This window comes from Rosa chinensis, chromosome 7, assembly GCF_002994745.2.
Source record: "Rosa chinensis cultivar Old Blush chromosome 7, RchiOBHm-V2, whole genome shotgun sequence".
Lineage (NCBI taxonomy): Eukaryota > Viridiplantae > Streptophyta > Magnoliopsida > Rosales > Rosaceae > Rosa > Rosa chinensis.
Genome location: NC_037094.1, coordinates 59,464,103 through 59,606,892, shown reverse-complemented (window position 1 = coordinate 59,606,892; position 142,790 = coordinate 59,464,103). Strand labels below are relative to the sequence as shown.

Here is a 142,790-nt window from a genome sequence, read left to right as displayed (position 1 = left end):
AGTGAAAACGTCAAATTATTGTTTTCAGTTTCTCCAAGTAAAAATTGAAAATATTTCTATTTTTATTTTCTACATTTTCAAAAATAAGTCGCCGAATGCATTTTCAATATATTTTTATTTTCTAAAATGAAAATACAATCATGAAAACGTTACTAAACGCCACCTAATTGATTGTATTATGGGGAGAGCTACTGTTCCATGGCAACCCAAAACGATAATAAAGGATATTAAGATGCTTGTACAAAAATTGCAGACTGTAATATTTAGGCATATTTTAGAGAAGCTAATTTTGTAACCGATCATTTGACAAATCTAGCCTATAATCATCAAAGTTCAAGAATTATGTTTTCTTGTTTACCTCTGTCTGTGTGCCCCGCGTTCCACTTGGATGAGTTGGATCAGTTGGGAAAGGGTGTTGTACGGGTTTCTCTTTTCTGTTGTAATTATCTTTCTGTCATAAAAAAAAAATAAATACCAGATGAATGCTTTCCTTCCGTTGGCTCACTACTACAAAACTTGGCTTACCACACCATTAGTAATGGTGTCTATTAGGATATTAGACACCAGTGGTTGGTTACTTATGATATTGCAATTAGTCCAATAACCTCACTTTCAATTACTCCAGTAGTCTCACAAAAGGTGGTGGCCCGGATCTCTATCCTATCCAAACGGATCATACCAGCAGTCTCCATAACTTTATAAACTGGAATCCACCTTGTTCTATCATCTGTATGATATCTATCCAATAAGACTAGATCATGCGCTGTAATTCCTTGTAGACGGTGAGTTAATTCCTCCCAAGACATGGTCAACAGGCAATATGATATCTCCTCCTCTTCTTTTTTCCCCTCATTCTCCTCTAGTAATACGGATGGTGGTGCGTTCAGTAATGGTCAACGAGAACGACACGAATTCAACCAGACTTCAGGATAAGTTTCAGTATTTTAGCATGTGAGTCAAACCATTTCCGACATTAGTCATCCAATTCTAGTTGACTCAGAACATTAGTTCAAGGCTTGATTAAGATTCTAATCAGGTATCATAGTAGTACAGTGGAAGCGTAGTGGACCTTTAACCGACACATAGTAATATGTAGGACGATGCGTCCAATATATAATGGGACTTGTGTAGGCATAAGAGGTAGATCTATCGGTCAGGATGGTAGGAATCAACGAGAACGCTTTGGGACCAGATTTTAGAGCAACACTTCTGCTTGTCTTGAGTATACTTACACTTTTATTGAATACGCCATCGTCACCTCTTTCGTGGGATTGGCATATCTTCTAAATTTTGAATATTGTATTTCGGAATAGTGTGTACCCTACATCTACTTTGACTGTATGAAATTTCGAGGATGAAATTTTTATAAGGTGGGGAGATTGTTATACCCCGTACCCAAATTTATCCGTTTACTAGTCATTTGGATGGTAAACGATAATTATCTTTACAGTTTACCTTCGTTTCAGACTTTTTAGGGATTTCAAAAGTTGACCTTTTGTTCGGCTTAGTTTTTTAGGAAACTTCCTTCTAGAACGTTGTAGAGCCTGTTAAACCGAATTCGTGGACACAAGGCATGCTCAAAGGATGATTTATACCTAAGTACGTGAACCTTGTGAAGGTCATGGATGTGATTATTAGTCGAATGACCAAAATTCCTAAAGAGATGACATAACTTCTTTCGATAGCTGGCGTTTATCACTATCAAGTTTGTTGGTGCTAAGTAAACTAGCTGTTTGGACCCAAAAAATTGGAGCCAAACACTAGCCATGCCAACAAATTTTGAGAGAAGACACCTTACATGACACATTATTTTCAGCATCTGTTGTGGTTGCACCGTCTTCTCTAATTTGCAAATTGTCTTCTTCATTTTTGTTCCCTTAGCTTTTTAAGCAGCTATTTCCTTATGAAGCTTCGCCATCTTCCCTCTTTTCCTAAAAATCATTATCAGCTCATGAAAGATTAGAACCAATGGAATATTTTCGGGATATTGCAAACACCCTAATTTTATAGTAGTCCTTCTTAACACAAGGGTTGTGGTAAGGGTAATTCCCACATGTAGAAAATTACACAAGATGTTCAGTGAGCTTATATAAGAAACCAAAAATTATCTTTAAAAAGCCACTGCTGAAATAATTGGAATCATCTTAATGCTACAAGATAAAAAAAAACCTATACTTATCAAGTTTTAATGGACGTACGTAGCTAGCTAAGCTAGATTGATTATTATTGAATTAAGGATGAAATATTGTTTAGTCCTTGAACTTTTGCCCAAAAAACACTTCAATTCTTGGACTTTTTAATTTTACAAGTTTAGTCCTTGTACTCTCAAATTTTGGATCAATAGGTCAATTTAGTTACTTTTCATCCAAAAGCTTCATTAAATCGCTGACGTGACATTTTTTCAGCATCAAAATGTCTATTATACCCTCACTCTTTTTTTTTTTCCCTTTTCTTTTTTTGTTTATCGCTTCTTCTCTTTCACCTCCATAAACCTCAACACAACCACAACCCCCTCCATCTTCAACCCCTTCCGTCTCCCTACAACCTTCCAGTTCTCCTTCAAATCAACAAAAACCCTATGTCAAATTCTTCAGGAAAAAACCCATCTTTAATTGTTTGGAAAAACTCCATCTTTAATTCCGACAAATTGGAGGCAGTTTCTTACTGGGCTTCGCCAGATGATAAGCACTGCCATTTGGTCTCTGCCTGCAAATCTCCGACTCCCCCCTCAAGTCCCCCAAACCCCTCTCCGTCAATTCAGAAGGAGAGAGTGAAGAATTCGATCTCGGAAAACCCTTCAACAACAGCCTACTCACCCTACACTATTGCCGGGTCCGAATCCATGCCACAATCCCCACTGTCGTTGCTCCGCTGCCCAAAACCTTGCTCCCCAAAAACAAGATCAAATTTTGTCCCTCTATCACCCTTCCCAGACCCTCCGTCGCCCTTCCTAGATTCTTCAATTGAGTTCGAATTTAAACTGAAATTGAAGGAAAATTGATAATGGCTGGTGGTGAAGGAGGAAGAGCAATTAGGCAACAATGGCGGGTCAAGGGGAGGAGGCTATAGGTGGAGGAGGTGAGGGTGACGATGTGGTGGCTCAAGGTGGAGATCTTGGAAAACCGAAACGATGTTTGAGGTAATTTTGGTTGCTAAGAACAGAGAGAGAGAGAGAGAGAGAGGACCTTGGTGAAGCGAGGAGTGGAGGAGACACGGCTTGAAGAAGAAGAAGAGGAGGGGAAAAGCTTAGGGTTCGGCAAAGATCGGGAAGAAGAGATAACAATTTTCCGTTGAGGAATGCTAGCTACCTTCCCCACTCATCAACTGCCACATGTATTTTGACAACACCCAAACCTATGATATTAAAGTTTTGAAAAGCCAACATACTTTTTACCAAATTGGCCCCTAATTAAAACAAAATGTATTTTAAATTTTTAATTGTTATTAATTTCAACTCTCTCTCTCTCTCCCCTCGCTCCCCCTGAATGTCTCTTCTACTTTTCCTTCTTATCTCTCTGATGAACGATTTCTTCTTCATTTTTTAGTTTTTTTTTTTCATGAAGTTCAAATTTTAAATTAACCAGTATCAATCTCTATACTAATCTGCTAATTGAATTTAAAATCCACATCGATATTCTACCTTGTTTTTTTGGAGAAAACTCACTTTATGGATTAGACTTTTCTCAAGGAAAAAATAAAAAATAAAAAAATAAAAAAAATTGGAAAACGGCATTTTTCGAGGTTTTGTAGAGATTAGATCATCACTAAGTTAGTCTACTTCCTAAAGAATTCAATTTAAACGACTTTTAATTGTGCCCATATTTCAGAACCCAGTAACTAGACTTTGAGAATGAAAAAAAAAAAACAGAGAGAGAAAGTTGCAACATGAAAACCCAGAAATCCTCATTTTTTACCCTGGTTCATTGTTGTTAAGCCTTTTAGTTTGAATTGGATTGTGGATTTAATATGGATAATAAAGAGAGTTTGATATATTATTTATCAACTATCTTTTCCTCGATCATGTGGAATGATGATTTGTAATTCTGGGTTTGAAATGAACAAAAGAAAACCAAGGGGAAGAGGAAGACTGGATGAAGAGGATGAAATCCTTTAGCACTGTGAGAGACAGATGAGAAAGAAAAACCGAAAAATAGAAAATATATAGAAAGAAATTACAATGTTTTTGCATTAATTAGGGGCAAATTTGGTAAAAGATATGTTGGATTTTCAAAACATCAATGTCATAGATTTGGGCGTTGTCAAAATATATGTGGCAGTTGATGAGTGGGGAAGGTTTGAAGGGAAAAATAACTGGGGAAGGTAGCTAGCATTCCTCAACTCCAAATACACCTACTAAGATCCAATGAATGGCTGATCAAAATATCAAAGAGAATTTCTGACTTAAGTGTGAAGGAGCAAAATAACCCAATGAGCGAGAGTTGAATAATCCTTGCTTTGAAGATCGAAAGCTCAACCGCAAGACCACAATTGTGAACCACAAGTCCACAACAGAAAATACCGATCAAAGACCAACAAATTATCCCCGGATAACATAGCCCTGAATTATTCAAAAGACGAAACAAAGTTAAAATCTCACTTATTCTGCTGATTGGTTGAACGTCGTTGCAGTTGTTTGGCTCGGTAGAGAATTCGTCTCAGCGGTTTACAAAGAAACAAATGGAGGACGACGTGGTTTCGTCCAAACCTGTAATCAACAGAACTCCATGATTCAACTTCCTACCTTCGATTAAAACCTTCCAACCTTCGAAGTAAAGCTACGTTGACTGCGACATAAGAATCTCAAGGTCAACGAAATGATACCTGCTCACCACCACAGGCGACAACAAATGTGACTCATACAGTTAACCCTGGTAAGTCTTTGAATGTTACTGACATTTCTAGGAATAACCCTGGTAAGTCTTTTATACGACAAGGACAACTTATGGGTAGACACATACTTAGCTATTGGGTATTTGGATTTTGCTCTAGGATCATGATATTGTTTAATTTCTTGGAATTCCCTTGTTTAATCTCTGGGGATTAGGGGATACCTAGGTTCAACAGTTAGTTTCTCTAGGAGTAGAAGACTTGACCAAACTCAATATGATTATAAAGAATTATTTCTTGGCAAGAGTTTTGCATGTGAAAGAGACTCCAGAGAAGTATGAAATATACGCTTACAGATGAACTCTACCTTTCATGAAAGAAATAGATTTCTTTCCTTCATGGCAGGCCAGCTATCACCAATTGAAGTTTGCATCCCCCTTCATGGCAGGCCAGCTATCACCAAAAGCAAAATGTACAAGAACAAAAATGTGTGTGTCAGATCATTATTAGAAAATATAAACAGAAACAAACATAATCAAGAAATACAATTAATGGAATACTGATAAGTATAACCCTACCCTAAATCGAAGAAAAAGAAGGAGAGTCCCAAAAAACCCCCAGCCGATCAGTTAAGATTTATTTTCCTCTGAGGACAATATAGGGTGTCTGGAGTCGAGCTTGAGTCTCCTTCATCCTCTCCGCAAAGAGTGATGGTGTATCCTTCTCCAGTTTCTGTTCTCTCTGGAATTTTTTTATGCGCTTTTCTTGCTTCCTTGCCCCAGATTTTTTCCCATGAAAGGTATGACAAAATCTCTTATAAGCTTCCTTCTCTGTCAAGCTTCCCCCAAACTCATCGGTTCTCTCAATTCGAATATCCTCTTCCTGATAATCATGTAACCTTTTAGGTTTAGCTACATGATGATGACTTGTCGTCTCGAGCTTTCTCTTTTTCTTGCCCTCCTCTTCTTCTGTTAGGGTTCTTCGATCTCTGAGCAAATTTAGGGCACCAGATAACCCTTTTCCAATGGCAGCTTCACGTATAGTTCCATCAGCCGGAAATTTTTTCTCATCCTTGATTACCACTCGATTTCCATCTTCATTTAATTCTGATTCATCAGCATCGTCTTTTGCTTCTAATTTCTCAGAATCAGCTTCTTGCTTTAGAAACTGAGGCTTATGGTTGTGAGAATATTCATCATGATGATCAAGCTGGAGGCCGCAGACAAAGGTGTCCATGTATGATATTTCAACCTTGGGGGAAGATGACTCGCCGGAGGGGATTGCGGTGGCGGCATGGAGTGCGATTGACTTTACACCGCTCACGATCTCTTCTTTCTTTTTAAGAATATTGAGTTTCCTTGTTCTCTCCTCATGATAATCAATATCATCAGAAAAGACGAGACCATCATCACAACAATCGTTCTCGTCTAATTGGCTATTGTTCATCCTAGTGCGATACTTGCATGATTTTTGAGACCTTGATTGTGAGCTTTCCATGTCTGTTTCAACAACGCTATCTAAAACCTAAGAGAAGGGACTTGTTTGGGTTTGAAAACGGAGAAAGGGGCTTTAAGTCTTTGAGGTTGCAATTAATTTATTGAGACCAAAGGGTCGGTTGTATATGTAATCTGGAAAGTCCGAAGTAACTGGGAAAGTCCACGTTTCAGTTCCAGTAATCTGGAAAGCTAAAAAGTACGTGGGCTCTAATCTAAGGAAAAGAACTATCCATAGTTTTATCGTGATACAATAGTTTTGTTGGAAAATAACTTGAAGAGTCTGGTGCAAGCCAGTTTTGACATGCATATTCAAATTTCAAACTCTCTTTTATTTTTTAATATTCTCTTATTTGCATACATTCAATAGCATAGTTTCATTTCAACATTATAAAAATCCTGAGTTCGATTCTCACCAGCATTCATAAGAATGAGTGAGTTAAGGTTTTTTTAAAAAAATAAAAAAAATATAACAATAATTAAAAAAATTAAAAAACAGATAGCATAGTTCCGTGAAATAAATGTTCGCCTTTTAAATCAATCCTTCTTTTTTTTTTTTTTTTTTTTTTTTTTTTGAGGAGATCCAACTTGAAGATTGTTAACTCATCTAATTAACTTGTTTGGACCTTGTTAGGGTTGGAACGGGCCGTTACACACTGGATCAAAGCCGAGTTTCATTGGTTGGGCTTTAATTCACCCAGCCCAAATTAAACAGTGATAATTATGCGCAGCATTATGTAGTTACCGTCAAAAAATCAATTAGCCGGAAACTTGTCAATTCCATCATCCCATGCCTCAGTTTTGTTGTGTGAAAGACTATATTATTGTCAATGTGGTTAGTTTTTGTGCTAGTTTAGATCAAATTTGTACAGCCTAGACCAAGAAAGTAACTGATTTCAAAATTTCTTAGAATTATTATTTTTTGAATAAAAATCCTCAGAACTTTATTGAAGGAAGATTAAAACAGACATCCTATATCACTTTGTCTCTCTGCAATTGCAGCTATCGACTGAAACTGAAGCAATGTCAAACTATCTTCCTCAGGAAGTTGTTATAACTTATAACATAGAATCTTTGGTCAAATGCACCTCAGTGTGCAAGTCATGGAGGTCTATGATTAAGAACTCAAGCTTTATTCTTGCCCACCTCAGCCGCACAATCAACTTGAATAACCGCCCTGGCACTCACCTCCTACTACTGCTCAGGGTCTCTACTGCAAGATATAACATTTCTTCCATATGAATGAATTCCATTTGGTATATCAAAGGAAACTAGCTAGGAAAATGTATAATGCATGATTGTTTAATTATGTGGTCGGCATTTGTAATGGGCTGGTATGCCTCGCTGATGATATATACTAGTATGGTTACAACTTCATGATATGGAATCCCTTTATCAGAAAGGTGGTAATGCTTCCCAAGCCTGTTGTTAACTTTAAGACTGTTGATGGGTATGATGCTTCTCATGGGTTCACATTTGATTATATTACCAATGACTGTAAGGTTGTGAGACTTGTGACGGATCAGCATAAGTTCTTTGGGAATCCAATTGACGAAGAATACAAAATGAGAATCGAACTTTTGTGGAGTAATTCTAGGTGTATGGGCTTGAATCTTGGTTTTGAACTTTATCACGTGATTTGCTTTTTTTTTTTTTTTTTTTGAAAGGGGTTTGAAACCTAACCAAGCTGGGAGACTCATCCCCATGCTTGATTTGTTGTATTAAAAATATGCATCGAGGGGGACATAGGGCCTTGACCTCAAGTGCAGTTACAAAAATCCTCATAGAGGACATCCTGAATAAAACAAGAGCCTCCTCTATCCATACATCATAAAGATAATTTGTACTAGCAAGATCAGCTAATCTATTAGCTATACCATTTGCTTCACGGAAGATATAAGAACTCTTAATTGAGTGCAATTTTTATTTCACCGGATTTGAGAGCGTACAATTTTTTTTCTTCTTTCTTTATGTAATCTGGCAATTTAATTGCCTTTGGTTTTCTACTGTTCTAGTTGTACTTGTAAGTTCAAAATGTTCAAAATGGAATTAAACCAGTCCATATTGGTCCTCCTCAACTGATGACAAGAGGATATCTCAATTCCACCTTTAAGTCTTTAACTCTACCTGATTTAATGAACCCAATATCAAAATCAACGTTAACCATAAGGAAAAAAAAAATCAATGTTACTTTGTGTTGTGGCTTGTTGGTTATATAAAATAACTGATACAATGGAAATCACAGTTCACATCTCAATATCTCATTAACATCATGAGTTAGGTCGGGTGGGGAAAAAATTTCGTTTTTACTATAAAAAAAAGAAGAAGAAGTCACTAAAAAGTAAGGTAAGATGCCTCGGACTGTACCTTTGACCCAATCCTAAGCCTAATCCTCTGTGCTTCTTAAAGCTTAGCTCTTCAATTAACTGAAGCCGTAATATATATATATATATATATATATATATATATATATATATATATATATATATATATATAGATATATAACTTTGCTCAGGTGCGGATATCCGCACCGAAGCAAAAATGTACGGATTTGCCATTTTTTTTCACTTTCCGATCATATTTTCATATCTTAACCATTCAATTTTTAGTTCATAATGTATAGATCATCTCTACAAAATTTCAGCCAATTTGATGATCGTTAAGGTATCCAAAACTGCAATTTACACGAATGGACCGAATCTGTCAAACCGGAACCGTTCGTATTTATAATGGTAAATTGCAGTTTTGGATGCCTTAACGATCACCAAATTGGCTGAAATTTTGCAGAGATGATCTATACATTAGGACCTAAACATTGAACGGCTAAGATGTGAAAATATGATCGGAAAGTGGAGAAAAACTGGAAATCCGCACCGAAGCAAAAAGTGCGGACGTCCGCACTCAAGAAGGGCTGTATATATATGTGTGTGTGTGTGTATATATATATATATATTTTATATATATATATTTTATATATATATATATATATTTTATTTTCCCAAATAAATGCAAGACCCATTGATATTAACTCCTCTACGACTATGATGTTTTTGTTCTTTGAGAAGCTGCTCTTCATCACTCGTACAAAACATAGTGATAACACTGCGAGTGAGTAACATGTTTGTTTTTTGTAAAATCTGTGAAGGTCATAACGTAGTGACAAGCAATTCCCAAACTAGCTATGATACAGGTAATGAATATGTTCAAGCCGATCTCGGAAATCTGCTAAAAAATTGAAGTAGCAACGCATTTTATTGTTACTCACTTACTCATCTCATCTGCTTTAACCAACAAGGCCATAAAAGCACACCTAACCACAAATATATGGACTTATGGGATACATTGCTTGTGTATATGTTAAGATCATTCTAGTCTTAAAACATCGATCTAAACTTCAGTCTATCTAAGTTTGTTGAAGATGATATAATTTGTCATTGTATATGTTTTGTTGTCAATTATAATCACTATGAAAATGAGTAATAAGTGCATACAATGGTTAGTAAATAATTGATTGAAAAAAAGAAAAAGGGTACAACCTTTCGCACAACTACTAGAGAAGCTTAGATAATCCGTTCTGTAATACAGTAAGGAACAATCAAAGGTAACAGTTGCTGCAGCTTTGCATAGAATATTATCCATTGACAAGGCGATGAACTACACCATCTAAGAGTTAACAACGTTAAGAAACACTCATAATACGTTGAGGAGGGGCCACCTCAGAGCTAGCTCGATCATCTTTATTAAAACAATTAGGTTTAACACTTAGCTCATTTGAAAATGATGAATACGTTACAAATCATTCGTTTGGGTTGCCATCAACACAAAGCCATTGACCCTCAAAGGGGTCACAGTTGCTATTAGGGTTGATGGAAAGGAAGAACTCTAGACTGCTTAATCCGAACTTTTCAACAACACTCTCGCAGGAATCACCGAACTCTGCACCATGGACGGTATTGCAATCAGCGTCGAAACCATCTACTCCAACTGCAGGCACACTTCTATGTTAATGATCAACGAAATTAATGTCCAAAAACAAATATTTGTAAAATTATCTAGGATGAAAATGGAGAAATCTAAGTACCTCCAAGTTGTTTACACTCGGATATAGAAATCATCAGAGAAACCACCAGAATCAAGTTAAGAGCTATTGCCATTTTGTTGCTCGACTTGGCCATGTTCTTGTTTCTCTAAGTATAGAAGCGAAGGCTCTGTTTTCTTTGGAACTTTGGTTATAAGGGTAAAGCTATGATATGTTAACATTTCTCATACATCAACTATATTTACTACTTTGAGGACTCGTGTTACCACTTTAAGGACTAATATTACTATTTTGAGGACTCATACGGTAAACTAAGAAAATTTACCACTTTAAGGACTCATGTGGTAACTAAGAAAATTTACCAATTTAATGACTCATGTTATCACTTTGAGGACTAATATTACTATTTTCAGGACTCATATATTCTACAATGTGTTAATATATGACATGCATACAATTGCATTAAAAGTGGTAAAATGAGTCCTCAAAATAGTAATATTAGTCCTCAATGTGATAACATGAGTCCTTAAATTGGTAAATTTTCTTAATTACCACATGAGTCCTTAAAGTGGTAAATTTTCTTAGTTTACCGTATGAGTCCTCAAAAGAGTAATATTAGTCCTCAAAGTGGTAACACGAGTCCTCAAAGTGGTAACAATAGTTGATGTATGAGAAATATTAACATACCATAGCTTTACTATACATATATATATATAGCTAACAACACTAGCTAAATTTGATTCTTTGAATCAAGAAGCAGACTAATTGTGTATTTGTTACTGCATTTGATTCCCACGGTAAGTTTAATCGCATTGGATTGCTCGATCACTGCAGGCCTTGGTAGGTCTAGCTAATTACTTGGTCTCTGATGGTGAATGTTTACTTGCCAATCATACAGAACTGCCTATCACTATTATTTTACCGAGGGATTAACTTTGCCTTCTAAGTAATTAGGATACAAATTGGATACTGTATAAACAAATTAAGAGAAAATAATTATGAGGCAAGATACAATTAACTACTTAGTCTACTACTTTGACTGTAATCTCAATTTTTAATTTTTTTATTAATAAGAGAGTGGTTAGACAGGCAAGGTATTATAACTTCGAGGAAATTCAGCTAGAATTAGGCTGTCATGTTGGAACCCCTCCAGTAGTCCGGTGTAATATTTTTCTTTTGCCACTTTTGGCCTAGCTAGCCCTTGAAAGTCATCAAATGATTTGGTGTCACTCATGCTTAATGTACACTTCACAGCATCCTTTTCAGTTTATCATCATACAATAGAATTTTCGCATACAATATTATATATTCTACTAATTAATGCAATACAACACAGCCATTTTTTTTCTCCTCCCTTTTGTATAGAGGCCTTAAGCTAACTAGTTTGAGACAATCTCTGTTCTTTGGTATGTACGTATCTCAAATGGAGAGGAACATGTGGATCATGAAAAATAGTTATGTAGTGTTTGCATATGAGAAGAATTCAAAGTGATTGCATTCAAAGAATATGATGACTCTAAAATGCTAAACCCTTCACAAATTTATATCTGCTCCATGAAAATGAAAAGCTTTTTCATGTCTCCGTTAAAGGTACGTATTTAGTTTTGTATTTTTGCACAAACTTAAACGTCACACATCTTTTATATAATTGGATCATCATATTTGGTTGTTCACATGTGTAATCTTTGAGTGATCGATGCGGCTATTGCCATCTATGATCTCTATTATAATGACACAGGATTTTAGGTAAAAAACAAAATTTAGTCTGCAGGCAAAGATACAGAGGCGGCTAAGCCTGCTCAAATCGCAACAATCCGATACCCATAACCTGATTCCACAAAGATTGATTAGACAAATTTACTTTTGAAAAGCCGGCCGGCCGGTAACAACCGAGGCGGCACATACACTATAAATATGATTTTACTTCTCCACTGTCGTTCAAACCATCGATCAATCACTCACAGAGTAAACTTGTTACAGAAAACTTTGCAGTTAATTAGTTACGTGCATATAAAGCAACAATGGCTTTGACTGTCTCCAACAACAAGATGAACATGTTCCTCAATGTGGCTCTTGTGCTCTGTCTTTTCCTCATCATCTCCTCCGTTGAGAGCAGAAAACTCATCAGCGGTAAGCAATTATCTATAGATAAGGCTAAAGTTTTATCTTATTATCGATCGCTGATCGATAATCAAAATCTGGTTGTGCTGATCGAGCTAGCTTGTTTTAATTTTTATGGTGTAGGTGGGAATGGCAAGCCAGAGTGTGACTCTGTTTATGGGATAAAACCTACAAATCAGTGCAGTGGTATCATGCAGGCGTTCGGTCTGAGCGCTGATGAGTTCTTCGCAATCAACCCTAACCTGAATTGCAATGCTATCTTTGTGGGTCAATGGATTTGTATTAGTGGGTCTGCATAAGTTAAGTTGCAGCGCTGCTGAAAAATTGGATGACTTCGACATATCGATCTAACCAAATTAAGAAAATAAATATGCATGAATAAAGAGAACAAATAACTGGCATTAGTTTTCTTAATTTAATCCCCCATTGCTTTTTGTTGTCTGCTTCTTTTCATTGTTCTTGGTTTAATGTTATATTGAGTACGAAGTAGTATGATTAAATGAGTAATTGACTCTCAGCTCTCTCTCGCTCTCTCTACTTGAACTCTAACTCAATTAAGGTGATCATATATAAACCAATAACTTAAGGATCAAGTAATGAGAGGTTTCTGATGGGTTCTATTCCAGTAACAACATATAGATAGATTATTTGATTTAAGTTGTATGGGGACTTGATTAAACACTAAATTAATTTTTGAATAATGCTAGGTGAACCACATGCATCTCATTTGATCAGTTGATGCGGCAGTCACATCATTTAAATTCTATGATATGTTAAACTTTCTGCTACATCAGCCATTATATAAGATGAGATGCATGTAGTAATTAAAAAGGCAGTTCACCTATTATTACTCTTAATTTTTTAACTTGTACGATAAACAACACTTTGGGGCTAAAATATAAAGAGAACCAGAGAGTTACCTTCTAAAGGAGGGACTCAGTGTTGACATCTCCACCTAAAACAAGCTCCCTGCACATTATACAACCCAAGTCCAAGGGCATTTTCAATACATTACCTTATTTGACTTCTTTAGACAGCATTTCGGGGAACATGCTCCCTACTAGCTCCTAACATATGAATACGCTTGAACCTTCTAAATATGAGGAGAGAAAAAGTGAACTTTAGTGATTCATGGACTTTTCAAATATGACCCTAACTTGGGTATAGAATAGTATAAAACAAACTACGCTGTTTAACACTGTTTTGAGCACTGAGTAGTCTATACTAATAAAAAATAATTTGTCATGTAGGCAATCTATTCTACTTAATTTCAAACATTAAGCACGCAATTGTGGTAGGCTAGAATCAAATACTTCTACAAAAGCTCATAAAAGAGCTCCTACTAAGCATAGACAAAATACACATCACTAAATAAAACATGCATAGACCGGGCCGATGCCCACTAGAAAATATGGGTACTCACTGGAAAAAACCCTAGCTAAAACAAAAGCAACCCCAAAAAGGAAGAGACCTAGCCCCGAAGCCCAATAGGACTGGCCCAACCTAGGCCCAATCTTCACCTCCTCCGCACAATAGTCGCACGTACAGCGCCGCCAATTTAGGACGCCACAGAGTGACTCTTACCGCATTTATTAAATTACAATTATTTTATGTTTATGATTTGTTTGTCAATAAATTTGTCATAATTATAAATTTTTCAATATTAGCTATAAAAGAGAATAATAGATTGTGATTTCACAACTTAACTTTTAACCATAGTTAGTAATATTCGGGACAGTAATTAAATGTTAAAAATACATACGTCAATAACTCGGTAACTTTTAGTGAAAAATAATTTGAAAATTAGGCCATAAAATACGGAAACGGCAATTTTTTCGATACATACGTGTTTAAAACGAAATGTAATGAAAAATATGTATGTAAAACATGGATTGATATTTGTCATTTATAGAACTTATATGTAGTTAATATGACTTCTAAAACATAAATTTTGAAGAAAAAATCAAGGTGAATCATAGCTTTTTTCAAATATTACTATTTGGATAGACAAAACTTCAAAACATCTAAATTATTTAATAAATAAAAAGTGTAAATAATAACTTTTTAAATATTTGTGACTATTAATTGTATAATCTTTTAATTATAAAATTTTAAAACTGACTTTTTTTATTAGAAAAATAAAATAAATTTTTTTTTGATAATTGAATTTTTTTATTGAAAAATTCACTAATTCAGGAGGTGCCTCTGAACTACCTTGAACAAATAGAAAAAGAAATAAAAGCAAACCATACAAAATCACTACCAAAGCTAATGTCTAATCACTTAGTCTTATCCTTTTTTTTTTTTTTGAAAAAGGGTTTAGAACCCAACCTAACTGGGAGACTCACCGCCACGCCCAGAATTATTATTAATAATAGATGGATAATTGTACAGGGAGGGGGACATATTACCTAAACCTCGAGTACTAGTACATGCATCCTCATAGAGAACAACCTGGATAATCACAAGTGTCTCATCTAACTAATAATCATTTAAGTAATCAACACTAGCAAGATGTGTCAATCCATATGTCACACCATTTGCATCACGTCTAAAAAGGAAATGAAGCTTACTTGCGTTCAATTCCTTCTTATTCTTATATCACTAAGTAAAGCATTTAATGGTACGAGAGCAATTTTCTTTTTGTTCTGTCAAAAAAATTCTTAAAGTCAATTGCAAGAAATCCCAAGGGTCAAGACTGAAGACCAATAATGGGGAGGCCCAATAGTTATGCATCGTGGTAGGTTCCAACGTTCATCACTTTTCTCAGTTTGACTCTTAGTCTTCGCTACCTCACTGCCTCGTCGATTCTTAAATCTCTTCATCATTAAGCTTTCAGTAAAAATAAAACATAAAACCCACTTCCTTTAACCCAAAAAAGAAAAGCCAAACTGCTTCTTGATCTTGTAAAACCTGTTTGAAACAGAACACACATTGCACTGATGGGTTGGCTAGTTTTTCTTAAGCTCTCAGCAAAGTTTTTCACTGTTCTTTCCTGGTATGCCTTTTTTTCCTCGTCTTTTGTTGCATAGTTTAATTTTCAGTCTGTAATTCTTGAAATGCAGAGACTTTTTGGGTAATTGCATTCTATGAATATGGTAATTTTTTTACTTTTTTAACTTAGCACGCACATAGTGATTGATGAAAGGTTTGAAATTTCAGTGAAAAGATCCTGACTTTGCTTGTTTCGTGTTTTGCTCTTGATGTGCAGGCCTTCGTTTAGTTTGGTTTATGCCCTGTAAGTAACTTTTTCTATTTTTCAGTTTTTTTTTTTTGAAATGTTGATTCATGATTACTATGGAATTGAGGGGAGTTTTATTTCTGGTTTCAATCAGGTATGCTTCCATTCAGGCCGTTCAGAGTGACTCTCACTCCAGAAATCAGCGATGTCTTGCTTACTGGGTTTTGTTTGCTTTATACAAAATCTCAGAGTCAACGCTTGCAAAGCTTTTCTATTGGTAATTTTGGGTTCTTCGATTTTTGTGTGTTTTATAGATAAATAAAGAATTCATCATGTTTCGTTTTTTTTTTTTTTTTTTGAGGAGAATTCATCATGTTTCGTTTTATATTCACTTTACTAATGCTATTGGGCTTCTCAAAAAAAAAAAAAATTGTTATTGGGGCAGCTTGCTCTAATTTTGATAAATGCACTAGAGCGGTCAATTTTGTGTATTTATCTGGAAAAGAAAGATTTTATGAAGTTATGTTTGTTTTCGACAACACACTTGATCCCCAAACGAGGCATTGTACTTTCATTGTTGAATGTATGCAAATTCAAATCATGCTTTGCAGTATTTGATGATGCTTATTGTTCTTAAAAAAAGGATTTTACTTGTTTGCAGTAATCTGGGGTTTCATGTTCTGCTTTCTTTGTCAGCCCATTTGGATTTTACTTGGGAACAGGCTTTGACCTCTAGTGTATTACCATGATTTACGTGGAAACCACACAACTTGGTTTTAGATTATACATGGGTTTCACCAAAATCTCACGCGTGAACTTAATTGATATCTGTCCATGTATGCTGGTTCATATGTGTTATGTGTTTACTCTGCAGATCTCAATTTCAATTGTGCTATATGTTTCTATTAAGCATAAAACCATTTAATTTTTTTCATTGTTTTCAATGACAGGCTTCCACTCTGGCCTTATACAAAGGGTGTCATTACGGTCCTTCTGGTGTTACCCTACTTCCATGGTGCTTCTTATCTGTATGAGCATTTTATCAGGTCCTATATTTCTGAGTATTCATTTATCTGGAAATGGAACTTCTTGTCCATACCAAGGGTAAAAGGTATATTTTCGAGGCGGGACAGCTACCCTGATGTGGTTGATAAAAGTGTTATCAGCATGGAACCACAAGAATTAGCAAAACCTGTCATATTTCAGGTAAGCTTGCAACCTTATGTTGGGACATTGAGAACTTGATGATTCTTGCACACCAATCCTCTGAATACTTTTATTTTTCATATTAACTTGTTTCTCTATGCATACCCCAAGAATCCTTCTGGTCAACTGTTTTGACTTCTTAATTGGCTGCATTGTACCTCTGTGTATAACTGTATATACCCATTAGCACAATTTACTAGTTGAATGACCTTACTTGTTGTATTGACTTGTACCTGAAAATTTGTCTACATTTAGTGCAACATCGACTTGAGCAAAACAAATCGAACATACTTATACCTGTGAACCATGTTTTGCATTATCTCAGGCGTGTAGTTTAGAAAATATAAATTGCAAAGGCGTCATGGAAAAAAGGTCTCCCTCTTTTTTGACCAGTCTTACTGAAAAAGAAACGGACAAAATACTAGCCGAGTACTATTCTTATTGCAGATACATCATTTCTCATGACTCAAGTCATCAAGGTTTCTAATGAGGACTTTCATTGTTATTTGCAGGGAATACCGGCGTCCAGTTCTGAAGCAATAGCAAGGGAGAGCGCTTTGCCAAGTAGTCCAAAGAAAATTCAGAGGGAGTGGAGCTGTGCTCTTTGTCTAATTAACGCTAGCAGTGAAAATTGTTTGAAGGAGCACATCCAAGGTAAGAAACATGTCTTGCAAGTAGAAGCACTACGAGTAAGACAGGTCCCCGTTGGTGGATACAAATCTTCCCTGAAGCTGAAGAGAACAAATGGAAGGGTTTTACTTGATAACTTGAATCAAATTGCTAGAGCCAACTTGGAAAAATGGGGTGGCATTCTAAGACCAATTAGATTGTGCAGATGGAAAAAGCCAGAGGTTGGATGGACAAAATTAAATACTGATGGATCTGTAGTATCAGGAAATGCTGGTTTTGGGGGTCTACTTCGTAATTATAAGGGTGAACCAATATGTGCCTTTGTCTCTAAAGCTCTAGGGGATGATATTTTCTCGGTTGAATTATGGGCTATATGGAGAGGCCTTGTTCTTGCCTCGGGGCTTGGGATTAAAGTAATATGGGTTGAGTCTGATTCATTGAGCGTTGTGAAGACAATTAATCGAGATCAGCCTTACAGTATGAAGGCTGGTAGCTGTTTGAAGCATATCTGGGACCTTCTAAAGAAATTTGACAAGCACTGTGTATCTCATTCATGGCGTGAAACTAACAGGGCTGCTGATCATCTTTCAAAAATGGTTCTTTCTGTGAGTGACGTCGTTTTTTGGCCAGGTGATTTTCCTGATAGCCTTAATAAAATTATCAAGGAGGATGCTGAAGGCAGGATATACTGTAGAAGTTGACTCCTAATTTCAAGTTGCCTATGGTTACCACATTCGAACAGACACCAGAAAAGAAAAAAAGAAAAAATCAAGGGAACATGCACATTGGTATTGCTTGGATTAAGTGAGAACAGAACTAGGGTTACGATCCTTGATATCATGATCCAGGAGAAATGAGGTAGGAGTGTTTCCTATGGTTTGTAATGTAATCCACCCTATGCTGGCAGTAATGAAGGTGGTGTGGAAGTCATAAAAATTGACAACCTCAGACCTAACTTTTCCTGGTGATATGAGGTAATGTTAATTTTGCTAACGGAATTTTGTAAATTATAACTACCATCTAAATAGTAGAAAGTGAATCTGTTGTGCAATAGTTTAGTGGTATACTTAGCCGTTGATTATGTATCATATCCTGTACGTTATCTAGGAACATACTTGTATGAGCGAAGCTGAGTTCGTTTCTCAAAATGAATTTCTGCTACCCTGACGGAATATAACACATGATTTGGTCATTGTCTATTTATATGAAGTTTCATGCTTACTAATCTCTCTCCATAACCACAAAAAAAGGACAAAAGTAAGAAAAAAAACCAAATTAGCTCACATATTCTAAGATGGTTAGGCATGTATCATCTATGAATTTGTGATGCTAGTTTCATGATCACACTGGATGTATTTCTGCTTGTGTAAACTTTTCTTTACCAGGTTTTGTTCTGATTCAGAATGCCGTAGCCAACAGATGCTGCATCACTTATGTAAACAAGTAGGCTTAATTGAATTTCTGTATGCTCAATACTCTAAAAGAAAAGGTACTATGATTGTTTGGATGGGTGGTTGAATTCCAGAGGGACTTGATTACTTGTTTGTCCTGATTGATTCAGTTGCCTTAATTAATTGAATTGGAGTCCTTCAAAGCTGAAGGCATTTTGTGGTTTGGTCGTTTGGATGGGGTTCCTTAGTTGGTATGCCTCTTGGTTTGTTCCTTCTTTGAAGTTAAGATGGGGCCTTTATTCTTTAGGTTTTTCAAGTTTGTTAACGACTCTGCCAAGCGGGTGGGTCAAAGCTAATGAATGCCATGCTGATGGATCCTTCAAAAACAGTTGGTTTCCACAGTTGGTGGGTGGTGGTCGTGATAGGGACAACAGCTTGGCATATATCTTTTCTAATCTCGGGACTAATCGTCATAGACTCTAGTTTTTGGTGGTTGTAGACGAGAGAACCGACTGGGGATCCCATTCCCGATATTTTCATGATGCCTAGCTTTCTTTCTCCACACCATATTGCACTTGCTATTCTAAATGCTAAGGACCATCGATCCTTCAAAAAAAATGCTAAGGACCATTCACTTTCATCTTTTTGCACTCTATTTCTTTTCAAGATTCAGGTTCCATGTCCCCTCACTCTTTTATTGTATAACCTGATACCGACCCTCCTTCCTATGTTATTAGACCATTATGGATTTGATACTTTGATAGTGAAATGTACAACTAGCACATGTACAAATGTGAAACGGACCTTCCTCCATACCACAAACCCTAAACTTCCAAACAAAAACTGTTCGATACAATAAAATTGCCAAAAAATAAAATAAAATAAAATTAGCAAGGTGCAAATTTGATAGCCGTTGGATCACTTCAGCGGTTGAGATTCAAAGCATTTGACCCCAATCGTCGGTGATATTCAAAATGCCACGCTCTCTAATATAATAAACGGTCGTTTACATTCAAAAATTTCAAACCTTTCAAGAGCTGTAATGGCAGAGCCACTCTCCTCCACCACCGCCTCTCTCTCACCTCAATTCTCACAAACCCTAATCCGCCGCGAAATCGACCCTCCTAAACCGGTCTGCAATGAGTCGCTCTCGTCGCTCTGTATTCCCGGTTCGAAACTGGTCCGAACCGGGTTCGTACGCTCCGCTTGCTCAGGTCCGTACCGATCTCGCTCTTTCTTTGTTCAATTTCGTTTCTTGAGTTACGGAATTCGGAAATTGCATGCAATTCGCTCGTTTCTTGGAAGCTAGGTTTCCGAAAATGCGAAATTCAGAAGGGGAAGATGAACGAATAAGCTAGCTCTATAAGAAACAAATGAAAGCTAGGATTTTTTTTTGTAGAATTTTGATTTGATTTTAATTTTTAGGGTTAGTGGATGTTGACATTGTTGTGTTCTTTAACCAGATGACAAGCCTGTGTTGTTTGTGAATGCTGGAGGGGAGGCTCTAATGGAAACTAGGAATGTAGGTTTTCGAGTCGAGGATGACAAGTTTTTCCAAGGAGGGAATGTTATAAGAACTGATGAAACCATTGAAGGGAGTGATATTGATGTACAATCCATTTATCAGTCTGCACGTTTTGGGAATTTCGCGTATCGGTTTGAGAATCTGTCTCCTGGAGAGTATTTTGTGGATCTTCATTTTTCGGAGATCATATACAGTAATGGTCCGAAAGGGATGAGGGTGTTTGATGTCTTCATGCAGGAAGAGAAGGCAAGTGAATGAGCTTGCCTAGATGTATCAAATTTTTGTTACTTTTCTGGTGTAATTTTATATGTAGTTTGAAACCAATTTGTTTTGGTGTTTGTGAAAATGGTAGGTTCTGTCCGAAATTGATATCTATTCTGTCGTCGGAGCAAATAAGGCACTACAGGTGATAGATGTCAAAGTGTCTGTGGGGGAGGATGGGGTAATCGTAATAAGGTTTGAAGGGGTGAATGGAAGTCCAATAGTTAGTGGAATTTGTATAAAGCGGGCCAGATTACCAGGTATTTTTAGATGACTGTTTTTGGTTGGTTATATGAAACATGTATCCTCATAACTTCTTATTGAGACTCATCTCTTATATTGTAATACTTGATTGAAGCATCGAAGGTGAAACATGGAAGCCTTGTGTGTAACAATTGTGCTGCTGAGATAGAAATTTTATCTGGTCAGGTTAGTTATATAACTTCACTTTAGTTTTGGAACTTTCAAGCCCTTGACTTCTTGTTTATAAGGCTCTTATTTGATGTAAACTCTCAGGAGAAGTATATAAGGATGCAGTTTATTGCCAAATATGAAAAGAAGATAGAAGAGCTGAAGACCCGGTTTCAGCTCAAGACAGATGAATGTCACGAAGCTTGGATGTCACTGACAACAGCAAACAAACAGCTACAGGACGTCACCATGGAACTCGATAACAAGTTATATACAATTCATTGTCTAGGTAAGGACGGATCCAGCTTCAAGTAATGTGACTTTTAGTTTTGTGGAGGTAAATAGTTTTGAGAGTGAATGGCTCAAAATAACTTTCCAATGAGTATCATTAGGCTGCAGACTGCAGCTTTTATGGTCCATCAAAGACAACTTTTTATGATTACATACACTACTTGCAGATCAAGTGAGGGAAGAAACTGAAGCAAAAGTCAGAGATATCTCTGGTCAGTATGAACATGATAAGAGAATGTGGACTGAAGTTGTTGACAAATTAGAAAGGGAAGTCAAAGTAGGTATCATTTGCATGTGTTCTCACATTCATTAGTGTCCTCTTGGATGGATGGAAAAGGAATGATTTGTTGATCCCTTTGCAGTTGATGAAGCAAGAATATTATCAACTATATTGTGAAGTGCACAAGTGTGCTGATGCAATTCCAGAATTGAGCAATATGGTATCTGCAGTTCAAGCAATGGGTAAGTTTGTATCAGTGTTTGAAGATAATATATTTTTGAACTAGATATACACATCTAATACAATGTCCATTTTGCAGTCACACAGTGTGAGGATCTTAAGTTTAAGCTGAGCGAGGAGCAGGCAAAGAGGAAGATACTTTATAACCAAATTCAGGAGGCAAAAGGCATAATAGCTTTCCTTCTTGTACTACTCTTAAATCATTGAAAAATTTACGTTGTCTTTGTCATGGTAGATTGTGTTTTGAGCTGGTTCTTGCATTTACTCTGAACTGTACATTTCAGGGAACATCAGGGTGTTTTGTCGGTGTCGCCCGTTAAGGAAAGACGAGTCATTGGCTGGGCATGCAACTGTTGTACATTTTGATGCAGCCAAGGATGGAGAGCTTGGGATAATTTCAAGTGGCTCCAATAAGAAAATATTCAAATTCGACCGAGTTTACACACCAGAGGATGATCAAGGTACGCTTGAACAACAGAAAGAAAGTTTTTGAGATAAAAATGAATGAACCTGGAGTACTATCTTTTGTTTGGAATTGTGAGAGTGGTTGATCATAATTTACTTAAATTGACTCGAAAATTTTTGTTGCTGTTGCAGTCGATGTATTTGCAGATGCTTCGCCTATGATTGTTTCAGTATTGGATGGCTACAATGTTTGTATCTTTGCATATGGGCAAACGGGGACAGGAAAGACATTCACAATGGAAGGTCCTGAGTCTAACAGAGGGGTCAACTATAGGACTTTGGAACAGTTGTTTATAACTGCTGAGGAGAGGAAAGAAACTTTCACATACAACATATCTGTTAGCGTGCTTGAGGTCTATAATGAGCAAATCAGAGACTTGCTAGCCACCTCTTCTACTTCAAAAAGGTAAGTTCTAATGCAGTTTACCATAGAAGTAAAATATCTCACATGAGCTGTATTAATTTTGCTGATAGTCTAGGCTCATAGCTTGATGTGGATATGGCTGGGTATGGTCATCTTATAGACCGTAAATTTTCTTTTAGGTTGGAGATGAGGCAAGCTTCTGAAGGCATTCATCACATACCTGGAGTTATTGAAGCCAAAGTTGAGAATATTAATGAGGTCTGGAGCATTCTGCAAGCTGGAAGCAATGCAAGGACAACAGGATCAAACAATGTGAATGAACATAGCAGCCGATCTCATTGGTTAGAATTTGACCTGAATTCTTATCACTTACATGTTCTCTGTACTTTAACTTTTTATGTTATGTTGCTGATGTTCTCTGTTCAATCTTCTATTAGCATACTTTGCATAATGGTAAGAGCAAAGAATTTGATGACTGGTGATTGCACCATGAGCAAACTTTGGCTTGTGGACCTTGCTGGCAGTGAAAGGCTGGCAAAAACTGAAGTTCAAGGGGAACGCCTCAAGGAAGCTCAAAACATCAATAGATCTCTATCAGCTCTTGGTGATGTTATTTCTGCTTTGGCAGCTAAGAAGAGCCACATTCCGTATAGGTTTGTTTTATATGATTATATCACATAGCAGACATATATCCCATTCATTATAATCTGATATTTCATTGGTGTTTGCAGGAATTCCAAGCTCACACATCTACTTCAAGACTCCTTGGGTAAGCAGCAGCACAAGATTGTATATTGCTTGTAGCTTGAATCCACTATTAGTATATCAGCCATAGAAGAATGAGAGATCAGCATATAATAGATTTCTCTCTTTTGATATGCCACAGGTGGAGATGCTAAAACTCTGATGTTTGTCCAAATTAGCCCTTCAGAGCAGGACCTGAATGAGACTTTAAGTTCTCTAAACTTTGCAGCGCGGGTTCGAGGGGTTGAATTAGGTCCTGCAAGGAAGCAAGTGGATACGGGTGAGGTTCAAAAGCTAAGAAACCAGGTAAGCCTAAGTTAAGAGTTTTTTTTAACTCTCCCTTCAATATCCATTTTCAAAGTGAACTTGTTAACTCAGTCAAGGAAAGTCATCAGGGAAAAATTACTTTTAGGGAATGACAAAGTGCTTTCTTGTCCCCACTTAGCAACCAACAAGCTTCTGAAATCTGCATAATGTTAAGCAAGACTTCATAAATTGCTGATATTGTTTTGTTTCCTGATTTATTTTTGGGAAGAATGACAAGCTAAAGCAAGAGTTGAGATCTAAAGAGGATGCTTTCCGAAAATTAGAAGAAAACTTTCAGAATCTGGAAGGTAAGGCAAAAGGTGATTATCAAATGTGTAGAAGCCAACAAGATAAGATCAATGAACTTGAAAAGCAAATTGCGTTGAAGATTGATTTTTCCAGACGACTAGAACACCAGTTGTTAGAAGCAAATGAAAAGGCAGAAGCCAGCTTGGATCTTCAAAAAAAGGTTGCTTGGTACTTGATTGACGTTAAATTTTTCTTCTTCTTTTGTTCTACACAATATAACTATGTTGGCTAACATCTGACTTCTCTTTTTACGAAGGTCAAAGAGCTTGAGAACAAGCAGAAAGAACGTGAGCATGCATATCCCACAATTCTTCAAAACAAGGTCTCTACAGAACTGAAAAATACTTATATAACTAGAGTCATAATTATCACATTTTTAGAATGAAATACCCTTGAAGAGTTAGATTTTAAAAGCCATTAAATGATCATCATTTCAAGTGAAAGGAAATGGATTTTTTTTGGAGTAATAAGAGTATTCCAATTATAATACTCGTGAAGAAAGAGCCGTAATAAATGCAAAGAAGAGGGATCTTTCAAGCAGTAGCGAAAGAATTTTATAGTACTTACTGGTTCTCAGAAGACTTACTGATGGAGTTGCTTGTAACAGAAGTTATTTTACTTGTTAATAATGGTTGATTTTGACTTCTTGCTTATGCTATACAGGTGAAAGACCTTGAGAACAAGTTAAAAGAAAAAACTCAAGAGCTCGAGCATCATTCAGCAGTTGCTCAATGGAAGGTAATTGTCATTCAAAATACTTCAGATAATTACCAAAGATAGTTTCAGACCTCTCACTGCTCTTTGTTTCCTATCTCAACTTCTAAAGGACCTGAATTAGGGTTCTTACAAATGTTCGTTCAGCTAAAATGGTCTTGTCCTTCTGACTATTTTTGCACTTAATGGACATGCTCACTTTCACTATAATAATGACACATATCATGGAAAGTTACTCATGTAAACTTACTCAAATTAAGTAAATGACTACATATGCAAATGTAAAAAGATCACTCGCACATTGATACCTAAATTCATGGGTCGGTTGTTTATGCATATATCTATAAAAATATATATTGTGCTATATATTTCATGTCATATCGTTCAACTTATTTAATGTAATTGTAAGGTGTAAATATTTTTTCCGGTACCCATTATATGACCCTGTTCATTGCCATAATCACAGACAGAGAAAGCAGTCTTCCATGTGACCACATCCACCAAATTAACTACAATGCGTGATCTATTGCTTTCTGTTATGACAGGTTCAGGAGCTTGAAGAAAAGTTGGCAATGAAAGAAAATAACAAAGGGTTCCAGTTGCTTCAACAAAAGGTTCTTACTACAAGTTTCATTGTGCATGTACACAGACATGGCAAATGCACTCATTTATTTCCACTGTATTTTCAGGTAAAAGAGCTTGAAGAAAAGTTGAGACAGCAAGAACAAGTGCATGCATCATCAGCATTTTCTACCGAGAACTCAGAAGCCACCCCCAATCAAACAAAAGAATGCTTCAGGCATGAGACTGTTGCCGATGTCAATCCCCTGAGTCAAAGGAGCTTCAGCTATAGTAACCAAATGACAGATAATGGGTCTGCCCTGCTCAAAGTTCCTGAATCGCTTCACGAGATTAGGAGAAAAAGAGAGTTCCGAAGCAAAGGACATGAGAACAATTTCATACTGCCAGCTACATTGACTGATGGGAAGATGTTTTCATCTGAACCAAACAGAGGCAAGTCCGGTACGCAGAAAGCATTGGCTAGGATCACGAGAAGTATAAAACCAGCGAGTACTACTCACAAAACATTCCCTAACAACAGAAATGATAGAGATCAGGTTCCAGCAGTCAAGTCAAGGATCTGGTTAAGATGAAAGCAAAGCATCATCCTACTAGTTTACACTATATCGGTGTTTGTCTCAACCTTTTTGTAAGTAAATGATTGAGGAATGCAATTTGTTTGCCTTGGTGATTACATAGAACATGATGGCATTTTCATTACAAGAGCCTTTTACACGCATCAAGTGCCTTATTCCATTTGTGTCTACAGAATCACAACGACAGACGCTAGTGGATTAGTTGCAGACCCAGCAACAACTTCATAGGTATAATATTTGTAAATATTTTTATGCGAGTTTTACAAAGTTTTTTCACATATTTCTTACGTAGGCTTAAGGTTGAAACCTCACTGATGGAGGGGGCTAGAATTTTTTTTTTTTTTTTTTTTTTTTGGGCACCTCTTAAATTTTTTATCGCAACATGTTTTCACATTCAGAGCCTTTTTCGACCAATGGCTCGCTGTGCAAAGTTGTTTTCTAAAGAATTTGAATACTAAAATTGTTTAAAAGACTATTGAAATATCCTCCCTAATCCTAAAAACTCATTTGACACTTGGATCACTGTCATCTTTCTTTTAAGTCATTTGGTTAATTCTGTCTTTTAAAGACTCGTCAATATCTACTATTTCAAAAATATTTTGGCCAAAATAGTGTAAAAATAAAATTATTTTTTCTCTTTATTTCTTTATCTCTTTCGACCACACTCAATATCTTTTTCAACATACGTTTTTCCTTTCTGCCAAGTCGGCGAAATTTAAAGTTCAAAATTAGGTAATGAATTTGGGCCAAGTAATGGAAGGGTCCAATGATCAATGGCAATGCGGATAGGTGGTCATGTTAAGTCATCTAGCTTTTGCTTTTTGATCAATTAAGTCATCTAGCTCTGGTAGAAAATGAAATAGAATTAAGGCCATATAGAGAGAGCATCAAACAGTAAAGAAAGCAAATTGGCAAAAAATAACTGCCAACAGCACTTTTCATTGAAAAAAGCAACTGTACAGTTTTATAATGTATAAATAAAAACGCAAAATCCCATACGCCCCTTTACCACTGCCCTTTCCATGATTTATATTATCTACATGGCGACCACATTATGACCCCAATCGAAGCTCTTAACCAAAACCAAATCCCTCGTTGGCTTCGTGAATCGCAAGAAGCAATCTCTCTTCAAGATGTTGCTTAGAAGGATACTCTGGTAAATCCAACTGATTGAAACTGCATTAACAAGAAAATTCTTTAGTGAACCATGATAAAAGTAATAGTGGATTGGATTGGAAGTTGAAACAATAGATGAGAATAGGAGGGAAGGGACTTGAAATGGCCATGACAAAGTAAACCATATTTGCAAATTAAAGGAAAAAAAATTGGGATGGGAGAACAAGTTACCAAGTGTGTGCAGATGGCAAGTGATCAGGGCTTCCGTATGCTTTGTGTATCTGGAACTTCTGTGAGCCTGAAATCCCCTGGAGTGCACTAAAACCTTCTAAAGGTACCTGGACAAAATGGTAAAAAGAAAAATGCTCAACACATTATACTTCCCAATGCACCAATGCATACTAACATGATGCAGCGTAATGAGATCGCACAGCACATACGAATTTTGAATCAAGAGACTAGATGCATATGTAAAGCGGAATTAAAAACCTAGAAAACAATTCAACTTAGAACCCCCATATATTCTCCAAGGCATGGATAATGGATTCCGCTGGAGAGAAATGTACCCACAGGTCATGCCTGCAATAGAGCAAATAAACAAAAAGAATGCAGACCCATACCTTTGAGGTGCCAGTCACAAACTGCAATAGTCGAGCTTTATCCTCCTTACTAAGAGCTTGGACAACCTCCCAAAACCACTGTATCACAGGAGATCCAGGGCTGTATCCAGAATATTCGGTATTTGCCCTCATGTCATCCACTGAAACACATGGAAAATGAAATTGTTATGAGAATTGCACGTCCTGAAATCTAGAAGGCCAAAATTAGGACAATAGCTCAGACAAAAGAAACTCACAGTCAATATCTGGAAGCCCACTGATCAATAGTTCCAGTTCCTTGTCATTGAAAATGGATATTAGTTCCCTAGGAATTAATTCAGAGAATCCATCCAAAAACGCATTTATCTGGGGACGAATGGCAGTTGTTAATCGATGCTCCGCAACTAAGTCAACATATTGGTGCTTATTTTCTTCTGTAACTTTAATGTTTTGCCCTCCAGGAATCAGTTCATAGTCAGTTACCTGCATTATGCTCAAAAAAAATTAATACACAGAAGTCATATTGGGACAAAAAATTCTGTTTAAGGAGAAGAGAAATTGCATTACTTCTGTTCTTTCATATAATATTAGTTTCTCCTCATCTGCATCAATACTGAAAGTAAGGTCTAGAACATCACTTATATCATTCTGCACATGACAGACAAAAAAGAAGAGTTAATCACTGGTTGGATATAGGCAACTGTGTGTGTGTGTGTGTGAATCCAAGTTAAATGCATTCTGCATACCTCGAGCATCCACTTGAGGTTTTTAAAGTAATCAGGATCAATGGCCTCAATATCATGATAAGTCACCTTAGCCCCCAAAATGTGCTTGTAGAAGGATCGAGTAAAATGGACATCCAATAATTGACCATCGAATAGTGCTTTCCCAACCTGTAGTAGTAAAGAAGAAAATGAACTTCTAGCAAATCAAATGACCTCAGTGCAGCTAAGACCATGAGAAATTCTTGTACTCACCACTCGCCCAACAAACTTGAAATATGAAAGATGTTCTGTCTGGTAAACAGAGTTAGGGTTGGGTTGGAAAGTTGATTCATTGCCCACTGTTGTAAATAGTAGTGCTCCCTTGTCAAAGATAACCCTGGACAGCAACTGATACCATTCCCTCGTGAGTCCACCAGCATCAATTCCTTCCTCTCCTTGAAAGTGAACAGTCAATCTCCCCTTCAAATCTAGAGCTGACCGCATGCGAAGCTGGTTATATGAATCTTCAAGAATGTATGCTCTTCTTACAGAAATTCTTAGAGGATTGTGATGATGATCATGTTGATGCTTAATCTTTGACCTGAAGTGAGCACGTTTGTTGTCAAAATCAATAAAGCGAGGAACCTTCAGCATCAGCGAGAAAGACTTTTCTAGCAAACCAGGATTTTGACGGATGAAAGCATTTAGCAACTTCCTATGTTTCTCTGAGAACTTCATAAAAGCAACATGTTTCTCATCCACTTTCACAGTGGGACCCGAGGTTTTCTGCAGGCTAGCAGATGTACTGGCATCATCAACATCAGAAACTGCAGCAACGCTGAAGTCGTTACCAGGGCCTGGCTGCCCAGGATGCAATTTCTCACAAACCACAAAGAAAGATTCTATGTATGGCAAAATATTTTGAGTCCCAGCAGGCAGGGGAGGAATTACACCAGATGGTTTAGATGTGGAAGCTCTATATGAAGTCAACAAATCAGGGGTGGTTTCTGAATAGCTTTCTATCTTACTTATGCAACTGCTTAGCTCAAGCCACAAAGGCTCCAAAGCTGCATTGATATCCCAAACCTGAGAAAGAGTAGTGTGCTCCTTATCTGCAAGAATCTGTGGATCCTTCTCTTTCTCAATCAGTGAGGCAACAAGGGAGCTTAATGCCTGCAGAACTCTTAAAATAGCAGCTCCATCAGACGACTTGGTACTTAGGAGCGCTTTCACTGCTTCACCAAACTTGCGCAACTCATCCATGGCAGATCTAGTCAAATTTCTAACAGCATCTGCTAGCTCGGTAATAAACAGATTGGAATGGGTAGGAACAATTGCCACCAACTTCTTCATTACCTCAGCCACAAGAGTATAAGCATTATCTGAAAGCCTGGATCGAAAAAGAAAATGTCAAATACCCAAAGTGCATGGAACTAAAAGTTTTCCATAGCAGCTATTGACCTACTAAACAATAATAACAGCAACAACGTTATCTTCAGATACGTTCCACTAATTGAACATATGATTAAAGTATAATCAATTTCGCAAACAACCAAATGAGGGGGGTCGCCGGGGTGGGGAATAACTAAATGATTATGCTTTTGTCGTATAGAAAAAAGTTGATGCTATACCCTTCTCGTGCAAGCAATGAACATAGAAGGCGAAGTTCTGCTTGTGGCAGGTTCAGCAGAACACTTTCAGTATGGCATTCGTCATCTGCACCAGAAGTGGAGGGTTTGGAGGAATCAACAACCTTACTTTGCGTTCCAACATCAACGGACATGCCACCAGACTCTGTATTCATCTCAGCATCAGAAGCTTGAGGAGCCGAGGGTTGTTCAGTAATAGAAACCCCAGATTTTTCCGGTAACTTGGTTTCAGCATTATCAATGATGACATCCAATAAGTTAAGTAGCTGCAAAAATGACAACAAAGAGATGAATGTAAATCTACGAAGTCCAATTGCATAGAAAAATAACCCCCACAAAGAGCAAAAAAAAAACTAAATAGTCCATATTCCCACCTGTTCAAGATGAGCTATACTTCTCGTCAAATAAAGGGGTTGATTCAAGAGGCTCAAAAGCAAGGCTATGGACAGATATCCTTCCTGATTATTTTGACCATTCTCCTCCACAACCATCACAGCTTTTCCACGAGCCCTATCACTATTCTCTCTTTCTTGAAGAGCAGAATGAGGCAACCTTAAATGAAGCAAAATCTTTGCCACGTTAGGATGATGCCGAGCCAAATATGTCAGAGTTTCCAGAATGCGGCGAGATAACAATGGTGGAACTCCTGTTTCATAAAAGGCAAGATGTTAGAGCCCTGTAACTCGCTCAATCAGAAGCTAGCAAAAGTACATCCCAAACGTCACACGTTAGGTGTGAGATTAGTAACAAATTTTCTCCACTGAAATTTAAAGCACTGGTCACAAGAAATATCCACACATAAACTAATCGTTAGAAGCTAAATCAGAAGCTAGTAAAGTAAATCCCCAACTTCATATGGTAAGGATGAGGTTACTAAAAACAATTCTCCACTAAAAATTATTGCACTGATCACAAGAAGAATTATCTAGATATCAACTAATCATTAGACCTAAGAAACTCACCCACAAAATAATAATTAGTAAGAAATTTGAATTTAATCAGACCTATAAAAGTATTATATAATGTCTGATCTTGTTAGTCGTGTCTTGAAAATCATTTACTGTACAATACTCAAACAGTGAGAATAAAATTTATGCCCCCCTGAGGAGCAATTTTGAAAATTATATGCATGTTTTCCCCTAAAAAAATTCATGTAATCCAGACAGAAGAAAAGCACATGTGTCATAACATTCTAACAGAAATTCAGCGCGTACAAAGAAAGTTTTCAATACTACTTCATTTCATTCCGAATTATTAGTTGATGCTTTAATACAAATAACAGGCGACTCATTTCTCTAATAATTTTGTCATCTGGGATATCTTACCATCTTTACCTGAGGCGCGTGAATACATCACATTGCCCTGGCAACCATAAAGCCGATACGATGTTTCGATATCAGTTGAGTGATTCCCAGGCTTTCTTGTATCAAGCATTAGTATGCCCATCAGAATTCTCACAACAGAATTTCTGCTTTCAACATGAGCACATAAATTCAACAGAAGCTTCTGCAGCTGACCTTTATATAGAGGCTGCAAGATTACATCCATCATGTTTCACATATTAAGGAAATTTTCATATTGATGAAAAATCATAGTGAACTCATGACTACCAACCTGAAACATTCGAAGCACTCGAATCATTGCATGCAGAGCTTCCGCATCGACTAAAGGAGCTCCTTCAGCTTCAACTACCTTAGCACCTATAGGCCTACGTGAGGCAAGGCCTCCACCGATTCTGTCCAGGCTGGATCCAATGCCAGGTCTTGACGCCTCACCCCTACGGTTTCTAGGATACATACCAAATAGGGTACGATTATAACGATTGGCAAATCTTTCGCGCAACATGTTTGCCTCCGCAACTAGAGCCGGTGTAAGATTGGCAAGTATAGCATCAGATGAAGTTAACAGAACCTGAACAGAAAGTGAAATATACATTTATTAAAGAATTTATTTGCAGATTTTAATATAAATTGCCTACGACCTGATAAACAATGTACCTCTTCTCTCAATTCTGAAGGAAAGGTTGCAATTATTGAAACAGTGTCCATTTCAACTGGTTGACCTTCCAGTTCCTGAGACTGATGTACCCTTTGGGCTTGCTGTTGAGCTAAAACTTCAGCCCTGATATCTGGGGGAAGGGCAGCAAGGAATTCTGGATCAATATCACCAGCATTTTGTGGCTCAGAGGCTGACTGTGGAGCTACTTGACCCTGTTGTGCAGAGAGGACTTCAGCTCGCAACTCCTCAGGAAGAGCATCCAAGAAAGCAGGATCAATTGCCCCAGAACCAGCATCACTATTAAGTTGCTGTTCTGCTGCTGGACCATCCTGATCTGCTTCCCGGCTAGAATTTTCTGAAACCTCAGTTACACTATGAAGTGAAACATCTCTTGCATTTGCAGATGCAGAATTCCCAAAAGATATGTTCGTTCTCCTCGCTCGAGTCGCCTGAGAATCACCAAGTGGCATTCTATCTGAGGATCCTTGCCTATCTGCACCATCATCATGACCATCAGCACTCCCAATTTCAACATCAAGGCTACGAAGGCTCTCCCCTAAAGTTGCTCCACTTCCACCACTTTCTTGGCTCACAGCTTCTACATCCCGCACAGCTGCGTCAGTGTGTTCAAACTGCATCTCAACAGACTGTGGATGTGTGCTAGACATGTCCATTGCTTGTAAAGATTCACTTGCTGTTGGTGTTACCAAATCAGCATTGCCAGAGTTGACCATTGTATCAGCAGGGGGCACATTAGCACTATCATTATTTATATCATTTTCAACAGGCATTTCAGGCCTTACAGCTGCATCCGGTTCTTGCAACTCAACTACTTCTTTGTTCTGAGAATCTACTGGTGTCGTATTCTCTTCAGAAGTCTTTTCGGGTGTTGGTCGCCTCAATTGGGAAACAAGCAACTCCTCAAGTCCTTGGGGTACTACACCGGCATTTGATCCACCACCTTGCTGGTTATCATCCATCCACAAGTTCAGACGGTGTCCATGGCGCCCATTCCTCAATGATCGGAAAATACTGTCCAATCTTGATGAGGTGATCTCAGAGTTCCTATCTGGTATGATGCCATCACGAGAATTTTCTGCAAGTCAATAACGACCATCAGAAAAGTTAACTATAAATAAAATATAACAGTTGCAACACATGAAAAGCATTTAAAGATATTTACCTGGTTGCCTAGGAGGGGCCGAATGCAGAGACAAAGGTCCAACCAAAAGAGGATGCCTTGATGGAGCCGCATTCTCACCTGTTCTGCCCAAAAGACTGTAAATAGAAGTAGTGCGCCCTTGACGTCTAGACCCAAAAACTTCCACTGGCATCACATGAAGTGTTTCATTAGGGAAACCATGCTCTCTTCCAAAAACCTCAATATGGTCAAAAACATTAATCCCATTTATGCCTTCCTCCAGCCTCAGTATAACTCCATCCTCCTCATCCTCCTCATCCTCATCATCTTCTTCTAATACTTCTTCATCAAACTCTTCGTCATCAATCTCATGATCATCTTGATCAGTGTCAGGATGTGGCAAGTGATGGACTTCATCTTCCAGATCATTATGCTCCTCATCATCTTCATCTTCATCATCATCCACTTCATCTCCATCATCCTCAGACATATCTTCATCATCCTCATCATCATCCTCAAGATTTTCTTGCTCATGAGGCTGAATTTCAAACCGTATACCCATTGTATCAATGCCGTTCTCCAGAACCCGAGTATCCTCTGAAATTTCATGCATATACTCGTCTTCATTAGCAGCAGCAAAACGTCCTTCAAGATCTTGGTCATGTTCCATATCATCTGTGACAGCCTCAGAACCACCATAAGATTGGACAGCATTAAAAGACTCAGTGCGCTCAGCTGGAGCAGAATTGTGATGGGATTGGGATGGTGTCTCCATGGACTGGGATCCACCGTCAACATTATCTGTCCTGCCAGACTGATCAGGAGGTTTTGTAGAACTGTCGCCCTTACCAGCAGTTGAATCAGCCAAATGGACATGTTCTTTGGTTACCAGTTCTAGAGCTTTGATCAGACCTGTAACAACTTTAGGTGAGTCAGCATGGTCCAGGTCCAGCACTTGGAGGGTTCGAGTCAATGATCCAACCAGACCAACATCTATAAAAGTAGCAGACGCTTCTGCGGAGATGTATGAACCAGTAGGAGTCCGAGCAGCCAGAACATCATTAAGCAGATCAGCAAAAGCTTGTATGTCATTTTCAGGTGGTCGAAAGCCATTACATGAGTCCACAAAGTCATTGAAAATATAACTGATCTCTGTAAAAATCCTCTTCCTTGCCTCAGAAGAACGAACACATGATGCAACCAAAAACTGGCTCGCCCTGCTTGCTAACTTGTGCTTCCAATCACCATCTGTTTTCTTTTCCTTCTTGGCACTCCGCGAATATGGAATAAACTTGTGAAGAACATGGTGAAATATTCCACCAGTGCATACAGCAGTAGAACCCTTTGGATTAGGGTTCCTGCAACTACTAATTTCAGCGTCTTTCCGAAGTAGAACATGGGCAGATGAAGCATACATTGCTAGAATCTCTGTCAGAAGCTTCAAAATAAAAACGACCTTTGCAAGTGATGCAGAAGCTTCTTGGGCACCAGCTCCACCATCTTCAGAAGATGAGGCAATAGCTTTTCCTTTTCCTTTGACAGCAGCAACATCAATGTCCATGTCAGTCGATGACGGGGTATCATGGAGCACATCAACAACAAGATTGTCTTTTGAAGGAGGAACATAAGTATACACAGAATCTAGAAGAAGCTCAATCACACTCACAAAACTCTGGGGATATTTGCGATGAACTTTACCACTCTTTGAGTTTGAATCATGAGCCTTGCCTTGTGCATTGCCAGAAGGTACTGGATTTGTATTACCCAGAGCAGTTTTCCCATCCGAAATATGTATTTTCTCCTTGTCCAAAGATTTATCCTTCTCTTTTTCTTTCTCTTTGGTTTTATCTTTGTCACGATCTTTCAACAAAACAATGCAAGGCCTCTCACCAACCATCTCCACTTGACAAATAGACTGAGCAGCACGCATGAATATCACTGGATCCCTGGAAATGGCAGAACTTAAACTCGCTAGAAAATTGCGGGGAGAAACCCTTCCATTTGAATGTCTGTTGGCAGCAGCCACAAGATTGTGCCTTATTTCAAATTCCATTGCCTGCTGAAGGGTTTGAGGATCCTCAAGAACATGACGGATAATGGTTGCAGCAATATTGTCAAAACCAGAAAATAGACTACTTGTTGGCAAAGAGAGTAGCAAACTTAAACCCCCAGCATCAAGAAAACTAACAGCAACTGTATGTGTTTTGGTGAGGGTAGAGCACAGCTGCAGAACTGCATGCATTGTGTCAGAAGGAAGCTGATTCCTGATACATGAACAAGCAATCTCAATAAGCCTCTTCTGCTCCTTAATTTCTATGTGCTTCGAAGATAATCCCAATGCAGACTGCAACTTATTTTGCTTGTCCTCATCAATGCTAATAGATGTTTGCTGGCTACTAACAGCATCTCTCTTCAACTGCTCGGCAATTTCAGAATTCAATTTTTGATCCACCTGCAACAGCCGATCTATTGCAAGAAAAGCTGTAGTTACCCACTTGGGCACTTCTCGTTTTGCTATGCCAGTTGAACTAGAGTCCCATTGCGAAAGTAGATCTGAAGCTATTTTCACAAATCCATTCTTCGAGGCTATTTCTCTTGCAACTGCATCTTCATGAAGAATTAAAGCAAGAACATGAAAAAGAGCAGATAGCAAGTTACTGTTTCCACTGTCAGAATTCAAACTAGATTCTTTGACGCGATCAACAATGAATGATATGATATTAGGCCTACATTGACCATCATTTTGGGAGCATATCATCACAAGCAGGTCTCGCACTGGAAAAGCTAGAGGTTCCTTCATCTGCAGAAGCTTTGTGCATGTAGACAACAACTCCTCAACAGGAGGAAGTTGAACCTTTTCTTCTTCCGGCGCACTTTCCATTGCACCAGCTTCCTTAGTGTCAGACTCTGAATTACCCAAAGACATGGCAAGTGCACGAGCAAGTTCATCGTCTTCTTGAACTTCCTCTTGATGGGAGCACAACCACTCCATAGCCAACTCCACACTATTGGATCCAACCTGTCTCAAAGCTTCTTCTGCCCTAGACCTGGAGAAGCCCATCTCTACAATCGTTGATATAGTTGTCTCATTAGGAGGGGAACCAGCAATACGAGCACTGGAACTGCTACTGACATTCTTTACTTCAACCCCAGAGTATATGTGCCTGATTATAGAAATAACTGTAGTAATAAAATCATAACTACAGTCGACAAATTGGGGATGAGTCCAGACAGGAAGCACTGCCTTCAGCACCATGGATTGTAGGACCTTTACAAAGGTCTCAGCATCGCGTGGAAAAGGAATTGTTCCATTTGCAAGGGGCTGTGCAAGCAACTGTTTTGTAAAAGGAGATAATATGAAAGACGATGTTACCAGGTGGTCCATAAGTTTTCCATAACTAGCTAACGGACCATAAATCCATGAATGGTCAGTGTCTTCCCTTTCATCCTGCTTTGAGTTTCCATCATCAGTTTCCATGGGAGATGCAGGAGCCCTATTTACTGTGAAGAGCAATTGACTGGTAGCTTCAAATGTCGTTAAAACTGACTGGATAACTCCATGTCCATACAAGCAATTGAGGAAAACAGAGTTACATGAATCTGGTCTCTCCAGTAGACTGACATCAATGAAATCAATAACTTTACCAAAGTAACGACATTTTGCTGATATAGACACCTCAGATCCAGAAGAACTTGCATGCCCCCCAAAACTCATGTGATCCAATGCAATAGATGCAAATGTAGAAGCCACGGATTTTGCAGCAGCGGAAACATTCACAATATCATCCCGTCGACGAGAAGGTTGGTACATGACCTTTCCCAGCTCTTGAAACAAATGACTTATGTCAAAAGAAAGTGATCTTACCATGTCACAGCAAGAAGTATAGTAGGAGCTCTGCTGGTCATACTCCCTTCTACCAGCATCTGAAGAACCAGAATGATGACTAGATCCAATCCGCAGATTTGACGGACCATCAGAATGTGTTCTTTGAGAACTAGTGGCGCGACCGAGATCACGATACAGGTTAATAAGATCAAGAAATTGCGATTCAATGCTCCATCCAGATTGCCTTCTTCTCATCAATGGATCAAGAAACTGCCTAAAAGAGTTGAACCTTTGCTCTTCAGAATCACTTGCATTCATTTCTGACTGTTGCGACTCAGTGGTAGAACCAGCACTTTCATCCTCCATTTCAGACTTGGTATCTTCTAGAAGAGCAATCTGCCATAGAACTTCCCGATGGACACGCCCAATATCTTCCAGAACATCCTTGCTATCATTTCCAAGTTCTGTAAGCAATGCAGTTACCCAGCGGTTTTCCTTTGAGGCAGCAATAAACAACAGGAACTCAACGAGAAACAGTGAAGGAAAGATCCCACCATCTGAAGTCATCTTAGGTTCCAGTAAGAAAGACCCTGAAGCCGCACCAAATTCCGACAAAGCTTTCTTTAGGTGGCCCCTAAGGGAAGAGCAAAATGCACGGGCAAGTGCAGCAGAGTGATTTTGAGTGAAATCTTTGAAAACCATGGTGCTATGTAGAGCAATAGACATTCCATCAGATGATTGTACAACAGTTGGCTGTAACAAAAGCTTCAGTAAAGCATCAATTCCAGACTTTTCAACAAATAACCGACATATTTCAGCATTCTCCATTGTTCTGTGGACCAGTACCATCAAATGGAAAATGGATAATTGAATGAACTGATCATTACTGATACCATCTGCAGCCGATTCTACAGCACCTACCAAAGGCTGTTCCTTGTCTTCAGAATCCATTTCCATAGCAGTACTCCCACTCCCACTAGCCTTTCCTGCTAGCCCTGCATTGTTGTTGTCAGTGAAGGAAGCAATTTTTTCAACAATTTCAATCATAATATCAACACCAATACTTCTTAGCGAAGATACATGGCGCAAAAGCTCTTCCACAGCATTTGTCAAATGGACAATAGCTCCATTCATTGCTACTACATACTTCTTGCTGGTGAAGATGTCAACAAGAAATCGTAAGGCCAACTTTTCCTTCACAGCCTCCAAGCCTTTGGCGTTAAGACATATAGCACCGAGACCATTAGGCACACACTGAAGTGCCTTTGCAGATGGAAGAACCCCAGCTACAACTGAAGATATGAAAGCATCTGGAAGACCCATATCGTGCAAAGCAGAATAACAAGTTGGGTCTTTGTGTATCGTTTCACTCAGAACTGTCACAGCAGAGTGATAAATGTCACCTCCAAACTTATCAACGTTCCCAAAGATCAGAGAAAGAGTTTCAGGTAAAGAACTGTCATGAGGATGCTGAGATCTGGTAGAATTGCCAGCAGCATATGAAGCAGACCCAAGTGCCTTCAACGAAGCTTTAATGAGCCTCTTCTGGGAGTACAACTGGTCTTCATTATATCTGGAGCTTTCACCAATGACCATTGAATTATCATTATCGCCGACCAAGCCTATCACCCTATGTACCTCTATCTGTAGTCTCTGAGCCAACAGTTCAACTCCCCCTAACTCTTTAAAGAGAGACACAGCTGAACTACTGTAATCCATGAGCTTTTGCAGAGTTTTCACAGCAAAACAGACTAGATGCAAGTGCAAGGGATCAGAATCCTCCAAAAGAGGCAAGAATGTTGGAACCATGCCTGACCCTCTAATATTACTCCCTGTAGTGGATGATGAAACCACATGGAGCAAATAGAACTGAAGCAGAGCTTCAACAAAAGCAAGAGAAGTTGGATCATTGGAGGTTTTAAGTGATAAAACTGCTCTCTGGAGTACATTCAGAAGTATCATACGATTCCCTCCTGCAAAACTGATACTAGATCCACTCAAAATTCGTGCCCGCTCATGAGATGCAGAATAAGCAGCTAATTGAGCTCCCAAGGCAAGCATTGCATGTGTTCTGATGGTTCCAGAAACTGATTCTTCCGACCGCACAATTCTAATCAGTTCATTAGTATATTCTGGCTCATTAGCAAAGAATGATACAAGTTCTTCATGTGCATCACTAGATTGAACAAGCACAATAAATGCAAGAAGGCAAATCCTGCTGTACAACCTGCAGATTCTTGGTGAACGGAAGGCACGAGCATATCTGATTCTTGTCAGGAGTGAGAACCGAATCTCAGGAGGTACCCTGTAGTCCTCTATGCACTGTTTCATCAGCTTTAAATCATCCTCCTTCTGCAAATGCAGATCTGGCATGTTTATAACCCCCAAACTGGAAGTACTATTTACATTGCTACTGCTCTCCTCTGTACTTTGGGCATTCCCATGCAATTCAAAATAAAGGGTAGAACCTATTCGATGCTGAGATTTGTCAGAATCATTTTCTACATCAGATGGGAACAAATTCAGCCCGTCATCTTGGGCAGTCTCGTTTGCCATGACACATGAAAATAGACCCAACCCTTCTTCCTTGCTTCCCCAGCCCTGTGCAAGCGACAGGAGATAGCTGTTTACAGAACCACAGCCGATCATCTTTCCACTGACATGCATCTTAGAGGGATATATTTTCACAAGCGCAGAAAGTGTTTCAAGTGTTGCTATAAGAACTTCTGGATCTGTTGATGCAAGTAGCAGCTTGAAATGCTGAAAAGAAAAGCATATACAGATAAATTAGAGAAAAAATACAGAAGGCTACAATAAAATAGCACCGGAAGCAAAAAAAAAAAGGATTGAGAAAAGAAAATGCATATATCTAGTTGCGACACACATATTCCTTGCTCCAACAACATACCTCTAAGCCATCAAAAGAACTCTTGTTATGGCAATTCTCTAAAATTGTTTGCATCACTCTCAAAATTTGTAGTACTGCATGTTTTGGGAATGGAGTATCATCTTCTAAGATTTTATCGGACAAGAGTAGGTCATTTCTACCAGACAAGTATGTCTTGAAATATGTATCGAAATGCAGAAAAAGCGGCCTCCAATGGTTGAAATTACCCTGAAGTCAAATAAAACAAGTAAGCAACACAATAGAGATAAAAATATCAAACTTAATGGAGAAGAAGCAGAGCATGGTATCACCTTACTGTACTCCCAGCGGAAACCGGAAAGAGGAATAGCTATATCTTGTAATGGACACTGTATCACCTTATTGATAAAGGCTTTGATCTTAGGAGACTGCAACCAATGAAATGAAGTCAAAATGTGTCACATTAACATAGGAAAAAATAAGTACTTCAGAACTGAGCTACATAACAGTATATGATAAATCGTATCAGTAATATGCTAGGAAAAAAATTATAAAAAAAAATCTTCCTGTCAAAGTTCAAGCATGAGAGAACAAATCTTCCTGTCCAGGTAACTATCTAATTTTTTTTTTTAATGGATATGCTCTAATTTGATTATTGTCACTTATCAAATCCTTTCCTGACAGTGACTCTCATTGAAATTTCAGGATGTATAATTTCTAGTTACTGTTTAAAAACTGGTAAGTAAACTCATGATGATTTAAACTCTTATCATTAAACCAAAAAAATCTTCAGTTACCATAGATTCCTGATTGTCAAACCCTAAGTACATGTTAGGTGGCCAGAAAAGTACATGTTAGGCAACAATGGTCATTCCTCTAAACCTACAATGACTTGTATGCATTTTCAAATTTATTTAGCAACATTTATCTATACATGAAAGAAGATGGAGGCAGAATATACAGAACAAAGAGTCAGACATAAAAGGGATACTACATTTTTGGAATATCAGTCCTAAAAGCAGGGAATATGCCTTCCTTGCAAGTCTATGGGGAAGTTACAGATTATTTTCAGGTCAAAACTGCCTTGGGGATGTAGGAGCCAACAATGACCCTTGAAAAGTACAAGTTCTAGTAATGCAAATTCCAAGAGTACATCAACTAAGGGAGAAGATGTTCAGCAGACAGACTTATTAATCTGTGTAGCATGAATAATTCTAAAAGGTGGCTATCCTTTCCAAACAGACATCAAACACACAGGTTCTCAAAACTTTCCAACATACATATTCTCCACAAGTTAACCCAAAAATTTAGAAAACAAATGACATGTATCTAATGCTAACACAAAAAGGAAATTATAAAGAGGCCGATATTACATTGAATATTAACTAAGAGTTCCACCGCATGGTATAAAACCCTAATAGTATTAAGCAATGCCGGGAACAAAAGCATTAGAAATAAAAAAAATTTTAAAAAAAACAAAAGTTACCAAACAAAAGATAGACCATTGAAAACTCCCTTATCCATTACCAGCCAAACATTCCAATTATTCTGTAAACACCACATCACTAATAGAACCCAACCAGTAAGCACAATTACATATCTTAAGGACCCCAAACACTTGACCAACTCCAAATAACTAAACAGATGGACCAAAAGAGGGTCAGCAAAATCCTAACAAGCTTTTCCCAATCAGAAACCCTAACATATGAAACCCTAATCTCTAAATCACTAAAACAAAGAAGAGTAGAAAATTCGCACAAGCTATACACAACACAACATCGGAGTCTCCTCCATGTAAAAATCAAACCAGACCGAAAGCGAAAGGGAAGCAACTCACCGGCTCGGAGTCAAGTTTGATAGACGGCCCGAGAGCACCGTCGGCGGACAGAAGCTGCCGAATCCTGGACGGCAAGCTTGATCTTACAGTAGTCATATCTCCACCGCAGCTTTCTCTACTGCAGAGACTACTTCAAATCCTAAAATCCAAACAAACACCACAAAATTAAACCAAAAACTGAACCACAGAGGCAGAGATAGGGAATCGGCGATGAGATAAACCCCCGAAATCCCTAAAAACCACCAAGCTTGAAGCTTTTGATTGAAAAAGTAGATCAGGTAAATACAAACACCGATAGAGAGAGAAAGAAAGAGAGAGAGAGCGGCCGGAGCACCTGAGACAGGACGGAGAGAGCGGCGACGGATGCATACACATCCGGCGGTGGGAAGCCTCGAAGGGCGTCGCAGAGCAGAAGAGAGAGAAAGGGATTTGGAGAAGAGAGAGAAACCCCGGAAAGTGAGAGAGAGAGAGAGAGAGACGAAGGAGAAAAGGGGTTTGCGTAGGTCTTGGTGGTTCTCTTCTTCTTCGCTCTAGTGGTTTTTGGTGAATTTAGTTTTACTCTTTTTTTTGTTTTTATCTCGGAACAGCCCTTGGGAAACAAGAAGAGGGACTATTTTATACGAGTGAGATCACACAGAGTCCATTGGACTTCAACCTTCTATACCGGTGCATAGGGTTATTCTCGTCACCGCAGCTCAACTATACCGCCACGGTGCGTTGGACTTCCTGTTACGGGTTTGGGTTTGGACTTTTGGTTGGATTTTTGAATCGTTTGCATCCAATCCTGACCCATGATTGATTCGGGCCGGTTCGGGTCGGTCTGGCTGACCTTGCTGTGATCACCGATGGCTGACCATAATCTCCAAGTTGTAAGTCTAAGAAAGAAAAACAAAAATTATTGGATATTTTTCTAGTCGGTAACATTAGGTTATTCTTAGGTGAGGGAAAATAAACTGTATAGCATTAGGTTCCAAAAGTTTTTCCATCAAAATTTTCTTCCCCCAGTTGACCTCTTTCATTTGTTCAGTGTCAATATGTGTAGCACTAGGTTCTATAGGTATGTGTTGTTTGTCCAAAAAAAAAAATTATAGTGAGTTCAACCCAAATTGGTTCGGTTTTAGGTCAAAACCGAGAACTGGACCGAGTAGAAATTTTGATTCAGTTTGGTTTGAATTTTTTATTTTAAGAGTTCAAAATTGAATTGAACAGAACATGTCCAGTCCAGTTCTTTTTTTTTTTTTTTTGAAAAATAAAAATCATATATATACACACACACACATACATATATTTTGTTAAATGCATAATTTTCATACTAGAAAAACATCAATATTAATTGAAATTGAAAACTTACTATATGCTCTCCACCAAATGACGAGAATGAGAGATTAAGAGACATCAAAATTCAAAAATTGGGTTTCTAACTCAAAAGTCAAAACAACGTCGTTTTGATAAGTTCAGTTCGATTCTTGACGCATTGAAATTGAAACCGAACATTTTTGATTAAGTTTGATTTTTTTTGTTTCAATTCGGCTTTCAACTCGGTTTTTTCAATTTTCGGTTTTTGAACCCACCCATAACTTTATAAGATTGAAATCGCAGTCCCTTGGACTACAGGCTTCTATTACAGTACAGAGTTATTATCATCAACACTATCCTTTGGACTTCGTGGTACGTGTTTGGGTTTGGAGTTTGTTACGTTTTTTAATTGTTTAAATCTAATCCTGACCTATAATTGATTTAAGCTGGTTCAGGTCGGCCTACTTGTGATCAGTGATGGCTGACCATGATCCTCCCTCGCAAGTCTAAAAAAGAAAAAAAGGCTTTGTGAGATACAATCAAAATTTTCCCTAATCATTAACATAAATTAGTCATTGAGGTCAAAACTTCAAAAGATGGTGACCAAACGTGTAAAGTTATTCTTCAATGAGACAAAATTAACTGTATAGCATTAGGCTCCAAAAGTTTTTCCCAGTAATCTTTCTTCCCCATTCAACCTCTTTTATTTGATCGGTGCCAATATGTATAGCATTATATAAAATCTGTGATGTTTATCCAAGACGTTTTATTGATGGAGTCCATTACCGCGAACGACATTCCTTAACTTTTTTGTCATTTTACCTCGTTGGCATGACTGCATGAGATGATCATTACACTTTGGAATGTTCGTCTGTGACTTAGTAGTCATTTCCACATCCATGATATACCTCCCAAAATTCTTGATGAAAAAGAAGACCCATAGAGATACAAGGGATTTGGGTTGGTGCATGTATAGCAAGATGCTCTTTAGCAATACCAACTATTTTCTTTAGTTAAATTTTAGCCAAAAAAGCAAAGTAGCTAAAAAGCTATTTTGGCTAACCACTTTTAAATATATTTTCATTGGTACTCTCTATCTAGTTAATTTTGAATTAAAATTACTTTTTGAATAAAGAAAAATAGTTTATATTATTTATACATTATACACAACAACTTAAAATCAATGTTATAAATTAACAAAACTGTGGAGAACCCTAATTTCGCTTTCTATATTTTGGAGCCAGAAAGCTCAAAGTTAAAATGAAAAACCATTGAGGAGTCTAGTGCAGTTGCTAAAATGAATGAGAAGTTAAACATGTTCTTCAAATTATGATTACAGTAGAACTCTAGACTAGAAAAGAAGCTTCTGAATCAATGCATGGCAAAAATTAAGATTTAGATGATATTTGATGAAAAAAAGTCATTTGTAGAAGTCCCAAATGTAAGTTATCAATGACTGTTATGGATAGTGACATTGGAAGTGTTTTTGGTGGTGTTAGGAAATTTATGAAAGAGTTTGAAATAGTTAGTTACTTAGAAGCATTTCCTTAAACATGGCAATCAATTAGTTTATGGTCTAGGAAGATGAACTTTGACTTTAGTGCAGGATTTCTTCTGCAAAGATATTAGGCTACCTTGGCTATGATCCTATTGATGTAATTATGTAAATCCTTGAGGTATTAGTAGGGGTTCCCTATTGAGAATTTTATCTCCATTGCATTGTTATCTTTACTAAGATTAATAAAGTTATTACATTTTGATAAGAAAAAAAAGGCTAAGTATGCCTATGCCATTTACAGTTTTTTCTACAAAGAATTTTACTAAAACCTTAGACAAGCATAAGACACAATTAATCGATGTTTTCTTCTTTAGATTCATGGAATGCTTTTGTTGGTTATTCTTATTGTTGATGTTATGGAGTTTTGAAGGGATGATCATGTAGTTCTTGAAATCGAGTCTAAACTCGTTAACCTATCAGATACAGATTAGTTTTGACCCATTCAATAAGAAAAACTTTCATTATGATATGTTACAATGACCCAACTGAATATTAATCTCTAATTTTGTATTTGATTTATTCAATTACTTGGTATTGGAATCCAAATTTGGGAGAAACTTTGTATACACAACCTAAATTCCTTAATATGCAATCCCTAGACTTTTCTGAGGTTAGATCAAGAGGTGTGAGACTGGACGATTACAAAAGGCTTGGGCAAAAGGCATTGAGAAGGCTTTGCCAGCTGAAACCGCCTATTAGTGGCTGCCAAGATAGCCGATGTTGGTAAGTGTAGTGGTGGATTTCCATCCATAGGTACATGTGAGACAATATTGGGGTTTGTAGAGGGACCCCAACAATAGGACTACAAGTGGTGAGGCGAAGGCTCGATGATGTCGGAACCTGCTGCCTCGCTTAGTGGATCAACTGAACTAGTCACTATAGCTGGTGAAGAAAGACTTTAACAGCTAGCGATGCATTGCCCAAGCTGCCCACATACCCCACACAAACTACATCCATGTAAGAATACAAAATCCATATTCTTAGAGTAAGAGGGCAAAAATTGGTACCTATCGTGGCGTCGCAACGGTTAGTTAAGGTCTATCACCACCAGACTCGCATCACCTCCTCACAGTCTAACCGCTGCTGATCTACATGAAGAAAAATGCTCAATTAGGTTTTGATGCATTGAGCCTAACGAGTCTACATGATGGCTAACGACATAGCCCGAACCTCTACCCAAACTGGTAGTCGGTTGAGTGGGACCACCTGAATATCATCGATGCCATCATAGTCAACTAACACCACCATCACTGACTTGTAGAACATGGATCCTTGACTAGAACCTTCTGCTTATAAATTGGATCATTGAATTGACAATGAAACCTTCTATTAGGACATTTCCTTATCGCCACCTTATGAGAAATGGGCCAGATATTGGAAATGGGTAACATTAAATGATCTGGGTCAAGAACCGTCGGATCCAATGAGCAACCATGCAACAAGCAACACATCAGTCCCCTCGTCCTTTTCCACCTTGAAGCCTAATCACCCAAGATAGCCAAAGCCACCATTATACAAGCTGCCATATCATTTATTGTCGCCATTGCAATTTGAATTAACAGGAAAGAGAGACAGGTGAAAGAAAACCACTAAGCTAAGAAAACCTGGTTGGGAAGAAATCAAATTGGAAATGAAGATGAAAGGAAATCGAGGAGTGAAGAAACAATAAGAGAGAATGAGAGGGAAAGGAAGAAGATAGATTTGGGAAGAAAATGTTGGGAACTCAAAATCTAGCCATTGTGGCTAGGGTAGAAGTTGAGAGAGAGTTTCTCTCATACACGCCTTATGATCCCCTTTCTCATTTCTTTATAATAAAATAAATAAATAAAACTATAACTGTAAATATGCCATAGTGCTACTGAAAACCTTCCGCCTCTAACACCACAACCTATTTTTGTTTGCCACCTCAGTGTACCACATTCATCATCGTAGGATTTGGATATGCAACGACAACAAATGTTTAAAGATGTGCAAGGAGTTGATTAATAAATAAAAAAATAATAATAAAAGCAAGGGAAAGATTAGAGGAAAAAACAAAGGGTAAAAAAAAAAAAATTGAGCGAACTTAGACCTAGGGTTCAAGCAGACGGCGGCGCAGCGTCTGACCGTGTCTAGCGTCGGTCTTGGGCCAAGCGTGGTGTTTCTTTTGTTTGGTTTTCTTTCTCAAGCGGTGGGCAACGTCGGAGAGGTAGGCGTAGAGTGCAGACCGGTCTTGGCATGGGGTTTGTGTGATATGGATTGGATATAGCAAACCTTGGCTTGCTAGATTGCTGTAAAGCTCGGTGGGGGTAACAAGATCGAGGCGGGTCGAGGCAGAGCGATTTGATTCTGCAGACTTAGACGAGGGTTGCTTCGCCTGTTTCAGTGGTGGGCAGACTTTCGACCTGGTTGTCGTCGACGATCTCTGCTCAGTTTGTCAGTCGGATTTAATGTTGCGGTGGATCGGCCAGCAGCCGGAGGGGCGGACTCGGCAGATGGCGGCAGAAGTAAGTTGGCTAATGTGGGTTAGGTCTGCTGCCCTTCTTGCTTGGGGTTGGGCCTGGGTCTTTGGGCTTGGGTTGATGAGGCAGGCGAACTGGCCTGCTAAGCAAGAATTGATTTGGGCTTGGGTGTATCGGCTTGGGCTCAGGTTAAGGCAGTCAGGGCCCTAATGTATTAGGGTATGAGCTTGTGGAAGGTTGGATTAACTTCTATGAGTCTTCTATGACGTTTCTAGTGCTTGCTTGTACCACAATTGCGTGATTGGCAAGTGGGGGCTAGTTGAATGATTTCTTTTCGGTAGGAGGCCAGGTTTTTTCATTCTTCTATAAGCTCGCTTAAATGTGAGCGTCCCAGAGATTTTAATGATCTGCTCTAGCTTAGATAGTTTAGTTTGGATTTTCTTGTCGACTTTTGCTTATGTAAGTTATGGTAAACTCTAGCCTTTTGGCTGTTGATCTAATGAATTCAACTTTTATTCCAAAAAAGGAGAAGATTAAAAAACCATTGTTAAGGAAATTCTTCACTAAAAAATCACCCACAAAATCATTAAAAAAAAAAAAAAAAGTGGAACAATTTTTTCCACCACGTTCTACAAAATAGCTACCCACGTAGTTTTCTCTCATACCCTATCCACATTCATACAATGTGTTTTGCTTTTAGTTTCATTTAAAGAAATCTGTCACGATGCTATCGCCAAACCTTCTGCCGTTGACACCACATCTAGGGTTTGAATAAGTCGTGGCAACAGAACGCAAGTGGCCTAGTGGTTTTTGCCTAGTTGGGTGTGTTCCCCAACCTAGGTTCGAATCCTGAAGCTGTCAAAGTAACCAGACACTGTGCTGCAATGCACACTTGGAGCATTTCACATACGTCGAAGGAGTTTATCTTGGGCCTATAAAGTATTTGGATTCTCCTTGACAAAGTCAAAAAAAAAAAAAAAAAAAGTCGCGGCAACAGGTGTAAAGACGTGCAAAGAGTTGATTAATAAATTTTAAAAAATAAAATAAAAGCAAGTGGAAGATTAGAGGATTAGAGGAAAATGGGTAACTATATATTATACAAGGCAATGTTCAAAAGAAAGAAAAGAAAAAGAGAATACAAGGCATATGTCATGGACCAGCAGCAGGAAGGGGACGCCACATATAAAATGCAATTGGAATAGTCGTTGATGCCCATCCCAGATCGAAGTGCTTTTTCTTCCTATCTCTTGTAGCTTTTCGTTTGTTTTGTATTGGTATATTCTTGAGCTGCTGAAAATTCGAAGCGTAGTATATCCACAAGCAACCTTAGATTTACTTGGTCAATGATTTAGGCAAAAATTACAGGGTAGGTAACTTGGGACTGAAATAATCACATTTGAGGGAGAAAAATGTTCTAAAATAATTGGACCGGTTGAAATTGTGATTACGAAAAAACTACCATTGATTAAAAAAAAAAAAAATTTGTTATTACAAAGACTGTTATGAACCTACCCTTGTTAAGCTTAGGTTAGATTTTTACAGCTTCTTAAGCTTTTGGATTAGATTGTTGTAAACAAATTGGATTAAACCAATTGATGAGTGTAGATAGAAATCACAGAATACGCTTTAACCCAGCCCTTAACCTCTTAAGATAAAATATCAAGTCGACTATGAAAGCAACAAGATACCAAAGCAGAGCCAGAGAGAGAGACACTCCAATCGAAATGAAATTGAAAACAAAATGAAATCTAAAGTCCTGTAGAAGGCTTTTTGCAGAAGTTGAAATATAGGGAGAGAAGCACACCCTAAACGAGAAGACTTCTTCCCCACTAAATGAAGAAACACAAAAATATCAGCATCGAAGAAGAAACACCTTGGTGCATTAATATAAAGATTTATGCCAAACTGGCTTTGGGTTTTCGATTTCATTTCAGTGACAGGAAACTTGTCTTCAGGTTGCTTTCGCCACATATAATTTGCTGCTACGCCATCTTCCACGGGTGATGATTATCAGCCTGGACTTTTGAAGGAATTATACGGCTGAACACAACTTTGCACCCCTTCAAGACTTCCTTCCTAACAGTTTTCAGAACCTACAAGAATACCGATATCCTATTAATATCATTGTCAGAACTGAAAGTAATAGAGGCAAAGCTCTCCAATAATATATATCAAACATAAGAAAGGAAGGAAAGAGGTGAAGTTTTAGTTAACGCAATATTCACCTGCCTTACGTCTCTATATATAAGATTGCCTCCCAATTCCTACAAGATAGTTCACCAACAATGGATTAGTATACACAACAGCACCACATACTTTAATCAATATAGAGACAGCAAGATGTACTTACATAAAAGAAAATCTTATGGATTCGCTTCAGAAGGTCAAGAACATTTGCAAGAGCTCCTTCAGGCTCACTCTCATCACTCTTCAACTCTGAAAGAGAATCACAAGTGAACCCAAATTGGGAACAATTAGATCTAAAGAAATGATATCTTTCCATCAAAATTAGATTGTCCTTTTGCTTTATCCATGCCTACAATAACAGATAGCAACATTGAGAACCTATCAGAAGATTAACAAATTCACACATCATTAAAACAGTGTATCCAAAACATAATTTACTTGTATAAAATTCATTTTTAACATATTCTATCATACGGCTCGAGAAAGAATTGTTTAAGATAAAACATGCAGAGATCATTAATTTGTGACTGTATCCAAACCTAAAATCTATCATAAGAAGTTTATTTTCTAAACATTTTTTTTTTTTTAAATATATATTGTTATAACTTTAAGCAGTTAAGCTATTTCAATGAGAGGTAATATGACTAGCTGGGCAACCCATGGGTGGAAGATGCTATTCTGACAATTTCAAACAAAGTTCTTCAAAGGAAATTCTGTTTAAACCACAAAAATTAGCTCTCCTTTAACAAGGTTAACTGGTTATGAATGCACTTTAAAATTTGCAGTATTAACAAGGAAAAACTTACATTTTCTGTATCATCCGGTATCAAAACAGCACTTTCTTGCCAAAGTACAATATCTAGACCATTTTGATGTTTTAGGGTACCATTATCGCGTGATCATCCTATCACCAAAGTACTCTTTTTTGGGATCAAGCAACTTGGCCATTTCCAATGCATAGGCTCGATCACCAATAGTGTACATGTACATTTCAAACATTTCACTGGCTTCCTTCAAAAATGTCCTAATGAAGGGCCTTAACTTGGTCATCATATGCATAAAGTCCAGTCTGAACAGGCTGCCTTTCAACTCATCTGAACGTATCATATTGCAAGCAAAATCAAAAGATTCAAGTCAATAATCCTTGGGGTAAATATACAAGCATGCACTGAAGCAACCAAGAAATGTGTAAACACCAAAAATGAAGCACTAAAGATGCTACACGAGAAGAAAAACTTCAAAAGACTACATAAAATACCTGGCAGAGAATCTGGTGGGCTGATCAAATATTCTTCTTCAGCCGTCATATGATTCAGCTGGGTGGAATTTAGCAGTGTATGATCAAGATCCAGTACCAAATAAAGTTTCTTATTATTTAGCGATTTCTTAATGTCTGTGTTGCGTAACCGGTAGATTTCATCATTATTAAGTCTCAATCCCTGCACAAGAAAATGTTTCACACTGTATAATATCCAATATCTAATAATGCAAAATAAAGCTCCAATATATAGAAATGGATACATGCTGGATAGGTGTCTTTCTATAGTAAATTTATAATTGCATCAGGCGATTGGTAAACGAAGAACAGCTTAACAAGTCAGACCTGTCTGGGACAAATAATGAATGCATGCAACAGTTATGATTGTTTCCAAACAGTAAGTTTATTTTTTGCATGAGGGCTTCAGTAAATCATGAATTACAGGTGACAGCTAATGTGAAAGAATAGTTCTGTACAGACTAAATTGAAAACCACATGCATGTATACTTCCAGTAAACCAAAGCATTCAAACATTTCAAATTTCAACTGGTCATCGAGGGCAGTACCTTGTGTATGTACCCAAATGTCACACCAGACTGCTCAATCAACCTCTGGCCACAAAGAAAACACATATCTCCAAATGATCCAAGATGCTTCTGCACATAATTGCAAGAAAAGTTCAAAAATAGGAGAAGAGTAACTATATTCTTTGAGGTGGAGAAGAGATCATATTTGAAATAATATCCTGTGTTCAAAGCAATTTAAAACTTGGATGCTTATTAGTTATAATATCCTGTGTCCAAAGCAATCAAAACTTGATGGTTATTAGACATGTACTCTCTAGATGTCTCAGCCACACACACACACACACACATACACACACACAACCAAACACACTCCTTTCTGTGGGGGTTGAATCGCACGCTAATAACTGAATACATGGTACATTCACTTTTCCCAAATAATCTGCTTGTCTCTTAGAGGGAAAAAAATTACTAGTGGAAAAGTTTCCCAATTGAAAAAACTTTTATGCTTTCTTAAATAGGAAAGAAGTATCCTCCAGAACACTTTTTCCAGAAAATGAGCATTTCCTTGTTGTTTTTTTTTTTGTTTTTTTTTTTCTGGCATTGTTATGAAATACCATAAAACTTTTTCATCATCATAACTGAAGCATAGTGAAAATAAAAATGTTCTCAAGTTTCAAAAATCTACCAAACAACATTTTTCATCAAAACAAACAAGGCCAACAGCAAAGCAGTTCATCAAGTCTTTAGACAAACAACCAATAAACTTGATTCATATTCGAATATCTGTTCTACATCTGTATATATACAGCCCACAATAACTCCACTTAACTTTTCAGCTTTCACCAATTTTTAATAGACAGTAAAATAGACCACTAGGTAGATGCACATAACAAAAATGAGAGAATAGGATCACTGTAGTAAGTCTTTGAACAAAAGCTCACTTACTAAGTAAGTTGGTCTTATGTATGCGTCATCTGAGACAGTTCAGAACACTTTATATGGTATCAAGAAGTCCTCCAGTGTTTGGGGTTATAAAACAAAACACAACAGAATCCAAAAGATATCAATATGTTGCCTGACTTTTGTTCTGGAAGTCCGTGTGAAGTCGACCCATTAGTTTCCTCTACGCTTTCCAAATTATCTCCCTTACGCCTTTTTATCCTGCAATGCAAGTCACAAATCATATCTAAATCACTTCAAATAGAACTTTGACTTATAGTTTTACACAAATTGTAGTATCTAATAGAAACTCCTACTGGATTAAACACGAAACAAAGAAAATCTCCACACCTGCTTCAACATCACTGCCATCACCATCACCATCAGCTTCTTTATATATCTTCTTCATTTTCTTCCTCTGGTGATGACTCTGAAGAAACTTTCTCTAGTTCTCTCAAGCAACCCGGCAAAGTCACCACTGCTAGAAGAGTGTACTGGAGACTCGGCCAGACTCATCTAAATTGTACAGGGAATCGAATACTTTAACAAATGTTCACCTCAAAGTCGATGTAAATAGAAGATACACATAAAGTACCCCCAAAAAACACCCCACAGAAAAAGGATCAAGATTTCTACTATATTTAACCCCCCCAAACAAAAGGACATAACTTCTCAACACTTATGGCCGCAAAAATACCAATATTTCTACTCGTAGAAAATAAGAACAATAAAGAATGTAGAAAGGTAGCAACTTATGTACTTTCACAGCTGATCAAAGCATTATTGCACAATGCTCGAAGAGCAACTAGGTCATGAACAACCAAATTGGTAACAAACAAAGACCTAACAAGTGATAAGAAGCTAGCAATTCGATTAATACTACAAGAATGAAAGAAGCGTAGAAATCGATTTGGGTGAAAGAAAGCAGTACAGTGTGAAGGAAATCAAGAAGCCTAGCGTTTATTTTATGATTTATGTTGCATTTATTTTAGGACACAATCAAATTTAAACAGAGTTCAGATCTCAAATCAAAGCTTAATGTCTCAACATACAGCCTGTCATTATCTAGTTATTACAAAACTAATACTTTATAAGACACAGTTATTCCAGAACTAATACTCCCCAGATCTATGCCTCAATTTCTATTTCATAATTGAAGCTGCATCAAAAACACACATATATAAGTATACAATACCGGTTGTTCTTATATAGGTACAACAATGGTTTTGATAGGGAGGTTATATAAGCAGAGGCTAATTCTCAACTAATAACTGGTTCAGATTGTAGCAAGGCTATTTTAAAGTTCAGGGCTTCAAAAGAAATACTCTTTCAAAAACTTGGAAAACGTGATGCTCCTACTAGGCTAAACAAGACATAAGATCAACAAACAAGAGTTTAATTGAAAATGATCATGGAAGTAACTAATTAAACAGAAACAGTTGGGGAAAGAGCTGCAGAGTAGGAAATCATTGGAAAATGGGGTTTTTTTGGAAAAACTTGGTATGCATTCTTCCCAATCGATCTCTCATACCTATAACTTCCTATCAACTTGCTCCGTTTCCCTCACTCCTCACTCGAGCAAAACTGGAAGAATAACAAGAAGAAAATGATTTGTAGTGGATCAGCCTGGAATCAATTTCCTCTCGGTGCAGCAAATTTTGCTGAATAATTTCACAGAATTCGCAAATCTAAAAAAATTCTAATCAAACTTACACTTCAACAATAGAAAAAGTTACAAAGTTTGCTGGAAATTGAAAAACTATTTTACATGAAAGAACCCACGTACTCACCTATTTATAAGATGAAAATCAAACCCACAAAATGAAATGATCTATTGTTGATATTTCTAAAACAAAGGCACACAATGAAAACCTAATTAATCTGCAAAAAGAAATTAAAAATTGAAATCTCAAAAAAAAAAAAAAAAAAATCACCAGGAGAACCATGATTGATGAACTTACTGAGATTTGAAAGGCGTGGTGATTAGTCACCGTTTGAGCGTTCTCATCCATCAGAGTATGAGACATGGCAGAACAGACTGAAATTTGAGAGTGAGATAAGTCGGCGAGATCTGTCGCGCAGGATATCACGAAGAGAAATATGGATGAGAGAGTTGTAATTTTTCTAAGAGGAACAAAGTACAACGGGGAGGACATAATACCTAAGCCCCGTGAGTTACTCTTCTTGCGGCTTTACGAATTGATAAACTTGCGTCCAAACACATGGCTCCTACAGATCTCAACAGCAGCGCGCACCATCTTAAGAAGCTTATAACCCCCCATAAACGCAGCCTAGGTCTTGATGTCTCATCACATCGTTTTAGTCCACTCAGGCCTTGTCGAGATGAAAAGTCCAAGTTCCTCATGTTATCTACAGAGGATGGTACTTCACTGATGCCTGTGCCACTTATAACAAGAGTTTTCAAAGAAATCATATTTTCTATATCCTTGCTCAAATTCTCAAATCTCGAACAGCCAGAAAGAACAAGAGTCCTAACAGAGAGCAACTTGTAAAAATCCTCCGGAAGGTCCTTGAGCATTGTGCAGCCTTTAAGATTTAGCAAGGCAAGTTGAGAAACCAGTCCAATGGACTTGTCAATCTTTGGCAAACTCACACAGTCTTTAAGGATTAAATACTGTAGATTTGGGAGTTGTGAAAAGTCTGGTGATTGTCTTAGGTAATGTGAATGACTGAGATTAAGTATCTCCAATTTCCCAAGCCGCTGTTAGACCACACCAAAAGAAAATGAAATATCAAAATCCAAAAAGAACAGAAGGAGAGCGTGATGTGTATTAATTCAGAGGGAAGATGTTTGAAAGTTTCTTACTATACCCTGGAATACTCCCAAACTCGTACGAGATTGCTGTACCGCAGGTCGAGAGAAACCAGGTATGGTTCATTAAGAAACTCATTTTGTATGACCTGTGCAGAGAATCCTCGCAAGCAGAGCCAGCTTAGCTTTTTGGGAAACTTGTCGCAGTCTCCAGTGAGTTTTACATGGTTGAGTTGGAGCAATTTCAGTCTCTTCATGTTTCTAAATGCTTCTGTACTGAAACTCACGCTGTCAGATCTTTGCAAATTTAGAGTGAGTCCTTCAGTCTCTTCAGTTCCCTGTTAACAGAAGGGACTAAATTAATAAAAAAAGGATTTATTCGCATGTGAGAAAATGAATTATCATTTATCCACAGGTGCGCGGAAAAGTCATGAATGCCACGATGAAATGACTGGATTACGGACGCTAGAATATGAAATTAATGAAGCACATAATAGATGGGATGGCTTTGTGTAATTAAGCACTGCTTCTTCACTATTATTAGTATTAGAGATGGGAGGCCTATGCTTGTCTAGATTTAGGCTGGGAGTACTTACAGATTCATCTGTCAATACAACTGTTACGTCTTCCTGATGCCACAATCTGCTACGTCTTTCAGGGCGCTTTGGGGATTCTTCACGAACAACTTCTCTGCCCATGTCTCGAAGCAAATCATGCATCATGAGCTTGTTTTTCTCACTAACAGTTACAAGGCAACGTTGGAGCAGGACACTGATTTCTATTTCTGCTGGAAAACCATAGCTGTTGAGGATTTGTATGACGTAGTTCTTGTCCATTCCGATGAAGAAACAACATATATGGAGGAATATGTTCCTCTGGCTCTCATCAATTGCATCAAAGCTTATTCTGAGCCTTGACTGAATTCTGCCATCAGGAATTTTTTCCAATTTCTTCAGTGTGCTATTCCAATCTCCTATGCTCCTTCCAAAGAGGAAAGACCCTAACACTTCAAGAGCCAGTGGTAAACCTCCACAGTAAGCAACCACTCTTCTTGAGAATTCGACATACTCTTCATTAGGAGAAATATTTTGAAAGGCATGCCAACTGAAGAGCTCAAGAGCTTCTTCTTCATTCATTTCTTGAGCTAGATGTATTGTATCCACTTTCAGTAGCTCTAGCAAATGTCGATCTCTTGTTGTTATAATAAGTCTACTTCCCGGACCAAAGGAATCACGGCTTATATCCAATGCATGCAATTGGTCCTCATGATCTACATCATCAAAAATGACGAGTACCTTTTTGCTTCCAAGTCGTTCTTTTATTACATTGACCCCTCTGGAAACATCACCTACCACTATCTTGATTGGTTTTAAGACATCAGAAAGAAGTCTTTCTTGCAGAACAATCTTACCATTTGAGTCCTTTGCAGTCTCCCTAACATCTGCTAGGAAACATCTACTGTCAAAGTCAAGATAAAATTTGTTATAGATGGCTTTGGCAACTGTTGTTTTGCCGATTCCACCCATACCCCAAATTCCAACCATGCGAACATCATCATCTAATCCAACACCTAAACACTTGCAAATATCATCAACACGAGAATGTATTGCAACTGGGTAGACAGCTAAATTCAAGTATGTGTTGGTCAGCTGTTTGCATATCTCGTCAACAATGCTATTGATAAACTCTGCTTCATGTCTGTCAATTAGATTCAGAAGCAGAACTAAGAATTAGAAAGAAATGACCGACCAGGTTTAAGCTTAAAGGAGAAAAGAAGGCCAAACCGAAAAGATACCATATGATGAACCAAAAAGGATAAGGGGTAACAGCTTGCAGTTAAAAAAAACGGAAAAACAAAAATACAGAAAGAAAAGTATTACCTATCAGCAATATCGAAGCCAACCAAATTCGCCGCTCCTCTGAGAGCAGCTTTCCACCTGGCTATCTTATCTGTACCTTCTTTTTGTTTTTCTGAGAGCATGTTTTCTAAAAATAGAGACGAATCAAAACCTTGACAATCGATTAAGAAATTCAGCTTCTGCAAGGTCAGCTCTTAATTTTTACCTTCATATTTCTGAAACGCATGAGCAAAGCTACCGGTCTGGTTTCTGACATGTGAAGGATCAACATGATAGAATATGGGGAAAACCAGTTGCCTTCGTATTCTTCTACACTCCATGATCTGCACCAGCTCCTCCAGACACCATCTCGAATCCGCGTACTTTTCTGAGAAGACTATGAGAGAGATCCTACACCCTTCGATTATCTGCATTAATTTCTCCGCTATGTTTTCTCCCCATCTTAGTCCCTCGGCATCCCTAAACGTCACGACTCCGGCATGATCTAGTGCCGCGTAGAGGTGGTCCGTGAAGGTCCTTCGTGTGTCTTCACCTCTGAAGCTCAAGAACACGTCGTAGGACGTCCGGTATTTTATGGGTTTCCATGGGGATGGTGGCCCCAATGGCGATGGCACCGGCGGCGATGAGGATGATGACGATGCCTGCATTGAAGTAATTAAAGGGCCATGGTATGGAGTGGTTCAGATTTAAGAAATGAGTCGGAACAATTGGCCTGGCTTGGCTTCTCATGTCATGTGCTCGCTCAAAACCGGTAAGAAAGCCAAAGTCAAGTCGACGTCGAGTTTAATTTTTTATTCAGAGTGGCTACAATTTTCGATGCGGAAACGGAAAGTTGGTTACTTTTCTGTTCTTTCCTCTTATATTTTACTTCTTTTCTTTTCCACTAACAGACCTATTGTGTTTTCCACGAAGTTTCTGTTTCTATCCAGGAACTATTATTCTTGGCCAACTTCAGACTTCTGTTTTGCTTGGTTATTTCCACGAAATGAGTTGTTGGACACTGTGGCTATCCCATGGAGATCCTTATATGCAGTTCAAATCCAAGTATCATATTATCAAAAGGAAGAGAGTGAAAAAATTGAAAAGTTTTTTTTTTTTAACGCAAATAGGTCAGCCATTTCATTAGAATCAGCAAGCAGTACAAAAACGAAACACCCCTATGGGGTCGACAGAAAACAATCGTTTCTTAGAACCACCAAAACCCTATTCTAATGAATAGCATCCCAGATAGTCCCGAGTACACCCACCTTTTAGAAAATTCATGCACCATTATTCTAACAAAAACCATAAACCTCGAAGCAGGCATAAAAAGGTAACAACTAAGGCACTGGTTTTTGAGACCTAAACAAAATTTAAAAAGTACTATATGCCAGGGAGATCGAAACAATCCAGCCCCATGGCAAAAAGATAAGCCGTCCCACTTGAAACACTAGACCAGTGAGCCCAAAGTTGAAGCCCACCTACCAAATCAAGGCCCAATAAGCCCCTCCACTCCAGATGCAGGCCCAATGAGTAGGGTAAACCAAATCTGTAACTCATTGAGCCCACATGTGTCTTTTAAGCACAAATCCATCAGCCGCACCGCCGCCCACATTCGCCGTCAGAGTCACCTCTCCAACATCTTCATCCTCTCCACAAAGGCTACCAAACACAGCAGTGTCCACAGTAATTCCTCGGCCTGAACCCGATCCCGATCTAGCACAGCCTCCGGGACAACGCACAACCCCTTCAAAGATTGCTCGATCCCAGCAATCCATCACTTCCGGAGAGCCCCCTCTCGGATCTGAAGCTAGATAGCCTTTACCCCAGCCATCAACGAAACCCCATCTGACCTCGCCCAGAGCGAAAGGCCCAGCGCCGGTTAACACCGGCGAAATGAAATCTTGAGTTTTCGCAGCCAAACTGACCGCCATCATGGGACCTCGTCGAAGCCAATCGCCGATGCTGCCAAATAGGGGAGAAGAAAGACGAGCGCCTCCACCATTCCAACTCCAAATTACCGAGCCACCACGTGGCCGGACAACCTCTCTTTCGAGAGTCAAGACATTTGCAGAGCCACCGCCGCCCAGTAAGGAATGTTGCGGTCTTAGGGTTTTTCTCTCAAGAGAAAGAGAGAGCATGGTTTAACTCGGTGTCCTTAAACTTGGTGAGGCTTACAAAAAATTGAAAAGTTAAACTCTATAGGAAATTAAGATTAGAAATTAAATTTAGGACTAAATACTGGTTACTACCCTGTGGTTTAGGTCCAAAATCAATTTAGTCCCTGAACTTCTAATTTAATCAAAAACACCCCTGCACTTTCAATTTTGATCTAATATGTTCAATTCGTTAATATTCTGTTATGAGTTCAAGTTATAGTTGGATTATTTGTTGAAAAACTATTTATTTTTAATAGTAGGACTCACTTCTAAATTGATTATACAGGCCACCTCAATACCACATCATAAAACATAGGCCATATATGAGCCACATTAACAAGTTAAATAACTCAATCGTCGAAAAACTAACAAATTGGACCTATTAGATCAAAATTGAAAGTGTAAGGGTGTTTTTGATGAAATTAGAAGTTCAGGTACTGAATTGATTTTGGATCCAAACTATAGGGTAGTAATCTGTATTTAGCCTTTAAACAAGTAATTATTAATGTAGAAGTCATGCGTCCATACATGTTGCATGAACAAGTGCCAAGGATTTAGTCATTTAGATATACAAGAAGCATAGAGATTTTACGGTTTTACCACATATGTGCAGATGATAATCGGAATCCGGTCATCTCCCAGGAAACAGGGTTCCCTTCCTCTTGTTGGAAGTGCTCAAACCACATAAACATCAATGTTTAAACAAGATATCTTAAGAAAGGCAAAAGACATATGGCAATTTGCAATAGTACTACAATAAACAAAATTTCATGTTATCGAAATACAGACTTTGAATCAAAATATAAATTAAACATTCCCAGAAGTGTAAGAAGGGAATATTGATTGAATGATGATTGATATTCACTATAAGAATACAGAATATTAATACAAGAGAAGCCTAACATGTTACAATACTACTACTACTACTACTATAATCTAGGAGTCAAATAAGGTAGGTGATCATATTACATCTCCGGGTAATCCTATGACATCTCCTAATTGAATTACAATTATGATACATAGTATTCTCTACACTCCCCCTCAAGTTAATTGGAGAGTGAATGTCTTGAGCTCCCAATTGGTATGAAGAGCTCACATACTTTGTAGCTACTGAACCATCTTGAATCTTATCCTTGATATAATGACAATCCATTTCTATATGTCTAGTCCTTTCATGAAAGACACGGTTAGCTGCAATGTGCAAAGCTGCTTCATTGTCACAATACAATAAAGCAGGCTTTGAATGAAGAATATTTAAATCTCTGAGAAGATTCTTTAACCATGTCAACTCACAACAAGTACATGTCATTTCTCTATATTCAGCCTCAGTTGAAGAGAGTGAAACCGTCTTTTGTCTCTTTGACTTCCAAGAAATTAGCGAAGAACCAAAAAAGACACAATAGCCTGTAGTAGATCTCCGAGTCATGGGATAACCAGCCCAATCTAAATCACAATAAGTTTGAAGTCTAAAATCACTTTGTGAAGAAAAGAACAAACCTTGCCCTGGCGTGTTCTTGAGATAGCGAACATGTGAGCCCCGGAAAAATATGTCGAGCCTAGCGGAGATCGTACGAGAAATTAGTCAACGATCCCGATAAATGTCAAGATGCTCGAGGAAATTTTCAGAAATTTTCATAAAGTGAAATCCTCAATCTAGGAGTTGGATGATAAAGTACACGACACGACGAGTTCGTGGAAATTTTCAGAGAATTTTTCGGATACCCGAGCTAATTTTTACGGATTTTGGAAGTTTTGGGGTTAAAGAAATTATTAAAAGAAAATAGGAAATCACGTGGAGCTATCTCAGCCCTCCAATTCTCCACCGCTTAATCCTAACCGCGCAAATTCAAACAAGGCAGCCTATGAATAGGCCTTCGATCTGATGAACGACCCAGAAACATCCAGAATGATTCAGAGCCTCTGACCCGCGACGCGACCCAACGACCCGAGAACAAGACCCGGCCGGAACTCCTCCGCCCGGCGACTTCTAGGCGGCGGACCACTGGTATTCTCCTCGTCTCGTCATCGTCGACGTGCCTATGGTAACAGATCATCCATGCACGGGCTGTGGAGAGGATTCGAAGCTTGAAAGGTTTGAACTTTCCGGCTATCTTCGGGGCTGTGTGAGGTAGGAAAACTAACCTTCTCTTCACGCTCTACGTGCTGGTATAACTGGTTCTCGGATTCGATTAAGTTTTGATGAATTTGTGTTTTGGGTCAGTTCGGGTATCGACGGAACCGCCGTCCATGGCGGCGATTCCAGGCTTCTAGTTTCGTTTCTGGCGTCTTGGAAACCAGTTGAGGTCTAGGGAAGCTTGGTTCCGTGAATTGGCGTTCGGTGATTCTTTGGTCCTTGCTGCACTTGAGACTGAAGGAGAGGACTAAGATGCGCTCTGCCTTGATCGACGTTCACCGAGCACTGAGGCTGCAAGTTCATGCTTGCCAGGCCATCTGTTAACTTAAGCTACTCTGATTGTCAAAGGTAAAATTCGAGTCCTTGGGATGAAATTGTGCTTTTGATGAATTATAGCCGAATGGTTGGATGGGAGTTGAATTGGATGTTTGATTTAGAATTGGTTTATACTTGTGTGTTGGCTGGGAATTGAATGATGTTATGATTGTGATTTTGGACCAAGTACATGCTGTGATGTTTGCTGGGATTGAACTATAGATTTAATCCTTGCCTGTGTTAGTTTTGAATGGTGAAGTTGTTCTTGTTACTACTTAATTGTGGAAAGAAATTTGGGTCGGGAAGACACCACATGTCACAAACAAAAAGAGATGGGTATTATTAAGGAAATGCTCAACCCGAAATTTGAAGAAAAAGGTACAATTACTGTTTCTGGTAAGAATCCGGAGTTAATGGGTGCCCTTAGCAATTTTGGGCACACTTAATGAAAAATGGAAGGAAGTCAAAATGGTTAATTTTGTGATTGGTCAATTTGGTCAAACTTTGGTCAACCCTGGTAAAACCAGGAAAGTGGGTTGGACGATTAGATAATCGTCGAGATTTTAATTAAGTGTTTAACCGACCATTAATTATTATTATGTCGGAATCTAGGACTCCTGTTACCCGAGGAACGGAAGGTTCGTGAATTTCGGATGACTTCGGAATCCAGGTAGGGATTCAGGACTCTCCTTGGTTAGTAATTTTCTTATATTGATTTTAAATGATGCATGTTAGCTGGTATGGTTTGGTTATGTTCAAATGCAATGCATACTAACCAAACCATGTGAGAAACGTGATGGCTTGAGAGTGAAGGGTGGCTCTGACTTCCTTGGGTTCGATCCCCAAAACCTCCGGAGGGTTAGTTACGCTGGTCGTCCGGGTATTCCGATCGTAATAGCGGGCCCGGTACGTGTGTGTAGCTAGGTAGTGGACGCTCTCGCTACGCTTACTTGGTGATAAATTAATTTGAGGTAAGGTCGTGTAGTGGGTCTATGGGACCGGCCATCAGGTAATACTTGGTTTTGGCGCCGTATTTATTTAAGCATCATGCATCGGTTTTCAAGTTGAAAAACATTAAAGTTTGTCGTTCTTTTAAATATTTGGTTTAAATATGTTTTCATACTGGGCAGCCCAAATAATTGTTTATTGGTTTTGAGTCTATTTGAGGTAGAGTTCCTGTTGAGCAGCGAGGACGAAAGCTCGCCCCCTACAACAGTATGGATGCAGGTACTGTGCACTGGCGACGGGACAATAGCGGATGGAGCTGGGTGTGCAGAACAAGTTCGGTAAATTACCGTGTGAACCTTATTCTAAATTCTGTTTCTCGAACTTTGGCTCTGGAGCTTCTTGTTACCTAGTCTCGTGTCATCATTCAGTTGAATTCTCTTTCAGTGAAATATGTACCTCGTGTGAGCCTTTATCCAAGTTCTGGACGAAATGGAATAGATTTTAGCAACTCAATTATCTTCACCTCAAAAATATCTGTAGCTTCCGCTGTGTTTCTACGAAAAGTTTTCAAACAAAATGCCTAGCGGTTCTCTAGAATATAAATCGAGCGTTCGGTTTATGTTTTAGAGGCTCGCGGCACTGTGACGTGCTTAAGCTGGTGAGGTGCAGCTTGGGGCGTTACAGAAAGTGGTATCAGAGCAATGCTTCCGAGTTTTCGATTTCAACGATTTAAAAACCTCTGATACCCGAAAAAGTTTCTGTCGGCTCGTGAAAGTTTCCAAGTCCTGGTAAAAAGTTGACTGGGGAAATGGTTGTTTAAGAACGTGTTTCGGAAGTCGGAACCTTTGACTTGAAAAGTTGTTAGAAATTCTACCTTACATTTAAAAAGGTTTGACCTCCTGTTACTGTTCAAAAGTTTCGGTTTTCAGTGTTTACTATTTACGTGCTTAAACCCGTACCGACTTTGAAATGTGTTTTGTCGGAAAGACGCTTTTGACTGAAAAAGGGAAGTTTTAGCGGAAAAATCGTTGTTTACCCTTAACGTGGGTTTTTACATTTGAGGTTTTCAGAACAAAACCTTGTACTAATTTAAACAGGTTTTCGAAGTTTGTCTAGAGTCTTGATTTCCGGTTACGTGGGAGATTTTACTAATTTCTTTACCATGAAATTCGGGTTCACTCCCTCGTAGTGAGAAATGATTGTTGCTAGTGTGTGTTCATATAATTACAACTCTTCACGCGGTTTAGGGCCCGACTGGCCACCGGATCCCCCTAATGTATATCGCGGTTGAAAGTTGTTAATTACTGAATACAACTTGCGATAAATAAATGACTCTGGAGTTATTCTTCGAAACTTCGACGTATGTCAGTCGGAACTATTGTTTGTTTTCTTTTTGGATTCCTTAATCCGAAAATCGTTATCCCTTCTTCGAAAGGTTGACTTATGTTCCGACTTGTTTTTGAAATTGACATTGTGATTGCGTGATTTTCTATTCTTTTGAATATTGTTATATTGTTGGATTCACTTACCGATTTGGTTGTTTGCCATCACTTTGTTCAGTGAATCTGGTTCGTTAAAAATTGTGCTTATTGCTATTGAAGTTGGACTTGCTAATTGATTCTTCCTTGGATATCCTGTCGAGTCTAGTTTACTTGATTACTTCCACAGACTCGATTGTTGTGATTTGTCTCATCATCTTATCAAGTCCAACTGTTGTATGTTTATACATTATGTTGAATTGGTTTATGGATTCACTCCAAACAAATTTAGCATAACCACGTGAATCCTGTTCAGTGAAATATTGTTGGTAAGACTCGATGTTGCATCTGTCTCGTAATCTTTATCGAGTCTAGTTATTGTTCATCATTTCATTTGTTCTGTGAATCTGAATGAGTATTGCCACCCAAAGCTCCTCCACAGTGCACAGACCGCCAGAAAGATTACGTGGGCCCAGTATGAGGTAAAAATAAAAAGGAAAAGGTACGTGAACGACAAATTTTGGGTCCCTATAAGCATAGTGGATGTTTGGACAACTGCCTTGTGAATTTCTTTTAGTTGTCTGAGTGAGAGCTTGATTGTTGCTCTCATGTTAGACTTGATTTGAAATGTCATTTGACAACTCTCGAGGAATTTGAATCATTGTTTCGGGAAGATCATGTCGAGCGCAACTCGTTGACGTTTCTTGTGCCTTAGGGGTATGAGTCAAGGAAAAGTGGATCTTCAGCTACTTAATCTACTGAACAACAGAATGAAATTCCTCGCTTACACCTGTCGACTTCGAAATTAAGTAAGAGAGATTTAATTGTGCTTTAGTACTCGCCATTTGACGTTGCTTGTGAAATTTTAGGATTGTAAAATCTGAAAGCATGGTTTCTGCGAGTGGTACCATATAAGGCGTTTCTTTGGGGTAGCCGAGGAAGCTATACGGTTAGAAGATTTATAGGTTTGACTAAGGTCACCCTATGTAGTGTGTAGACCTCCTCGGAAATGCTTTAGCAAGTTAATGCGTATTCAGCATGGGCCAGAAGTGTATCATAAGGAAAGAAGGAAAAGAGGTGTGTGTCACTGTGCGACCTCTATGGTGACTTCTTAAATTATGTTTCTTCGACTCACTCGTAGGTGCAGTAAAAACTCCGTGTCAATCATAGCTATAGTTGACTCGAGTTTGTGGACGTCGAGACTCACGTACGTACGGGAAAATAAGGCTACTTAGTTTCGTGGACCAAACCGCTCGACTCTAGGTGAAAGGTCATCAAGTCAAACGTATTTCAAGGAAGGGCAGGCGACTCTCTAGGATTCTGGCCATTTACAACAACGCGTGTTACCGGTAAGGATCCTAGAAAGACTGCGAGTATTTCTTCCTTCTAATAGTTACGTTGACTCTTATTTTCTTCCTCTGGTTGATTTTATCTGACATCATTAAAGTTCTGGTTGTAGTTGGAATCATGCTAGTTCAACATTGAAACCTCTCCATTTGAGTTGTTTTCAAGGTTTAGAAAATCTTGTGTTTTGAACAGGTTTTCGGGTTGCAAAAGTATTTCGAGTAAAGTGATTTCAAAGTTATTTTAAAAATTGTTTTCAATCCCAACAAATTTCACCAAAGGTGGGGAATTTTAACCCTCCGAATCAGTCTCCAGGCTGAGATTTTTTTAATCTCAAAGTTTTGCTAACTTTCTGTTGTAGCAAATTTGGAATCAATTTCTAGTGACCTCCAGAGCTCCGAAATTTTGAAATTTTAACACAACAATGTTTGGCATCTTTGCCAAGGATCTGGAAAATTTCACTTCTTTTCGACTGGACATGAAGTCGTGGCAATTTTTCCAAATCTGCTTTACGAGAAAGGAAAACTTGGAAACTCTTCTGCAAGTTGTTTGGGTAAAAATTTTCACTTCCTTTCTCTTCCCTTCTTGGAAGTTTACAGTTGTGGTATTGGAAATCATTTGGAATTTCCTAGAACTCAAATTCCTTTTCTTAGGAAATTTGCAAAACGAAGTTTGAGCATTGTTTTCGGTTGCTTATCCATATAAGTCAAGTTCAACGTAAACTGTAGTAAGGGAGGATATTCTCTACACTACTAGACGATTGGCAACCGAAAGGCAAGAAGGAGACGTGCAAAGAACAAAAGGTAGAAAGCTTACGTCGTCACCATCAGGAACGCAACTTGCGACTTCAGCGACATGACTTGACATGGTCTGAACGACGGGTGATCTGGAAAAGTGTTTTGACGTCAAGTTCGTTATAAATGTTGTTCATGGTTGTTTAACCATCAGCTTCTCTAATTTTGGCGATGCTTTCGAGATCAACGCTGTGCTATGTGTGGAAGCGTGTGAGCCTTTAATCTTCAAGAGGTAAACCTTTAACGGTGATCCTCGAATTTCGTCAGATAGTAACGGAAGCATTTGTTGAATCTCATTTTCAAGACTGATCGTCAGTTCATCGAACTAGTGTCCAAAAATCCGTTGACACGTGGCTGTTGCAGGTAGGGCAACATGATTCGATGTTGATAACACGACGCATATCGTCCACGTGGTGGGAAGAAGTGCTTCGCTTTCGAGTTCGTGGAATGGATGCGTTAGCCGAGATGGCGGTCATAAACGAATACGTAGCGAACTCGGGTGCACTACGAAAAAAAAAAAATTCGTAAAGTTTCGTCACGTGGAAATTTGCGGAATAACTTTTGGAAATCGGCTGTTAGGTTCCGTCGTGCTTTTCTTGTATAGCTTGACTAGAAAAGACGAATACTCAGCCATCTTCGCGTGTGGTTGTCCTTTTGAGGACAGATATGTCTTCCACGATGAATCGCGAATTCCATGTTAGTGACGACCAGTGAACTGTTAACAGAAAGTGTATTCCATTAGACGTTAATGGTCGCCAGAAGCTATGAGTCGCGGCGACTACGTCGACTTGCTCTCATAGTTGACATAGGTTCCGCAATGGGAACATAATTTTACCCATGACTAGTCGTGATTTCACCTACAGGTGGTTGAGTATGTCTCCTGTTCAGTCCAAATTCCCGGATAACGGTGTGCTTGTAGTAAGCAGGAATTGGATGGAGACGTAAATCGTCTACGAGTTGCCAGCTGTGGCAATATTGAGTTAGGGTAACAGGGTTGGTAATTACCCAGTTTTATTTGGTATAGACATAAATTGTCTGTGGAAATGCCAAGTATGGCAGTGTTATGAGGAAAGTAATGAGATTGTGAATGACTCAGTCCAGTTGTTCTAACGAAAGTCTTGTGGTTACAGAAAAGTGAAAAAATAGCGGAGCAAAGTGTATCCTGTTGGTGATAACTGAGGAACACTTGGTAAAGAGAAGTGCTAGCTCCGGTGTTGATATGTATGACTAGTAATAGTCGAATTGTACCACAAGAAATTGGGCTGAGAAATAGTTATGGGTACTGGAGTCCGACATGAAAAGTAAAGTATTGTTGACCATTTGACCAATCAGGAAATTTCGGGGACGAAATTTTTTTTTTAGGGGGGTGGAACTGTGAGCCCCGGAAAAATATGTCGAGCCTAGCGGAGATCGTACGAGAAATTAGTCAACGATCCCGATAAATGTCAAGATGCTCGAGGAAATTTTCAGAAATTTTCATAAAGTGAAATCCTCAATCTAGGAGTTGGATGATAAAGTACACGACACGACGAGTTCGTGGAAATTTTCAGAGAATTTTTCGGATACCCGAGCTAATTTTTACGGATTTTGGAAGTTTTGGGGTTAAAGAAATTATTAAAAGAAAATAGGAAATCACGTGGAGCTATCTCAGCCCTCCAATTCTCCACCGCTTAATCCTAACCGCGCAAATTCAAACAAGGCAGCCTATGAATAGGCCTTCGATCTGATGAACGACCCAGAAACATCCAGAATGATTCAGAGCCTCTGACCCGCGACGCGACCCAACGACCCGAGAACAAGACCCGGCCGGAACTCCTCCGCCCGGCGACTTCTAGGCGGCGGACCACTGGTATTCTCCTCGTCTCGTCATCGTCGACGTGCCTATGGTAACAGATCATCCATGCACGGGCTGTGGAGAGGATTCGAAGCTTGAAAGGTTTGAACTTTCCGGCTATCTTCGGGGCTGTGTGAGGTAGGAAAACTAACCTTCTCTTCACGCTCTACGTGCTGGTATAACTGGTTCTCGGATTCGATTAAGTTTTGATGAATTTGTGTTTTGGGTCAGTTCGGGTATCGACGGAACCGCCGTCCATGGCGGCGATTCCAGGCTTCTAGTTTCGTTTCTGGCGTCTTGGAAACCAGTTGAGGTCTAGGGAAGCTTGGTTCCGTGAATTGGCGTTCGGTGATTCTTTGGTCCTTGCTGCACTTGAGACTGAAGGAGAGGACTAAGATGCGCTCTGCCTTGATCGACGTTCACCGAGCACTGAGGCTGCAAGTTCATGCTTGCCAGGCCATCTGTTAACTTAAGCTACTCTGATTGTCAAAGGTAAAATTCGAGTCCTTGGGATGAAATTGTGCTTTTGATGAATTATAGCCGAATGGTTGGATGGGAGTTGAATTGGATGTTTGATTTAGAATTGGTTTATACTTGTGTGTTGGCTGGGAATTGAATGATGTTATGATTGTGATTTTGGACCAAGTACATGCTGTGATGTTTGCTGGGATTGAACTATAGATTTAATCCTTGCCTGTGTTAGTTTTGAATGGTGAAGTTGTTCTTGTTACTACTTAATTGTGGAAAGAAATTTGGGTCGGGAAGACACCACATGTCACAAACAAAAAGAGATGGGTATTATTAAGGAAATGCTCAACCCGAAATTTGAAGAAAAAGGTACAATTACTGTTTCTGGTAAGAATCCGGAGTTAATGGGTGCCCTTAGCAATTTTGGGCACACTTAATGAAAAATGGAAGGAAGTCAAAATGGTTAATTTTGTGATTGGTCAATTTGGTCAAACTTTGGTCAACCCTGGTAAAACCAGGAAAGTGGGTTGGACGATTAGATAATCGTCGAGATTTTAATTAAGTGTTTAACCGACCATTAATTATTATTATGTCGGAATCTAGGACTCCTGTTACCCGAGGAACGGAAGGTTCGTGAATTTCGGATGACTTCGGAATCCAGGTAGGGATTCAGGACTCTCCTTGGTTAGTAATTTTCTTATATTGATTTTAAATGATGCATGTTAGCTGGTATGGTTTGGTTATGTTCAAATGCAATGCATACTAACCAAACCATGTGAGAAACGTGATGGCTTGAGAGTGAAGGGTGGCTCTGACTTCCTTGGGTTCGATCCCCAAAACCTCCGGAGGGTTAGTTACGCTGGTCGTCCGGGTATTCCGATCGTAATAGCGGGCCCGGTACGTGTGTGTAGCTAGGTAGTGGACGCTCTCGCTACGCTTACTTGGTGATAAATTAATTTGAGGTAAGGTCGTGTAGTGGGTCTATGGGACCGGCCATCAGGTAATACTTGGTTTTGGCGCCGTATTTATTTAAGCATCATGCATCGGTTTTCAAGTTGAAAAACATTAAAGTTTGTCGTTCTTTTAAATATTTGGTTTAAATATGTTTTCATACTGGGCAGCCCAAATAATTGTTTATTGGTTTTGAGTCTATTTGAGGTAGAGTTCCTGTTGAGCAGCGAGGACGAAAGCTCACCCCCTACAACAGTATGGATGCAGGTACTGTGCACTGGCGACGGGACAATAGCGGATGGAGCTGGGTGTGCAGAACAAGTTCGGTAAATTACCGTGTGAACCTTATTCTAAATTCTGTTTCTCGAACTTTGGCTCTGGAGCTTCTTGTTACCTAGTCTCGTGTCATCATTCAGTTGAATTCTCTTTCAGTGAAATATGTACCTCGTGTGAGCCTTTATCCAAGTTCTGGACGAAATGGAATAGATTTTAGCAACTCAATTATCTTCACCTCAAAAATATCTGTAGCTTCCGCTGTGTTTCTACGAAAAGTTTTCAAACAAAATGCCTAGCGGTTCTCTAGAATATAAATCGAGCGTTCGGTTTATGTTTTAGAGGCTCGCGGCACTGTGACGTGCTTAAGCTGGTGAGGTGCAGCTTGGGGCGTTACAGAACAACTCGTAAAGCTGCTTCCATATGAGGTTTGCGTGGCTCATGCATAAACCTGCTCAACATATGCACTGAATAGGTTATATCAGGCCTTGAGATGGTGAGATAGATCAATCTGCCAACTAATCTCCTGTAGCGTGAGGCATCCTTAAGAAGATCTCCTTTATCTAATAATTTCAATCCACGCTCCATAGGAGTATCAACGGGAGCTGCTCCCAATAAACTTGTATCACTGATGATTTCCAATGCATACTTTCTCTGAGAAATATAAATCCCACTAGTGGAACGGGAAACTTCTATGCCAAGAAAGTACTTTAAATCACCAAGACCCTTAATACGAAAGCGGCTGTTGAGAAAATTCTTTAAACCAGAAATAGTGATAGGATCATTACCGGTGATTAATATATCATCGACATATATCAATAAAGCAGTGAATGACTTCCCCTGATTGCGAGTAAATAATGAGTAATCTGCTTTAGACTGAACATACCTTGTTGATTGAATAGCATCAGAGAATTTTGCAAACCATTGCCGAGAGGCTTGTTTTAAACCATATAAAGACTTGTTAAGGCGACAAACTAAGTTCTTCCCCTGTCGCCGAAGACCAAGAGGTGGGGACATTAAAATTTCCTCATTAAGGTCACCATGTAAGAAAGCATTATTGACATCTAACTGATAAATGGACCAATTTTGAGCAGCAACCAATGACAACAAACAACGAACAGAAATAATCTTTGCAGTAGGGGAGAAAGTCTCATGATAATCGATACCTTCCATTTGAGTGAAGCCCTTGGCAACTAAACAGGCTTTGTACCTCTCAATAGAACCATCTAAGTGATGCTTGATCTTGTAAACCTAACGAAAATCGATAGGTGTCTTCCCAGCTGGCAAAGAAGTGAGAGTCCAAGTATTATTGTCCTCCAATGCTCGCAATTCAGAACGCATGGCTTCTTGCAATTCTGGATGAGATGCAGCTTCAACATAACTGCGTGGTTTTGCGGCCTGGGTATCTGAGCAATAAAGGAGCGATGCGAAGGAGTATAGCGATGATATGAGAGATAATGACATAGAGGATATCGCGTACCTTTGATAGAACTTGGAGAAGAAGAAGACGACTAGTTTGGAAAGTGGAGGTAACCTGTGAACACACATAATCACGTAATCGAACCGAAGGCTAAGTGGGCTTAGCAGAGCCACGGAGAGGCTGTGGAGCGGGATCAGGAGGCTGGAGGTCGGGCATAGGAGGTTGTGGGTCGAGTTGGGGTGGCGGAAACTCCGAAATGGGTGGTGGCGGCACAATCGCAGGAGGTGGTGGCTGTTGGGAGGCAGCAAAGCAATCTGGAGCGGCATCAGGACAGACTTGGGGTAGGTTTGGCCAAGGCAAACTAGATGGAAGGGACGGCGAGACACTAGGTGGCAGGGGCGGCAAACGGGGTAGAGTCGGACTGGAAGTGGAAGGAGGGTTGACGCGGCGAGGTGACGAGGTTAAGGGTGAACTGGAACCATGAGGTGGGTTAACGAGGTTGACAATGTTGGGTTGGGGGAAAAGAGATGGATTGGACTGAGCTTGGGGTGGCAGGTAGGTGGGTTGATGAGTGGGGCTTATATTTAGGCCAAAGGATGAATGTGAGAAGAGTGGAGCTCCTGATCAGACCGATCAGCAAGTTTAAAAGGAAAAGAAGTTTCATGGAAAACAACATCACGACTAGTAAAAATCTTGTGACTAGAGAGATCATAAAGTTTATACGCCTTCTGACCGGTAGGATAATCGATGAAGATGCACTTGACCGCTGTAGGAGCAAATTTATGTGTGACATTAACATTGGTAGCATAAGCTAAACAACCAAAAACACGAAGGTGACGAAAGGAAGGAGGTGAGGAATAAAGATGCTAAAAAGGAGTTTTAAAAGAGAGAAGTGGAGTGGGTAAATGATTAATAACATGAACAACAGTGAGTACACATTCACCCCAAAATTTGGAAGGAAGATTAGCCTGAAATTTAAAAGTGCGTGCAACTTGGAGGATGGGACCATGCTTGCGTTCTACTACCCCATTTTGTTGAGGCGTATAAACACTAGAATGTTGGAAAAGCACACCATTTGCCTTGAAAAAAGTTTGAAGAGAAAGGAACTCAGCCCCATTATCACTACGTACACTTTTAATCGGAGATGACAACTGAGTAGATACAAAAGCAAAAAATTGCTTGACCAAAGATTGAGTTTCATGTTTATGTTGCATCAAAAAAATCTAAGTGAAACGGGAATAGTCATCCATAATAGTAAGAAAGTAATGAGCACCAGAAAGAGAAGGATGCTTATAAGGACCCCAAATATCACAATGAATAAGATCCAAAGGTTTAACAGATGAAATAAAACTAGTACCAAAAGAAAGACAACTTTGCTTTGCTAATGGACAAACATCGCAAGTGTTATTGGAACTAACAGAAATATTTAAAAAATGTTTAGCAATATAATCTAGACGGGGAGATGAAACATGGCCCAAATGACAATGCCAAAGGTTGGTAGAGGACATGGTGATGTGACAGGCAGGTTGAACGGGTGATGAGTGATGTGGTTTAGACATGTTTTTCTCCATCGCTAATGCCACCAAATAGTAGAGACCGTTATGTTGCTTACCCAAACCAATTGTCCTCCTCGAAACCAAATCCTGCAAAATACACCAATAAGGTAAAAATGTCACTGAACAACTCAATCCCCTTGTAAGCCGACTAATAGACATCAGATCAATTTTAAAATTTGGTACGCATAACATGTTATGGAGATAATAATATGAATTCAACGGTACTGATCCTATAGAAGTTATTACACGCCTTTTCTCCACTTGGAAGTAATACAGGAGGCAAAGTGTGATTTTTATTGCTATGTGCCAATTGTCTGAAGAAGAAACTATATGATCTATTGCGCCACTATCAAGTATCTAGCGGTGAGATAAAGTTTTAGACAAACCTGGTGTTGTTGTAGCATTAACTTGAGAAGTCTGTCCGTCACTACCTTTGCCATTTACATTCAGCATTGTCAAAATTTATTGAATCTGTGTATCTGAAAAACCTAAGACAATTGGCTTCAAATCATCCTTACTTGTGCTTTCAGAGACATTGTTCACAGAGGTCACACTTCCACAATTGCTGGTATTCTTAAATTTGTGCTTTGCATGCCCAGGAGGATAACCATGCAATTTCCAGCAAGTTTCAACAAAATAGCCATCTTCATTACAATGAGAGCAGTGGGGACGTCGATTAGAGGAACCAGCACGCCGATTTGCTTGATTTGAGCGAGGAAAAGAATTTGGTCTTCCATTCCTGACAGCCATGGCGACACTATACATGTCGTTTGACCCTTGAGCAGCACCAAGAGCACGTTGTCTCTCTTGTTGACAAATAGAAGAGTAGGCTTGACGCACTGATGAGAGAGGATTCATCATAAGAATCTGTCCACGATCAGCAGTATAGGATTCATTTAGTCCCATAAGAAATTGCATCAATTTTTGACAATCTTGCTGTACTCCACAAGTGCATATTGAATCTGTAAAAGAAGCCAATTCATCAAGTCACTATGAGTACAATATGTGTATGCATCAAGTCACTATGGCACCTTCTCCTCCACCTCAAGTAGAATCTCCTAAGTCTGGTATGGAGGTGATGCTTGCAAAGGTGTTCGCAAATCAAGAAGAAATAATCCAGAATCTCAAGAGTGAAGTGAATGTGGCTACTCAAGGCTTGCTTATGCTTGAAGCTCAAGTGGAGCAACTAGCAAGTGAACTTAGAGATCAATTTGCAGAGGAAGATGCAACATTTGAAGCCATGTATCATGATCCCTCCATCAAAGAGGCTGAAACTCCCCAAGAGGAAGAAAGTCGTTCCATGCCTTGCCAAGATGAAGAAAGTCATTTCATGCCTTGCCAAGATGAAGAATGTTCTTCCATGCCTTACCATGATGAAGAAAGTCCTTCAAATGTGCCTTGTCATGAAGAAGAATTTGAAGAATCAAGGATTTCCCTTCCTCCACCATCTAAGGAGCACCATCAAGAACTTCCCAAGGAGCAAGATAGAATATTGAGCACTCATGTTAACATTGAGAGTATTGAGGTCAAGGTACTTTTACCTCTCAATCCACCATTTAGTGCTCAATGCTTCTATGATGAGGTCAAGGATTGGAAAGGAAGTGGTACACTTGTTCACAACCCTCCGCCTCACTTTCACATACCTCTACCACCTACAACTTCTCCAAGCATCAAATCCATATCTACTTTGAAGGAAGAGTCAAGAAGGATACTTGGAAGATCAATTGAAAAGAAGAGGAAGAATATAAGAAAGCCACCCCTTTGGTCAAGCATCGAAGCATACATGGATTACTTTTGTCCATGCCTCTACGACACTTCAAGAAGTCCTTTGGCTCCAAATAGTAGGTGGTTTTGCTCAAGAAGTATCCTCCCTAGCGAGTGAGTTGAGGCATTATAGACCTTGTTAATGTCCTTAAACTTAAACCCGGATCGGCGGACTCCAACATGAAGAAAAAAAATAAACCAAGATGAAGCTTGAGAGTTCGACGTGTGAAGCCGTGAGCATGGTTAGTGTGTTCAAGTCTAAGTGTGAGGTCCCCATGGTTCTATGTGTAAGGAGCTTAATGGATGGCAAGTGCCTAACTTGGCCTTGCGAGGTTATCACCTATTTTGCACTATGGAGCTAAATGGAGAATTTTCAAAGAGTTTGCAATTCTCCAACTTTACTCTTTATCATTTCCTAGCTTGATTTGTTCGTTTAGTTATTTAAGTGTTAATAAACTCGTGGCTTCAAGAGTTTTGGATAGTTATTTCACCCTTGGTCAATGGAAAAGACACAAAAGATTTAGCTTTTATTGAAAGGATTATCCAAAGTTCAAGTGTGAGGTGACTACCCTTTCTCTCTTGCCATGTTAGTTTAGTTGTTTTGAATGCTAGTTGCGGCCTTAATGATGCATGCTCTCCAAAACATTGATAGGATCTTAATAGCTTCATTATACATTAAGGACTATATGATGTTTTAAGTGTGAGGTACTTGTTAAGCCAATGTTTAGTTTGTTAATAAATGTTGACTAGCATGAGGAAGTTTTTATTTGGTCCTACGATTTGCACATGTTTCACAATTATTCATAATGGCACAATGAGGACAATGTGTGATTTAAGTGTGAGGTGGTAAGGCTAAGTAATTACATTCCTTATTCTTTTCTTCATTTGTTACCCTAATTAAAAAATCCATAAAAATTGAAAATTTTTGAAAAATACAAAAAAGTTTTGACTTGCTTGCGTGGTTCCTAAACCTAAATAATCCCTGAGGATGAGACCAAACTTATGTCTAATTGGATTGATTGATTTTGAGCATGTTTAGTGATTGAAGATCAATGCTTATTTAATAAATGGATTTGGCATTTTGTGCTCACATGCATTTAAACTCATATTGCCTTAGATGCATTCATGTGGGAAAGATAAGGACTAAATTTGTTGAAACTATCTATGCCTAATTATGTGAGATTTTGAGCCAATAAGTGTGCATACATAGTCAAAAATGCACTTGTTCTTTCATTGTAGTGTGATCAATTCATTGTGCATGTAATCTAAAACTTGCTCCAAATCTTTCGAGACTTTATATCAAAAGCATGAGTTGTTATTGGGGAAGACTAAGGCATTAGGAATCCACCTGCATGGCCAAATAACTTTGTCCTTTAAAATGAAAATCCACTAGTAAGTCAATTTGAGCCTATATAAATATGTGTTAGCCTTTTCATTTCTTCACCACCACAAATGTCTACCCTTTTAAACTTAAACACTTCTCCTACCATTTCTAAGCTAACTGATAAGCAATGTGAGTCCTATTATAAATGGGTTTGAGGATATTACAAAAGAATAAGTGTGAGGTGGGGTAGAGTATTTGTGTGTAGCTAAGAAAAGAAAAGGGTGACCCTAGAAACATGTTTAAAAAATCAAAAGAATTATTTAAAGTCAATAAAGAAAATAGAAAATGAAAAAAAAAAATGTTGTGCAAAAAAAAGTGTTAGAAAGAAAGAAAAGAAAAAAGTGTGAGTGGTACAAAATGGGAATAAAAGTTTTAGTAGTTTAGTTGTTTGGTTTGGGTTTGTGGCAAAGAAAAAGGAAATTACAAAGCACTTAGTGTAAAAAAAGAGTCTTACGGGATCTCAACAAGAGAATTGCTTACTAGGAGGCTTAGAAATATTTGTGATTTCTTTTCCCTTCATTTCTTTAACCCGTCACCTAAGCCCCATTACATCCTAAATAAAAGACATTGTGATGTGAGAGAACTCATGCATTGATCTTGTGGAGAAAAGATGGAAGAGCAAGCCTATGGAAAGCATGTCAATTGAATTGTTTTTGAGTGCAAACACTAACCATTAAACACTTGAGTGAAAATGAGTGATATCCATATGAGTTTGATGGTTAGACAAATGCGGTTCAAGTTAATTACATGTGAATCATTTACGGTGGCACATATGGCTTATGCATTCAATATATTATGTTGAGCATGACTTTCCAAATCCAATTATTAACTTTGCATTTTGAAAATTTGGTTTCTAAACTTGCTCAATTGAAAGTCATTCCACTAAGTCATGGTTCTCTAAGGGAAAATGGTTAAACTCATTAAGGATGCAAGTGAGCCTTTTAGTTAGTTTGTGCTAATTTATTTTATGTTTTTGCTTGAGGACAAGCGAAGTGTGAGGTATTTTGTTAGGTCTATAAGTACCTAGTAATTATTCCCTTAATCTTGCACTTTTGCTTAACCTTTGTGTTTATTTTTATATATTTATTATGTTTCCTCTGTAGACACCAAAAATTTAATGAAAATAAAATTCATTAAATAATTCGGTCACCACTTGAAATTATGACCGAACAAATTTAGTCAGCATGTGAGTCCCGCAAATTGTCCACGTGGCTTGTGAGTCAGCAAAATCGCGCAGACTCAGAGAATGACACTTGGCGATACATGAAAGGCTCGACGACAATAAATGAATTTGCTCCAGCTAAATCAATTGATATTAAAGCGGATCAATCAAATCAATTGATTCCGAATAAAATCAAGCATTAAATCTCGTCTGCTGATTAGATATCAATTTATTTAAATTGATAATCAAGACGAAAATCAGCCATCAAATTAATTGGCTAATTCCTTAATAGTCGTGATTAAATCAATTAATTAAATCTGATTGATTTGATTATACTATTAATGAAATACAATTAAAATCAGCCATCAAATTGATTGGCTCAATTCCTTAATAGTCGTGATTAAATCGATCAATTAAAGCTGATTGATTTGATTATGCTATTAATGAAAATGCAATTAAGTACGTGTCATCAAGGCGTTCCAAATTAAGAGAGACGCCGACACTATAAATACCCCTCTCAAATCAAGAGAAGGACGGGAGCCGGAGAGAAAAATCACTCCCAAAGTTCATAAGTCTTCAAGCGCGTGAAGGGCCTTCAAGCTGCCAAATAGCCGGTTCATCACCAACCTCAAGTCAAAGCACTCGTCACGTGTCAACCCTCGTGGCCATCATACGACTCAAGATCAAGCGTCAATCGCCCTTGAGCCAAGTACACCATCGAGGACGACGACAGACAGAGGGACGCAAGCGGACGGAAGAAACCTCTCCAAAGCTCAGAAGTCTCCCAAGCTGGTGAAGAACCATCAAGCTGCCAAATAGCCGATCTCTTCACCTCGCTGACTTCAGACAAGCAGGGGAAATCACCTACAAGCTCGGAAGTCGTCAAACACATGGAGGATCAACAAGCACCAAACACACGTGCTGATTCATCCACCATCAAAAGCCATACTCGCTACGTGACACCGCTCGTGGTTCAAATCTGATCAAGTTCAAGCCTTTACAGCCCTTGATCATCCGTTGTCTTCAAGTTGTCTTCAACAAAGTAAATCCTCTACAACTTCTTCATCAAGCTCGTGGAGAATCAACAAGAAACAAACACACGTGCTGGTTCATCCCCTACCAAAGCCAAAGAACACTCATCACGTGACACAACTAGTGGCCTAAATCCGATCAAGATCAAGCTTCTACAGCCCTTGGTCAATCGTCTTCCTCAAATCGTCAACATAGCAAGAAGCTCACACTACAACCATTCGATTCAAGATCAAATGCTCGCCACCCTTGGATCAAATCAACGTCAGAGATCGAATCAGAGGAGAATTTTGAGAAAGAGCATCTACAGAGATTATAACCCGCAAATTCATTAATAAAAATATATTATTTTGTACACGTGTCCTTCTTTCATTCGTTGTAGGATTTTCGTGTTTACATCCTCATCATGCTAGGAAATAATTGAAAAGCTTGGAAATGCCCTAAAAACTCAACTTTAGCACATTTTCCTACTCCAACTAGGAGAAACCGAGCTAGGCAAGGAAAAAGGAGGGTAAAACTGACCAAATGAACTGTAAATGAGTTGAAACTTTAAATATCCATTCTAGACATCCTAAGGATCATTTGTTATGAAGAGTTCAAGAGCTAGTTCGGAATGGAAGATCTTCAAATGATCAGTTCAAGTTTCTGCACTAGAAGACTAAAACTGTAAAACGGGACCTGTACTGAGTCCGACAGCATTTCCGGCCAAATCAAGGTGAAATAAGCTCTGAAATGTTACCAGGATGATCTACACTCATGGAGGAATATTTGATATGAAGAAGTCAAAGGCCAATTCCAAAGTCTCGGTAGAGATTCAATTGAAGGAAGAAAGGAGAAGAAAGTGCGCAAACGGACAAAAAATGGGTCAACGGTGGTCAATGACGGATTCCGGATATTTCCAGCCAAGGTGGCCGACGAAGAACATGTGTGGAGGACAAGGAAGAGCTGACTAGGGTTAAATAGTTTGGGGGGGAAGACTTTAGGTCTAGGTCATTTTGAAATTCAAAATTTTGAAAGATGATAAGTGGTCTCATTCTTACAGCTTACACCTTTGTCTCCTATTTATTACATTGTTTCCTTACACAATGTATTTCTCCTCTACCAAAATTTCGGTGGGCTTTCTAGGTCATTTCTATGTGGAGTTAAAAACTTAATCCACATTTTGTGCTTACACATTTGTCAATCACATCTAGCCCTTCATTTATTTTGATCTCCACTCTTGATTTGAATTGCTTTGGCCTTTAAATAGCCTCTTCTCTCTTCCAAAACAGTGCACCCCGGCTCTCTATGTGGAGTTAAAAACTAGATCCACATTTTGTGCTTACACATTTGTCAATCACATCTAGCCCTTCATTTATTTTGATCTCCACTCTTGATTTGAATTGGTTTGGCCTTTAAATAGCCTCTTCTCTCTTCCAAAACAGTGCACCCCGGCTCTCTCATTTTAGAGCATCAAAATCTCTCTTTTCTTTAGTTTTAGGTTAGTTTTTCATACCTTGTACATAGTTCTTTGAGTTTGTGTGAGAAATAGGTGTGTAGGCACTTGGGTTTCACCAAAAGTGAAGTTACTACACACTCTAAATCAATCACAACACTTGCTTTCACACTACCAAGCCCTTGTTCTTCCTTGTTCTTGAGTTTTGTGGATGTGTATGGTGTTTTGGGTTGTAAAAACCGAAAATCTCATACCTTGAAGCAATTCTCTCATCATTTGACATCTTTGAGAGCTAGGTGGAAGGTTGGATAGGTCTTCTCTTTTTCTCTCCTTCTCTCTTTAATTTGATGTTCATGGCTTGTATTTGTAATAACATGTGTTGTGAGTAGTTGGATTTGAAGCTAGGGCTAGCCCTAGCTAAACTCAAGTGCAAATAATGTAAATTTCCATGTGGTTTGATGTTTATGCATGTTTTGAATCTTTTGGATACTATACTTTCATGTATCCTAAGTGTGTTTATAGATTCATCACCTAGAAGCATGCTTTAGGAAATTAATGAATCGGAAACATGAACTTGATAAACTCTTGATTCTGTGAGCATGTGTAGCTAAATAGGTGGTGGCTTACCTTATTCCTACGGGAAGAACTAAGTTGCTTGAATTTCTTACCTTGAAATTAAAACATGATGTTGTGAGTTTAGATTCCGGAAGAATTTAGGCTCACGGCACCATAGGCCATTTAGGATCCAGAAGATTTGAATGGTACAAAGGTTGTGTAATTTAGTTTTGCTTCGGAAGAGATTGTTAAATTGCATGACTAGTAGCTTCTTCAAAGCACTAAGGGGAAATTTATCAACGCATGTTATTACATTAAATATGGGTTACATTTTCTGCACGAGTAAGGTTAGGTGCGATGCCTAAGTCTCTATTCTTCTCATTAATTTAGTCTCTACACTTTTATTTGTTTTTTTTATTTTACGTAACTTAATTTTCTTTATCAAATTAAAATCAACCAAGCCGATCATTACCACAATTGTTAATACCATCCTCATGATCTTTAGCTTCCAAAAGGCCAAGATTGTGAACTTGTAAAAATGTAGACTTGCATGTGTTTATTTTCGCAGTAATCTAGCTAGGGTAGAGTTACTTAATCCCTTGGGTACGATACTCTTACTTTTTCCCTTTACTAAAACTTGACCTCTTAATCTTAGGAGTAGGAGACATCATACACCAAATTTGCACTTATTTTATATTCAATGATGTCCCCAACTAGGCCTCATCAAAAAGTCCGCAGATCAAGTGGGCTGATGGAGGCTCGCCGACCCGGAGGACTAAAAGCCTGGCCCGGCCAGTCAAAAAGCTTGCAAAAGCCCGCCTTGGTGGGCCTAGGGCAGGCCTGTCAAAAAGCCCGCAAAAGCCGGGCCCGGCCCATAGGCCAAGCCAGCCAAAAGCCCGGCCCATAAAAGCCCGTAAACTATTATACATTATATATATATATGTATGTTGATGAGCTCATATTTTCTTAATTCTTATATTTCTATGCCTCTTTCTCTTGGTATATATGTTTAGTTCTCCTTATTTATGGTTCATTTACGTTAGTTTAGTGTCTTTGTAGGTGTGTTTCAAAGAAAGAAGAAAAGAAGCTATGCTAAGCTAACTAACACAGAAACTGTTGTGCAGAACACCTAACTTCACTGAATTACTGGGAACTGCTCAGATGGAATTAGGAACTGTACGCTATATGCACGGAAATCCCCATGTATTTAGTTTCTGAGTGATTTTATGGTTTGCGATTCCGACTTTTCTAGAAGGAGTTATGGCAATTTAAGTGAAGGCAGTTCACCTTGGACTGGAATCTGCAACATCTTTTACAAGTTCATGTCTAGAACCTAACTTTGCTGAATTACAGGGAACTGCTCGGATGGAATTAGGAGCTGTACCCTATATGCACAGAAAGCCCCATGTGTCTAGTTTCTGAGGAATTTTACGGTTTGCAATTCGGACTTTTATAGAAGGAGTTCTGGCAATTTAAGTGAAGGCAGTTTAGCTTGGACGGGAATCTGCAACATCTTTTACAAGTTTATTTCTAGAACCTAACTTCACTGAATTACTAGGAACAGTTCGGATGGAATTAGGATCTGTACCCTATATGCACGGCAAGCCCCATGTGTCTAGTTTATGAAGAATTTTACGATTTACGATTCTGACTTTTCTAGAAGGAGTTATGGCAATTTAAGTGAAGAAAGTTCAGCTTGCACGGGAATCTACAACATTTTTTTACAATATGCACAGAAAGCCCCATCTAGAAGGCCCTGCACATATATTTGGAAATCTTCAGTATGCCACATCATCATTATTGAAGATCCATGACTTTTAGACATGTTTATATATGTGTGTGTGTTTATATATAGGGCTAAATATTGGTTACTACCCTGTGGTTTAGGTCCAAAATCAATTCAGTCCCTGGACTTCTAATTTTATCAAAAACACCCCTGCAGTTTCAATTTTGATCTAATAGGTCCAATCTATTAGTCTTCCCATAATTGAGTCATTTAACTTGTTGACGTGGCTCATATATGGCCTATGTTTTTTGATATGGTGTTGAGGTGGCATGCATAGTCAATTTAGGAGTGAGTCATTTAACTTGTTGACGTTGCTCACATATGGCCTATGTTTTATGATATGGTGTTGAGGTGGCATGCATAGTCAATTTAGGAGTGAGTCTCACTATTAGAAATTTATCAAATAAAAAGTTTTTCATCAAATAATCCAACTATAAGTTGAACTCATAGCAGAATATTAACGAATTTGACTTATTAGATCAAAATTGAAAGTACATAGGTGTTTTTGTTGAAATTACAAGTCCAGGGATTGAATTGATTTTGGACCTAAATCACAGGGTAGTAATAAGTATTTAGCCCTTATATATATATATATTATATGTGTGTGTGTGTGTCTTTGTGTGAGTGTGAATTTGTTGTAATTTGGTTTATGGTGAAATTGGAAGTTCTCATACTTCTGTATAGAATATGTGCATATATATTCTAGTATTCTACATGTCATGACTACGGTTGACCGATTCGATTGGATTCGAAAATATGGTGAAATTAGCTAAATTTTTTACCACACTCATAATTTATTATAATAATTTCATCCAACGGTCGGTTTTTCTATTTTATTTGAATTGATAGAGGTTGCCCTTTGGAGTGTATGATATATAAATATAGGTTTATAAGAGTAACTAAGTTGGACCTAGTTGATCGAATTCGAAACGAGAACCAAATTGGCTGGATTTTCTACAACCACCATAAAACATTACAATCTCTCCATCGAGCTGTTGGTTTCTCCGAATTCATTTTCCACTTCATGGTTGCTTTAGAATGAACCTCAACAATTTAAATGCAATGTATAAGTCATACAACTTTAGAAGGAAAATTGGTATAGGCCAATGTGTTTGTAATTAATTTTTTTTTTTTTTTTAGCTTATGTCCACGCACATCCATCGATGGAATATTTACAAACGTGATGTGAAAAAATAAGCACGTTTTGCGGTCGTCATGCCATCGGTCAACTAAGAAGACATACAAGTGACGACGGTTGACCAATTCGATCGGATTCGAAAATATGGTGAAATTGGCTAAATTTTTTACCACACTCATAATTTATTGTAATAATTTCATCAAACGGTCCATTTTTCCATTTTCTTTGAATTGATAGGGGTTGCTATTTGGAGTGTATGATATATAGATATAGGTTTATAAGAGTAACTAAATTTGACCTAGTTGATCGAATTCGAAACGAGAATCAAATTAGCTGAATGTTTTACAATCACCATAAAACATTACAATCTCTCAATTGAGCGGTTGATTTCTCTAAATTCATTTTCCACTTCATGGTTGCTTTAGAATGAACATCAACAATTTAATTGCAATATACGAGTCATACAACTTTAGGAGGCAAATTAATATAGGTCAACATCTTTGTAATTAAAATTGAAATTTTTATCTTATGTCCACGCACATCCATCGATGAAATATTTATAGACGTGCTGTGAAAAAATAAGCACGTTTCGCGGTCGTCATGCCATCGGTCAACCAAGAAAACATACAAGTGACGACGGTTGACCAATTCGATCGGATTCGAAAATATGGTGAAATTGGTTAAATTTTTTACCACATTCATAATTTATTGTAATAATGTCATCCAACGGTCTATTTTTCCATTTTCTTTGAATTGATAGGTTTGGAGTGTATGATATATAAATATAAGTTTATAAGAGTAACTAAATTTGATCTAATTGATCTAATTCGAAACGAGAATCAAATTAGCTGAATGTTTTACAATTACCATAAAACATTACAATCTCTCAATCGAGCAGTTGATTTCTCTAAATTCATTTTCCACTTCATGGTTGCTTTAGAATGAACCTCAACAATTTAAATGCAATATACAAGTCATATGACAATATTAAAATGGATATGAATGCACTTTAAAATTTCCAGTACTAACAAGTAAAAATTTACATTTTCTGTATCATCCAGTATCAGAACAGCACTTTCTTGCCCAACCACAATATCTAGACCCTTTTGATGTTTTTGGGTACCATCATCACGTGATATCACCCTATCACCAAAGTACTCTTTTTTGGGATCAAGCAACTTGGCCATTTCCAATGCATAAGCTCGATCACCCATAGTGTACGCGTACATTTCAAACATTTCACTGGCTTCCTTCAAAAATGTCCTAATGAAGGGCCTTCACTTGGTCATCATACGCATAAAGTCCAGTCTGAAAAAGCTGCCTTTCAACCCATCTGAAAGTATCGTATTGCAAGCAAAATCAAAAGATTCAAGTCAATAATCCTTAGGGTAAATATACAAGCATGCACCTAAGCAACCAAGAAATGTTTAAAAATGAAGCACTAAAGATGCTACACAAGAAGAAAGACTTCAAAAGACAACATAAAATACCTGGCAGTGAATCTGGTGGGCTCATCAAATATTCTTCTTCTGCCGTCATATGATTCAGCTGGGTGGAATTTAGCAGTGTATGATCAAGATCCAGTACCAAATAAAGTTTCTTATTATTTAGCGATTTCTTAATGTCTGTGTTGCGTAACCGGTCGATTTCATCATTATTAAGTCTCAATCCCTGCACAAGAAAATGTTTCACACTGTATCACATCCAATATCTAATAATGCAAAATAAAGCTACAATATATGGAAATGGATACATGCTGGATAGGTATCTTTCTATAGTAAATTTATAATTGCATCAGGCGATTAGTAAATGAATAACAACTTAACAACTCAGACCTGACTGGGACAAATAATGAATGCATGCAATGGTTATGATTGTTTCCAAACAGTAAGTTTATTTTTTGCATGAGGGCTTCAGTAAATCATGAATTACAGGTGACAGCTAATGTGAAAGAATAGTGCTGTACAAACTAGATTATGGAAAACCATATGCATGTATACTTCCAGTAAACCAAAGCATTCAAACATTTCAAATAGTCATCCAGGGCAGCACCTTCTGTATGTACCCAAATGTCACACCAGACTGCTCAATCACCTCTGGCCACAACGAAAACACATATCTCCAAATGACCGAGGATGTGCACACGTATCCTCCGTTGCCGATGCTTCTGCACATAATTGCAAGAAAAGCTCAAAAATAGGAAAGAGTAACTATATTCTTTGAGGTGGAGAAAAAATCATATTTGAAATAATATCCTGTGTTCAAAGCAATTTAAAACTTGGATGTTTATTAGTTATAATATCCTGTGTCCAAAGCAATCAAAACTTGATGGTTTAAGACATGTACTCTCTAGCTTTCTCAGCCACACACACGAACACACACACAAGCAAACACACGCATTTCTGTGGGGGTTGAAACGCTCACTAATACCTGAATACATGGTACATTCACTATTCCCAAATAATCTGCTTGTCTCTTAAAGAGAAAAAAAAATTACTAGTGGAAAAGTTTCCCGATTGAAAAAACTATTATATTTTCTTAAACAGGAAAGACGTTTCCTCCGGAACACTTTTGCCCGAAAATGAGCGTTTCCTTAGTTTTTTTTCTGGCATTGTTATGAAATACCATAAAACTTTTTCATCATCATAACTGAAGCATAGTGGGAAAAAAAATGTTCTAAAGTGCAAATTCAAAAATCTACCAAACAACGTTTTTCATCAAAACAAACAAGGCCAACAGCAAAGCAGTTGATCAAGTCTTTAGACAGACGACCAATAAACTTGATTCATATTTGAACATCTGTTATACATCTATATATATATACAGCCCACAATAACTGCACTTAACTTTTCAGCTTTCACCGATTTTTAATAGACAGGAAAATAGACCAATAGGTAGATAAACATAACAAAAATGAGAGAACAGGAGCACTGTAGTAAGTCTTTGAACAAAATCTCACTTACTAAGTAAGTTGGTCTCATGCATGCGTCATCTGAGACAGTTCAGAACACTCTGTACAGTATCAAGAAGTCTTCTTCCACTGTTTGGGGTTATAAAACAAACCACAACAGAATCCAAAAGATATCAATATCCTGACTTTTGTTCTGGAAGTCCTTGTGAAGTTGACCCATTAGTTTCCTCTACGCTTTCCAAATTATCTCCCTTACGCCTTTTTATCCTGCAATGCAAGTCACAAATCATATCTATATCGCTTCAAATAGAACTGAGACTTATAGTTTTACACAAATTGTAGTATCTAATAGAAACTGCTACTGCATTAAACACAAAACAAAGAAAATCTCCACACCTGCTCTCACTTTCAACATCACTGCCATCACCATCACCATCAGCTTCTTTATCATCTTCATCTTCTTCCTCTGGTGATGACTCTGAAGAACTGGACTTTAGTTCTCTCTCAAGCAACCCGGCAAAGTCATCACTGCTAGAAGAGTGTACTGGAGACTCGGCCAGACTCATCTAAATTGTACAGGGAATCGAATACTTTAACAAATGTTCACCTCAAAGTCGATGTAAATAGAAGATACACAAAGTACCTCAAAAAAACACCCCACAGAAAAAAGGATGAAGATTTCTACTATATTTAACCCCCCAAAACAGAAGGACATAACTTCTCAACACTTAAGGCCGCAACAATACCAATATTTCTACTCGTAGAAAATAAGAACAATAAAGAATGTAGAAAGGTAGCAACTTATATACTTTCACAGCTGATCAAAGCATTATTGCACAATGCTCAAAGAGCAACTAGGTCATGAACAACCAAATTGGTACCAAACAAAGACCTATCAAGTGATAAGAAGCTAGCAATTCGATTAATACTACGGGAATGAAAGAAGCGTAGAAATCGATTTGGGTGAAAGAAAGCAGTCAAGCGCGGAGGAAATCAATAAGCCTAGCATTTATTTTATGATTAATGTTGCATTTATTTTAGGACACAATCAAATTTAAACAGAGTACAGATCTCAAATCAAAGCTTGATGTCTCAACATACAGCCTGTTATTATCTAATTATTACAAAACTAATGCTTTATAAGACACACTTATTCCAGAACTAATACTCCCCAGATCTATGCCTGAATTTCTATTTCATAATTGAAGCTGCATCAAAAACGCACTTATAGTTATATATAAGCATACGATACAGGTTGTTCTTATATAGGTACAACAATGGTTTTGATAGGGAGGTGATATAAGCAGAGGCTAATTCTCAACTAATAACTGGTTCAAATTGTAGGAAGGCTATTTTAAAGTTCAGGGCTTCCTCCTACTAGGCTAAGCAACATATAGGATCAACAAATAGGAGTTCAATTGAAAATGATCATGGGAGTAACTAATTAAACAGGAGGGTTTTGGGAAAAACTTGGTATGCATTCTTCTCAATCCCTCACACCTATAACTTCCTATCACCCTTGCTCCCTTTTGCTCACTCCTCACTCGAACAAAACCGGAAGAATAACAAGAACAAAATTATTTGTATTGGATCTGCCTGGAATCAATTTCCTTTCGGTGCAACAAATTTCGCTGAATAAATTCACAGAATTCCCAAATCTAAAATTCTAATCAAATGTACACTTGAACACTAGAAAAAGTAACAAAATTTGCTGGAAATTGAAAAAGTCTGTTACATGAAAGAAGCTACTCACCTATTTATAAGATGAAAAATCAAACCCACAAATGAAACAATCTATTGTTGATATTCCCAAATCAAAAGCACACAATGAAAACCTAATTAATCGGCAAAAAGAAATTAAAATTGAAATCTCAAAAACAAAATGTACCAGAAGAACCATGATTGATGAACTTACTGAGATTTGAATGGCGTGGTGATTAGTCACCGTTTGAGCGTTCTCATCCATGAGACATGGCAGAACAGACTGAAATTTGAGAGTGAGATGAGTCGGCGAGATCTGTCGCGCAGTAGGATATCATAAAAGTGAGATGAGAGTGTAATTTTTCGAAGAGACGCTGAGCTGGTATTTTTAGAGTTTCATTTACTTTGTTCCGCTACAGTAGGATAACTGGATAAGCCGCTTCCCATAAGTTACTCTTCATTGGCTTCTGGCTAGGCCCCCAGCCCCATGGCTCTTAAAAAAGGCCTAGTTAATTGCCAAGCAAAAGCAAGTCTCTCATCCTCGCTAGGTCCTGATGTCTCATCCTCGCTAGGTCCTGATGTCTCGTCCTGGCTAGGTCCTGATATCTCATCCTGGGTAAATCGTTTTAGTCCCTTCAGGCCTTGTCGAGATGAAAAGTCCAGGTTCCTCATCTTATCTATAGAGGATGGTACTTCACTTATGGCTGTGCCACTTATAACAAGAGTTCTCAAAGAATCCATTTTTCCTATATGCTTGCTTAATTTCTCAAATTTCGAACAGCCAGAAAGAACAAGAGTCCTAACAGAACGCAACATATAAAAATCCTCCGGAAGGTCCTTGAGCTTAGTGCAGCCTTTAAGATTTAGCAAGGCAAGTTGAGAAAGAAGTCCAATGGACCTGTCAATCTCTGGCAAATTCACACAGTCTTTAAGGATCAAATGCTGTAGATTTGGGAGTTGTGAAAAGTCTGGTGATTGTGTTTGTGTTAGGTAATGTGAATGACTGAGATTAAGTATCTCCAATTTCCCAAGCCGGTGTGTTTTTTTTTTTTTTTGAGATAACCCAAGCGGGCCAACTTTGCAATGCCCAAAGAGGACCAAGCCGCTGTTAGACAACAACAAAAGAAGAAAAAGAAAAAAAATCAAAAATTCACAAAGAAGAAAAGCAGAGCGTGATGTAACGTATTAAACCAGAGGGAAGATGTTTGAAAGTTTCTTAATATACCCTGAAATACTCCCAATATTGTGCGGGACGGTTGTACCGCAGGTCCATAGAAACCAGGTAAATTGCATCCAGAAACTTATCTTCAGTGATCAGAGAGAAATCAGAGGATCCTCGCAAGCAGAGCCATCTTAACTTTTTGGGAAGCTTGTTGACTGCTCCAGAGAGTAGTACATTCTTGAGTTGGAGCAATTTCAGTTCCCTCATGTTTCTAAATGCTTCTGTACTGAAAGTCATGCTGCCAGATCTTTGCAAATTTAGAGCGAGTCCTTCAGTCTCTTCAGTTCCCTGTTAACAGAAGGCACTCAATTAATAAAATGAAGGATTATTCGCATGTGAGAATATGATTTATCCACAGGCGTGCGGCGGAGTCATGAATGCATTTTAACTTTGTTACTACCACAATGAAATGAGTGGATTACGGACACTAGAATATGAAATTAATGAAGCAGTACTATTAGAATTAGGAATAGGATGCCTATGCTTGTCTTGATTGGGCTGGGAGTACTTACAGATTCATATCTCAAAACATCTATTACATCTTCCTCACGCCACAATCTACTACGTCTTTCAGGGTGGTTCGGGGATTCTTGACGAACAATTTCTCTGCCCATGTCTCGAAGCAAATCATGCATCATTACCTTGTCTTTTTCATTAACAGTTACGAGGCAGCGTTCAGAGAGGACACTAATGGCTACACCTGCAGCAAGACCACAGCCTTCCAGTATTTTTATGACATGGTTTTTGTCCATTCCAATGAAGAAACGACATATGTGGAGGAATATGTGCCTCTGCCACTCCTCAAGTGCATCAAAGCTTATTCGGAGCTTTGACTGAATTTTGTCATCAGGAAATTTTTCCAATTTCTTCAGTGTGCTATTCCAATCTCCTATGCTCCTTCCAAAGAGGAAAGACCCTAAAACTTCAAGAGCCAGCGGTAAACCTCCACAGTAAGTAACCACTCTTCTTGAGAGTTCGATATAGTCTTCCTTAGGAGAATAATTTTGAAAGGCATGCCAACTGAAGAGCTCAAGAGCTTCTTCTTCATTCATTTCTTGTGTCAGATGTATTTTATCCGCTCTCACTTGTTGTAACAAATGTCGATCTCTTGTTGTTATAATAATTATACTTCCCAGACCAAAGGAATCACGGCTAATTGCCAATGCATTCAATTGTTCCAGACGATCGACATTGTCAACGATAACAAGTACCTTTTTGCTTCTAAGTCGTTCTCTGATCACATTGATGCCTTTGGAAACATCACCCACCCTTATCTTGGTTGGTTTTAAGACATCAGAAAGAAGTCTTTCTTGCAGTGCAATCTTACCCCTTGAGTCCTTTGCTGTTTCCCTAACATCTGCTAGGAAACTTCTACTGTAAACTCTGCTTCATGCCTGTCAATTAGATTCAGAAGCAGAACTAAGAAGTATAAAGAAATCACCACATTGACTAAAGTTTAAAGGAGAAAATGTTAGACAGCGACAAGCGTGGCTTGTGGCCCACCATTGTACCGATACTGTCCCAACTTAACCACCCGTTAGGTGTTGGGTTTTTTAATCACAAAAGGCCTCGGTACAATTGGGTGAGATCCACCCACTTATAAGTTATATTTTATTTGTCACTTTTCCAATGTGGGATCTTTCCTCTCCAACAGAAAAGAAGGATCAAACTGAAAAAATAGGAAGTAAAATATATATATAAAATAAAATAAAAAGGAAAAAAGAAATATATATATATATATATAATATAAAAAAAAAGGAAAAAAGAAGAGTATTACCTAGCAGCAATATCGAAGCCAGCCAAATTCGCCGCTCCTCTAAGAGCAGCTCTCCACCTTGCTATCTTATCTCTACCTTGATGTACTGTGGCTTCATGTCTCTCAAACGCATGAGCAAAGATACCGGTCTGGTTTCTGACATGTGAAGGATCGACATGATAGAATATTGGGAAAACCCGTTGCCTTTGTGTTTTTCTACACTCCATGATCTGCACCAGCTCCTCGAGACACCAACTCGAATCCGCGTAATTTTCTGAGAAGACGATGAGTGAGATCCTACACCCTTGGATTATCTCCACCAAATCCTCCGCTATGTTTTCTCCCCTTCTTAGTCCCTCGGCATCCCTAAACGTCCTGACTCCGGCACGAACTAGTGCCGCGTAGAGGTGGTCCGTGAAGGTCCTCCGTGTGTCTTCACCTCTGAAGCTCAAGAACACGTCGTACGTGCATTCACGGGACTCCGGTGGCCATGAGGATGGTGGCCCCGATGGAAGCGATGAGGATGATGACGATGCCTTCATTGGTGTAAAGGGCTATGGATGCAGTGGTTTAGATTTGAGAAATGAAGATGGACAATCGGTAAGAAGAGCAAGTGTTAGAATTTGTGGCTTTGATACCACTGTTGTAATTTGGTGCGGAAGCTTTAGAAGTAGTGGGCTAGGACAATGTGTTTAGGACTTCAGTTTTAGGAGCAAGAGTCTGGTAGAAAGAGTATAGTTTGAAAAAGAGGAGATGGTTGAGTAGTTAAAACAGAGGAGGTGTTTTGTATTAGAACAGAGGAGTTTCTCTCTGATACCACTGTCAGAATTTGTGGCTCTGAAACCACAAATTCTAACAGCAAGCTCAGGTCAGGTCAAGTAAACGGTTTGATTTCTTATTCAGAGGCATCATCAACGCGTTTCTTTCACCCAGTGACAGCGACCTTTTTTCTCCAGTTCTTGTTCATGGCCCCATGTTGGTTTCCACGAACCCACCTTTTCTTTTCTCATAATGCGTAGAGATGGGGACCGGATCCAAGAACTATTTTCTTGGCAATTTCAGACTCTGCTTTCCTTGGTCATTGCCAAGAAATGACTCTTAGGAAAGGAGGGATTAAATTGAACAGCTACCCCAGCCTTTTATGCAGTTAAATTCCAAGTATCCTATTATCAAAAGAAGGGAGATGCCTTTAGCTCTAGAAAAAGCAGAAAAATGATTAATTACATTTTAGTTTCCTAATTACGGGGTGTTTTCAATTTCATACCAAAATATCAAAATTTTATCATTTACGTAGCTTAGCTTGACTTTGTTTGTTATTTTCAGTGATCAATAGTTTTAATGATAGTTTTGATGATTTAAGTTATGAGGGACATATTATTGATGAAGTTAAGTCTCCTGTTCAGTCTTTTAATTCCTTTAGTGGGCAATTTGTGTAACGGGAAGGCAATAGAATTCCTCACCGGTTAGTAAAGGAAGCCTTGAAAATTAGTTAAGCTTTTCTTTGTTTGGAGTCGCGGCCTGAATGGCTCTATCAGTGTGTCAATATAGACTTTCAGTGTGAAGTCTAGTTTGAGAAGCTTTTACGCAATCTCTACCTATTGGTGATTGCTATCAACATTTCCACAACTCGTTGTAATTGATTCATATTCAATGAAGATGTAACGGCACCTGCGGCGATGAGGATGATGACCCCGATGGCTCCCATGGGGATGGTGGCCCCGATGGCAACGGCACCGGCAGCGATGAGGATGATGACGGTGGCGGCATTGAAGTAATTAAAGGGCTATGGTATGCAGTGGTTCAGATTTGAGAAATGAGTCAAATGACGAACAACTTGCTTCGCTTCTCGCATGCTCAACCTAAACCGGTAAGAAAGCCAAGGTCAAGGTCATATCGACGTCGAGTTTTATTTTTTATTCAGAGTTGATGGCTACAATTTTCTACGCGTTTCTTCTTTTATATTTTACTTCTTTTCTCAGTCTCCGGTTCTTGTTCATGGCCCCATGTTTCAATCCAGGAACCCATTCTTGGCCAATTTCAGACTTCTGTTTTGCTTGGTTATTTCCACGAAATGACTTGTTGGACACTGTAGCTATGAAGCTATCCCATGGAGTTCCTAATATGCAGTTCAAATCCAAGTATCCTATTATCAATGTAGAAGTTGAAAAGTCAACTCTATAGAAATTAGGAATAGAAAATTAAATTTAAACAAGTAATTATTAATGTAGAAGTTATGCGTCCATACATGTGCAGGAACAAGTGCCAAGACTTTAGTCATTTAGAATTTTAGATATACTTCTTGCATAGTGATTTTACGATTTTACCACAAATCAAGCAAAAGGTCATTAAGCCGAGATATGTGCAGATACTAATCGGAATCCGGTCACCTCCCAGAAAGCAGGGGTTCCCTTCCTCTTGTTGGAAATGGTCAAACCACATAATTAAACATCAATGTTTTAACAAGATATCTTAAGAAAGGCAAAAGACAGCATGGCAATTTGCAATAGTAGATACCATACATAGTTTGATTCATGACACAACAAATATACTACAATAAACAAAACTTTTTGTTATCGAAATACAGACTTTGAATCAAAATTAAAATTAAACATTCCCAGAAGCCAGCACCTGATTTGGTGTATTACTGTTTATAGATAGACGGGGGGCACCGGGGCGTAGTAAAGAAACTGCATTAGGAAAAGAGACTTATGAATACAAGGAGATACTATCTGTAAGGTATAAGCACACACCTACAAGGAGATACTATCTACAAGGAGATACTATCGTGCCCGTAAGTGTATATTTGTTGGTTATGCTGAATTCCAGAAGGGTTATCGTTGTTATGATCCACTTATTGGCACTATACATGTCTATCTTGATGTTGCGTTTCGTGAATTGGAGCCTTATTATTTAAGGGGAGGTTTGGAGTCTTCCCTTCAGGGGGAGGTTTGGAGTCTTCTTGTGAAGGAAATCCTCGAGATTTATTTGCATTTGAAGAATTTGAAAAATTAGAAGCTTTGGAATCAAGATTTAGAGTTGGAAATTCTCCAACTGAAAACGAAACAGAAACCGGGGCCGTAGGAAACGAAAAAGAACGTGGAAAACAAAAAGATGGTTAAGAAAGTGGAAAAGATGATGCCGTGGGGTCCAGTGGAAAAGAAAAAGATGATGCCATGGGAAGAGAACGTGGAAAACAAAAAGATGGTGAAGAAAGTGGAAAAGATGATGTCGTGGGGTCCAGTGGAAAAGAAAAAGATGATGAAGAAAGTGGAAAAGAAAAAGATGGTGCTTTTACCGGCCTACATCATAATCTGTCAAATAGAACAGATGCAGCACGCCAAGTCATCAGTGAGGATTCCCAAAGTCTATCAGAGTTCTTTCCCCTCTCTACATCGTCAACTGAAGAATCCGCTGCGAATGTTCCTCCTCAGTTACCTTTAATTTTGAATGAATCATCTGGGGTAGATAATATTGAGCCTAGGAAATCACAGAGGGTTACCAAGGGTATTCCTAAGAAACAATATGAACTAGATATCAAAACCAAAGCTAAATATCCTATAGCTAATTACATGTCTAACCATAGATTGTCTGGGTCACATGCACTTGTTGTTGATCAATTATCCATTGTATCTATTCCTAGTAGTGTACAGGATGCTTTGGCGGATCCTAAGTGGACTCAAACGATGAATGAAGAACTAGAGGCTTTGCAGAAAAACTTGACTTGCGATATTGTGACTATGCCAGCCGGAAAGAAGACTGTTGGATGTCGATGGGTGTTTACTATAAACTTAAAGCTGATGGAAGCACTGACAGGTACAAAGCACGATTAGTTGCCAAAGGATATACCCAGCGCTATGGAATTGATTATGAAGAGACATCTGCCCCTGTAGCAAAGATCAATACGGTTCGAATCTTAATTTCACTTGCAGCAACAAAAGATTGGCCTCTACGTCAGTTTGATGTGAAGAATGCTTTCCTCAATGGAACCTTGGAGGAAGAAGTGTATATGGACATGCCGCCAGGGGTCAAAAATATGCCTTGCTATACTGGCAAGGTTTGTAAGTTGAAGAAGTCTCTGTATGGTTTGAAGCAGTCTTCTCGAGCTTGGTTTGAAAGATTCTCCAAGTCTATGAGGATGTTCGAGTATAGATAAAGCAATTCGGATCATATCTTGTTCATCAAGCGTAGTCAGGGTAAGATTACCTCTATGATAGTATATGTCGATGATATGATTATCACAGGGGATGATCTAAAAGAGATGGAGGCTCTACAAAAGTATCTTTCTAAGGAATTTGAGATGAAGGACCTTGGGAAATTGAAGTACTTTCTTGGAATTGAAGTTGCAAGGTCTAAGAAGGGGATTTCTTTGTCCCAACGTAAGTATGTACTTGACTTGTTAGCTGAGATTGGGATGCTTGACTGCAACCCTGTTGAGACAAAAATCGAGATGAATCACAACCTCGCCATCTATCTGGATCAGGTTCCAACTGATAAAGGAAGGTACCAACGTCTAGTAGGAAGGCTTATTTATCTTTCTCATACTAGACCTGATATTGCTTATGCTGTAAGTGTAGTTAGTCAATTTATGCATTGTCCCAGTGAAGCGCATATGGATGCAGTGTATCGTATTTTGAGATATCTTAAAATGGCACCTGGAAGAGGTTTGTTGTTTGAAAAAAAGGATGAGTTGGAAGTTGTGGGGTACACAGATGCAGACTGGGCTGGTGATAAGACAGACAGACGGTCCACATCTGGGTATTTTACATTTGTTGGAGGAAACTTTGTGACTTGGTGCAGCAAGAAATAGAAGGTGGTTGCTAGGTCAAATGCTGAAGCTGAGTTTCGAGGTATGGCACATGGAGTTTCTGAGATGTTGTGGATTCGTAATGTGTTGAAAGATTTGGATTTTAAGCTCAAGAAGCCTATGGACTTGCATTGTGATAGCATGTCTACTATTGAAATCGCTCGTAATCCTGTTCAGCATGACCGGACTAAGCATGTGGAAGTAGATCAACATTTCATTAAGGAAAACCTGGACAAGAAGATCATCTGTTTCCCTTTTGTGTATACAGAAGATCAATTAGCAGATGTTCTTACGAAAGGAGTGTCAAGGAAAGTGTTTGACAACTCAATTGACAAGTTGGGCATGATTAACATCTATGCACCAACCTGAGGGGGAGAGTAGAATAGTCTGTAAATATTTACTTTCCTTGTAGGTGTAGATTATGTTTTCCTGTATAATTGTAGGAGATGTTTTCCTATTAGGACTACTTTTGTATCTCTATATTAACCTCCTATCTGGTAGACCTGTAAATGGACCGGATTTTGATCCGGACCCGCTCCAGATCCGTGACTATTGGACGGGTTTGGATTGAAAGTTTTGATCCGTTGATCCGTTAATGATCCGTTGATCCGTTAATGATCCGAATCCGTTAACCCGTTTATTTAACGAATCAAATATGGATCTAGGTCGATCCGATCTGTTAATGATCCGGCCTATTTTTGTAATAATAAAATATTATTTTTTTATTAATATATTATTATTTTTTAAAAATATAAAATATGAAGAATTTCTAATACAAATTTTTTGCAGAAATCTAAGGGACAGTCTATCACCCAAGATTCCAAGAAACATTAAGAATTTTGATAATGTAATTCTACTTTTAGTGATACTTTTCATGTTATTTTAATATTTTATTAATATCTTATGAGGTATCATGATATAAATTTAATATTACTATTTAAAATTTTAAAATATTTGAAATTATTACCGGTCGGATTAGCGGATCAGGTATCCGTTAACCCGGCGGATCGTTTGGATCGAATTTTTTTTTAAGTAAACGGATTTGGATTTAGGTCGATCCGATCCATTTACAGGTCTACTATCTGGAGATGAATAATAGATTGAAACATAACAAGCATATTGTAATTCTTATTTTCTACTCAAAGATCCTTCATCCAAGTTCCAACGCAGACAAGCCATGGATTTACCTTACTTGGTTAGTTATACATTCCCATTATGTTTTCTACTTTTCTACAAACCAAACACATCAAAATACAAAATTCCAAACCCTACGTTTGCTTCTCTTCTCAATTCACTTTTCCTAGCAAACACACAGAAATTACACAAGTAAAATAGTCAACAAACAGCACCTATATCCATCCGGAATATAAATATTTTCTGGATCTGACTGGAATATAAATACTTTGCTTAACTTGATCATCAGTTTCCCTGCAGCTTCTCTGGTTTTGAGCATTAATTCAATTATTGCTTGAATTTCTACCTTCCCTTTAAGCTCTTTCACTGCTTTTTCTCTTTTCTGTACTCATTTCGATACTGGAATTAAACTATTGGGGGAAGAATTATAAACACAACAAACAAAGATGAGAACAAACTATGTCGCAAAAAGCTTGCTGTTGCATGTGATATTACTCAAAGTGCTGATCAGATGACTCATGGCTAGGTCCTGACTGATTACCAGCATCACTTGGAAAATATTCGTATGGGATAGGCTCACACTCGATCAAATGGTATTTTCACTGATAAGGTTGGGATCCCATACAAGACTGAACCCAGTTTTCTTCACTCTGAAACCAGATCCAATTGCAACTTCAACCTCCACAAAGTCATCACCTTCCAAATTGAACTCATCATTTAACAAATTTACTCGCCAAATAACTTCATGTGAAGTTATTTCCGTGAGATGAGTTGGCTGGACAACAAAGCTAATAAGCTTGGTATAACTTGTAACAAAAATGGATACACCACTTGGCAGTGGCGGATCCAGGATTCCAAATTCGGTGGGGCTGGATATTTCTATATGGGACAACGTAATCCAGGATCACGCTCAAGAGTATTGATATTATTTGGTGGCTCTAAAGATTGAGAATTGACCACTGGAGACTCTGAATGTTACGGTTGATCATCAAAATTTGGAGAGGATATGGAAGGATTAGAAATCACATTTGAGCATGAAGTGTAAGCTATGACATGGCTTACATATGGAACTGGACATTGCTTAGAGTTCATACACTAATATGCAAATGTACATATATTCATATAAATATGGAATTTGATCAGAGTTTAAACAATAGGTGTATAAGCTGTCAATTAATCTTGACTTATGGATAAGCTTATGTATTATTTTGAATTCAAAATAGAAATACAGTTGAAGAGCAGTTAAATAGGCAGTTAAGCAATGAAATCAGTTTCTTTATGGATGAAACTGATTTGCTGCATTGCTATACATATATATGTCAGATTGGTCCCTTCTGATGCACGAGTTGTTCTTGTTTTTAGTCCCATATACTAAGAGAACATAAATGTGAAATCAGGAGAAGGCTATCATAGACAGTGGGAGAGCATCGAGTAAGTTTCTGTTTCATGTTCTTATGTTTAGTTTTCTGTAGAAATCAGTTTTCATTGAGGAGGATTAGATCTGTCTCAAAGGGATCCGTTAAGGATTTTCTTCCTCACTCGGATCCATCTCAAGGGAATATTACCTCTCTAAGATCTGTCTAGAGGAGATTTCACCTCACTTGAATCTTCCTCAGGGAGATTTCTTCTTACTTGGATTTAACTTAACTCAAGGAGATTTAATAATCATGATTTGATCTAGTATAGGTTCTAAATTATGTGTTTGTGATTGCTTAAGCATACTGTTACTTACAATTGGTATCAGAGCAACCATACATAGATCAATTACATGTTGAAGAAACTAACTGCATTACAATTGTGAATTCTGGGAATTTTTTGTTCATACAATCTGCATACAGTTATCTACATGTATATTGCATATCTGATGCATCTATCCACACATGCATGCTCTCACCTTTGCAAATCCATTTTGCTCTGGATTGATGTAAATGAAATTGGGTTCTCCCAAATTTAGTATCCATTACCCTCGTTTAGTGAGAGGAGGAGAAAACGACCAGAGTGCAACTAAGGCAATCACCAACCTCTATCACTTCTATTGATAGCCAAATAGAGCCTTCTACCAAGTTGGTGTTGATCCAGGCCTTGCTTTATGAGCAGATAAGATATCTATCCTAAATATTAGTTTTCGATTTGGTGAGTTCCCTTGAGGTATTATAGTAAAACTGTAATTTTATTTGGTTATTGATATTAATGTATGCTGCTTACATTGTTAGTGTGTGGCTAAATTAATTAGCATGTGTTGATCTATATAATAGCATACTCAGGATTAACCAAAATTCATAGTCAGTCATATACCTGCATGATTTGCATGACAGATCTTGACAAATGTTGTTGCTATTTTAATTATCTCAATTACTATATCTGTCCAAGTGTTTACATGGTTAGAGATAATTGTTGTTTTAATGGTCAGCAACAAGAACAAATTTGGCTTTGTCATTCATACATTACAGATTGAGCATTATATCATGGGGACATGTGATTGTTTACTTGTTTAATTGATGTTCTTTCAATCCGAGCAATAGCCTTAGAACATTGCTTAGAAATCACAATACTTCTCTTGGTTGGGAAATTGTGTGATGAAAAGGTTTTTGGCCAAAGAAAGAGATTTTAGCCATTTTTCAGATTTTCTGGAATTTCAACTCAGTCACTTACTTTTGCAAAACTGTACTGATCTACTGGGAATTTGAGGTCGGTTTCTTCAGAAGAGTTTTAGCATACATCTTAAAGAGTCATTTGGAACTGGAATCACCCAAAACGGAATTTTCTGGGATTAGTTATGAATTTCCAAAGTCAGGAGTAAGTCACAGAATTTTCTGATATCAGCTTACTTTAGGCAAAAAGCAGACTCCTATATATAACACTTTTGTTTCAATACAGGACCTCTATTTCATATGAAGATTACATTATATTCATCTCAGTGCATATTTATGTTTTCCATATTATTTTGAAATGCTAAATGATGGATATGCATGTTTGAAGTTTCTGATATTGATTTTGAAACCTTCATATGTGGTGTGCTGCCGAAGTGGTCTCATATATGAAGATTCTAAAGGATTAAATACACTGATGAAATGTGTAGAACGAATTCAGTTGCATTTGCATATGAAAATGCTATCAAAATAGTTTCATATAGATAGCAATGAAACTGTCTTCAATTTCATCAGAAAAGAGATTATGAAACTTAAAATTAAATTTGGTCCTAATTTCCAAAGAAATTCTGCATCAAACATTTGGTTTCATAATCTTGTATATATTAGGTGAATGAGCATTCAGAACTATTAGAGAATAGTACTCCACAAGGGATGTCAAATCTCGAAAATAGAAGAGTTTATTTTCTGCATATATACATACATATTTTAGTAAATGGCTTTCAGGTTGGTCATGATCACATTGTTGATATAAAGTCAATTAAATCTTCTTAGATGCTAAATGCTGTCAAAATGGCTTAGTGTAAAGGAGATTAATTGTCTTGTTTGGTTTTCAACAATAAAATCAAGCAACTTAAAATTTAATTTGATCCTTATTTCCAAAGAAGTCTGGTATCAAACATTTGGTTCTTGATTTTGTATATGATGAAAATTGAACATTCAGATATCATTAGAGATTAGTACACCCCAAAGGATGTCAAAATCTTGAAAATGGTTGAGTTCTATTTTCTGAACATATGCATTTAGTGTGAAATGAATGTTCAAGTCATGAATTTTCATTTTATTTGGGACATATAGACAATTCTAGTGTTATGATAAACTAGAATGATTTTACTGATCAATTTCATATACATCTATTCATTTTCCTTTGAGTATCAATCAGGTTGAACTACATGATGACTCAAATTTCAGAAAATGGTAGAGGAACATTGAGTTGAACTTGGGAGTACAAGATTATGATCATGTGCTGAAGGAAATCCATCTGAGAACTGGCAGCAAATAGAAGCATCAAAAATGAATTAATCCAGTTCTTCAACTTCAACAGACGAGGCAATGTTAGTGGAGTTCATTATAAAAAGGGAAAGGTACACCTTTTGGATGGGTCTAAAGTTTGAGTAAGAAAAGCACTAGAGGTCTAGAGTAACTGAAAAGGATGATGGAGGATTTATGGACCAGATTATATGGGAAATCTGTGAGAGTTCCAGCTTTTGATTTTCTGACTCCTCCTTCTTCATGCATTAATCATGCGTTGATAATTTCCTAGACATAATTCTTCTTATGGTGCTCTTGCTCAGTATGTATATGAAAGTCAACAAAAAGAGTTTATGTTCCAGCAAGTTATCTAGGCTTTTCAAGTTAGTAAATAGTCTCGACCATTTTCAATGGCGGTGTTGGAATTCTGTACTTGTTCTTGACAGTTTGGATTTTGGAAAAGAAGTTGAGGAATATACATACTATTTTGGCTTTTGAATTGGTGGTTAATTACTTGGTATTTTCAAGGCTTCACATAGTTGGTTTTGAAATTAACTCTATGCATCAGAATGAAGCAACTTTCAAGACTATTGTGTATCCTTATTTTTGTTCTCTGGAGTTGTCTTTGATCTATCAGTCTTTGGTGTTATTTTCATAAATGAAATGTCATTTTGGTGGTTAAATTCATTGATGAAAATAGAGAGGGAGAAAGTTCTGAAGGATTGATAGATACTGAAGTTGCATAAAGAAAATAGAGCAGAAAGTTGCAATACGATAGATGTTCATGGAGCAACTGACCAAGCAAAACAAATTGAGCCATCCTCCCAGCCATTAGCATTAAAGACTATCATGACAGAGAATAGGGATGGTAAAAGATCCTTATTAGATGGAAATTCTACAAGAGATATTACATGAAGAGGATCCAGTTACTCCTAGGCTGATTACATTTTGGTGGAGGATATTATGGCTGCAATGAATAATGATTTATATAGACCAAAACTTTCTAATAGTGCTGGAGATATGAAACTAACTACTAGGATTTTGGAGCCTGTACCCATCAAACCTATGTAGGAAGAGGATGATGTTTACTTGAGGATACGAACAGATGCATTAAGGATGATGAGGTCAGCGTCTCAGCATTCGAAAGCTCCACTAATGTCTTTGTAAGAGGTGACCATTGTTCTGCTCAACAACACTCAATCAAGGCTAGAGAAGAATGGTTAGTTGCTGAAAGCCTCAATAAAGGGCAACTAAGGAAACCTTAAGTATCAGGAATTGCAAAAATGATTTACATGGTCTTCATACATCAGAAACAATTCGTGCATTGCAAGAACACATGGAGAAAAGTTGGATCAACTACATCATCAAGACAAAGATCAACATTCTTACAAGCCATAACAGGTTCGCAATTGTCTTGATCTTGTGTACATGCATATATATATATATATATATATATATATATATGATTTTCATATATATAACAAAGTCATCAAAGTCATCAATGTTGAAGAATCCAAAATAGTTGGATATATGATAAGCAGTGGCACAAAAGTACTCGGCAAAGCAGCAAGAAGTATGCTTAATGAGATTAGGAGTATGTTACAGGAGAGGAGATTGGGACTATACATGTTTATGGAATGGCTGATTCTAGAAATATAGCAGCAGGTGGTTCAGAAATAGATGCAGACTCATCACAAGTAGGCAAGTAGCTAATGAAATGGATAAGTGATTTATCTATCAAGACAGCAATATATCAGTTTCAGATTAGAATTGCAGCAATATATCAATCCTAGACAAAGGAGACAAATCCAAGTGTGCAGCACAACGTGATTCAATTATGGATAATGTCATTACTGGCACAAATGTACAAAATGAGTAGATTGCAGGTGGTACAGTGTCAATATAAACCATAGAAATTGCAGAAGCATCACAAGCTATAATCTTGAGAAAATCCTTAAGAGCAAGAAAACCAGCCACATCAAATGATAATTACATGTATCTGATCGGCATGGTGGCTGATTTAGAAGAAAAGAATTATCTTATTTCAGTTATAGAAGCAATCTAGTCTATGAATAATGAAAAATGCAGAAATTTAAATGCTGCAGCTTGAAGGTTTTGTAGAAGATGATCACTACGACCAGTGGGAGAAACTTTATTTTTCTGATCCTATATGTTGATGATCATATGTTATCTTCTAGCAGCAATATCTGTTTGTTGAAGGAAACAAAAGGAGAGTCAACAATTTCTAAGGGAGATGAGTCTCATAAAGATTAGTACCCCAAGAATGCATTACCGAAGAAAAGCATGGAAAATATGTCCTATACAAGGTTAGTTGGATGTTCGTCATTCTTACTTATCATGGTATAAAGTGGTTTTCATTGTTCTGCAGTAAATTGGTCAGTAATGTTCATCTACATTTATGCAATTTCACCTCATTGTTTTTCTGCATACTCAAGTTGTATAAATTCAGTTAATTGGCTATCAATGAATAGCAAATCTTGCAGATTGACAATATTAAGTAATGTGAAATATAATTTGGTTGCCAATTCTATTAATTTAGAAATTTTGGTAGGACATCAAGCATACATGTGATTAAATGCATTTATTACACAAGTATGCTTATACTGCTATGGGTGAAATTCATGTGATTATAGTCTGTTACAAGGTGATCTTGGAACATTGGTGTTATCCTCATTCACCATGCTATTCTTAGGTTTCTTGAAGCAAGCATAATTGACAGAATTAATAATCAATTGAATTTGAATCACTTAAGTGTTTAAACTCATAGTCCACACTTTAGTAGATCAATTTATATGTATATAATGTATGATTGTCATATATGATTTTGAGGCAATGTCAAGTTCAGTGGGAGATTGTAAGCTATGACATGGCTTACATATGGAATTGGACATTGCTTAGAGTTCAAACACTGATATGCAAATGTACATATATTCATATAAATATGGAATTTGATCAGAGTTTAAACAATAGGTGTATAAGCTGTCAATGAATCTTGACTTATGGATAAGCTTATGTATTATTTTGAATTCAAAATAGAAATACAGTTGAAGAGCAGTTAAATAGGCAGTTAAGCAATGAAATCAGTTTCTTTATGGATGAAACTGATTTGCTGCATTGCTATACATATATATGTCAGATTGGTCCTTCTGATGCACGAGTTGTTCTTGTTTTTAGTCCCATATACTAAGAGAACATAAAGGTTAAATCAGGAGAAGGCTATCATAGACAGTGGGAGAGCATCGAGTAAGTTTTTGTGTTCATGTTCTTATGTTTAGTTTTCTGCAGAAATCAGTTTTCATTGAGGAGGATTAGATCTGTCTCAAAGGGATCTGTTAAGGATTTTCTTTCTCACTCGGATCCATCTCAAGGGCATATTACCTCTCTAAGATCTGTCTAGAGGAGATTTCACCTCACTTGAATCTTCCTCAGGGAGATTTCTTCTTACTTGGATTTAACTCAAGGAGATTTAATATACATGATTTGATCTAGTATAGGTTCTAAATTATGTGTTTGTGATTGCTTAAGCATACTGTTACTTACATGAATATGAAATATTAGTTCTTTGAAACCATGTAGTAATTTTTTTTTATCGCTTCGGTTTCGGCTCATGATTTGACATTTTAGTGTAACACCTATAAATTAATAAATTAACTTATATTAGATATATGAAAGCAATGCCATTATGCCAATTAACATATATGTAACACCTAAAATTACAATTATGAGAGCAATGCCATTATGCTAATACATTTATGAAAATAACAAGATTTAAATATTTAATGACGGTATTAGAGTATTACCTTTGCTTCTGAGTTCTGAGGCCTTCTCCTCACTAACCTCACTGCCGAGTCGGGAGTGCTCCAAGCCTCTAAGGGTACGTTTACTTACTTGGAATGAGAGAGAATGATTACGGGGTAAAACTATTCATATGTTTACTAACTAACACATGAAGGAATCGGAATGGGTGTAGGTCCCACACTCCCACCTCCTTTTAAGGAATCGATTCCTGAATACTCAGGAATTTGATTACGAAGGAGGGAGATGAGTTTAGGAATCAACTCATCCGGAATCAATACCGATTCCTTTCTTCTCCCATTCCAGTTGTCTCCCATACTTATTTTCCATTCCAAGTAAGCAAACGTGTCATAAGAGTCCAAGGATCGGATTGAGTTCGGTGCCTCGGCGGTGGGGCTTCAAAGGAGATAACTAGTCCAAAAAAAAAAAACTATATACCTAATTTTGTTTTTGGGCCCACAAAGCCCGGTGGGGCTTGAGCCCTACCCAGCCCGGGCTGGATCCGCCCCTGCCACTTGGAGATATGCCCTCGTCAAAACAAGAAGAAAAAACTACGCAGACAGTGAAAGCTTGTAAATTAGTTTGAGGCACTTGGAAAAAGACTTGACATATGTGAACTGCCTTTGGAAAGTAATTTCCCAGCAAACAAATCCCACCGTCTCCCGTTGCAGTCAATCCTTATATCATATTAAGCAGATACAATATCAATACGTGAACTGCTTTGGAAAATCATTTCCCACACCGTCTCCTGTTGCAGGAGGGAGGGAGGGAGAGGGGAGGGGGGAGAGAGTTTGAATCTGGAATTATTGCAAGTGCAGTGCAGTGATCTGATTCCAAGTCAGAGAGAGAGAGAGAGAGAGAGAGAGAGAGAGAGAGAGAGAGTTTGAATTTGGAAGATCACTGTGATCTGATTCCAAGTCCTTCGACCTAGTTGGTAAATCTCCACTTGCAGGAAGGTTTGTGCAATTACAGAAACATGGACGTTCAAGGTGGGAAAAGCCACTGGGTTCTGGAAGGTTATGAACATTACTGCTTTCCAATGAGTAGTTCAGGTTTTTCAATCTTCCCATATAGAGTGGTACTCAACTTATGGCTGTGCCACTTACAACAGTAGTTTTCAGTGATGTCATCTCCCTTATGTCCTTGACAAAATTCTCAAATCTTGAACAGCCAGAAAGAAAGAGAGTTTCAATATCTCTCAACTCATAGAAATCCTTTGGAAGGCCCTTGAGCATTTTGCAGTCTTTTACCATCGCAAGTCTTTTACCATCGCCAATACTGGTGCATCTCTGACAAACTCTTGCAGCTTTTCATGATCAAATACTCAAGATTTGGGAGTTTTAAAAAGTCTGGTGATGGTGTCGGGTAATGTGAATGACTGAGAACAAGAATCTTCAACTTCTCGAGCACCTGTTAAACAAGAGTACAAGACCAATAGAAAACGAAAATCAAAATTCAAAAAGATGAGAAGGAAACAGTTCAAAAGTTCAGTTCAGCTTAATCTACCCTGGGATGCTCCCAAACTTGTACGAGATTGCTGTACTGCAGGTCCATAGAAACCAGGTTTCCTTGATGAAGAAAATCATTTCCTATGAACTTTAGAATCCATGCCAGCAGAGCCATCTCATATTGTTCTGAAACTCTTTTTCGGAGATCTTTGCAGATTTAGAGCAAGCGCTTTAATCTTTTTAGCTCCCTGTTAACAGAAGGCAATAAGTAAGAAAATCTTGTTTTCATGTGAAAACTGATTTATGCTCATGTCGAAGAGTCATGAATGTCGACTGGATTCTGTAGGAGCGCTATATGCTTTTGCATAAATGAAATTTGCAACTCATCTTTAGTATTGGATATGGGATGCATATGCTTGTCTTGAGTGGGAAGTACTTACAGATTCTTCTGTCAATATATCTAGTACATCTTCCTGTCGCCACACTCTTTACTACATTTTTCAGGGTCTTCGGGGTATTCTTCATGAACAACTCTGCCCATGTCGCGAAGCAAATTGTGCATTGTGAGTTTGTTGTTTTCACTAACAACTACAAGGCAACGCTGAATGAGGACACTGATATCTATTATTGCAGAAAGACCACAGCCCTCGAGTATTTTTATGACACAGTTTTTGTCCATTCCAATGAAGAAACAAGATACATCGAGGAATAAGTTCTTCTGGTTCTCACCAATTGCATCAAAACTTATTCTGAGCTTTTTCTGAATTTTTCCATGAGGAATTTTTTGCAATTTCTTCCATGTGTTTTTCCAATCTCTTATGTCCTTCCTTCCAAAGGGAAAAGACCCTAAAATTTCAAGAGCCAGTGGTAAACCTCCAAAGTAGGTAACCACACTTCTTGAGAGTTCCAAAAATTCTGCCTCAGGGCGGGGGAATTCCCCGTTTGCTCATTCCTAATGCCAACTAAAGAGCTCAAGATCAGCTTCTTCTTTATTCATTTCTCAAGTCAGATGTATGGTCACTTTAAGTTGCTCCAGTAAATGTTGATCTCTTGTAAAGTAATCTTACCATTTAACTGCTTCGCAGTTTCCCCAACATTTGCAAGGAAACTTGTACCTTCAAAACTACGATAAAATTTGTTGTAGATGGCTTTTGCAACAGATGTTTTGCCCATTCCACCCATACCTCAAATTCCAACCATGTGAACATCATCATCTACTCCAACACATAATGATTTACTAATCTCTTCAACGCGAAAATCTATTTCCAACTGGGTAGTTGGCCACATGTAAGCATGTGTGGGTCTCGGCTGTCTGCTAATCAGGTCAATAATGTCATGGAGAAACTTTCCCTCATTCCTGTCGATTAAATCCAGAAATAGAACTAATTATAAGACTCAGTGTGCAACTACAATGCTGAATTGAGTTAATATCTTATTGATAGTGACTACATTGCCAGAGGAAATAAAATTTAAATAAAGGGTGAAGCTGTACAGATGCTAACAAAATGGACCAAAAAGAAAAAGGAAATTAAATTTAACAGCTAGCAGTAAAAAAAGGGCAAGTGATTACCTATTAGCAGTAGTACGAAGATGTAAGCCAGAAAAATTTGCAGCTATCCACCTGGATACATTCTCTGATATTTATTTGCAGCTTTATAAATTACATATGCCTTCGCAAAACTACCCGTCTGACACCTGACATCTGAAGGATCAACATGATAGAATATTGGAAAAACAGCTTGCCCCAATGTTTTTCTACACTCCATGATCTTTACCAGCTCATCAAGGCACCATGTTGAACTTGCATAGTTCGCTGAGAAGCCTATGAGAGAGATCCTAGACCCTTCGATTGCCCTGATCAATGACAGTGATAAATCTTCCCCTCTCCTTAGTTTGTTGTCGATGAAGGTATGGATTCCAGACGCAACTAATTTACTGTTGAAGTGGCTCGTGAAGTAGTTGTGTGTGTCTGCACCTCTGAAGTTCAAGAACACGTCGTACCTTTCTGTGAAGGAGAGGATGAAGCCATTTCTGATTTGATTCTCCCTCTGAAGCTCAAGAACCCGTTCTACCTTAAGTAATTGCTAATAAGAAATGAATAAAATCCAATGCTCACTCCATCATCTAGAGAGTGAGATGGAATCTTTTCTTTTCCAGGTAATTCCCATGAATAAACTCATGCAGGACTTCAGTTGACTAGCTTTTTATTATTATTATTTACTTTTTTTTTTACCAGCTTTTTCTTTTGTTACAACAAACCTTTAGCCTAAATTGATTCTGTGACAAAAAAAAAAAAATCTTTGTTTTTCTTTTCATACCTATCATTCTGACAAGAACGTGCACATAACAAATGCAACACAAGATGCGGTTGCTAGGGCTAGATTTGTGGCCTCGACTGAACTACATATATCAGTCTATCTTTTACCACACATTCAATGTCCTTAGAACAACCGCAAATGCCTTGTGCAATTCTTGACAAGAGTGAGACTTGGAAGGCTCCATCAATGATCATCTGACCACTCAAGTAGTCCAACACAATATTCTCCTCTTTATCCACGATGACACTGCAAAGTTAAAATACACATTAAATGGCTCTCTTTGGGAAACAGGGCAAGACAAAACAATGCTTTGCATTTATTCTTACATTTCAAATAAATGCCTTTTCACTATGAATATGCAGAAACTCAAATGGTCAAATTGACTCTTTGCACCTAAACAGTTATACCATGTGACTGTAGTGTTTACTGTGTCGAGAGGCCAACAAAATGAATCTTCATCTACTTTGATTATGGTCATGTTCACAATTCCAGGAAGGTTGACTCAAAGCAACTTGACCCAACAACCGAGCAAGTTGACTCAATTCCAGGAAGGTTGATTCTTGGGAACCAATAATGCAAAAGACAAATTATAAAGTACCTTGGAATCCCTTAAAATAGGTCTCTATTTTCCAACATGGAATTCATATTATCAACACTAATGTTTGCCCATACGATGGTGCAACTGTAAGCGACCCAGATATATCACCAGGCAACCACAAGCTGGTTACTAAATGTTAATTGTTGAAGAAACAAGCTAGTAGAGTAATATATGCTGTTCAAAATGATGGAAGAGATTTAAAATTCAAACTTACCATTCCAAAAAAATAAGAATAAAGGAAAAAAGTTCTGAAGGAATATTCTGTACCTATATTAATTCATGCAAATATTTATTAGGCATATGCGTAAACAAAAGTAACTGAACATTCATACGCTTACCTTGAAAATCAATTAGTTTCAGCATAAATAGTAACCTGCTGTCGCTGAAGGCTAGATTTGTGGCCTTGACTGAACTACGTATATCAATCCATCTTTTACCACACCTTCAATGTCCTGAGGACAACCATAAAGGCCTTCTAATATCTTCCCCACGTCTGCAATTCTTGAGAAGAGTGAGACTTGGAAGCCCCTATCAAAGATCATCCGATCGCTTGAGTAATCCCACACAATCTTCTCCTCTTTATCCATAATTACACTGCGACATTATGACAACCACTAAAAAAGGCAAGACAAAAGAATACTTTGAACGCATGCATTCTTCCATTTCCAATAAATGCCCTTTTACTAAGAATGCAGAAACTGAAATGGTCAATTTCCTCTTTGCACCTATACCAAGTGATTGTGGAGAGTTGACTGTCGAGGCCAAACAAAATAAATCTACTTGAACTTCACTAATTCTGATCGATGGCAAAGAAATGTTAACCAATGACTGACTGGCTATTTCAATGACTGGATGGTTTTAACGTTTGGCCGCAGCATCATGCCAATTAATTGTGAGATATCCTAGGTTTTTCTTGCCTTACAAACCGTCCAAATGTATCTAAAAAGTACATAAACTTTCTGAAGCTGACTCCTCCAGTCCAGGAGTGAAAAGATGACAGTTCTTCATTCTTTACTTAATTCATATTTAAAATTTAAGTTTAGGACAAACCTGTCATGAAGCCCAGCACCTGCATATCCTTCCAGAACCTCAGCAATCGAGTCTGCTCTGAATGTGACAGACTGCTTGCTATACAGCCATATTGGCTTGCTTGGATAACAATTAACCTGAAAGCCATAATCATGCTTGAGATGTCGATTTGTGAATGAAGCAAATATTGTCATCTGATATATTAAAAGTTTCCTTACGATAGGAGAGTTTAGATTGGCTTTCTGGGTTATGAAGCTCATGGCTCGTCCAGGATATGCACCCACCAAAGTCTCTCCCAAGCCCTTAACTATCTGTATTTTATAGAGAAAGAATGATGATCACATTTGGTGGTGGGGGAGAGATTTCAAACTCAGAGACAAATCATACCTCTCTGTAAATTTCTACAGTATTCCCTGACATGGGGAATTTTTTGTGTGAATAACAAAGGCATAATCAGCACAGATGATTTCTTGAATTTACAGCCATGCATATGTTCTCATGGTCTAGTTTAGCTTTCTTACGACTAATAAAAGCTCTTTCATTCCACTTTGAAGCCCAAACCAGTTGAATTGGGAAAACAACAGATGTCATAATAGCATCATATGATGGATCTTATGTCACCAGAGTCTTGTAGTCGTGCACAAATTTCTGCCTGATAATCTTCCCTCTCTTGAGTATGTACCCAAATGTCACACCAGACTGCTCAATCAACCTCTGGCCACAAAGAAAACACAGTTCTCCAAATGACCCAGGATGTGCACACATATCCTCCATTGCAGATGCTTCTGCACATAATTGCAAGAAAAGTTCAAAAATAGGACAAGAGTAACTATATTATTTGAGATAGAGAAAAAAAAATCATATTTGAAATAATATCCTGTGATCAAAGCAATTAAAATTTGGATGTTTATTACTTATACTATCCTGTGTCCAAAGCAATCAAAACTTGATGGTTATTAGATATGTATATAGCTTTCTCAAGCGCACACACACACACACAAGCAAACACACTCATTTTTGTGGGGGTTGAATTCCACACTAAAACTTGAATACACGGTACATTCACTGTTGGATGGTTTCAAGCCATGTTTTTCCCAAATAATCTGCTTGTCTCTTAGAGAGAGAAAAAAAATATATACTAGTGGAAAGGTTTCCCAATTGAAAAAACTTTTTTATGTTTTTTTTTTTGATAGGAAAAACTTTTTTATGTTTTCTTAAACAGGAAAGACGTTTCCTTCGGAACAGTTTTGCAAGAAAATGAGCATTTCCTTAGTTTTTTCTGGCATTGTTATGAAATACCATAAAACTTTTTCATCACCATAACTGAAGCATAGTGAAAAAAAATATGTTCTAAAGTGTAAATTTAAAAATCCACCAAACAACGTTTTTCATCAAAACAAACAAGGCCAACAGCAAAGCAGTTCATCAAGCAATAAATTTGATTCATATATGAACATCTGTTATACATCTGTATATATATAGCCTACAATAACAGCACTTAACTTTTTAGCTTTCACCAATTTTTAATAGACATGAAAACAGACCAATAGGTAGATAAACATAACAAAAATGAGAGAATAGGAGCACTGTAGTAAGCCTTTGAACAAAAGCTCCCTGAGTAACTAAGTTGGTTTTAGGTTGTATGTAGCAAACAAGTATGCGTCATCTAAGACAGTTCAGAACACTTTGTACAGTATCAAGAAGTCATCTTCCACTGTTTGGGGTTATGAAAAAAAAAACCAACAGAAAATGTTACCTGAGTTTTGTTCTGAAAGTACTTGTAAGGTCGACCCATTAGTTTCCTCTCTGCTTTCCAAATCATCTCCCCTACGCCTTTTTATCCTGCAATGCAAGTCACAAATCGTATCTAAATCGCTTCAAATAGAACTTTGACTTATAGTTCTACAAAAACTGTAGTATCTAATAGAAAACTCGTACTGCATTAAAAACATGAAACAAAGAAAATGTCCACACCTGTTCTCACTTTCAACATCACTTTGACTTATCTTCTTCATCTTCTTCCTCTGGTGATGGCTCGGAAGAACCGGAGTCTAGTTCTCTCTCAGGCAACCCGGCAAAGTCATCACTGCTAGAAGAGTGCAGTGGAGACTCGGCAAGACTCATCTAAAATGTATATTGGCAATCGAATACATCAACAAATGTTCACCTCAAAGTTGACATAATAGAAGATACACACAAAGTACTTCAAAAACACCCCACAGGTATAGGATCAAGATTTCTACAAGTAGAAATCAACAACCAAAAAAAAGAAAGAAAGCTATATTTAACCCCCAAAAACAAAAGGACATAACTTCTCAAACACTTATATTTAACCCCGCAGCAACACCAATATTTCTACTGGTAGAAATCAAGAACAAAGAATGTAGAGGGTAGCAATTCGATAGATTGAACGAGAATGAAAGAAGCGTAGAAATCGATTTGGGTGAAAGAAAGCAGTAGAGCGCGAAGGAAATCAAGAAGCACAAGCATTTGTTTTATGAAAAGGAAGGATGAATTGAAGTAGTGAGTGTACCGTGGTTGCGAAAGACAACAGTGATGGGGGGCTCCTCAAATTTTCAAGCTTTGGAAGAGAAACAGAGAATAGGAGGAAAAAGAGCCTGAAGCCCGGAAGAAACTGAAAGTGGGTTAGAATGGAAAACCAAAACGATGTCGTGTTTACGTCACAAGAGGGAAAAAAAAAAACAAGACGAGGCTGAGCCTAAGCTAGTATATATCTCTATTAATAAAGCGAAGAGGGTGTTACTGTTTATCTTTGGGGAAACTTTCGAACTTCCCATTTTGCCCTTGATATTGTCCATGATTTACAGAGAAAATAGAAACTGGGGTTTGCCGACACAGAGGAAAAGAGAGGAGACGTGGCTAGGGATGGTTTAGTTTCGCTCTGATAGAGAGACAGATGGTTTCATTTCCATACAGTGATAGATAGAGAAAGAGAGGGGAGAAGAGCTTAGGCGACGGGAGCGGAAGAAGGATGCGATTTCGAATCTGAAACTGAAAGAGACGACTAATTCGAGAGAGAGAGAGATCGATTACACCGCTTTCATCTTACGCTTCTGTGTTTCTTCGCTCCATAGAGAGAGAGAGAGAGAGAGAGAGAGAGAGAGAGAGAGAGAGAGAGAGAGGAAGAAGAAGAAGAAGAAGCAAAGGAAGAAGGGAAAGAAGAAGACATTCGGGAGAAGACAGAAAAGAGAAGGTAAGCTTGAATTTTGGGTGTGATTGATCGGGTTTTGAATTTCGGTGCATGCAATTCTGGGTGATGCCTATGAATGTGGGTTTATCTGTCTGGGTTTGGTGACTTGATTTGTTGGTTTGTATTGATTTGTTAGACTATTGATTTGTTGGTTTATCTATTGGTTTGTATCTGGGTTTATAACTTTCTCTGTATCTCCTGTTTTTGTAGCTTGAGTTTCCAATAAATTAGTTACGGCTGTCTTCTTTTTATTACAAATTGCTTTTTGAAACTTGATCAAAATTGTAGAGCCAGAGGATGTAGTTGTGTTTGATATATATATATATATATATATATATATATATATATATATATATAAGTTGATGAATGACTAATTGGCCAGTAGATGTACTGATTGTATTATTGCTGTCCTGTTTTATAGTTCGATGAAAACCCTATGCAATTTTAGTTTATCATTAACTTTTAGGTATATTTCTTCGTCTCTTAGTCCGATTTGGTTGAGTTTTCTGTGGACTTTGGTTGTTCAGCTCTGAGGAGTTGTGGAGCCTTACAATGTCCTTTTTATTAGACCAAACCAAATTAAGAATAATAGGATACTAAATGCGTCTTTCCTTTGAAACAGATTTCTTATGAAATAAGCTTACTGGATCCAACATTACTACTTATGAAGCACATTCCCAGAGTTTCTTATCAATTCTTTCTGTCTTATATCTACTTGCAATTTTTAGAAAACCATACTGCATGAAAGATACTACTGTGAAGTGAGAATTTATGATATGGCTAGGGGTGGTTTTTATCAACAAACAACATTTTTATCTCTCATTTGAAGATTTGGAGCAAAAGTTATAAGGAAAGAGAAGCTGAAAACTTTTGTTTATTGCATTTCCTCATTTCACACATACTGAAGAACACGTTCATTCCTAAGCAGAAGAACTTCATAAGTGACAACTTCACAATTATAAAGGTAAGCGAACAACTAAAGGGAATATATATATATATATATAGCAAGTTCTTAAGTTGTAAGGAGTGACCATGGAAGCAGTGGGAATTTTCCTTTCTTAAGAATTACGGTTTTCATTGAGTAAATTATTTCTTATAGCAGATGGGTCTTGGCAGAATGAGTTTTGTGGGGTTTTGTTTCTTGCTGGGAAATTAGTGTTCTTTTTGGTATTTGGTCTAATAATTTGTTGACCGTTAGGTACTATTGAGACTGAGTTTTAACACTGCATAACAATCAACAAAACTTTGAGTTAGTTCCTACCAAGTTTGAATTTTGATGAACAGAATCTTCCATCTCTACTATTAGAAATGGAAGCGTGATCTTTGGTGTCAAAAGCTTCACCAAAAATTGCAATGCCAAAACTGCCCATGTCAGAAACAAAAGTTAATTAAATAAAATTTATCTAGAAGGGTTAGCATTGTAAAATACAAAAAAGAAAACAAAAAAATATAAATAGAAAAAATAGGAACGTGGGACTCCAAACTAATACGCCGTAGAATACAATTTGGGTAGAAAACGCACGATCTCTACAGGAACGAAAAACTGCCATGGCGCACGACCTAAAAAGGAACGATATTATGACGACGTGGGAGATATCCGTTAGTACAACAGGGAAGCGCAAGCCAGAGGCAAGAAGAACGAAATCAAACGACAAAAGATAAAAAAGAAAAATATCGATTAGAATCAGTAGTTTGCTGATTTTCCCTGATAGGTGAACCTAGCAGGTAAATTTACATCGAGTTGCTTTTGTTTTTGTAAATATATTTTAGGTGATTGGATTCTGTTGATATTATTTATTTAGGAGTCTATTGAGAAGTTTATGATCGTCGGATAGTTTTGGTTTCATAAATAAGGAACAAGAAGAAGAATAGAACCACAGAAGCAGGTATGTATGAGGCATTATTGTTATTCTCCTCGCTACTAATAATGAAGCAGGTATGTAATTTTTTGTAACCACTTCGGCTCATATAGGTAATCTGGGTTATCCCTTTATGCAGTCACATGTGTTTCAATCGATCTCTCTCCCCATGCATTCAAAAATTTCAAATTTAACCAAAACGAGGCTGTAATTTCAGGTACTTAACCTCTCCTTCAAATCTAGATTTTGTTATGATCTCTTTTGTCTTTGTTTTTTTTTTACTATGAGAGAGAGAGAGAGAGAGAGAGACTATGACTAAAATGGCCAGTACTGGCACGTTGTTTAGAAGTGCTATATTTTCTTTTTGTTTCTCTTACCACTAATTTTGTTGAATTAGTAAAAGTCTGGAATAAGAGCTTTTTTTATTTTTTTGTTTGTGAAAACTTTGCCAAATTTGATTGCAGTATATGGTGGCAGGATGGTTTTTCATTTCGTATTGTCCCGCTTGCATGAGTGGAGTTAAGGAAATACTGACAACTTGAGGTATTTTTGTTCACAAGATGATTTCTATATTTTTACCATTTTTACTTTCGAACAGGTTTACTATTGTAACTGTTTCCTTTGAAAAACCATCCTGCCACTCATGTAACTGTTTCCCTTGAATGGTAGTGATTTTATGAATGAGCGAAGGTGATTGTTTCGTCAGATACCAAAACCAATTGCACTAATTTTGCTCTAAACTCATCTGTAAATACCTGAATCCTAATATGGGAATTTCATGGTCTATTTTTGTATTAGTTTAAGAATTCTGACTTTATTTCCCCATAAATCTTTCTCTCTTAATGAATATTATGTATTTTGTATGGTTCTTTTATATGATCTGTGACTTCGGTTGTGTTGTTTTGTAGATAGGGACACAATTCTTTAAACCAAATATCTCCTCATGCAATTTTGGAGACTGAATCCTTCATGAAGTAAGTTTATTCTCTTTGTTACTCCCATTAGGTGTGGCAAAGTCAAAGACCTAATTTCACCTTCAAATGAATATCGGCACCTAGGGGGATTATCATCTAGACCTTAGATAGGAAAACTAACATATGTTACTCGGTTCGTATCACCTTCAAATGAATTTTGTTTTGTATCTCCTCCAGTTTGATTCATTTGCTGTGATCAAACAACAATAATTTTACTTACTTGGATCACCTGGAATTTCTGAATGTGGGATTTTTGGGTTTAAATAGTTTGGAGTATCTCCACTTCTCCTGTAATTGTTTGTTCTCCAGGTTTAAATCGCATCGGTATCAAATTTGAATCTCTTTGAATCTGTGCTTTTAGTTTTCACTTCACCTATAAAATTTCAAATCTGTTTTGTTTTCTCTTAAATCTGCAATAATCCATTTCCTATTTTTTATATAGAAAATCTAAAAATTTCCAAGTCAGTGACCTCTGGTACTCAAGATGGTAAGTATTTGTTCCAATAATTTTGTATGCATATGCAGATGCTTCTGTTCTTTGTAATCCTATATGGTCACACTTGAATGGATTCTCTTCAGATGCTTTTACTTCTATTTTTTCTCATTTGTCAGACAATTTGTGACTTTTTTTCTTTCTTTTTTTTTGTTTTTTGTTTTTTGTTTTTTGCCTTCCTTCTTTTCTTGCATGTGAGCTGTTGAACTCAGAATCTTTGTGACCTAAATATTATAACTTGGCATTTCCTGTTTTTGGCTTCTTTTGCAATTAATCTACAATGAAGATATAGTTCGAGGTTTCATGTTTCATGGGTATACTCCCAATTTTACTCTCTTTGGGTCTTTACTTTTCTTCATCCCTATTTTGTTTTGTATGCAGAAGTGCAGCCTGATTTGAACTTGACATTTGTTCTGAGAAAGAAATGGCAAATTTAGAGGATGAACTTTGTAGAGTTAGACTTTATAAATAATTGCTGGTCAGCACCTTCAATCACACATCAGAACATACGGTTCAACGCAATCTGCATAAGTTTTCTGTACATCTTTCATATGCAACTTTTTTGATTTCAACCATGAACATGCATGAATGTGTCATATAAATGCTCAAATTCTCAAATTTAAGGGTCTGTATCAAGATTTTGTTACTCGGGTAGTCTGGTGAGGAATCTACTTTCAGGTCGCTGAGTATAATTCTATGATTTAAATACCGCAATATGTGCCCATTAATTATAAACAAATTAAATCTTAAAAGTAATCAATACACGGGTATTATCACAAAGGAATAGATGGTTATACTTGGTCTTAGCCACATATCCGATTTGGTTTCTGTAGTCTGTACACATGCAGAAGGTAATTTTAATATCGCAACAAACACCATTTTCTACACGTATGAGTGCGTCGACAATAAAATAAATGTTTCGCACGCGCGAGTGCAGTCCTTCCGCACGCGTAAGGCGCGTGCAGGAAGGCTAGTAACTCTAAAAGTTAGAACTTTTCAGGTTTTATGGGAGTTTTTTGGAAGACTACTAATAATATAAAGATCATAATTAAGTCCACCCATTCTCATTCGGTAAGTTGCCTAGATGTTTACATCTTAGCTTTGGGAGAAACATCAAACTATTCAACTTGGACATAATGATGCTATATTTGAATTGAAAACTGTTGTCAATTGCAAAGTACTAGCAGTAAGATCATAAAAACTAATTTATGGTCTTAAGTGTCAACAAAGACCAAAATTTTAGCATCTGATTTGTGTGATTAAAATGCTTTGACAAGTCATAGGAGTGTACCATGTCAGACTTGATCCTATACGAGAGGGTGCTAAAACGTGTCAATCATTTGGTCAAGAGATATACTTTCCTTTGTTTTAGCCTTTACAGAACAGGTAACAGAAGGAAGTTGAAGTGCTTCTTTCGGATACTGTAGGTCATCTTGATGATGATCTTTTGTATTGGTCCCATTAATTGTCTTCTTTGCAGGTATGGTTCTAATCATTTTCCTAGACCACAAAGGCATTACTAAGAGATAGTGCTAATGCTAATAGTTGCTCATTGATAAAGTTATGTAATGAACTTTTGACCCACATATGTTACTTAGGTTAAAGTTCATTATTAGGAATGAATTATATAATGCTGTTGTGACTGTTGTTTAACAATATTATGGTCATACCTCTGACATAGACATTGGGCTTTTGGAAAGACTTCTCTATAACAGTAAAGCAATTGTTTTCCACCTGATGGTGCTTTAGCTTATTTTAAGTTTTTGATTAAAATTGCAATGTTGCATTGCAGGGAAAGCCACGGCCGTTTGCTGAGCAGAAGTTTTATATAGCATTTCCTTTGTTTCGTGGCACATCAATTTATGCAGATCTGACCAAGTAATCTCAGGTATATTGCAATAAAGTCAAGCCATAACTTCTAATAGAATTATTTGTTACCTTTTCTTTTCTCTGGATGGTACACATAGAATAATGCCTTTTCAGTTACTTAGTTTAATGCCTTTTCAGTTACTTAGTTTAATGCCTTTTCAGTTTATAGTTTAAAAGTGTCAATCATTACAACTTTTTATTCATTAGTTTTCCTTTCTTTATTGGGACAACACGAATCTTTGTCTATGCTAAAGTGGGAATCCTGAGCATTCTGTATTACGTTAAATTTATTTTAAATTAATTGTAGTGATGGTATTTGTACTGCTTGCAGCATGGAAAATCATCAAAGAGAGGGGCAACAATTTTTAACTTCTTCACAATGAGCAAATGGAAAACATAGAGCTAGCAAATGAAGTGGAATCAATGACCGGTAACTTATAGATTCATGTTCCGAAACACAAACATCTTTTGTATGCATATTTTGCACAGTTTTATTTCTACATGTATGTAGTTAAGAAATTTAGAGTTTTGGCAGTAGTTTAATTTTATCTTTTAAGGAAGAATTTTAGAACATTGAGAATTTGAAATCATAACACCTTAAAGAAGAACTTACATAGCAAAACACCCCCTCTATTTTCGTTAAATGGAAAGCAAATGCCAAAAATTCATATCCATTGCTACAATTTCTCTCAGACTTTTTATAGACCTATATATATATATATATATATATATTTTTTTTTTTTTTCAATGTTCAAGCAATCTATTATGTGAAAAATATAGGTGCTTTGCGACAAGATCAAGATTATGACCAAAGTATACCACCTCCTAAAAGAGTGAGTCGAAAAGCACAATGGCAGGCTTCAATGAGTTCAAAAGAACGAGATAATTATTTGACACGACGACGGGCCAATTATCATTGTCATCGCGAACAGACATCAAATTGTGAAGATAATATCCATGTTCGAAAGAGAATGCATTTAAGCCATATATGGCAGATGACTGATAGCGGAGCTAATCAGAATGCTACGAACGCTACAAACAGTGATGATGACGTAGCAGTCAATGAAGGTAACAAGTTTAAAACATTAATATATTCTTCAATATTTTATTTCAGTAATAAGCACAAGTATTGACATTGATATTTTTTTAACAGGAACCTCTGAAAATGTTGTTCCTCAAAATGACATGTCTTATAATAGCGGGGTTGCGCAAGTATGTCGTAGACAGAGACGATGCAAACCTCATAATTGTGCCCGAAATTTTCATGAAAATATTGGAATAAAAAAGTATCATTTGCCACCACCAAAGACATGTCCATATTGTCATGCCCGTCTGTTTCATCATGAAACCAAAGATATATGTTGCTTAAATGGGAAAACTGTCATTCCTCCAATTCAATCTCCTCCAGAAATGGTTGAGTTATTTTCTGCTGAAACTCCACAAGGTGCCCATTTTAGACAAAATATTCGTGCTTATAACCATGTGTTTTCGTTTACATCAATGGGTGTGCACATCGATCAAAGTTTAGCGACTGGTGGTAGTACTTTCACTTTTCGTGCTCAAGGATCCATATATCATAAGATAGGAAGTCTTCTACCAGATGAAGATAACAGACCAAGATTTCTACAATTGTATATATACGACACAGACCATGAAGTAGACAATCGTATGTTAGAGAATGAAGCATTGCATAGAGATGTGGTTGAGAACATACAACAAATCTTAAACCGACATAATCCATTTGTGCACGTATTTCATCATCTAGCTTGACGCCAAGATTTGGAAACTTGCAAACTCATCATTAGAGAGCAACCTGCAAACCAACTTCAATATAGTTTGCCCTCAGAGTCTCAGGTTGCTGCAATAATAGTGGGTGCAGATGATGTAGAAAATCTGAAAGGTCGTGATATAATGGTACAAACAAGGCAAGGTCAATTTTTAAATGTCCAAGATTGTGCAGGCTATTATGATCCTTTACAATATCCATTGTTGTTACCTTATGGCACATATGGATGGGATGTGAATAGTCGGAATAATAATGGTAAAAAATTGACGTGTCGTGACTATTATGCATATATTTTGCAGGTTAATAAACTATTCTTCATTCTCTTATTGTGAATAAATATATATTATATTTATTTTTAAAACATAGTGATAATTGGTAAATTTTATCATTTCAGATTCGTCCACATGAGGAATCGATTTTACTTCGAGGAGGCCGCCTGTTGCAACAATATGTTGTCGATAATTATGTCAAAATCGAAGCACAAAAACTTAGATGGATTCGTAATAATCAAAACACCCTGCGACGTGAACTTTATGATGGACTCCATGATTAACTGAATGCCGGTGAAAACAATGCAGGTACTTTATTATTATTATATAACAGTAAAACTTTCTGTTAATTTGAGAACGCTGCAAAAGCAAGTATTCACATAACATTAAAATATCAAAACAGGTAACATTGGTCGCAGAACTACTTTACCATCTTCTTTTATTGGTAGTCCACATGATATGCACCAAAGGTACCAAGATGCAATGGCTTTAGTCCAAAAATACGGAAAACCAGATATTTTTCTCACAATGACATGCAACCCAAATTGGGAAGAAATAAAAGTTGAATTATTACCGGGTCAAGTGGCACAAGATCGTCCAGATTTATGTACCCGGATTTTTCGCGCCAAATTTAAAGAGCTAAAGGAAGATGTTATTAACAAAGGAGTCTTAGGTAACATTATTGCATATGTTTATGTCATCGAATTTCAAAAACGTGGTCTCCCGCATGTTCATATGCTCTTTATGTTAAATGACGATGATAAATTGAATAGCCCTGATGATTATGACTGTTACGTCCCGTACCTCAATTTATCAGTTTACTAGTCATTTGGACAGTAAACGACAATTACTTTCACTTTTTACTTTGTTTCGATACTTTTAGTGGCCCTAAAAGTTGACTTTTTGTTCGGGTCAAAATTCGAGAAAATTTTCTTAACAAGTTGTAGAGAACGTTAAACCGAGTTCGTAGACATGCGGTACGCAAGAATCGGAATTCGTATGAATTAGTTACAGTCTATGGAATTTTATTTCTACGTTGAAGTTATCGGAAATTTGCAAAGGGCAAAACTAACTTTTCGCAAAGTCAAGTATATAAAGCAAAACCCTAGGTTTTCCTTCATTTTTCCCTTTTTCCCTTTCTCTTCCTCCTCGGCCGCACGGCCTCTCTTCTCCTCTCTCTCTAGTTTTCTCTCCACCTCCCTCTGCCATCACAGGAGACCCCCACATTTGACCACCATCTGGGAACACCTCCACCACTGGTCGAACCCAGATCAACATCTGCTTGAAACCCGACCTAAGGATGCGACGCCACTGTTCCTCTTTTCCTTTTGATTTCCGGCCACCATCTCACCACACCGCCATCACTCTGCACTCAACAAGAAGCGGAGATCAAAACCCAAAAGTTTGATCACCAGCCGGCCTGAAAAACCGAAGTGTGCTCCATTGCCGGAGTCGACAAGTCTGGGTTCTTCGTTCTTCAATCTCTAGCCACGTTTAAACAACATCTCCACCATGGATGCAGTCGAGGCCTCACGATCTACTAGCCTTCGAAACCCAGAAGCCTAACGCCACTTAGAACCACCGCAAGCGCCGCCCCTAGCGCGTGGGTTGCCGGATATCTTGGTCGTCTGCGTTAGGTAATTTTCGTATATTTCTTTGGTTGAAACCTCTGTTTCGGTGTGGGATAAGAAACCCTAATTTTGTTGATGGATTTTGGACTGTGTGAAGGTTATGGTTTATGTGTTCTGAAGTTTTGGAGAAAGGAATGGGCATTTGTTCAGTTTGATATATAATGAAGGTAAGAATCAGGAACTCTATTTTGAGATATAAATTGGTTGAAGATTGTTGTTAAATTTTGCTGTTGTTGCTAGGAGTTCGAATGATTGTTGGTGGTGGATGACTACACTCATTAAAAATTGGCCCTCTGTTTGGAGATGAAGAATTGGTGAGGGATTTGGTTCGGTGATCTTATAATTGCTATAATTAGTTTGGTCAAATTATTGAATTGATGGAGTTATTGGTTTGCAATTAAAATGGTTCCATGTATATTTTTGATGGTGTGGTGCTTGTGCAAGATGGGAAGTGACGAATTGTTTACCAATGTGGAAATGTCTTATTGGGAGTGATAAGTAGTTTGGCCAAATAATTAAGGTATTGGGGAATATTGAATGGGTCGGTTTTGACGAGTTTGGCAAGTGACTGAATGTTGAAATTGATGTTAAGAGGAAATTGTTGTGAGAATGACAAATTTTATTTGAGCAAGTTAAATCGATTGTTCGATGAAGATTAATGAAACGAGTTGCCAATTGGAACATTCTAATACTACCATATCCGGGAATTTCTGTAAGGACACAATCATTTGGAAACGGTGATCATGAATTTTACATTTAAGGTTTAAAGGCTATGTAATAAAGTCGAATGGTTAACTTGAATTATAACTTGAAAATGGTGTAACTACCATACTCCAAATGAGTTTACTTTGTTAAGTGGATTATTCGGAAATGGTTACCCGTAATTATCAATTTAGAGTAGCTTGGTGAATTTAACACGTTTTGGTTACTTAGGGAAGTTGTCATTATTATTAAGTTACTAACTGGGCTTAATTATTTTATTAAGGATTTGAGCGTGACTACTTGAGATAGAATAAAAGGTCACTATCGAAAATGACTGAATGGAGGAATTTGCAAGCTCTTGACTTGGGATGGATAAGTTGACGGTTATTGCATTTGAATCACTGTGAGTGGACTTTTGTTTTCAAACAACTGATGCATGCATTTATTTATAAAAACATGTTCTATTTTATTAACATATTATTTTCCGAGCATATAAAGTTGATTGCGAATTATCTCATGGATTTTCTTTTAATAATGATTCTCATGAGTAATTATGATTTATACCAGTAGTGATTTTTGGATATTAAGTTGTTATGCTCGGATTTGAATTTATAATTGATGTTGATTTTCGACGAATTGTTTTCGATGCGATTTCCGGATTTATACTATTTATTTTATATTTATATTCGGCGAATTGAGATTATTATAAGATCTACGAAATGAGAATTCGAGGAAGTAAAACTTTATACTTATTTATATTCTATTTATTTTGAACTTGAGATGATCTTGGCGTGCAGGGTCACAACTTTATACACTTGGATTCTTATTTCGTGAGATATGTGGGGAAACTATATAGATTTATTGGCTTTCGACGATCTTCTTCCTCACCATACGCGGGTCATGCGATTAAGTCTCCTCCTCACTTACTTTGTGTTTGTGAGTGGCAGTTGAGGTAGCTTTCTCCTCCTCACGTGGGTGGCAGTCGAGGTCATATTCTCCTCCTCACACAATCTATGTGTGAGTGGAAGTAGAGGTTATTAGTTCTCCTCCTCGCACAATCTATGTGTGAGTGGCAGTCGAGGGTAGGTAGAGCCTGGGAGGCTCCATTACCCGTATGGTGATATTTTTTCCCCATATCCTATCATTACTTGACTAGCGGGGCCTAGTCTGATTTCCATTTAACCAGCGAGGCTGGTCTTATTCTGTTGAGTATCGGAGTTTCCATCCTTCCTTTCAGTTGTTTGGGACTAGCGGGGCTAGTCGGTTTTCTTGAGCGGAATTCCTTTTGTTTCGTTTTCCTAAATCAGTGCATGCATCGGGAGATTTTCTTTAATAAATTAAATGTGGGAAAGTTTAAAATCTCTTTTGTTTAAAATTGCTTATTTTTGTCCACTCATACTAACGTGTTTTCAATACTTTCCCCTGGGCCCTTCGGTTTCAAATGCCCAGTTTGCAGGCGAATTAGTGAGGTCGGGCGTACACGGTGTCGAGGCATAGTCAACAGCATGGCTTCCGCGTTTGCCTTTGAGTTAGGTTGTTCTTATTTACCTTTCTATTAGAATTGCTCTGATTACCTATGAGATTTATGTTTTTCAAGTTGAGGTTTGTGAATTGGAGATTGAGGTTGAGTTGGGGAGCAGGGTGGCTCCAGAAGTATAAGGATGATTTGATTTAGAAGTGTAAATGCTTTCTACAGGTTTTGGGTAGCCCATTTTAGGGGAAGTTCTGCCAAATTTTTGGTAGAATTCCTCCTAAGGTGGGCCCCGCAGGGCCACTTCGGATTTCAGGGTGAAATCCGGGGCGGGTCCTGTCAATGACAAAATTGTTCGAGCTGAGATACCAAGTCAAAATGAAGAGCGAAAGTTGCACAATGCAGTATTGAGGCACAAGATACATGGTCCATGTGGGATACATAAGCGAAATGCCCCATGTATGAAGCGTGGAAGTTGCAAACGAGGTTATCCTAAGCCTTTTTCAACTAATACAATTCAAGGGAATGACTCTTATCCCATTTACCGCAGGCGAGACATTCACTCAAATGCAGAAGTTGATAACAGTTGGGTTATTCCGTATAATCCTTGGCTTCTTGCCAAATATGATTGTCATATTAATGTTGAAATTTGTTGCAGCATTAAGAGCATTAAGTATTTGTACAAATATGTATACAAAGGTCCAGATAAAGTAACATTTGAAGTTCGAAGCGAAGCCAATGAAGATGAAATAAGGAATTTTGTTGATGCGAGATGGGTCTGTGCACCAGAGGCTTTGTGGAAAATATTCAAATTCGTGATGAACCGAATGTATCCTTCCGTGGAACGATTGCAAATCCATCTTCCAGAAAGACAGAATGTTTTTTTTAATGCATATGAAAGAGTAACAAATATCCTCGCTAATGATAGGAACTCGATAACAATGCTTACAGAGTTTTTTACAAAGAACAAGTACCATGAAAGTGCGCGTCAATACTTATATCGAGAATTTCCGGAAAGATTCAGATGGATTGACAACCAACGGATATGGGAAGAAAGGCAAAATAACCAAAAGGTAATTTGTAGAATATACACAGTATCCCCTTCAGAAGGAGAAAAGTTCTACTTACATGTTCTTTTAAACCATGTTAGAGGACCTACATCATATGAGGATTTAAGGACAGTAGATGACATCTTGCAACCAACATTTAAGAAGGCAGTTGAAAAACGAGGTTTGTTGGAAGAGGATGATAGTATCCGACAGTGTTTAAATGAAGCATCAAGCATACGTATGCCTTCATCTTTAAGAAGATTGTTTGCCACCATCTTGGTTTATTGTGAGCCTATTGGGGTACGAAGTCTATGGGATGAATTTTATAAATTCATGATAGAAGACTATACTTCCTCAAGCACCATAGACAATGCATATATCAGAAACAGACTTTTGCGAGACTTAAACGAATTGTTGGCGCAACATAATTAATCTATTTTTGATTATGATTTGCCGCAAATGACTGAAGATTATTGTGAAGATTCTACATTGCCTAGACTAATACAAGATGAAGTTTCAATTATCATTCCTCAACAAGACCGCAATGCAGTTCATCATTTGAATGAGGATCAGACATCTGCGTACAACACAATAATATCTGCTATTGAGTGTAAAAACAATGCCATATTTTTCATCGATGGTCCAGGAGGGACTGGAAAAACATACTTATTTCGTGCATTATTAGCCACCTTGAGAAGCAATGATCATATTGTACTAGCAACAGCAACTTCTGGAATAGCAGCAACTATACTTCCTGGTGGGAGAACGGCACACTCAAGGTTTAAAATTCCACTCAATTCTGATGTATCTTCCACATGCTCCATTAGTAAACAATCCAGTTTAGCAAAATTGATACAGAGATCATCAGCAATTGTTTGTGACGAAGCACCAATGATGCATAAATATGCGTTTGAAGCTCTTGATCGAACTTTTAAAGACATAACAGGAGTTGATTTACCATTTGGAGGTAAAGTCATGATCTTCGGGGGAGATTTCCGACAAGTTCTGCCAGTTATCCATAAAGGTACAAGGTCAGAGATGATCCAGGCCAGTCTGATTAATGCTTCATTTTGGAAAAATGTAAAAATTCTTCGTTTGAGACAAAATATGAGATCCATCAATGATCCATCAATTCCAAAAAGCCTTAGAATTTTAAATGCTCCAACTGGACTAACTCTCTACTGAACCTAAGCATCTAAATTAGCTAAAATTCCAATGCTTGCTGTATGCTTTTGGAATGCAACCACTGACAATGCCTTGGTTAAAGGATCTGCTAGCTGTGAATTTGTGTCAATACTCAAAACAGCTATTTCACCATGCTTTACTATTTCTCTAACACTGTAATACTTTATATCAATGTGCTTGGAATTATTTGACCTTTTACTGTTCTTGCTAAAGAAAACTGTAGCCTCATTGTCACAATAAATCACAAGTGTGCCAGCCACAATGTGACTCAATCCTTTGGTTTGCATGAGAAAATTCCTAATCCAAAGTCCTTCACACACAGTTTCATATACTACAATAAATTCAGCTTGCATAGTAGAAGTGGAAACAAGAGTTTGCTTCATGGTTTTCCAAGCAACAACACCTCCTGCAAGCATGAATACATATCCACAAGTCGACTTCTTGGAGTCTGGATAATTCCCGACAAAATCCGAGTCTGAGAATCCAATTAGTTTCAGATCCTGCACTTGCCTATACATTAGCATATAACCCTTGGTTCTCTGCAGATACCTCAACACTTTCTTCCCAACTACCCAATGCTCATGGCCTGGATTGGATTGAAACCTTGATAAAATCCCTACTGCAAAAGACAAGTCTGGCCTAGTGCAGACTTGTGCATACATGAGACTTCCTACAAGTCTAGCATAAGGCGTGCCAAAATGTTTGGCTCCAAAACCAGCTGGTGTGCAAACAGTCTCTTTTGAGCGTGTGATTGCGCAGGCGTGCCAGCACCGCGGGGTGCAGTCGTTGGGGTAGTCCCTTGACTTGACTTCTTCTTCAAGTGTTGTGGACGAGGAGAGCACCAACCTCGTCACAGGGTTCTTTTCTTGCCTTTTGGGAAAGGACTTTTGCCTTACGGGTAAGGACTTTGGTTGTGATCTCTTCGGTCACTGTGTCGATACTCAACGTTGTAGGTTGAGCAGAGCAATCACTGGGAAGTTCTGAGAAAGCACGGGGTTTGCTAAAGAGTATCTTTAGCTTCCCTGGGTTGCGAGGGCGTTACCCTTGCTTCGCTGGTAGTATCGGTGGCAGTAGTACTGGCAGTCGGCTCGCGAGGAGACTAGGACTGGAAGCACGGTAGTCGGGTTGATCTGGTGAGGCTGACAGTCGGCTCGCGAGGAGACTAGGACTGGCGGGCGGTCACCGGGTTTCAACGAGGTTGAAGGTTTGCTCCGGGGAGGCTTTGTAATCGCTGGGATTAGTTGATTCGAGAGAGAGTTTTTTTTTTTTTATTTCGCCACTTAACCCTGTACTTATACCCTAGGGTTTCGACTGCTCCTTGCCTTAGGAGGATTCTTAATTGAAGTTTCCTGTTTAATCTCTACTACTCGACCTGAAGAATGTTTCGTCTCCTTATGAGTCACGGAGTGGGTGAAGCTACAACCCAGACCCGAGTAGCTTTATTTTTGGGCCGCGGGTACCGGCCCACTGGCTGGAACCCACTAAAGGATCTTGCCAAAAATACTTTTGGGCTCAAACATTGCCCCCCAGGCCCCGAAATTAAGCCCGCGAAGATGTAACTGATTGAAGGGGACTAGAACAACGCGCCGGTCGCTTGAAACGATGCCATTAATGAAGGCCGCGTCCTTTCGTTTGCGAAACGCTTTCTGTCACATCGTTTCCCTCACAAAATCCTTTATTTAAACCCATAGCCGCAAAGCCTGTCACATCAGAAACCCCTCCAGCCTCTCAAACCTAGAAACACCCATTTCTTCCAATATCTCTTTTACAGACAACCAGAAATGGCTCCCCCAAAGAAAATCATCATCGATCAGGAGGAAGAGTTAAACGAAAAGGCTGCTCGGACTTGGGGCATCAACATCAGTGCTCGCAGTCATCTTGAAACCTCTATTCATCACCCCCTTCTCCTTCTTTTTTTCGACCATCAAACCGGATTGGGCCCAGCACCGCAAGGTGTTATCCCAGACGACGCTATCACCCTATACGGCCTACCCATCCGTCGACCCATTCTAGTCCTCCGAAGGACTCCTGGAGATTTTAGTGGCTGGGGTGCCCAAAACCATCGAGCCAAGATAGGGAATTGGCCATCCTCCATTAGTGTACCGGAGACTTCCTGGTATTGCGAGACGCGGGTGCGGGATCTGGCTCGCTGGAATGCAGCAGGTATCACACATACCATCGACCTGTGTTTCCATCTTCCTCGCGGTGGCAATCGCTCGCCGCTCGCTGCTTTCCTTTGTTTCTGGAATACCGCCACCAACACATTTGACTTCAGATTTGGTCAAATGAGCATCACTCTGTTGGATATCCTCGCCATCACTGGCCTGCCCATCGATGGCGAACCTTACGTGCATGGTCAATTTGATTCTGTCAACTTCACCTCGACCATGGCCCAGCACGGTCGTAGCGCCCACAGTGGCTCCTACCCACGATGGTTGGCATATTACAGCCAGGAACACAATGCAACCGGCGGAATTGCTTTTCTTGAATATTTGGCTCTGTAAGTTCATATTCTGCACCTCTTCCTGTAAGCCCATTGGCACTTGGACCTCCTTAGCGACGGCCCTCTACAACTGCCGTAATGTCGGACTCGGGCAACCGGTACTAGGAGCCCTCTACCGCATGTTATACCAAGCGACGATGCATCCATTTGAGACCAACATATCTGGCCCCTTCTGGATTTTTGATTTCTGGATCCAGACTTACTTTCCATTCTTCCGCCGTGATGACATCCCGCTACTTCCACCGGCCGATCAACTCTTAGGACGATGGTTTAGCCGCGAGGCAAAGTACTCATCCCCCCCTTATTCTGAGTGTTTTCTTATCTGTACCTCCTGGATGAAATGCCATATTGTGACGTAATTCTGGGCAGAAGATTCCCATCTTTGCTTGAATATGGTTTTCTTCCTGGCGATCCTCGCTACACCGACCGTGCTCGCCTGGCTTTTCGCCGCGCGGTCTCCTGTTCAGACATCAGGATCGCCGCCGAAGAACTCAACTACGAGCTCAATGCCCCCAATCACTTTGCCCGCCAGTTCGGTCTTGTCCAATTGGTACCATTTCCTCTATACGATGCTTGGAACTACAACACCTCTTGGCGCAGACTTGGGCCCCCTCAGGGCCCCCGCCGGCACAGAGCATGCTCGCGCAGTTGATCTTCCTGATTGGGCTCAGACGATCGATGCCGTGGACGGAACCGAAGAAGGATACGAAACTTGGTGGGCAGAAGTCTCCGTTAATTGCTGGACTCAACCAGACTACAAACTCTTTGCAGCCCTTTTTGGAGAGCTGAGGAACCCCTATCCTACCGATATTGAGATGCTCGCTCACTTCTCTGAATATGCTGCAAAACCCCAGCCTTTTCAGGTGGTACGACCGGTGCGAGCGCCTCGCCCGGCCCAGGCTGGTATCGTGATTCGCGAACCCCCTCCAGAGTTAAGTGTCATAATTCTTCCCTCTGCAAGGTTCTTATCTGCTTTCCCTTTACTCATCCTTCTCTGTATCAGGGGAGTGCGCCGCTCTCTGGCCGCCGCGCAACCAGCGCCTCCCAGGCCGCCGGCCAAACTGGAAAACAGAAAGCGGTGCTCGCTAAGCCTGAAGCTGAAAATTCTTCTTCTGATGACGACAATCCACAAACCGTAAGAATCTTCTATCTTTAGGATCATATCTCCGCGATTTAAGTCTTAACTTCTCGATTTTGACAGGTCGCAGCTGCCCTGGCTCGCAAGCGCAATCGCTCGAACCTTTGCACTGACCCATGGGCAGGAGATGAACCACTTGCTGATCGATTGGTAAGAAACAAGGAGTTCACACTAGAAATTATCTATGCTCTCGCCCACGCTCCACTAACCTCCTCACTCGTAGGTTCGTCGCCGGTCCTCTGGACATGCTGGGGAAGGCTCTTTAGCTGCTAGTCAAGGAACACCTGCTTCACAAGTGCAAGCACCCACAGACCCCGAAAACCTTCCACCTCCTGTCAGCACCGCCGGCGATGTACATTCGGCCTCAATTCCTTTGCAGATCATAGAGGATAGTTCGCCCGAGCTGGAAGAAAGTACAGCCCTTCCGGATGCACTTCCTGAGGAGCCAATCGCTGTACAACCCTTAGCACAGGTATCGCCTGATCCCAATCCCGGCAAGGCAGTTCAAGAGCCTGCACCGATAGCAATTCCAGACGAGCTTCCAGTCGCAGAGGTACCCCCGTCCCAAAATCAATGCCTCAGTTCTTGTTTATCTTTGTGTATCTGATAATCCTTCCTCAATCGTAGAGTAATATTCCTGCTGAGGAAAACGCTGTCGCTGATCCCGCTGAGCCCGTTGGTGAAGACATGGTGGCCCAAGAGCCTGCCCCCACGTTCTTGAAGTAAGAGCGGGGATAAATGCGGAACCGGAACCAGACGCGGCCCCCGTCGTCGAGCCTCAAGAAGCCCCTGCTGCGGCCGCTGTTGATACTAATGCTAACGCTAATGTTCCCCCGCCCGAGCCTCCTAAAGGCTGGAAAGGCTGGTTCGCATACTCGAAGTGGCACCTCCAGGAGTTATAGATGAAGCGAGGGACGGGCTGCAGCGACTTCTGGGTCTTGACATTTTATTACCGGGCGCGCCTGCCAGAGCTCAAGAATATTTGATGGTGCTTCGCTGCGAACGAACTATCACCGAGGCGGAGTTTATCGAGATATATGAGCTATTACAAAACCTCCCAGTGCGGATTAATGAAAGAACGACCGCGACCGCGCAAGTTAGGCAGGTTCAAGCTCATTATCGTGGCCTTGCACAACAGGCAGAAGCAACCCGCGACTCTTTTGGGCGATAGAGCTATTCTCGTCAGGGACCTGCAGATCTCGCAGAACCACCTTCGGACCAACATTCAAGAGTTTCAGGCCCAATTGATTGAAACAAAGGCCCAGTTAGTTACGGTGGCGGCCCAACTTGAGCAAGAGGAACCTCAGCTAGAGCAACCCCTAGCAGCCTTCGAAGCGATGTCTCAGAACTTAGCTCAAGCACGTGAAGCAGTCCGACAAGCGGAGCGAGCTGCTGCCGACGCTAGTTTTCATCTGGATGAACATTTACTTCGCTTGACCCATGCGGGCCGAAAACTTTAGGCCTCTTACTTCAGGCCCATTTTGCTTTGTATGAACGACATTAAATTAATATTTAATATTTAATATTTAGCCCACTTTGCCTGGCCCAAACATCTTTTAAACTCCAGTAGTTAATGACAGGCGAAACCGTTGAAAAGATAACCCCAATTTGGGCGGTTACCTCCTTGAAGACTGCCCTGCTTCCCACGCGTTTTCAATATCTTCCATTTCCGAGACTGTAGCATTTAACTGCATTGATTCTCTTATTGATGGCGTTGAAAGTACTTCAACGGCCTATCGCGTGGCATAGGATTGGCACTATAAATATCGGTACTCAGAGAACAAAAGTAACCAAACCATCATGTCTTCCCCAGAGATAACCTCGCAAGACCTGCTACTATTCCTTCAGTTTCTAAAATCTTCCTTTTATGATTCCGCCCTTAGCCACAAATTCATAGGCTTCATGGCTTAATCTCACGACCTGGGTAGGCCTCATGGCCTAATCTCAGGTCCGGCGGCATGTCTTTGGTTTCTGAAAATCTGGATGAACTTGCCAGTCTCAGTTAAACCGAAGAACATGCCGTGCTCCTAAAGCGGCAGAACCAGATTCTGAGGAGCCTGTCTCTTCAGACTGCCCGCGAGGAGCATAGGGAAGAAGGGCGGAAGGCCACTTTGAGGTCGACTGTTCTTCTTCCGCGGTCTACCTCCGGGGCCTGGTTACGAGGCTTCTGTTTTTCCCCAGGAGGTAGATGTGGTTGTGAGTCGCGCTCGCTCTGGACCCCAACTCCTGCCCGGAGGAAAGGCCCAAGGAGGGGGTATGATGGGTTATTTCCCTCCCTCTTCCTCCGGTACCGATGACAGCAGTGGCGACTCAGATCGGAGGAGGATCTGAGTGAAGAGAGGAAGAATGCCAGTGGTAGCGCCCAGATCCTTCTCCCCGCAACCAGATCCAGTCACTTTTAAGCTTTATGTTGTTTCAAAGCCACATTTGGCCTTATCACTGCAATTGTAACTGTATTAGTCTGTTTTGTTGTATGCTTCTGGCCGCAAAGCCACTTTATGAATGAAACTCTTGCTTTGAGCTGAAATCTGCAAAAATTTGTTAGTCTAAAACAAAGCCTCTGGTATAGGCTCTTACACTTATTCTTAACACACTTTGCCAAAAATGTGAAATTTGAAAAGTTGAAAAAGTAACTTGGATAATGAATACAATAATGAAACCTCATGTATAGGCTATTACATACATCTGGCCTCAAATAAGGCTTAAATAGATAGTGAGTTGCCCCCCAAAGTTCATCGGGGAAGCAGAGACATGAATCATAGGCCACAAAGAAAAGGCCGGACGATTATAGAGAAATGATGCGAGCCGATGAAGATTAGGTTTGCCCCCCAGCCTGGGCAAGAAATTGATCAGGGGGACTTTCAAACTCCCAAACACTGGGTTAGTATTTCTTCAAGAAACGGCTGTTAATAGTTGCGATGGATGTCGCCATCGACATCTCTGAGGTGAAAAGCCCCGCGCTCCAAGATCCGGTGGACAACAAAGGGTCCCTCCCATTGTGGCGTCCATTTACCGCGACCTGTTAACTTTTCGCCGAGGGGTAAAATAGCCTTCCAGACGAGGTCGCCCTCTTTGTAACTACGACCACGCGTCCTCTTATCATAGGCGCGGGCGATACGCTGTTTTTCCATTACCAAATTATCCAAAGCTGCCAAACGCTGCTCGCTTAAATCCTCGTGTTCCTGCCACATTGCCTGAACGTAATCTTCACCGATCAGATGGTGCTGCTCTTGCACGCGTAGGGAGTGAACGTTAATTTCTAACAGTAAGACAGCGTCATGACCAAACATGAGTGCGTTTGGCGTTGTCACGGTGGGATTCCGTTTAGAAGTGCGATAGGCCCAAAGAGTCTCATACAAGGTATCGTGCCATTGTCGAGGGTTTTCTACCAACATCTTCTTCAGTAAGGTAATGATTGTCTTGTTGCTAGCCTTCGCTTGACCATTAGATTGAGCGTAATACGGAGTACTGTGGATGAATTGGATGCCAAAATCATTGACAAGCTCCTCGACGGGGCCTCCCTTAAACGCTGCCCCCCGGTCCTAAACCAACACCTCAGGGATACAAACCTGCAGAGGATGTTACCGAAAATAAACTGGCGAATGGTGGCACCGGAAGCCTCCTTCAAAGGCTCTGCCTCAACCCATTTGGTGAAGTAGTCAGTGGTGACGATGATGAACTTGTGTTGAAGAGAAGAATGGGGATGGATCATCCCTATCAAGTCCAATGCCCAACCTCGCACAGGCCAAGGTTTGATAATAGGCTGCATAGGGATGGTAGGAACATGCTGGACTGGACCATGCGCTTGACAATCTTCACAGCCTTTGGCAAATGCGATACAATCCTTTAAAATGCTGGGCCAATAATAACCATGCCGTCGCAAAAGCCATCGCATCTTAGGTGCCGCTTGATGGGCCCCACATATCCTCGTGTGCACTTCACACATCAATCGTTTGGCTTCGCGGCCATAGACACACCGAAAGTCTATGCCATCTTCCCCTCGTCGCCGCAACTCATCACCTCTAAGGAAGTAGTTTAGAGCGAGAAAGCGAATCTTCCTGGCAGCTGTTGGGTCTGGTTGTTTGAGGTACTCAATCAGCGGGATTCGCCAATCCACATCGATAGGTTCGAGCACCGCGACCATGGGCTCATCTGGTGGATCAGGTCGTGCAAGCCACGAAGGTAACGTGCGATGCTCAACTTTCAAAATGCGCTCGCGCACTCGATACTTTAATGTGATGCCTGTGGCCAGCTGAGCGAGCTCATTAGCTGCAAAGTTGCGCTCGCGGGGAATATGCTCCAGATCGACGTCGTCAAATTGGTCCAGAAGCTCGATGGCGCTATTCAGATATGGTACAAGCAGCCAACTGGCACATCGATACTTTTCCTGGAGCTGATTTATGACTAGCTGAGAGTCGCCGCGAATCTGGACGTTCCGGACGCCCATTTCCAATAAGACTTCGAGTCCAATAATAAGAGCTTCATATTCAGCCTGATTATTTGTGCATTTGAACTCTAGTTGGAAAGAATAAGAGAAGTGGTCACCGGCTGGGTTTTCCAGAACAATCCCTGCTCCGGCCAGAGTATCGGTTCTTGAGCTATCGAAGAATAGAACCCAGGGCTGCAAGTAGACTGTGGCTTGGTACCAAACTGCGTATTCCGGGATGCGCGCCAAATCTGGTCGGGTCATAGTGGTGGATGCTATTTCCAATTCCTTCAGAGTGGGTATCTCCAACGTAGGATGATGTGCGAGAAAATCTGCGATGGCCTGCCCCTTGACAGCCTTCTGAGGTACATATTGGAGCGAAAACTCTGAGAGAGCTAGTACCTACTTGCCAATGCGACCTCTCAAGATAGGCAGTGACAACATGTATTTGACCAAATCAGTTTGAGCGATGATGCAGGTGGTAAAGGATAACATGTAGTGCCGCAATTTGCACGCTGAAAAATACAGAGTTAGGCACAGCTTCTCCATAGGGGTGTACCTCGTCTCGCAATCTGTCAAGGTCCGGCTGAGGTAAAATATAGCATGCTCGATACCTCCCTCATCATCCTGAGCGAGCAAGCTGCCAATGGAGGCCTCAGCTGCTGAAATGTATAGCTTTAATGGGATCCCAGCTCTAGGTGGAACCAGGACTGGCGGGCTTGCCAAGTAGGCCTTGATTCTGTCGAAAGCCTCTTGATGTTTAGGCTCCCACACAAACTCATTTTGCCCTTGTAACCTCAGCAACGGCGAGAAAGGTTGGATTTTGCCTGCAGAGTTAGAAATGAAACGTCTTAGGAAATTGATCTTACCCAACAAACGCTGTAAGTCCTTCTTCGTTCTCGGGGGAGATGTGTTGATAACTGCGCTTGCCTTGTCCTCGGGTACCTCAATTCCTCACTGATGAACTATGAACCCCAGGAAGTCTCCTGCCTGGACCCCAAACACGCATTTGGACGGGTTCATCTTGAGTCTATGGCGTCGCATGCACTCAAATACTTTCCTGAGATCTGCGATGTGGTTCCCTTTCTTCTGAGACTTGACCACCACATCATCGATGTACACCTCTAAAACCTTTCCCAGTATGTCGTGGAAGATCAAGTTCATGGCTCTCTGATACGTCGCACCAGCGTTCTGTAGACCAAACGACATGACCACATATTCAAAAACTCCCGCGAATCCAGGGCAGCGGAAAGCGGTCTTGTGTCTGTCTTCTTCAGCGACTGGAATCTGGTGATATCCTGCAGTGCCATCCATGAAAGATAACAACTCATGTCCTGCCACAGCATCTACCAACATATCCGCGACCGGCATGGGGTACACATCCTTAGGTGTAGCAAGATTCAAGTCTCTATAATCTACGCAGACCCTCATCTTGCCGTTCTTTTTCCGGACAAGCACTATATTAGATAGCTACTGATTATACTCGACGACCCTGATAATGCCCGACTTATGCATTTTCTCTACCTCCTCCTTTACAAGAACCTGGGTCTTCGAATTTATTCGTCGGGGTTCTTGCTTGACGGGCCTCTTGTCAGGAAGAGTTGGTAGTTGATAGCAAACCAAATCTGGTGACAGGCCAGGCATGTCTTCATACTTCTCTGCAAAGCAATCCTTAAATTCTAATAACAATTCAGTGAGCCTCTGTTTCTCGCTAGGCTCTAAGTAAGCGCTGATAGACACCTCCATAGGCTCGCTCGGTGTTCCCAGATTAACTTTCTCAGTAGGGTCTCTAACTTTAGGAGGTGTATCGTCCAGCGCTGCCGGGGCAAGTTGAATGCTGACTTCATCTTCGCGCTCCAGATTAGAAAGTTCTTCATTAACGACCTCTAAGGTCGCGATGCGATCATAAGCCTCTTTTTCCACCATATATGACGATAACCGTTCATGTATCGAGTGGAAGGCCTCTATCCCCTCCGCAGAGAGGCTGTAATCCATTAATCGGTTAAAGGTTTGGACACAGCGTGGCCAGGCCTTTCCAAGACTTCTTTTGCGAGCGTAAGCCCCCACTGTGCCAGATCAGAGGCCGTCACCCCTGTGGGGCGGCCCTTATCATCAATGCCACTAACCTGTAATGGAGTGATAGGCTCCAAATAGTATCTGGCATCTACATAGTTTGCAGAGACTGGAAATGGACGAGGATCCGCCTTGATCACCTCCGCCGTATCTGTTTCCCTATTCCACATAACCAGCTCTTGATGAAGTGTTGAGGGTACGCAGTAGCTCCTGTGGATCCAGTCTCTGCCCAAGATGGCACTGTAGGCCGCATAGCAATCCGTCACGAAGAAGGCATAAACCCCCTCTGCTGGTCCTACCTTAATACGTAAGAACAATAATCTCAGGGTTTTTGTTACAGTACCCGCGAAATTTTTGAGTACGAGCGATGTGGACTGGATTTTCTCCCGTTTGATCCCAAGCAAGTGCATGGTCCTGGTAGTGACGACATTAACCGCAGCTCCGGTGTCAATCATGATTTTACTAACTTTGATATCGCCAACGTCTGCCGTGATGTATAACGGTCGCATGTGTTGGACCATAGCTGGCGTTGGTTTGGAAAAGTTCATGAGTGACCCCTTGTCTGGAGCCTCTTCCGTTCGCAGCGGGACCGTGTCTTCTACAGGTGTCGCGGTTGCTGATGTGACCTGCAATGGCGGTACACTCTCCTCTTCAGCCCCCACACAGTCCTGAGCAGCCACTGGTAATGCATATCTCGCAGGGAGCACATAGACCATATTGCATGAAACGTCAGTTGTCTCTGTTTCCTCCATGTCGTCTTCCAAGTTGAGCTTAGGCTCCGCGGCCGGGATATCTGTTTGGAATTCCTTAGCCAAACAATCCACCAGCGATCCCTCTGTGAGGCCTTTTACCTCGCAATGTTCAAGCTCTTGTGTCACGGTAGCCGGCTTAGGGTTCTCCGGCTTCATGTGCTCCACTGAGGCAGAGATGACTACACCTTGGAATTTCTTAGGCCGCCACTGTAAGGTGTCGCTAGCCTTGTCCTTGCCCCCCAGTCTGTCAAAGACCGAAGTTTTGCCCACTGGTTCCTCACGGAAAAGCCTGCGCTTGAAATGTGGCCACCGCGGTGGTGAGTTCTCCATTCTTGCAAGAGGAGGTGAGCGCTCCTCAGTAATCCTGCAAAAAACACTGGGCTTTGGGGCCCCTGTTAGTGAATGCGTTTGTTTTTTAAAACTACAGGGAGGCCTCAACGGTTTAGCAGCCAACACATCCATCTCTCTCTGGTATTGCTCGGGCGACTTGACCAGTTGTGAAGGCTTGATCAGGCCCTGATCTAGAGCCTCTAAAGCGCGCTTGGCTTCCCCAAACCTGCGTTGTAGCTTCCTTTTTCTGGACGGGCTAATCTCCACCGCCTTCCCCTTTTCTCTGGTGTACCATTTACCCTCCTTGATAGGGTTAACTGAAGCAGGTGGTATGTAGGGTTTGGTCAGACTATCCTTGTACTCGCTCCTGGCCTTCTCTTATTTCGGACCGCCTGCGGCTGCTTTCAGTTTCATGAATAAGTTGGAGTCTTTGGGGGATGGTGGTGACTCCGTCTTCTCCCTTTCTCTTGGACTGGAAGGCTGATAGTTCCATGACGACGAAGCCCACTTGATTGGTGGTAGGGAACCAAAGTGAAACGTCTGCTCGACCTCTTCGTGCGACACTTGGATACCGCATTCTTCTTTACATCGCGAGCACAAGATTACGGGTGAAGCCTGATTGGTTGATTTAGTTTTACCCTTGGCGGGTGTCTCACCCACGATGGACTTCTCAGTCTGCTCGTTCGAACCCATATCCAGAACTGGTTTCCGTCGCTGCTGTTTGGCCCATTCTACATTGACCATGTTAATCCCAGTGTCTGGAAAGGGATCTATGTCAACTAGTGCCGCCGCTGTGACCGGAGCCTCTACCTGCAAAATACCATTATTAAGCCATACCTGAATCTGGTCTTTGAGCTTTACACAGTCCGCGGTGTTGTGATTCCACAGATTATGGAACTTGCAATACTTCTTCCCCTTCAACTGCTCTGGCAGTGGAAAAGGTCCAAAATCGGTCTTTACCATCTTCGCAGCAATCATCTCGTCAAGTATCTCATGGGCCTTATTGGCATCATAAGTATATGTCGCGAACTCCGGTTTGGTGAAAGCCATCGACTTGAGCTTAACAGGTTCCTTGGAGATTTTTAGCTGTTTCAAGGATGGATTCTTTTTTTCGGTTAACTCATAGGCCGCTATATCATTATTCTCGTCCTCTTCATCTTCCTGGCCCACTTCTTCAGCGTTATGATGGTAATAAGGGTCGTAGGTGGCCGGTTGGTAGCTCAGGGTCGCTACGGTACGATGTTTACCTGGCACGTACGTCCTTCTGGAGGCGTTCTTCCTCGCATCTGTTTCTCTGAGGAGATGCTCGAAACTGCCCACCTCCGTGATGAGTTCCCCCATCGACTGAATCATGCTGCCATGCTGCTTCTTTCGTTGACGGGGCTCTAAACCCTTGACTGCCAATTTGACTAACTCCTTCTCGGGCAGGATGACGTTCAGCTTGGCTTTCTGGATTTGAAAGCGCTGAAGATAGGTAACTGCTGATTCTGTAGGCTGCTGTGCCATCTGAGTGAGCGAGGCTAGGTCTACTTCAGGCTCAATAGTTCCAAACGTCTCACGGAAGAGTAGTTCCATTGCCGGCCAATCCGCCACTGTTCCTTGTCTAAGTTTAAAAAACCATCTGAAGGCGGCACCTGACAGAGAAGTACCAAAGATCCTGCATTTGAGGACATCATCGTTCTGGTATTGGCCACACTGTACCCTAAACCTAGCCAGATGTGTTGCCGCATCTTCAGTGTCCTCCCCTGAAAAAGTAGAAAAAATGATATTCTTATAGCCTCGGGGGAAAGGTGCGAGCATGATGTGTGGCGGGAAAGGTCCTTCATAGACCCCATCCGGTTGGGCCCTAGGGTTGGCCAATCTGATCATCTCCTCTACTTCATCACGTCTTACATATTCTGGGCCCGGAGGAGGAGGAGGTGTCGCCGCAGTCCGGTGAGTAGCTTGCACAGGTACTGCCCGATTCACCATTGCCTACCCTTCCCCGACATGCACAATACGGGTAGTGGCCTGTTGCTGGAGAGTCACCGCTGGCGTAATCTCTTCCTTCGACAGAGCTGTTATCTTGATAGGGGTGCCAGCCTGGTCAAGCCCATAATAACTTCCAGGCAGTTCTTGATACACCATCTCTGCCCCGTCACTGTCGTACTGAACGAACGTAACGGGTTCGGACGAAGTCCCCGCGCCCTTTGAGGCTTGGTGCCTTTGTCTGGTGGTGTGTCCGCTTGATGAAGCAGTCTTTACCTTGCTGCCACTGATAACCAGTGCTTGTTCTTTATTCTTCGCCGGTGTAGCAGTAATAGTAGCTGAGGAAGAAACAGCATTGTTGTTAGCCTTCTCGCGCTGATTTGGCGGCACGTACTTGCCTGAACCTGATGGTTGGCCAAGAGAGCCAAGGATAGCATTAGGATCCCCTAAAGCTTTGTTCAATACTTCTCTTGCTTGATCCAATTCTGCTCTCTGCATAGCCACCTCGGTTGCTAGGTTAGCCCCATCCTTGCGAAGACCTGCCATATCCGATGCTATTTGCTTGGTGTGGCCTGCTATAGCCTCCAAAATTGCCTTTTGACGCTGATCCTGCTCGCTAGCGATACCTGCGGCGTGTGCCTTCAAAGCACTTTCTGATTGTGCGATCTGCTGTCGGGTATCCTCTGTGTGCCGAGTCATACGCTGATCCAGCTCGCGTAAGAGCTTATCTGCCTTTGCGGTTTCCCTGGCAAAATCAGCGTCCATCTTCTTGTGATGGTTCTCGATATTTTCCATGATAATCGCGCACCTTTCCTCGAAGGTCGCGCCTTCTGGAATAGGCTTTGCAACGAAAGCCTCTCCTTCCCCAACTCCCACAGCAGTGTTGACGGTGGTGGGGATAACCGGCTCACTGGCCTGGTTAACATTGACTCTCTGACCCTCAGTAGCGGTCGAGCGATTCTCATCTGGTTCAGTTGACATACCGGGTGATTGGGGATGATGAGAGAATCGTTGCGTCACTTGTTCTTCAGAAAGACCACGACAGTCCGCGAGAGAATGCGGCCTGTAACTGGAGGTCTTATGTTTTGAGCAGTTAGCGTAGCCTTTTTGATAAGGGTTATCGCTAGACTTCCCAATGGTTGCGTTCACAAAGAAACACTAGATGTCCCACTAGGCGTGCCAAAATGTTTGGCTCCAAAACCAGCTGGTGTGCAAACAGTCTCTTTTGAGCATGTGATTGCGCAGGCGTGCCAGCACCGCGGGGTGCAGTCGTTGGGGTAGTCCCTTGACCTGACTTCTTCTTCAAGCGCTGTAGATGAGGAGAGCACCAACCTCGTCACAGGGTTCTTTTCTTGCCTTTTGGGAAAGGACTTTTGCCTTACGGGTAAGGACTTTGGTTGTGATCTCTTCGGTCACCGTGTCAATACTCAACATTGTAGGTTGAGCAGAGAAATCACTGGGACGTTCTGAGAAAGCACGGGGTTTGCTAAAGCGTATCTTTAGCTTCGCTGGGTTGCGAGGGCGTTACCCTTGCTTCGCTGGTAGTATCGGTGGCAGTAGTACTAGCAGTCGGCTCGCGAGGAGACTGAGACTGGAAGCACGGTCGCCGAGTTGATCTGGTGAGGCTGACAGTCGGCTCGCGAGGAAACTAGGACTGGCGGGTGGTCACCGGGTTTCAACGAGGTTGAAGGTTTGCTCCGGGGAGGCTTTGTAATCGCTGGGATTAGTTGATTCGAGAGAGAGAGTTTTTTTTTTATTTCGCCACTTAACCCTGTACTTATACCCTAGGGTTTCGACTGCTCCTTGCCTTAGAGGGATTCTTAATTGAAGTTTCCTGTTTAATCTCTACTACTCGACCTCAAGAAGGTTTCGTCTCCTTATGAGTCACGGAGTGGGCGAAGCTACAACCCAGACCCGAGTAGCTTTATTTTTGGGCCGCGGGTATCGGCCCATTGGCTGGAACCCACTAAAGGATCTTGCCAAAAATACTTTTGGGCTCAAACAGACTCCATATTCTCCTTTTCAACATCACTATTGGGACTTTGCTTCCTACAAGTCTAGCATAAATAGAAAGGACGATGCACTTAGAAATTAAAAATGGTAAGAGAAATTCTATTACCAGTGCCCAAACTAAATAGGGCATTCCTCCTATGCGATAAAGTACAACTCCACAAGCAATACAATGATAAGGGTAGGTGTAGTGAAGAAACTTATGGTAGCTTTGTTTTTTCAAATCTCCAACATTAATTGTATAGCCGTCCATCATACTACAAAATTTAAGTTAATGAATACTAAGTACGTGTTAGTTCAACCAAAAAAAAAAACTCAACTCTTATTTGTACTGGAAACAGTGAGTGAGGAGATCGAACGTACAGGAGACTTATAGATACACTTCCAAATCATTTACGAAAATCAAAGATCCAACTAATGTGACTAAACCAGAAACCCTTAAGAGGGGTATGAGGGTCGCTCGGGGGTGTCCGTAAACTGGTGGTGACTCCTGTGCGAGCTAACCCATTCAAGAGGACTTATAAAACCGAAAACCAACTCCATAACTTTATAAATTACAGAAAAGGCTAGGCTTAAGCTTTTCCGATGTGAAATACGTAACAATTAAAACAAAAAATGAAATTTAGGGTATGGCTGAACCTGAAGTGAATGAACGGCGCAATAGGTGAAGAAGTATTCGAGCCATTTGGGAAGCTTGAAGCTTTTGTGGGCGAGATTTCTATGGAAAGATAGAGTTACTCCCACACCGGTGACATAGTAGAGTACTACCGCCAACCAAAATGCAGACCAAGTGAAGGAAAATGGAGCCAGAAGAGCAAGGAGATGTATAGCAGTAAGGGTGAAAACACTAGCTATGTCGACACCGTTCCATTGCCTCCCCAGAAAATATACCGGCTTTTGCACCACCCAAAGTAGCCTTGCCATCTTCTTCAAGCTAAGCTTATATTAAGCTATGTTGCTTCTCTCTTTTGTAGTTGTGTATGAGTGTGTGCCCATATATATACACACGCACACGTACATATTATAGCGAATGTAGGTGCGTGGAAGCTAATTATGGGAGCTGATTGTTAGATTGTGATATTAATTGTTCATATTCATTACAGTATTGGACTGCATGTCTCATGTCTGCATTTACTTTTCCATGGTTTGAAGGGGGTTCATTTTTGCCTTAATTAGTCGAACCATGCATCATTTTTTTTTGGGCATCGACTCATTAACTTCTTTCTTTATTTGGTAATTGATACGTACAAAACTATTAAAACGAGTTGAATTTCTGGCGGTGGCCTTCTTTGTCTTATCGGGTGCATGTGCTTGTGTGGTGTATCGTGTACGTCATTAATTCTTCCAATCTGTACGAGTCCATATCCTTTTCTCTTGGGTTGAATATGTAAACCGTAACGAAGAAAAAGGAAAACTTATTAATTATGTACTTGGAGATTCAATAATTTTGCTGTTAGGTTATAAGTATCTAACCTGCAGATGCCGGGAGAAAAACTAAGCATTAATTAACGGCAGCATCTATTGGCCGGTGGCCAAAACCATTGTCAGACTTGGTTATGGTTGGCGGTTGGTCGAGTTACAGATCGATAATTCATAGAGTATCGACCTACATAGTGTAATTATTCTATGGTCACAGATGTCATGTGGTGGTCTGAGTCAATAATATTACTGAATTTAGTAAGGATCATGCAGTGGGGTGAATTTTTTTTTTAACTTAATAGACCATTAAGAAATAAGTACAAATCATTTGGACCAATGACATCAATCCGGGCCACCACATGTACAATGGTCTGAAATCGTATCACAATGTTCCCTACAGAGAGTACTGCATAAGAAGTAGTTATAATTTTGGCTCCACGAGCAATGAGCCAATGAGCAATGGGGATACCAATTGCCAGCGTATCAGTCAAACTTATTACATAATTAAGTTCACATTCATATAGTCATTTAATTATTATTGGAATTATTTCAATGGTTTATCGAATACTTATCCATCTTTTGTTTCATCGCAGCAGATAAAGCAAAATGTTTTGGAATTCCGACTTGGTTGGTTTGATATCTTTAAGTATATATGATCTTT

The 142,790-nt window shown here is 39.1% G+C and overlaps 9 protein-coding genes, 2 long non-coding RNA genes and 2 pseudogenes across 19 annotated transcripts; 4 read left to right on the top strand and 9 right to left on the bottom strand.

Annotated features, from left to right (window-relative positions):
• Nucleotides 1-5,463: 5,463 nt before the first annotated feature.
• LOC112175560 (SART-1 family protein DOT2) lies at nt 5,464-6,324 on the bottom strand. The gene has a single exon (XM_024313244.2). It carries the CDS (start codon nt 6,322-6,324, stop codon nt 5,464-5,466), a length of 861 nt encoding a protein of 286 aa, XP_024169012.1.
• An 8,923-nt stretch (nt 6,325-15,247) lies between these two features.
• Nucleotides 15,248-18,705, top strand: LOC112179390. The gene is made up of 5 exons (XM_024317787.2): nt 15,248-15,478; nt 15,692-15,718; nt 15,816-15,938; nt 16,612-16,867; nt 17,380-18,705. Exons 1-5 carry the CDS (start codon nt 15,423-15,425, stop codon nt 18,196-18,198), a joined length of 1,281 nt encoding a protein of 426 aa, XP_024173555.1. The 5' UTR covers nt 15,248-15,422; the 3' UTR covers nt 18,199-18,705.
• A 1,202-nt stretch (nt 18,706-19,907) lies between these two features.
• LOC112179172 (kinesin-like protein KIN-14R) lies at nt 19,908-26,142 on the top strand. The gene is made up of 19 exons (XM_024317510.2): nt 19,908-20,102; nt 20,352-20,659; nt 20,766-20,934; nt 21,033-21,103; nt 21,191-21,374; nt 21,544-21,653; nt 21,739-21,838; nt 21,916-22,002; nt 22,121-22,297; nt 22,434-22,707; nt 22,845-23,006; nt 23,103-23,318; nt 23,397-23,434; nt 23,552-23,715; nt 23,945-24,184; nt 24,281-24,346; nt 24,688-24,762; nt 25,284-25,352; nt 25,428-26,142. Exons 1-19 carry the CDS (start codon nt 19,931-19,933, stop codon nt 25,890-25,892), a joined length of 3,147 nt encoding a protein of 1,048 aa, XP_024173278.1. The 5' UTR covers nt 19,908-19,930; the 3' UTR covers nt 25,893-26,142.
• A 648-nt stretch (nt 26,143-26,790) lies between these two features.
• On the bottom strand, nt 26,791-42,221 carry LOC112179171 (E3 ubiquitin-protein ligase UPL1). 2 transcript variants are annotated; one of them, XM_024317508.2, is made up of 17 exons: nt 41,966-42,221; nt 41,632-41,770; nt 40,127-40,222; nt 39,837-40,043; nt 33,145-39,688; nt 31,961-33,057; nt 31,578-31,874; nt 31,289-31,493; nt 30,338-30,609; nt 29,946-30,229; nt 28,588-29,704; nt 28,357-28,503; nt 28,178-28,258; nt 27,868-28,093; nt 27,632-27,771; nt 27,243-27,349; nt 26,791-27,071 (listed from the first exon to the last, which is right to left on the bottom strand). In XM_024317508.2, exons 2-17 carry the CDS (start codon nt 41,725-41,727, stop codon nt 26,969-26,971), a joined length of 11,019 nt encoding a protein of 3,672 aa, XP_024173276.1. In that variant the 5' UTR covers nt 41,728-41,770; nt 41,966-42,221; the 3' UTR covers nt 26,791-26,968. The 2 variants fall into 2 exon arrangements, with proteins under 2 accessions (XP_024173276.1, XP_024173277.1); XM_024317509.2 differs by having other exon boundaries at nt 31,298-31,493.
• Nucleotides 42,222-48,611: 6,390 nt separating this feature from the next.
• LOC112179133 lies at nt 48,612-87,994 on the bottom strand (annotated as a pseudogene).
• LOC112179132 (disease resistance protein RUN1-like) lies at nt 51,850-57,291 on the bottom strand. 6 transcript variants are annotated; one of them, XM_040511693.1, is made up of 9 exons: nt 56,675-57,290; nt 56,491-56,596; nt 55,207-56,308; nt 54,670-54,948; nt 53,999-54,559; nt 53,799-53,908; nt 53,369-53,421; nt 52,189-52,353; nt 51,850-52,059 (listed from the first exon to the last, which is right to left on the bottom strand). In XM_040511693.1, exons 1-5 carry the CDS (start codon nt 57,114-57,116, stop codon nt 53,999-54,001), a joined length of 2,490 nt encoding a protein of 829 aa, XP_040367627.1. In that variant the 5' UTR covers nt 57,117-57,290; the 3' UTR covers nt 51,850-52,059; nt 52,189-52,353; nt 53,369-53,421; nt 53,799-53,908. The 6 variants fall into 6 exon arrangements, with proteins under 6 accessions (XP_040367627.1, XP_040367630.1, XP_040367626.1 ...); XM_040511696.1 differs by lacking the exon at nt 53,369-53,421 and having other exon boundaries at nt 54,760-54,948; nt 56,675-57,291; XM_040511692.1 differs by lacking the exon at nt 53,369-53,421.
• On the bottom strand, nt 87,459-89,261 carry LOC112178294 (disease resistance protein RUN1-like). The gene is made up of 4 exons (XM_024316453.1): nt 88,722-89,261; nt 88,213-88,497; nt 88,065-88,092; nt 87,459-87,895 (listed from the first exon to the last, which is right to left on the bottom strand). The coding sequence occupies exons 1-4, from the start codon at nt 89,259-89,261 to the stop codon at nt 87,459-87,461; spliced, it is 1,290 nt and encodes a 429-aa protein (XP_024172221.1).
• A 199-nt stretch (nt 89,262-89,460) lies between these two features.
• LOC112179134 (disease resistance protein RUN1-like) lies at nt 89,461-90,982 on the bottom strand. The gene is made up of 2 exons (XM_024317466.2): nt 89,987-90,982; nt 89,461-89,603 (listed from the first exon to the last, which is right to left on the bottom strand). Exons 1-2 carry the CDS (start codon nt 90,505-90,507, stop codon nt 89,570-89,572), a joined length of 555 nt encoding a protein of 184 aa, XP_024173234.1. The 5' UTR covers nt 90,508-90,982; the 3' UTR covers nt 89,461-89,569.
• Nucleotides 90,983-101,368: 10,386 nt separating this feature from the next.
• LOC121050725 lies at nt 101,369-107,626 on the bottom strand. 3 transcript variants are annotated; one of them, XR_005803666.1, is made up of 5 exons: nt 107,385-107,626; nt 106,637-107,114; nt 105,507-106,423; nt 105,125-105,314; nt 101,379-105,028 (listed from the first exon to the last, which is right to left on the bottom strand). It is a non-coding gene; the product is annotated as an uncharacterized LOC121050725 (long non-coding RNA). The 3 variants fall into 3 exon arrangements; XR_005803664.1 differs by having other exon boundaries at nt 101,407-102,009; nt 103,624-105,028; nt 106,637-107,626; XR_005803663.1 differs by having other exon boundaries at nt 101,369-105,028; nt 106,637-107,626.
• Nucleotides 107,627-107,639: 13 nt separating this feature from the next.
• On the bottom strand, nt 107,640-111,680 carry LOC112179135 (annotated as a pseudogene).
• A 1,880-nt stretch (nt 111,681-113,560) lies between these two features.
• On the top strand, nt 113,561-115,453 carry LOC121050488. The gene is made up of 5 exons (XR_005803142.1): nt 113,561-113,947; nt 114,025-114,108; nt 114,221-114,298; nt 114,559-114,624; nt 114,990-115,453. It is a non-coding gene; the product is annotated as an uncharacterized LOC121050488 (long non-coding RNA).
• A 1,601-nt stretch (nt 115,454-117,054) lies between these two features.
• On the top strand, nt 117,055-119,187 carry LOC112179136. Its single transcript, XM_040511539.1, has 4 exons — nt 117,055-117,436; nt 117,749-117,847; nt 118,198-118,485; nt 118,571-119,187. Exons 2-4 carry the CDS (start codon nt 117,805-117,807, stop codon nt 119,185-119,187), a joined length of 948 nt encoding a protein of 315 aa, XP_040367473.1. The 5' UTR covers nt 117,055-117,436; nt 117,749-117,804.
• Nucleotides 119,188-132,057: 12,870 nt separating this feature from the next.
• Nucleotides 132,058-135,008, bottom strand: LOC112178292. The gene is made up of 4 exons (XM_024316452.1): nt 134,624-135,008; nt 134,031-134,404; nt 132,721-133,937; nt 132,058-132,619 (listed from the first exon to the last, which is right to left on the bottom strand). The coding sequence occupies exons 1-4, from the start codon at nt 135,006-135,008 to the stop codon at nt 132,058-132,060; spliced, it is 2,538 nt and encodes an 845-aa protein (XP_024172220.1).
• Between the last annotated feature and the right edge of the window lie 7,782 nt (nt 135,009-142,790).

Bases quoted from the DNA above. Each gene is read 5' to 3' on its own strand.
- LOC112175560 (XM_024313244.2), bottom strand. From the start codon at position 6,324: ATGGAAAGCTCACAATCAAGGTCTCAAAAATCATGCAAGTATCGCACT.
- LOC112179171 (XM_024317508.2), bottom strand. From the start codon at position 41,727: ATGACTACTGTAAGATCAAGCTTGCCGTCCAGGATTCGGCAGCTTCTG. The intron at 33,058-33,144 runs GTAAATATCTTT...ATTGACTTGCAG, and splicing joins GGCCCCTCCTAGGCAACCAG to AAAATTCTCGTGATGGCATC. The intron at 31,494-31,577 runs GTTGGTAGTCAT...GTAATCTTGCAG, and splicing joins GAGTGCTTCGAATGTTTCAG to CCTCTATATAAAGGTCAGCT.
- LOC112178292 (XM_024316452.1), bottom strand. From the start codon at position 135,008: ATGAGGGTCTGCGTAGATTATAGAGACTTGAATCTTGCTACACCTAAG. The intron at 134,405-134,623 runs GCATGCGACGCC...CTAACTCTGCAG, and splicing joins TCTCAGGAAAGTATTTGAGT to GCAAAATCCAACCTTTCTCG. The intron at 132,620-132,720 runs GTTTGTATCCCT...ATTCATCCACAG, and splicing joins TTCGGTAACATCCTCTGCAG to TACTCCGTATTACGCTCAAT.
- LOC112179134 (XM_024317466.2), bottom strand. From the start codon at position 90,507: ATGAAGGCATCGTCATCATCCTCATCGCTTCCATCGGGGCCACCATCC. The intron at 89,604-89,986 runs GTAATACTCTTC...TCTAATTGACAG, and splicing joins GGCTTCGATATTGCTGCTAG to GCATGAAGCAGAGTTTACAG.
- LOC112179172 (XM_024317510.2), top strand. From the start codon at position 19,931: ATGGCAGAGCCACTCTCCTCCACCACCGCCTCTCTCTCACCTCAATTC. The intron at 21,654-21,738 runs GTAGGTATCATT...ATCCCTTTGCAG, and splicing joins AATTAGAAAGGGAAGTCAAA to TTGATGAAGCAAGAATATTA. The intron at 23,435-23,551 runs GTAAGCAGCAGC...GATATGCCACAG, and splicing joins TCTACTTCAAGACTCCTTGG to GTGGAGATGCTAAAACTCTG.
- LOC112179132 (XM_040511693.1), bottom strand. From the start codon at position 57,116: ATGCAGGCATCGTCATCATCCTCATCGCCGCCGGTGCCATCGCCATTG. The intron at 56,597-56,674 runs GTAAAAATTAAG...CTCTATTTTTAG, and splicing joins TGCGTTTCAGAAATATGAAG to AAAACATGCTCTCAGAAAAA. The intron at 56,309-56,490 runs GTAATACTTTTC...TCTAATTGACAG, and splicing joins GGCTTCGATATTGCTGATAG to ACATGAAGCAGAGTTTATCA.
- LOC112178294 (XM_024316453.1), bottom strand. From the start codon at position 89,261: ATGAATGAAGAAGAAGCTCTTGAGCTCTTCAGTTGGCATGCCTTTCAA. The intron at 88,498-88,721 runs GTAAGTACTCCC...TTCTGTTAACAG, and splicing joins ATGTTTTGAGATATGAATCT to GGAACTGAAGAGACTGAAGG. The intron at 88,093-88,212 runs GTATATTAAGAA...GTTGTCTAACAG, and splicing joins AATATTGGGAGTATTTCAGG to CGGCTTGGTCCTCTTTGGGC.
- LOC112179136 (XM_040511539.1), top strand. From the start codon at position 117,805: ATGGAAAACATAGAGCTAGCAAATGAAGTGGAATCAATGACCG. The intron at 117,848-118,197 runs GTAACTTATAGA...TGAAAAATATAG, and splicing joins TGAAGTGGAATCAATGACCG to GTGCTTTGCGACAAGATCAA. The intron at 118,486-118,570 runs GTAACAAGTTTA...TTTTTTTAACAG, and splicing joins TGACGTAGCAGTCAATGAAG to GAACCTCTGAAAATGTTGTT.
- LOC112179390 (XM_024317787.2), top strand. From the start codon at position 15,423: ATGGGTTGGCTAGTTTTTCTTAAGCTCTCAGCAAAGTTTTTCACTGTT. The intron at 15,479-15,691 runs GTATGCCTTTTT...CTTGATGTGCAG, and splicing joins TTTTTCACTGTTCTTTCCTG to GCCTTCGTTTAGTTTGGTTT. The intron at 15,939-16,611 runs GTAATTTTGGGT...TTTCAATGACAG, and splicing joins CTTGCAAAGCTTTTCTATTG to GCTTCCACTCTGGCCTTATA.